The following is a 126771-nucleotide window of genomic DNA, read 5'->3' as shown; positions in this document are numbered from 1 at the left end:
GATAATTCTGAAACATGATTTTGAACTATTGATATCGTAAATTTGGAAACATACTAGTATGTCAGTACTGCAAGCATGAAAATTTTCAGGGTTTTGCTTGAATTCAGGTAGTCGTGTTGTCAAAATTGACGGATTTTTATTTTTTCAGCCTGTTTTGGGCCTTTTAAGGCCAAATTTACGCACTTTGTCAGGCAGTTTTCTAAAAGGCCATTCTCATGCCTGGTACTGAGATATCAATCTCAAGTTTAGAACTTACAATTGCTACATTAACTTAGGTTGGAAGTTGATCACTCATGATATGTCTCAAGACCAGGAGTACAAATAAATTGATAAGCAGGACACAATGGGACATTCTTCAGAAATTATGTTAAGGGGGTACTACACCCCTGGCCAATTTTGTGCCTATTTTTGCATTTTTCACAAAAATTATAGCGCATTGGTGACAAGTAAGATATGTATATTATAGGGGCAAGGACTACAACTACTGCACTGAAAATTCAGCAACTCAAGGCAAGCAGTTATTGATTTATTGATCAAATATTGGGTTTCCCTCATTTTTGACTGTAACCCAACAACTGTTGCCTGTGTTGAAACAAAATTTCCAGTGCAGTAGTTGTAGTCCTTGCCCCTATAATATACATATCTTACTTGTCACCAATGCGCTATAATTTTTGAGAAAAATGCAAAAATAGGCACAAAATTGACCAGGGGTGTAGTACCCCTTAATATTATTAACTCCTGTGAGTCATTTCATGTAGGCAGAGGACTGGTAATGAATAAGAACATGCAGACCATGCAGTCCTTATATACTCTCAAAAGAGCCTAGTATCATTACCTAGACCTATATAGTTCAGATAACCTAAGTTACTTTTTCATAAGATTGGATTTTAACAACCAGTTATATTTAGTACCAATATAAAATTGAGAATTTCCATTATACATGTAGATGATGTAGTAAATGCAAAATTTGGTATAAAGTGTGAAGCATTATGACTAGATGCTAGTATATGTGTGGCTACTACACGCCATCTATTCCAGCTCCAGTGACATATTAATTTCTTTAGACATTTGGATGCATTGAAATAGGTATTAGCATTTTACTTTGATTCTATACTTTGTCTGCTATAATATTTGGCAATTTTAAGGAAGTGAAGATAAATTTATAAGGGGCTGTGCAACAGTGGCGTAGCTGGGATTTTTTCCAGGGGGGGCAAGCCTGTATGGGGCGGGGCCCAAATCCACCAAACAAAAATTTTGCCGCCCTTCATCAAAAAGGTTGACCCAATTTTTTTTCGGTGGTTTGAAAAAGTGAAGAGCAAAAAAAAAAAAAAAAAGGAATACAAGGGATAGCGACTTCATTTTGATATAATAGGCCTGTAGTTCCATAGTTCCATTTTTTAACAAAATTTTCCATTTCTCTCACTCCTTTATTATTTTGCCCTGCGCTAGGGGGGCAGGGGCCCAAATGGGGCGGGGCCCAAATAGGCATTGCCAGGGGGGCAATTTCCCCCCTCCCCCCCCCCCCGGCAGCTACGCCACTGCTGTGCAATAATTATGAGCCCTGGGGGTAAAATTAGGGGCAAGAAATTTTGGTCGGCCAAAAGCGAAAGCGAGAGGGGGTAAGCGATTTTTGGCACACTGTTTAGAAACACTTTTTAAGTGTTTCTGAACTGTGCACACATTTTCCTGTTCGCTGCACTTGCAATATTATATATCTGTTCTGGACCATTGCAAATTGGGATCTAATTGACTTGTGCAAAGGGGGGGTTTGGCAGGCTGAGAGGGGGCCAAGAGATTTATGGTGGGCTGAGAGGGGGGCAAGCGATTTTTGGCGGGCCATTTTTAATTTTACCCCCCCCGCTCATTATTGCAACAGCCCTTACCTAAAAGCAATATTATTTAGAAAATCGATGAACATGAACCAAAATGCAAACCTGTTCTTTTTAATGCATAATTAATGTGTTCAAGAGACAACAACTGAAATTCAGCACAAAAATTCAACTAACCTTTTGTTTATTCCCAGCACGTATGAACTTACATTGGAGTACATTACATTTTAGTTATGAGATTTGTTTAACAGGAAAGTAGGCCAATGAATAATTATGATTATCAAAATATTTTCAGAAGTTATATTAAAATGTACACTTAGGGATCGGATAGCAATATTTTCACAATATTTTTTGTGGGACATGAGAGCACATCAGACACATCAAATTGCATTCTGAATATGAGAAATGTCCAGATGATATCAAATCATTTTGATTTTTTTAAATTCATGGCATAATACAAATTTTTAAAAATTAACACATTATGGGTGCCATGCATTATATACGTAGGCATACCGGTACTCCTGCATTTCTGTCAGAAAGGGGTATTATCATAGAAATATTGTTAGTGTTAATAGCGAAAAAAGGGGCATTGTTGAAGGACGAAAAATGTGCAAAATCGCTATAAGTAGGGGTGTTTTTACCATGAAAACTTCTTGAAATGAGATGCAAAAGGGGGTCATCATAATAAAGTTTTGAGTCATGTTGTGTTTGGTATAATTTTACAGTGTCTTTGATCCTATTCATCACCTATTCATATTGGGACCATTCACAAACACTTGTAATGGGGTGGGGGCTGATGCAAAACGAAAAAGTCACATATTTTTTTCTGAGGGCCCACTTTCGGACCTAAAATCATTTTCAGGACCCCTTCCCCCCTTTTGGACATGAGAAATGAACGTCAATCCCATAGAAAATAGTGCAAACCCATGTTCTGCAAGAAAAATAAAGGTGATATTTTTAAAGAATACAAAATGATTTTCTTGACTCCCCTTTTTGCATTAGTTGTACCATGGAGGTATATAAATAAATGGAGAATGATCGCCAGAATTCTAATCTCCTAAGTGGAGATTATCCCGTTACCTCTATTCAATGAGTCACCAAACTTGAATGAACCAGCCACTTCAGCCAAGCTATTGATCTCCACGATGGTTATGAGACTCTACCATGGTTCATTGATCGTCACTCCCAAAATTTCCTCATAGGAATTGACCCTACATTGACCTGTACCGGAAGGCTTGTAAAAGAGACTGTATAATGACGTCAGCTATGATTAGTAGACTATGCCATAGTCGATTTTTGATAAATAAAAATGTTATTAATCATGATGAACGCATTCAGTTGAACTCGAAATTATACTGATATTTAGTACATCAAAATACTAGTATAAAATGGTTATGAAAAAGTTTAGGCTATATAATTATATTTGTGACAGTAAAAGTAAAGTAGGCCTATAGGCCCTACGTAGGCTTATATTATTGAATGCAACATATCATAATGGCATAATTATAATGACACTTCAATACTGAACAATTCTAATTTTAGAATCTGCCAGTTTATTATCCGAAAAACCGACTATGGACTTTCACTTTCAAGCAGAACTTTACCCCGGGACTCACACACTCACACATCATACTTGTTTATCAATAAAATCTAACCACAAGACTAAGCATGGTGGTACAATACGCGCTAGATGCATACGTTCATCCACCAGCACAAAAGCGCCGCATTCCCTAGATAGTTGTGTACCATGTATAGTTATAATGGTACCAGTACGCGTCGGGAGGATTTAAACAATAACGAGATCTGGGCGACCAATCACAAGCCAGATTCATTTTAAAGATGCATTACATCATCACCAATTTTAGTTAGTCCAGAAATTGGCCTAACTCTCAAGGCAAAGTCAGTAGTCCACTTGGGAAGCTAATAAACAGAGGGCGTACGGTGACTGAAAAGATCAGTTGTGAAAATATATCAATTGTGCACTCATTAATTAAATCAGAGTTTTAAGCTTAAATGTAATAGCCAGAGTAGTGCACAATTGGCAAGTGGACTACGGAGAAGTCTAGTCAATTAGCTGTTCGAAGTTCAAAGTTTTGATAGCTTATAGTTTCAATGTATGATTGTGCGAAAACCCGATGAAATTCGGATGTTCTGTTCTCAAGTTACGAAACTGTTTTCTACACTAGTTGTGCCGTAACTTGACAAATATACTTAGTTTTCATGTTCATATATTAAGCTTTTAAGGGGGTCTGAGGGAGTTCAAATATAGTGCAAATAAAAGCAAAACGTTTTTACCTTCCGATTGTGACAAAATTATGTTGGGCCAATTTGGGCCATTTGAGTTACGAGCGAGCAAAATTTACCGGAAGTACTTCGGAATTCAGGTAAAAGTGACAATGATTAGACAATCTTTTCATCATCATTAAACTTCTCATTTTATAATAAATAATTATCAGTATTTAGGCCTAAATGATTATTAATATTATTAGGGGCCATCATTTTCTTTGGAGAGGGGGTTCCAAATAGGCCTATACGGGGGGGGGGTCATAACTTTTTGGAAAGAAAAATAGGGGGTCATAGCCTAATTTAATTTTTCACGAATCATGACCAAAATGTAGGGAGTCACAATATGACCACAGATATAGGCCTACAGATAGGGTGTACTATTTTATTCAAAAAGACTGATTTCAATGCAATTTTTTGACGAAAATGACAATTTGATATCAAATGTTCTGAAACATGAGCACTTTCCAATAAACATTATAAGTAACTGCATTTAGCACCCCATTGAAATAAATGACCAGTGAAACAGACTTAACAATGTAATCAGCTTAGCATATAAATCAATATTCCCTGAAATTGCCTATTCAACAATAATTGGTCATAACCAACGTAGTACAAAAGATGCTTGGCTAGATCATTCTCCATTTATTAGTTGTAAACAAGGGGGAAAACACTGCGATATTTGTCTCTTGCGGCTTGCCATACTTCCTCTTCTCGCAGCTTCTCTTTTTCAACGTCTGTGGAGTAAGACTAACAACCATAATAGGTCAGGGGTCAAGTAAATAAAACCATGCGATGCATGATTTTGCAATGTTGTAGGACTTATTTTAAGACATCTGCTATCAAGATAAATAGTAGTTACTGATAAAGATGCTGTATTAAGAACAGAACACAATGTTATCTGCTCTCTGTAGATCACATATGATAAGTGGAACCATTGCACGAAGCTGTAACAGACTGTCTAAACCTATCTTGCCGATTGGAAGCTTAAGCTTACCTCAAACTTCAACTTGAAAGGTGAGGGAATTTCCTTTTTCAAGGAAATTCAATTTAATTGTTTTAGGGGGTAGACTCGCAGACATAGACTTTAAGGTACTAATTTCGAGGAGCATAACAAACACCAAATTGGTGTCGTATGACCTTTGACATGCATGCATTTCTTTTGTCGAGAGTTGACATGGATGGTCTTTCAATTCGTGCCGAGTGTCCTTGGCAGACTTGACTCTGCTTCAGTGGTCATGAAAGGATTCAATAGATAACCTCTGCCCCACTAATCCCCAGCTATTGTCTGAAATTGCTCCTTGGAATATATATCATAACAACTCAGTCCTCAAATGATAGTCATATAACGACCAAAAGATAAATGACTGACTATCATTGAGGACTGAGTTCTGCAGTCTAGTAGACTCGCTGGTAGACTGATGAACTTAGAGGAACCTCAAATAAAATCCAATGTTGGAATGGCCATATAGTGAATTGTTGTAAACATTTTAGACAGCGATGTTGACAAGCATCACTGAGTAAGGCTAAACACTTGTGCTGAACGTCAAATTGGTCACTTATCACTCACTGTTCAAAATGTGACATCTACACCAATTACAGTCCCCGAAATGGTCTACTTTTTAGCTGACCTCAATTCATTTAGTGATAGTTAAAAATGCGATCCCCAACCATTTGGTCTCCGTGTCTGAAATTCCCCAGTACAAACATCGATAATGTCGCATTTCTCAGTCCCGGTGATACTATATCCGCATCGCTGTTTTCATACATGAATATGCATATCTCTGACCCCTTTAAGGTCAAAAACGTGGCGTTGATTTCAACCAATCCGATCCCCCGATTGTGACCACGTGGTCGGTTTCATGAATATTTAATAAGCAGCTTGATACTGACGTCATATCTGAGGTGACCAGGAGGCAGGAGATACCATTTTGGTCAACTGAACTCGACTCGTATGCGTTCTTTTGGTTCACATAAATCGAACAAAATTTTCAATAACGGGTAATAGTAGGATTTCAATTTTTTATTAACCCTAACCCCTAAGGGCTTTTCGTGACGGGAAGGGAAAGAAGGAAAGAATAAAGAGAGAAAAGAAGGAAAGAAGTTGTTTGCTCTGGGTGGGATTCGAACCCGAGACCCTCGCATGCCAAGCACTCGGTCGGCGACACTTTGCCACGGGTCTTGGCCGCTGGCCAATAAACCGTGCCTATATATCACTTAGGGCTATTGCGTCATCACACCACGTGGGATGCATGCACGAACAGCGCATATTATCAAGTAGTATTTTGTAGCATTCAGGCGGGTTAGGGTTAAGGAAGCCTATACTGAGTTTCGATAGTGGTAACCTAACCCTATCCCCCTAAGGGCTTTTCGGCGACGGAAGGGAAAGAAGGAAAGAAAAGAGAAAAGAAGGAAAGAAGTTGTTTGCTCTGGGTGGGATTCGAACCCGAGACCCCTCGCATGCCAAGCACTCGGTCGGCGACACTTTGCCACGGGTCTTCGGCTTCGCTGGCCAGCGAAACCGTGCCTATATATCACTTAGGGCGATTGCGTCATCACACCACGTGGGATGCATGCACGAACAGCGCATATTATCAAGTAGTATTTTGTAGCATTCAGGCGGGTTAGGGTTAATGAAGTTACTTGTAGTTTTGAGGAATGACAAAGTTGTTTTTGGAAACTTAGATGTTTGTTTCAACTGATGATGTAGGATCGCAAGGTGAGTGAATTCGTGAAGAGATTTGCTTGTTTGAGTGATAGTAGGATACGGGATGTAGGCTAGTCCTCTGTGTTTGACCTGCTCCGACGTCTCAATTCACGCGGAATTATTCGTACCTGCTTACCAGACAGCAATACTGCGTATTGCTGTATGGAACCAGACATAGACAAGCATTTGAGTATGTGTCTGTGTCCGATGTTTCATTCCATCTTTTTACTATTAGAATTATATGTTATATGTATCCCAATGTCTGTGAAGATGGAATAAGGATGGGAGCTGGCTCATCAAGGTTGTGGTTTTACTCTATTGTACTATGCTATTGTGCCAAAATCTCATAAATCTCATAAATGGCCAGAGTTGTTATGGGATTATCTTAAGACCTTCAGGAATGTACTTTTCTGATTTTGATATTAGCTTGGATTTTCATACATTTCAAAACCAGTGTTGGTTGAAATGTTATTTTTATACAGTGTCATGGGCATAATAATCTCAAATTACAAATATCATAACTCAGGATTAACAGGTTAATGGAATCTAATATCATGTTTCATTATACAAATGAGTTGACAACATGCAAATATAAACCTACATAGGGTATTCTAAGCATAATTATTAGAATTGAAAGCTCTGATAAACATAAAACTTTAACCTTCAGAAATCTTAAGGTTTTAAAATACCGTACCATATAATATAGAATATTACCCCATATAGTCCTTATTTATAACATTGGATAGACAGCGTGGTGAGGTGGTTTTCAGAAAAAAAAAATACTGTTTTAAGAGGCTTCATCAATGTCACTATTATTTATTAATATTAATGTTTAGAGTGTTAGAATTTTACAACTGACTACTAAACCATTATGTTTAAAACAAGGTTTATGATTTGTCTCATATCCCTGATTTAACCAACCGCAAATAATAAGTGTTTATGCAAGGACGAATGCCTATTGTTGCATAGTGTTATAATACCAAGAAAATTGGCTCTCTGGCTCCCATCTTGCTCCAGTGCACACAGTTCCTGGTTTACTATATTTTTAACAAGCAAACCAATAGGCAAGCATGGAATTGACAAAGATGGAATAACATAATCATACCCCTTACTTACTCCTCTATTCGCCAAACGCCAAGAGTTTCTAGAATGCTGTTAAAATAAGAAAATTTTTAATGCTAATTTATTGCACATTCTAGGGAAGCGGGTTGCCTTTTTGAAATAACCGAGTGAGAGGGGTTTCAATAAAATATTTTTCCTGTCAAAACTGAAGCATCCTCTGTATAAAAGAAAATATGAATATTAACTGCACATCATATATAAACGATTTGTGATACCCAATTGTGGCACATTTGATGTCGTTTACGAGGCAGAGAATTTTATTTCAATTTTACGCCAAAATATTTTTTTAATTGAGCGAGAATGGCGACAGAAAAAACATTGAAAATTCCATGTAAAAATTACATTAGACCCCGCCAAAGTTTACTGTTTCGTTTTGATGGTAATCTGATCTTTTATTTCCTGAAATAAAATTAGGGGTCTAATGTGGATTTCTTGTATAATTGATAAAAACATTGACGTGTATACAAGAAGCTACAAGAAAAATGGTCGGCCACATACTGACCGACATAGGCCTATACGGCGAGTAGCAGGCTAGCAGCGCACGTGGGAGTCAAAATCGATATAATGTATGAAAAAACTATTGTGCATGTATAGGCTCATTTATCATGTTTATTGTCGGATTTCTGTATAACACGCAGTTATCAACAATTGAGTGCTTTTTAAACAAATAAAATTCCAAATATGGTACGTTTTCGCGTTTTCTCTCTTTGCTTGTCACATGGTATGTTGAATTAATGAAGTTGCGATTATATGTTTAAATTTTCACGATGATACCAACAAGTCCTTGTGGCCGAGCGGTCTAAGGCGCTGGTGATATGTCGATACTGTATAGGCCTGCCAGCGACTCTGCCGAAATAAATTTCCTTTTTTTTTAAATTTCATATTATGTTAGGGAAATGTGGCTGGGAGAATACATGTATGGCGAAGAGTGGTGTGGAAGTTACTCGAGAACTCTAGCTTTGAACTTGCACACGATAGTTACGCAATCGAAGCTAGAGTGCTTTGCTATGGTTTTTCGGTCAGACAGCGGTGCAGTTTTTTGCACCTGAGGTTATTTATTCTGTCAATGTTGAAATTTGGATGAATGTTATTTCGATAAATCAATTGTGTATCTTTTGTTTTGAGCAAGATATTTTGCTGAAGTGTAATTTTAGCAACATTTTTGATGCAATCGCCTGTCGTGATCGGCTATGTTTACTTCTGAACTTCCATTGCTTTACACGGTGTCATGCTTCAGCGAATCCGACTACATTTTGAATGCTACGGTCTCTAGCCTAGAATGTGAAGCTATCAGTGAGCAAATTCTTGGCTAGACTTCTCGAGCAATATGGAAGGCACTTGATTTATGAGAGATTTAATACTTCATTGCAATTTTGCATTGGTTATTTTTGCTGGGATTTGTATGTTCCATCTCACAGCCTTTATCATGAAGGGGAAGCTTACTGTAATGGGGAAATCACAAAACAGCCATCAAATAAATACCTCGGGGTGAAACAATAAACAGGGCACTTGCACCAGGAGGTCGTGTTACAATTTACATGATTCGAATCTATGAGTTCCTACAGTCTGCGGGGCTGTTGACACACATCGATGGGTGTATTGGCCAAAAAAAGGGTTTGTCTCAAAGCTCACAAGTTGTTTGAAAACAAATGCGAAATGCGATTTTTTTTTTTTTTTTTTTTTTTAGTTGCGGACTTGGTATTTTATGGTATTTTGAGGAAAAAATCTGATTTTCGCCGAATTTTTCCTGAAAAACTATAAAAAAAAAAAAAATTTGAAATAAAAAAAATTTCCGCATTACTTTTTTTTTCAAAATCACACGATTTTACAAACGCGAGCGCAACCTTTGAGACAAACCTTTTTTTTTGCCTAAGGTCTTGTTTGAAATATTCTCTATTAATGCAAAATATTAGTTGGGGCATCCATATAAGTATTAGCTGGTATCTCCTGAGTAAGAGAGGTCATAAGGTGAACTGCTCCCAGAAAAATGCAGAGAACAATACATCAGAGATCATCAGATGGGAATTCCGTAGCCAGGCCAGGTACAAATTGTATAGCACTCCATGCATTCTGGGGGATGATTGATCATGATTCCAGTCCAGCTTCCAGCACGATTCATCCCCGGATTCATCATACTTTACTGTACTTTGCATCTTTTATCAATGTGTTTGTAGTATGGTGCAACTTCACTGGCAGGGCATGGCACTTGGAACGTGGTGCAAATTGACCAAAAGTTAATTGGGCTGCAATCACAACTTTTTTTTTTTTTTTTTTTTATTCCCTGTGCTGATGGAGGGAGAAAAGACATACACAATGAGCCATCAGTTCCCAACGATCATGAACAATAATTACATAATCAAAATATTCTTTTTGAGCAACAGGTACAAAGAGAGACAGACGAGGCAAAGACTATGCACGAAGACAATGAACACTCACACTCATACAAAACATACAAAAGGACAGAAGACAAACAAGAAAAAACGATTCATATTCTACTCACACACTTAAAAAATCTAGCCATGATATAATAAAAGTTACTTGAAAAAAAAACACAAATTTTATCGATGTCGAAAGAATACTTTTTAAAGTGCTTGCCAAGATTGCCATTTTTCTCAGCAATTTTGTACTCAATGTTGAATTTAAGCTTAACAAAATTATGGAAATTCTGAAGAGAAGGAGCCACCTGTTGAAATTTGCATCTATGAATATAAAATTTAAGAAAGAGAAATAAAAAGTTAATGCCAGTACTATGAGGAGAAACGTCCTTAGTAACTCCAAATAATCTCTCAAATGTGGAAAAGGTTTGATTCTCCTTTGTGATATCATTGATGAAAACCAAGAGATTATCCCAAAGAGGAGTGATAATAGTGCATTCACAAAATAAATGTACAAGGGTTTCGGTGGACCTGTCACAAAAGAAGCAATTGGGAGATCCATGTAATTCTGCCTATCTTATGCAGGAATTCATTTGTACAAATAGCCCTATGGAATATTTTGAAGTAAAAAGATTTGATTTTAGTATCCATAGAACATTTGAAATTGTTGGCATGAATATCGGACCAATTAATGTCGTCCTCAACTACATCACAGGATTCTGTCCAAAAGTTTTCAGCATGATCAGCTTTACTACAGGATTTTAGAACAGAGTAGCAATGACGAGTTGCCTTGTCAGCTTTGATCAGGCCCTCAACAATTTCATCAAATATATTCACATCAACATTAGGAGGATTGTAGAACCAGTCAAGAAGGATACCATTCATAAGGGAATTATACTTTCTCCTATGTTTGATGGGAATATTAAACTTGATCACAAGATCCTCAAATGTCTTAACAAAATTATAGCCCCGATCCAGATCAGCAACCATATAAATACCCTCGTCAATCCATTCAGGATAACAAAAGAAGCTCCTGCGTTTTAGACGAATATCTTTATTCCACCACAGCAGATCCTGTAAGTGATAATCACCAAGGCCCATATTGTGCTTAATTTTATCCCTGTAAATATCCAGTGTTGTAGTCGAGTCCTCGTCATCCGAGTCCTTGGTGTCCGAGTCCGAGTCCTTGCCAATTTATGATGTCTGAGTCAGAGTCAGAGTCCTCAATGTTCGAGTGCGAGTCCGAGTCTTTTTTATGTATCAAATTCAAGCCCTGGGGTTTTGACCAATAATTTATCAACGTAGGCCTATATTTAACCAGAATTTTAGTTCTATATTATTTTCTTGTAAATACATAATTTGTTAGTCCCATCTTGCATGCCTAGTATAGTTTTGGGGCTGTGCAATAATTATGCGGAGCCCGGGGAGGTGTGAAATTGCAAGAGATGCTTTTTAAGGGATTTTGGCGGCCATTCTGAAAAACGCCCTCTAGCGAGAGTTCCCCACATTTTTCGATGGGTCAGACCCCTCTCATTTTATTCAGCGTCCTCAAATCTATAAAAAAAACACCTTCAAAACTTCTTGTACTCAAACCGAGAACGGGACTTCCATTCTGGACCCTACTATATCCCCTCTCGGCCTGCCAAAAATCGCTTGCCCCCCACTCCCGGCCTGCCAAAAAAATTTGCACCCCCTTTGCACATGCTATTTTTGAGGATCCCAATTTACAAACCTTGGATATATGTTGCTAGTGCAGCGAGCAGGCAAATTGCATAATATGTAAGCGTTTCCGACTGTTTTCTAAGCAATTTTAGAGCGTTTTATTTGAAAGGTGCCCCATGTGTCAAAATTGCTTGTTCCCCCCTCTCAGCTAAATCTGCTTGCCAAAAATTGCTTCCACCCTCCCTTTCGATCTTGCCCCTATTTTTACCTTCCCCCAAATGCTCATAACAGAGTATAATCACAGACTCACCCACCCCAACTTATTAGGCTTGTGTTTTAAAGAGGCAAAAGATGCAATATGACAATCAAATTATGACGTAACTACCAAACTTCAGGTGCCAAACGAAAGGGTGTTGGATCTGGCTGTAGGCCTATGCAGTATTATTCCGGGAGTGGGGGGGGATCACTCACATGTAAAGGTGGAACGGGTAGGCTATGTGCGGCGGTCAAGGGTCCCTTTTTCATGCTCTCTGGCAGTTCCTTGAGACCCACAGTTTGCATCATGCTCCAGTTCATTGAGCCCAACACTCTGAAAATTGTAGCTCTTTAGCGCAAATTTGGAAACATTTTGAATTTGTTAGCTTTAAAGCCTATAATATATTTAACTTTGGCACTCGGCACCGAACTTTGCCTGTTTTAAGGCCTACATTGGTTGTTTGGTTTTTGTCTACTTATGTGCTCAGTGATTTTCATCACTTGTTCTAGTACACTTTTTCTTCTATTGCCTATTTTGTTCCCCCACTTTTGTCTAGTCTGTATTTTACTTGTTCCCCACATCAAGTTGGTGTACCTTGCTTTTTTCTTTCCAGTTGTTCATATATATATTCAAGGTATCCTCTTGTATCATTTATTGATCCTTGATGTGTTTTGTGTCCTCGTCCATTGGATTCACCATTACCTACTTTTCCTATAATATGGCCCAATTTTAGTTCACAGACCTCCACAAAAATGTTGAAATTTCAGTTCATCAAGCCCCTATTTTGCCCACAAATTATTATTCATGTAGGCTTATATTCTAGACTTGCGCCTAACCAAGCAGTCATGCTGTATTGCTGTTACAATGTCCGATTGAGCTTTCCGTAGATTGGACTTTCCGTACAAAACAAACGATTATGATTAAAATCCATTTAACCAATTAAAGATATAACTGAAAGCAATCTTGCTTTTTGGTTGTACTTTTATTTATAAACTGAATTTATATGCATGTAAAATTACTTAAAGGAGTATTTCGTGATCCTAGCATCCTCTTTTTATGACATTTTCAGTAGATATCCACGAAAAAAGCTTATTTCCAAAATTTCAGTTGTTTCCGATTTTTGCTTATGCGAGTTATGCATGATTATGTGTATTACACTGCTCCATAGACAATGTGTTGTAATTTCGTTCTGGTGCACCAGAACGAAATTCAAATTTAGCGATATTTTTGCTAAACGAATTAATCTGCAAGAAATATTTGGTACATAAACATTATGTAGCCAGAGGTATCCAGTGGTGTAAAAATCTCAACTTTTTGGGGAAAAGTGGGGGATGAGGCTGTGGATCACTTAAATGCCCCTTTAAATTAATCATGTGATGTGATCATTGATCAAGCATAAGAAGACGTTTACAATGAACGAAAATAAAAGACCTAAAAGACCCTATTTTGCGGATTCGAAGAGGACTCGAGCCGAGTCCCCAAGTCCTTGGGGTCCGAGTCCGAGTCCAGGTCCTTAGCTTCCGAGTCCAAGTCCGAGTCCGAGTCCTTGAAAAAAAGGACTCGAGTCCGGACTCGAGTCCGAGTCCGAGTCCCGAGTCCTCCAACACTGAAATATACCAAGTCCTGATGGTTTCAGAGAGCTGGCAGTTTTCAAAGAGGAAAGAACGGCCTTAGGGGCATTTGCTCTCCACAAGAGAGATGTGTTTTCATGGAATTTACTGAGAATGCTTAGTTCAATACATTTCCAAGCAGAGACATAACCAGGATCAAGCAATAGTTTTGCCCAAAAAAAGTTTTTGAGCTTGTGCAATCACAACTTTCTGGTTTAGGATAGGATAGGATAGGAAGCTTTATTTCACCACGGAGGCCCAAATCAACAAAGTTGTTCTTCCTTGGGGCCGTGGACATAACACAACATACAAAATATATTAAAACAAAGTACAAATAAAGTATGATTTACATCATCATAAAATTGATATATTTAAGGGGGTACTACACCCATTGCATTTTTTTTTTTTTTTTTTTCATTTTGTGAAGAAATGAGCAAAAAAAAATTGGACAAAGTGGTATGCAAAATGAAGGGCAAATTTTCTCGTTCTATTGGTGACATCGGTATCGATGTAGCTTACGGTACATGCTTTTAGGTAGAAGCCAAAAAGTGGTACATCACTCATGTACCACTTTTTGGCTTCTATCTCAGCGATTTTATTCTCCCAGCCGACAGCGCAACGCCTTAACCACTTGGCCATCTCACCCTCTAATCTGGAATATTGATTGATTTTTTTTTGATATAGAACTATGGCTGATGATATACTCCAAAACTTGGATGAAGCCCAAGTGAAATTGCTGGCAGAACAGTGTATCCTTGTGGATGACAATGATAAACCAATTGGAGCTGCATCGAAAAAAGACTGTCATCTCAACAAGAATATTGAACAGGGTGAGTTATATTCAGCAGCAGGTAGTTGATTTTAAAGGACTTGGTATAGTCTGCAAGTACAGGACAGTGGGTCGTTCCTTTATGTAATTATTTCATGTAAGCTAATCCTAACCATAATGTTACAATATGTGCATATTCATTGAATCTGTGTGTAATTTATGATGTTGTTTGGTGTCAAAGAGTATAGTGGAGCACGTGTGGCCGAGTGGATAAGGCGCCCGACTCATATTAATCCATAGGTTGCGAGTTCGAGCCCCGCTCGTGCCAACGTGTTGTGTCCTTGGGCAAGGCACTTTATCCGCATTGCCTACTGGGGGTGGGGTGGGGGTTGGATTGGATGTTTGGCGCTGTTTAATCTGCTGCCTGCAAATTGCATTGTGTCTGTTTAGGTGTGTTTAATGTACAATTCTAGCAATTTGCGGGTCACCATTAGAGTTTGAAATAAAACCTTCCTTTTTATAGTGTTCATAGGGGCAAAATTGTGGTAAATATGATGGTTTTGCTGTTGTTTTTAACTTAGCCTATTAGACTGTTGATGGCTGCTTTATAATTTTAATCATTTATTAGGCAAGAATTTTTAGAGGGAAATCATACTCTTAGTCTTGTAGACAAAAATTAAATGATTGCCAGTTCATTGATAGATAATTATGTGAATGATGATAAATCTGGCAATCTTATAATAGGTTTATTTATTCAACAAAATTGAACTACTCATCATGTTTGATTAGCTTACTAATGGTGTTTATGTTGTGATATGTAATCAAATAGAATATGCGATATTTATAAATAAGTGAAATATCATTACATAGTAATCAAGGATTGGAACAGCAGATTGGACTAGTAATGCTGTTGCAAACTAACTGCTCAAACACCTTTCATAGATAGCCTGTAATTAACACTTTTATAATTTGTTTCTTTTCATATTATTTGCAGGAATGCTTCATCGGGCCTTCAGTGTGTTTCTATTCAATTCCAAGAATGAGCTGCTTATTCAACAGAGATCCGATGCTAAGATTACATTTCCAGGTAATAATATTTGCACACATGTGGTCTTATTTTCCTCTAGCTCAATCATCATCTCAATATTACTTTTCAATGTGTGATTTGTATTTTTGATGTTATGATATTGAAATATAGTTAATAATTGAGTAAACAAATAATTTGAAGATAAACAATCTAAAAATGCATTTATGAAAGTGGCTTCAAGTGTTTGCTGCTAAATAGAAAAGATTACATAAGCCCCCCCCCACCTCCCCCCCAAAAAAAAAAAAAACCAGATTGTTTGATTGTCCTGCACCGACCAACCCTAATCTAGAAAATCTGCAAAAAGGTGTTTTGTTTTTTTTACTATACAAATGAATACCAACCCTAATTTTGGAAATTCCAGAAAAAGTTTTTTCTTTCAACATTTTTGACGCCCTGAAGTTTTTTTTACAGTTTCTACACATTTCTAAACTGTTTTAAAAACATGCCCAAATCACAACTATTTGTTAAGCTAATTACAGGCATACAGTCATGTTTTGGCTATGACCTGTAAAAAAAAAAAGAAATACCAACCGACCCAATTCTGAAAAAAGTTGTGGAGGACAAGCAAACAAATTTTTGGCCTAATTATAATTCTTTTGTTCCTCTCCTACATGTATATACTTGTTACTAGTAATGGGAACATGGAAATGGGCATCATAGGATAAAAACTTATACCAAATACATGAAAATAACCACTTGGAATCATTAGTCAAAATCATTGTTTTTAAATCTTTGAACTAGTAAGAGTGATTTATTTTAATTGTATTTGCAGGTTTCTGGGCTAACACCTGTTGCAGTCATCCATTAAGCAGACCTGAGGAGTTAGAAGATGAGAAAGCAATTGGTGTTAGGAGAGCTGCACAGAGAAGGCTTCAAAGTGAACTAGGGATTAAACCAGAAGAGGTACATACTTTGGAAATCACTAAGGGCCGGTTTCTCTAAGCATGGCTACTGGTCAGACTTTCTAAGCCATTGGGCTTAAGCCCAAGCAGTCCTATATACCAGTTCTTACAATTGCACACGGTACATCACCTAGAAAGATAAATCAATCAAATAGATTCACAATGGTAGGCTAGCTTGCAGGCTTAGGAAGACTGACCGCTAGCCCAGCTTTCAGAAATCAGACCTATGTCTCTATAAGATTGCGTATAATATGTAACTTGGGAGATAAAGAGTATGCGCCATTTTGCACTTGCTGCAGATTTGTGGAGAACAATTCACACCCAAGTTCTTTATCAACAGTGTAACTGCTGTTCTTGAAAAGGTCTACTGATATTAGAAGGTTATCCACCATACATCTTTTATGAATTTAACCAAATTATCATAGATGACAGGAGCTGATGTATACATATAAATCAAAGACCCTTTTTAGTTGTGTCCATTTCGGAAATAGCAGTCCAATGTGGGAGGCAAAACAGAGTTAAATAAATGGACATATTTAAGCCATGCTGTTTTAATTGGAACATCCTAAATATGCATCAGTGGGTTTGAAAACAGATAATGTCTATAATTGAATTGAATGTAGAGAAAGTATTGTTAGTAAACTATTTCACTTCCCCATGTGCAATAGCAAGTTCCTAATAAATCATTCATTTATTGAACAAATGGTAACTTCACTTTAACAGAACTTAATATGATTCTGTTTTTCCATACAGGTGCCATTGGATGATTTGCACTACCTGAGTCGCATCCACTACAAGGCAGCATCAGATGGCATGTGGGGAGAACATGAAGTAGACTATATCCTCTTCATCCAGAAAGATGTTGCAATCCAACCAGATCCAAATGAAATCCAGAACACTAGATATCTTAAAGCCTCAGAACTGGAGGAATTTCTAGCTTCTGTCAAAAATAATGGCACTAAAATTAGTCCATGGTTTGCTATGATTGGTGCAACATTACTACCCAAATGGTGGAAAGAACTGAATAATTTAGATAGCTTGGTAGACCATAGTACTATACACAGAATGTAGTGTGTTGGTTTATTTTATTTGTTCAAGCTTTTATATTTTGTCTGTTTTTATGTTAACAACAGGACTATAGTCTGTATATCTACCTACAATCAAGGAAATTAATGTTGGCACACTCTGGCATACTAAATGTAAATTGCCACCCCTCTCCCCCAGTTCAATGTTGATGAAAGCACCTTTTCCATTGGGCTCTCCAGTCTCCCCAACATTGATTGAGGGGAGGGAAGGGGAAAGGAGAAGGTTTGTACTTCTCATCAAACATAGTTATACTAATTTCACTGAATTATCAGAACGGCAATGAAGAGTTCCAACATATTGTCAAGGTGTGCCAACTATTAATTTTGTTAATTGTAGAGTCACCGGCACTATCTTTGAAATTCAGTGTGGGCTTAGCGTAATTTCTTCCATGTACATATGCGGCACGTTAATAGCACGTTTAAAGTATGTACACACACCAATTATACTAAGCTAACACTATACTAAGCTAACACAGAACATGCTGAACTTCAAAGCTAGTGCCGTGACTTGAGGTAGATATACAGACTATAGGTAGAGTGTGTGTGAGCCACTTGGGATACTATAGTAAGAATTCCAATCGAATGAACGCGGCTTTCAACAGCTGTACTTGATCCATCCGCGATCGTATATCGCGTATTTCAAACTGCAACATGAACGCACAACCTTGGATACAATGCTAACCAATCACAAGTGTGTTAGCATGGTTGGATTCACTTCCACGTTACTCACGCACAGTCGCACAAGCTGGCATTAACAGTGGTATAGTAATATTAGAGTTTCAGTGTGCCAAAATTTGGTTAATTTTGAACGTAAACAGGCGACAGAGAAGCACATCGCAGATTTGGCAATATGTGGTATGTTTTTTCCCCTGAACCGATACACACAAAACTTCATTGTTTACCCAAAAAAGTTTTCCACCAGGGACTGTTGTGTACTGACAAGCTAAGAGGAACTGACGGACCATGATGGGCTTGGCTGTGCCACTGCTTTAGATTTTGGCAAATTGGTCAATACATTAACATTTGCAACAAAATTGGCTTGAATGTTATTTCTTTACGCCAAACAACTAGGGCTTCAAAGTTAACATTGCATTATTTGTAAGGTCAGCTACCAATGTTTTTGTTGTATGGAATAAATGACAGTCTTGTAATCTCTTGCATTAAACATGGGTTGCATAATCTTGAATCTTTTTGATTTTTGAATTTCTGCATTTAATTACATTGAACAAACTTAATTCTAACATTGGCTCCAACAACTACTGATCCATTTAATGGGGTATTTCGCTATCTGAGCAAATCACTTGTAGTAGTGATGTCATTGACATGCAGTTATGTCGACATCAGAAAAAGTTGCCAATGTTGACATAAAATTTGGATTACAACATTTATTGACATTGTTTATGACACAATGGTACTTATGAAATATTGGTAAAATGAACTAAAATCTTAAAAATAGCCATGATGTCTTACGTTTAGTAAGTAGCTTCATTAACTTGTACTTCAGCTTATGTCATGCATAATGTGGCATTTACTGTGGTATATACCATTGTTTATTCAACTTTATTGATATTCTGGACCGAGTCACAGGCATACTTTTATGTCGACATGTCGATAAAATTTTTGCCACATATCGACAAGAAAAAACATTTCAATGACAGCACTTCTTTGTAGTAGACAATTTTCATGTTTTATGCATTAATTAGTGTGTATGAATTTGTATTTTTGGATTATTTATTAATTTTATTTTCATATTTCTTGATTACATTAAATAATTTATAAAAAAATATTTGACTTGAACTTTACAGTGTAGGTATCTGTAAGATGATGTTTTGAATCCAAATAATTGGCATATCTACAATTTGAAATTACAAGGTACTCTAGATCGGTAAACTTGAGTGAGATTTAATCTTTCCCTTGAGAAGTCCTTTTCAGAGGGCTGAGCTTATCGGCATATCTGTCTATCATTCACTATGAGATCTACTTGAATCTTAATTGCATGAACATGTAGATCTGAAATGGATTATGAACAAACACAAGTTGGATAATAAAATATTGCAGCTGGTTAAATCTATGATTTTGTCTGTATAGGATTCTTTTGAACTGCTTTTGTTTTATTTTAAGATTTACATTCAATATGAGAAAGTAGTTTTGATGTGCAAAACTCACTGAACATGCGCAAAACTCTTTTGGATTTGGTAGAACTTTTCATGTCATGGGATCAAGTTAAATGAGCCATTTGCGACATGATATCAATTTTTTTCATTTGTTTTAATTGATGCTCATCACAATGTGTTGAAACTCCACATAAATCTGACTTTGGACCATGTATATTTTGCTGAAAAGATTTCAGCTCAAAATGAGTCATCTTGCTTGGTTGCATTAAAATGCAGAGTCTTCAAGGATTCAAGATCAATGCATTATCATCGTCCATTTGCATTTCATTCTCAACACATTGCAAAAAATTACATAACACTCAGTCATCTTGGAAAAATAGTACCATTTATTTGTCAGCACCATGTAAAGTTTACAAAATGTGATCAATATTACTGTACAATGATATGGCAAGTTAACTAACAGAAAGACATCTCATAAAATGTTCTACATTGAACATTGATTATCAATAAGTTAAAACAACAGGTATCCCTTGAAATTTTTATAAAAGGCACTTTGTATAATGATGTAAAAGACAATTTGTCAATTGTGACACAGTCTGGCAAATTCAGTATGAGCATATTCTGCATAGCTCAGAGGTCCTTTACTTTGATCAATCAATCGTTGATCAAGTCACATCTCCATTGAGACTCAAGCATGTGCCTTTATCCTAAGAAGTGGTAGTTGTATAGAACTAAATTTACTGCCAAGATGTGACAGGATTATGGAAAGAGATAATTTTAGAATGCAGGAGGGAAACTGAAAAATAAAAAGAAAAACCAAGTGAGGATACATGTAAATCTGCTAACTTCCTCATTTGTGACCTGCTTCCACAAAATGAGCGTAAAGTTGGAAGTTTCGAGACCTTCCAGCTGCCAAGTTGATGTTCTTTGTGTGACTTGCTCCTGTACAAGCCAGTAGTATGTCCTTTGTGAATGTACTACTCGTTCGCAGAATGTCCCATTCGCAGAGACGTACTACTAGCTTGTACATGTGTGCATCAAACAAAGAACATCAACTCAGCAGCCAGAATATCTCAAAACTATTAACTTGCAACTTGACCCTCATTGCATGGAAGCAGGTCACATTTGAGGCAGTGTGGTGTCAAATATGGGCCACTATTGAAGAAATTGAACAATTCCAAAATTTCATAAAAAAACTAAAAGGCTGCATGCAGTGAGGTACAGATTATTCTTGACCTGACACTGTGACAAGTAGCATTTCCAACCTGTTGCTTAGGTAATATCAATACAATGTGCTAATTAGGCCTAGAACTTTCTTTTTTTTTTTCATTTGCTGTAGGCCTATATATTTTCTTCAATTTTAAGATAAAAGGGCACTGAAAGGATGTCCTTAAGGGGTGGGGTATGAGCGTTTGGACAGTATTTATTGTGGGACATTAAAGCACATCAGACATATCGACTTGCATTCTGAATACGAAGAATGTCCTGATGATATCAAATAATTTTGATTTTTTGAAATTGCAATGTAATACACATTTTATGGCAAATGATTAAAATTGATATTTTTTATATTTAACAGTACTCGAAGTAAATTTTTTTAATCTGATGATGTATACTTAAAGTGTATGTAGGTGGGATGAAAAGTCGACGATCAATTGAAAATTTTGACCTTTCGTATTGAAGATATGGATTTTTTTCCCAAAACACACAAAAACCCATATCTTCAATATGAAAGGTCAAAATTTTCAATTGATCGTCAGCTTTTCCTCCCAGATACATACACTTTAAGAATATGTCATTAGATTTATAAAATTTACTTCGAGGACTGTTATATATCAAAAATGTGAAAAATATCAAATTTTAATAATTTTTCATAAAATTTGTATTATATCGTAAATTTCAAAAATGAAAATTATTTGATATCAGAAAGACATTCTTCGTATTCAGAATGCAATTGATATGTCTGATGTGCTCTCATGTCCCACAAAAATACTGTCGTTTAAACGCTCATTCCAGATCCCTTAGGGCTCATATTGAAATTCCCTTACACAGGAAGGTGTGCGCCATCCTGCAGCTTTCCTGTGCGAGCCTTCTTTGTTAAAATCCTGGGCAGGGTGTATCACTGATGCATATAATCCATCCGTTTTATGACCGAGCTTTCCTGAGGCGCGCGCTTAGCGAGGGGAATCCTGCCTTCTTTCTGTGTGAAACGTGGTAGGGTATTTCAATATGAGCCCTTAAATAGGTTTCAATTATGACAGTTGACAGACAGCACCAACAAGTGAAAGGGTGCCCACTACCAGTTTCATTTGTTGCTGAAATCCTTTACAATATACTTTAAAAATTGCAGAATCTAAAGTCCAATTCTGCTGTGAAGCTTCAGCCAATGTCCAATTCCTCATCATTTGTGCTGTTTATTTTCTTGTTTCCTAAAATCTGTTGCACCCAAGCACTGAAAAATGGTAAGATTTGTAATATAATTCTGGTTAGGCAAAAAAAATTGTTTGCTTGGCCTCCACTGACCGACTTTTTTCTGGGTGTAAATTTTATTTCAAAGTAAGATTTGGCCAATAACATTTTCTTAAGAAGAAAATCATTACTGTAAACTCATATAACAGTTCATAACTGTCCATTCCTGCATCCATGTTTCCAATAATCTTTTTGTCTTATGCCTGTAAGTATTTAGTCACCTTGAATCTATTTCTATGGTGTGTCATGCGTATTGACGGTCTGAAGTATTGATTATCTTTCCACATGACCAATGCTCATTGCCTAGGCCTATACAGTAGTGAGTCATTTTTAATCCGACGTACCAACCAATCCCAATTCCTCAAACATCCCATTGGAGGGCAAGCAAACAAATTTTTTTTGGCTTATGATTTTTGACCTTAAAAAGATCACTTTTTGCCCAACACAAACTGTTGGTGAACATGCATGCATGAGAAAACATCATCGTAGAACACTTTATAAGTCTCTTGCATGGACAGTAACTCTAAAATGGCATATCATATATGGTAATCCATGCCAAAAACAAAATCACACTTTTACAATAGCTACATATACATTTCATTATCCAAAATAAGAACTTTTATACAGAACGGAAACAAATTGCAACTGCCCAGATACATATATTTACATGCATATTGTATGATAAAAAATGGCAAGATAAGTTACTAAAATTAAGTTAATTAGTACAGTTAAATCACTTGTAAAGCCATTACAGGCCTAATAATGTTAGAAAATACCAGTTAAAATAATATCATCTATTATGATATTAAAAATAATGTTTATACAGTTAAAACTATTTGCATAAAATAAGCACACTCATAATTTTTGAAAGCACTTCATATTAAATACATTGGGCCTTTTAGCATTATTCAAATAAGTGACCTGTCACATCAAAACCTAGCAATTGTTTTCAATTTCTTAACCCAGTTAAGCTGCTTTTTGCTTTAAAATGACATCTCACACATTGATATAGAATGTAAAATATTGATTTCATGCGACATAATTATATTAAATAAATACCTTTATATTTATTTCATACATGTTTTCTTAATTTTCATTATAATGGATTTATGGCAACTGCTATGATTCAATGTGATGGTTCACATATGGAGCTGTCCAACTGTCAAATATTTTAAAAATTACCCTTGATTTTGTTAAGAATTTATTTGGTCAAATAAAAAAAAGCATTTTCTCACAACACATTCTTCACACACAAAACCAATATCTAATTCACTTTGTAAAATTGAAATACCGTATTTACTCTATTAAACACCCCCAAACTTTTTCAAAGAGAACGTGACCGAAATGCAGAAATTTCCATGCCATATCATGTAAGCATGATACTTAAGCTTAAAACTGGCATTTCATGATCGCGAAATTGCATTGACAAATCCTATTCTAACTTTCATTTCCGTCATCGCCACATAGTAGAATGTTCACACATTTAAGTAGATAAATCGCAGAATTCTTGCATAAAAATGCACTTGCAGACTTACAGATCAAAAAGCTGTATCAAAATGATTGGTACCTATCAGTTTGTATTCATTATGAAATATCAAAATTTAATTAATTGTATAACACCTGGACATTTCAAGAGTATCCAATGCTGTATTTGGAACAGGCAGGCTTTCCAATAAACATCAGTATTGTAGTATTTTCTGATATGTGCTTCCTGCATAGGCAGCATCATGTAGTATTTCAAACCTGAAGTCATATTTTGCATGTTCAGGAAGTCATATTTCCCAAGTTTTTTCATTGAAAATTCACTTCAAATAAATGCCCCCTTTTCAATAATGCAACATCCCCAGGGTGTTTAATAGAGTAAACATGGTAGGCTTGAATGATGACATTATTGGCAACTTGGAATGTTTTCAAAATAAAATGAAAATATAAATATTATAATATATCATTGGAGTAAAAATGTAACACAATCTGATCTATGTATGCCAAAGGTGGCAAATTTGAAATGGAGATAAAGGCAAAAATATATAGTAAAATGAACCAATAAAATACCTAAGAAAATAGATATCACTATAATACCTTGGGTGTCTTCATTACATGGTTGCTTAAGGGCTGGGGTATGAAGTTTGGACAGTATTTATTGTGGGACATTAGAGCACATCAGACATATCAATTGCATTCTGAATACGAAGAATGTCCTTCTGATATCAAATAATTTTGATATTTTGAAATTGCAATGTAATACACATTTTATGGCAAATGATTAAAATTGATATTTTGATATTTAACAGTAATTGAAGTAAACTTTTTAAATCTGATGATTTATACTTAAAGTGTATGTAGGTGGGATGAAAAGCCGATGATCAATTGAAAATTTTGACCTTTCGTATTGAAGATATGGATTTTTTTTTTTTTTTTTTAAAAATCCATATCTTCAATATAAAAGGTCAAAATTTTCAATTGATCATCGGCTTTTCCTCCCAGCTACATACACTTTAAGAATATGTCATTAGATTTATAAAATTTACTTCGAGGATTGTTATATATCAAAAATGTGAAAAATATCAAATTTTAATAATTTGCCATAAAATTTGTATTATATCGTGAATTTCAAAAAATGAAAATTATTTGATATCAGAAAGATATTCTTCGTATTCAGAATGCAATTCGATATGTCTGATGTGCTCTCATGTCCCACAAAAAATACTGTCAAAACGCTCATTCCAGATCCCTTAATGTTTGTATAATGTAATAATTATATTAACTTAATTTTTTTTAATGCCCCCTTTGGCCTCCTTAGACTCAGATTGTGTCACAAATAAAATGGACAATGGTCATAAATGTTAAAATGGTAAAGCATAAATTTGTGATGCGGTCAAGCAAAATGGGGTGGATGTCAACATGTCAATTTTGATTTTTCTGCATTAAGTGACAAATAGGAAGCACCACATTTCACTAAAAATACTTCAAGAATGTAGCCAGTGTATAGTTTCAAATAGATGTGTACAAATTTTTAAAAAGTGGTAATCTGCATGCTTGCTTTGGACACATTTCAAAATTTCATTTAATGATATCCAACAAATTTTTGCCTGATTGCATGCATCACATCTCTAATATCCATGAAATGAGTAATGTGTGTCACTCATGAGACGCAGAATTGTTTTTGTTCATCTCCAGCGCAAGACCGTCGGCAAGGACCCGAATACCCCAATTTTCTCCCCATAGCTGATGGCACGATTGTATGTGGCGGTATAGGGAGTCCCAGCTCTCCTTCTCTAATTCTGTGGCCTACACCCAGAAAGTGTGTGGCTGCATGTTTGTGTTCTGTGTGTAACACATTGTGAACACCAAACTCATGTGCTAAGCGCTGCATGCACATACCCTTTGTATAACACTCAAGCTTAGGGATGCCAACTATCGTTCCATTTTGGGCTTTAGCCCATAAATGCCAAAAATACACAGTCAGGGATGTACTTTAACGCCTGCCCGAATGCCAGGGGCGGGTGATTTTGTTGTCGGGCAGGTAAATTTTTCTAAAGTCACCACCTGGTGGGTTAGATATTGATGATAAACTGGTAATATCACAAGTACAGTAATAACAGCCGCACACTTTTGTTATTTAAACTGTACTGTTAGGGTACAAAATATATCTCTTTGGTTGAAAAAGTTTCATTAGAAAAAAATTATATCATTGATATGTTTGCAATGTGAACATTTATATAACTCAAAATTTATATGTTATTAAAAATGTTGTGAATAAAGCCAAAACGTGTTTATAACATATTTATAATGTTTTGTGTACATTTTTTTGTTTTATCATCATTGAGCCTAATAAATTTATATACTCATGTCAGCTGAATAACATTGAAGTTATCATTAAAGTCCTTGAAGACAACTTCCATTAACCTATAGTATAAATACTCAAATTTATTTACAGTATATTCTTCTGTCACATTGAATTCAATGTCAAAATTGAATGCACATGTACTTTTGATCATGATTAAAGCATTGTAATTGCATCCACAACTTGCATCAAACACTTTATAACTACTTTGTGTCAGAGCTATCTATTGCTAGACTAATCCAGATAACATTCAGCAAATGACTTTGGTCAAAATATAATATTTTGAAGCTGCATACTCTTGGTTTGATCTATGGGTGAAGTACCATGATACAGGGCATCACCAATATGGAAAGACTTGATAGTATGAAAGAAAATGATATAATACTTAGAATATAAAAAGGTGCCTTGAGCTGAGTAGGAGTGAAAGAAGAAAGCTGCTGTAACTTACAGTGGCAACCTATGAAAGAAGTACTTGTAGTACTGAAGCCACTAATAAATAATATCTATATATGATTGATATTAGCTTTGAATATGAAAATAATTTTAGTATAATTTACTAAAATATTACCAGAGTATACTCTGTAAACCCTAGAGAGCCTAAAAATGGCCGATATCTCAGCTCCACATGGATTATCTAATGGTTCTAAAACAATGTCTCCAGTAAAGCATTCTCCTCTGTTGGAGATGATGGTCTACTCCTATCTATAGCTGGATTTGGAATCATAGGAACTGTAAGATTGAGATCATCATTACTTGGAAAAGACAATCTGGACAACTCTAGATTACTGATATGTGTCAAACCATTAGATACAGCTGAACGTGGTCGTAGAACAGTACCATCTGATGAATCTCCCGGGCTTAATGGAGATAATGGCTCATTGTGAGGAGACGTCTCTATGACAACGTTGCTGACTGGTTTAGGTCTTCTTTCTATGGTCCTTGGGACTGGAATAGGAGGATGATCTGGTGGTTCATCCAAGTCTACAGGACTGTTTATTGTGATGCCATTCCCATTGGCTGAGTTGTTTTCCTTGCATGTGATACTATCAGGAATCTCCCAATAATCTTTTTCATGTGCTGCTTCCAAATCCATGTATACCTAGAACAAAATAAAGATGAAAGTATAGTTAATTCAATGCATGTCAATTCTATTAATAGTATTTTTTTCTATTATTGATACTTATTAATGCAAAAATACTCTGAAAATATTTTGGTACTTATGATTTTGATACACAATTATATTTAGGCTCTGTATACCAAAAATCACATTTGGACTTGAAATATTTCGGAAGTTCTTCATGTAGATGTAAAACTAAAATCATTTTTGGTTCTTCCATTGAATCAATTCCAATACCAGCCAATTTGTCATTTGTTATGCTCATATATTCACATTCTGTTTTGCTGGGTGAAAATTGTAGCGTAATTTCCCTTTCAGAAAACACAAACTCATATCCGCCATATCTTTAATCCAAATCTTTTTTTAAGAAAGAAACTCCAAAACTCTTTATTATTCAGTAAGGCCAAACAAAAATAGGTTTTGTCTCATGTTCCATGGGAGCTTGTAATATAACACACAGCATGCATTTTGTTATTTTACATTTTTACAATTCAGCAATGCCAATTGTTTGTACTTTGCAAAATCTGATTATAATTCATATAGATAGATATGTTACATTTCAATGGAACCTGAATATCAACATAAATATTGTCAAATTTCATGAATCACAAAGGTGTGAAAATATTAAAATATTAGATAGAAATAAGTGTCACAAAAAATGAACCAATTTGACATTCAACAAAAAACTTGAAAAGATTTTAAAGGGTTATGACCCATGCAAGGCTAGAGGATTGGGGTGTAGGGATATGTCAAAATTAGGATTCAGGTTGGAACTAGCAGCAAGGTCGGTGTCAACTGCATATATTCACACCTGTTACACCTACCTCTTTTGTCCTATCTTCCAATCTTTCACCCAGAATTTTCACAAGTTCTCCAAATGTTGGCCTTTGTTTTGGTTCTCTATGCCAGCATTCAAGCATTATTTGGTATCTAGGAAAACAACAAACAAAAACATATATGACTCTATGACTGATGTGTGTCAAGCATTGCTTCCAATCAAATGATAGCAGGTATTCAAATAAAGTATCACATGTATTCATAATATTTCCTATAAAGCCAGATTTACAAATGCTATAGTTTCTTATGGTAGGGGAAACTTAAAGGTAGACTAGGTATTGTTGGTCGAAGCAGCCAAAATGAAATTGATCTAAATCAATATGTTATTGAAAAATAACACAATGATGTTTTGCAAAATTTCATTCAAGAAATCATATGCTTTGAAAACTTGCTTGATTTATTCTTGAAATTTTAATCTGTTGTATGGGTAAATTTTATATTGTATATTTTATGTATGTGCATTTTCCTTTTTTAGTTGTAAAGCGCAATGGGGCATCTGCGATGCAAATTGCGCTGTAGAAATATTGGTTTATTATTATTATTATTATTATTTTTGTTGTTAATGAGTTATGTACGTTTTACAAAAGTGTTGTTGTTTCAGCCCTCTTTACAACATAACTCAAGAACCACAGGACCTACAAAAGTATATCTGTGATATTTGAATTCTTCTACACTCTCGCTATGAAATGATCAATGCAGTTTTTGCCAAAGCTCATTACCATTTGCAAGATGCTGTGAACTACCAAATCGCAACAGTTTAAAATAGTCGATAACCTTAATAGTCCTTTCTGTTCATGGATACCACTGGGTTAAAAAAAATAAAAACAACATAACATATAACTTCTTCCATGTCATTAAAGATAAATTGGTCCGAAATTGGTTTAATATAAAATGATAAAGTATGTACACATTTGATGTTACTCCCAGCACCAAGTTTTAATAGTATATGTGCAAGACCCTGGTGACTTTCACTCCCACACATAACCCAGCATTCTGAGACTTACATTTCACCTGCTGCATAATCTGGTATAGACATTCTGTAGCCATGTTTGAGTTTGTCATAGAACCTCTCATCAACTTGGAACCCAGGATACGGGGAACCACCTAGAGAAAATGTTTCCCACATCACAATACCGAAAGACCACCTAAAGTGAAAAATCATACAAAGAAAGGAAATGTTTGTTTGAGTTTTTCCTTTTTTAATTCAGAGACAATGTTCTTATACATTTGGTTTGATATGCATAGCATCAAATGATGTACTACTTTCGGATTCTATTGCTTTAGTATACTCTCCAGAGAGGTTGCGTCAGCAAGCTACTTTTGGGCTCTGTTCCTTTAGTATACTATTACTATCCAGAGTGGTTGCATCTTGGAACAGCCCTTTGGACTGGCCTTGTGCTCTATGTTTGCTACGTCCATGCAAAAACTGAGAAATGCCTTTTTCACAACTGTTTGAGTAACCAATAATGCTGGCTTTAAATTGACACCCTACTTGAAAAATCCCAAGGCAAATGTTTGAAAATATGATCAAAAAGTGCACGTATTTGCTTATTATTTTCTTTATATTTGACAAATTATATTTGCCTATATCTCAAATTGATTTGTTGATCAATTGGTTTCTGAATCTGAATTCTTGATGTTAGGAGTTATTATTATGCAGCCATTTCTGTTATAACAGATGCCAATTGATCTTTATAGAGTTATTAATATTAGGAATGATTAGATGGCATTGGACATCGCCCACTGTATAAAATAGGGGACTGGATTAACACAATTTTTTCATAGTGGTATAATTAAGTGCTGCATAGTAGTGTGGACCTACTGAGCCCCTGAATTTGATAATAATACCTCTATAAAATACTATAATACTTAGTGAAGCAATATCATTTACATTTAAACCTTACATAAATTCAACTGCTGGTGAGCATACAGAGTGCAAACAGGGAGGAAAATAACATGTTAACTGGGTGGGCATTTGCCCACCTAGGGAATTATGTTGCCCACCCAGTAAATTCAACTTGCCCATTGCCCAAAAATGCCCACCCAGTAAATTATTTTGCCCACAAAAAATGGGCAGCATATACATGTTTTGTAATTATCATAAAACTAGTACCATGGTGATATCTCTTGCTATATGAAAGTGCTGTGCCTTTTCATAATAATTTGCCAATTTAAGCCTGGTGGATAGTCACAGCGTTTTACTCGCAGCGGCAAATCGCAGCGATTTTTTTTCCCGCCGACGAACAGCGACTTTGTCGCACTTGTTCAGCGGAAAACGCTAGCGAGTCCATTTTTTGCCGCCGACGGAGTTGCGATAGAAAAAGTTCAAGTAGAAATTTTTTCTACTGGAAACGATTTTAGCTGGCGATTTTCTGTACTTGTCCAATCAGGTCGTGTTATTTCCCACGTGACTTGCCCCAAAGTAAGCATGAAGAAATCACAGACATCGTGGCGAACTTGACCGACGAACAAATTGAACAGCTTCAAATTAAAAGTGGAACAATATCCTCATCTCTATATCTTACATCGGATTGATTATCGTGATGTCCAAAAGAAAATGAATTCCTTACAATCCATTGCTACTTGTTAAATAATCGAAGGAGTGGATGCAGGGAAGAGATAGATCTTTTGATCTTTTTCAATAGTCAGTATGTGCATCATGATGTCAGGCATAAGAATGATCAGCCATGAAAAAACCTGAACAGTTTGAAAAAGCCTGAAAAAGTGTGTGAAATGAGGCTAAAAAAGGCCAAAAACGGGCTGAAATTATAAGAAAGTGCGGAAATTTGGACCTGCAAAAGCAGGAAGATTCTCATGCCTGTGATGTGCAGTGATCTAGGCTACTTTCATGATCCTCAGTGGTATAGGGCAGCTTAGGGCCTAACATAACCACTATATAATTATTATTATTATTTTAATATAGGCCTATTAGGTTATTTAGCCTGACCGCTTGACTCCGCCGGAGTATAATTGTGCAAGACTCGAGACTATCTATTTGGCGGTGAATATTCAAAGCACAAGAGAGAGAGAGAGAGAGAAAGAAAATCTTAATCTTGTCCTTCAAAAATCACAGGTATACCATCCTATATATCATGCATTATTACTTCATACGAAAATGACACTGTTATAAAATGCATAAAAACGGACAAGACGCTATTATTTAGGCAACATACGTCACCATAATAGACTGGCAACGCCAGCCTATAATTTTTTTTCTCGCAATTGAAAGCGTGATAAGTCGCACACTTTCGCCGAAAAGTCGCACACGTTGGCGAGAAATCGCGGCGATTTGCCTCTGCGTGAAAAACGCTGTGACTATCCACCAGGCTTTATTCAATTACAACTTTAAATATGTTCTTTGATCGGCCAGGCCCCTCCCCCTATTTTGGCCGTAAATTTCAGATAGTTTATAATGTCTCTTCACATGAATTAAGAAAGTTGACCAGTCTCTTGCATATTAAATGCTGATATCATTAATGGTGCTATAATTATAATAACTCTGGCATGCAGGGGTAACTTTGGCAGGTTTTTGCAGGTCACTTATTTATGAGAAATGTATGTTGTTTGAAAAGAAAGAAATTTGATTTAAAGCCATAACCATCATACAATCTTTTAATATGAAATTAGTTAATTTTTTTCAAACTTTTTTCTTTCCTTTTTTGTTGGTATATTTGTAATGTTTACACATGTCCCAATTTACACCTAAATGAAGTAAGCCAAATTTGTTGTCTTTGTAGGTCAACACAGCAATTTTGACATAAAGTCATAATTAAGACTTTATGTCCCAGTGGGGTTTCTTTCACTTTCTTTTATTATAAAGCTGAAAATGGACAAAAAAAGCCTTCCTGGCAGTTATTACTAATATTATTTCAGCATTTTGGGTAAAGAATAACAAAATTAAAATTTGACGGAAATCGTATATCATATCTAATAAGATTTCTATATCGTGCATGTCTGTAGGTTTGTGTGTATCCGATTCCTAGTGATTAGTCCTATTAAATTTCAATTTAGTCTCAGCTATTAATATTAACACAAAAACTGCCGGATATGATATTCATAGTCCAAAGTGTTACATTATCACACATATCAAATGTTTAACATTTTAAATTCAATCCACATCTAATTAATTAACAAATTGAAAATATATTATATTTCTGATTAAAATCTGTAAAACTATCCGATGGTTTAGATGTTCTATATGTCAACTATAAATCAAAATCTCTGTAAATTGACCCAAGGTCTATGTAAATTTTCTCAGTATTTTCCGGTATTTTGTTTCAGTCAAAATTCACTGGTCGAAATTTGAACAAGATCTTTCGTTTTATTTTGGATGTGGGCCACGCACTCAAATTGGGCAGAAAGAATTGGATATTGTGGGTATGCTATCAAGTCAAGACAGACTAGTTAAATTAAAACTTGGCCATGTTTTTAAAATTTTCCATAACTGTTGTCCTGAATATATGAAAATGCATTTAGAGTATCATCTCTTCATAATTACAGTGCCAGGGGTAGCCCATTCAACTTTAAGGTTCCTCACTCCAAGGGTCAAGATAGATTCACTTTCTTTAATACAGCAAGTCATCATTGGAACTCAGTCACCTCACTGCCGAATGAAATCAAGAACATTAATGATTTTAAATTTTTCAAACAGTCTGTTAAACAGTTGTTGGCTGATCAAGGATCCATTTGATTTTTAGAGTTTGAGCTGGTCTCACATAACTGCTTTTTGCGTCCTTCGTGCATTGTTGTCTCTATCCTTGTTTTTGTTCGACATTTTGTTCAATGTTATCTCTTGCTTGTAAAGGACCCCAATGGAAATAAGCTTTTCCCAAGGCTTTTTGGGCTATCCTTGGTACTTGTGTTGATTTGTAATTTCGTTATACTTCATGTTCTGCAATTTTGATGTGCAATTATTTTATTTTGTTACAATAGTACTATTACTGTAGTGTAGTTTGTAGTTTGTATGGGATTCTTATAGTACCAAATAAAATCAAATCAAAATCAAATCAAATCAAATCAAACTTGTTTGAAATGTACTTTCATTAAAATTTCTCAGTATTTTTCGGTCTTTCGCTTCAGTCAAAATTCACTGGGCGGAATATGAGTCCAAACATTACAGGTAAAATCATGACAATGTTATAAATCTCCCATGTTTGGGAACTATCACAAAGGCCCATTTTCTTTGGTAGATATGATAAAAAGAATCCCGCATCAAATGTCCATGGGGGCGGTAAAGTTCAATTTTACATTGAAGTTTGCAAAAACAGGTCCGCATTTTGGAAAATGGTGCCGTTAATTACAGCTGCCCACCCAGTAAATTATTTTCCCTGATTTGAAGGTAAAAATAAATTAAATTGCCCACCCAGTAAATTATCCTTATTTACCTCCCTGTGGTGGCTGGTTCCAATTATGACATATCTTGTCTTTGTTTATAGATATACAGGGATGAAAATGACTGGTACCTTAATTCTTTCTGTAGGTCTGAATCTACAATGACATGTAATATGTAACAACTTTGTCAAGATACAATTCCATTAACAATAAATTCATTCTTCATGAATTTGCAAATACTCACACATCACTTTGAGAAGTGAAAACTTTGTCAAATATTGATTCTGGTGCCATCCACTTGATTGGTAACAGACTCTGAAGGGAGGAAAAAAGAAGAAAAAAGAAATAAAAATTAGCCTTTTTTGTATGTTTATTTGATAGGCTAGGACCAGGGATATGAAGCTACTAGGACTAACAGGAAAGCATCATGTACTTAGCCCTGTATGCTGGAGTGTTTTGTGTATGTCATTGACCCTGCCATCTAAATCATGACCGTCAGATTGGAGCTCTAACAGACTCATCTTCTGAAGGTGATGGGTTCAAATCCCTGCACAGGCAGGTATGTCCAGATTTATCTTCTCTGGCTTATCTGCCTATGCATGTATGTTATATACAGTGCAGTATATGTTAAAAATGTGCAATGCATGATTCAGTCTCCTTGTCTATTTATGATACTTCTTTCACAATTACAATACCCCAAGCATCTTAACATGTTTCTTTCATTATGTATTGCCATTATTATTAGTATATGATGACGGGATGTGGTGAAATGTAATGCAATGTTATTCCATATGGTGTGGCAAATCAATGTGAATTTGGGTCACAAAATGTAATGTGTCATGTATAACATGATGTAATTTGGTGTGGTGTGATTGATTTGTGGTGTTGCGAGACAATGTGTGTAGGATGTGTGTATGTGGGTGTGTTTGTAAATACCTGCAAAACAAGGATGTACTCCTCAAAATGGCTTGATAAACTAGGACACCCAGGATCCAAGGACATCCATGGTTCCCTTTCCCTATCAGCATATTGCAAACAATGTAAAAAATGCATATAAGACCATATATGTCTGTTTTGCCTGTGTATCGGTCACGTCTCAGATGCAAGGCTTATATATGAAGCAGGTACCCAGGCTTTTTTTACCTCATGGTTACCCAGATTTGGCTCCTGGTGTGTTCAATATTTTATACTACAAACTATAGGACCAGGAGCAATCTTTGGGACCAGGAGCTCATTTGAGCTCATAATTAATATAAGGCCTGCTCAGATGGATAGTAAAATGTCAAGTAGCAAGTGTGCAAGGTCCTTGGTTAGACAGAAAAAAAGTTGTAGGTCCTTGTTTACAGGTTTTTACAAGCATGGATGTGCTTGTATATTTGCATACATGCTGAACATTTACCTTACTACTGGCAATATAGTCTGGATCATAATACAGATTTCTAGACAATCCAAAGTCACATATCTTCACCACATTATGATCAGCTACCAGGATATTACGGGCTGCCAAATCACGATGAATGCACTGTCACCAAGAAAACAAAATAAATACATAAACATGTCAGTCGCAAATAACATTTCAGTCTTAATCTGTACACGTTTAATTTGTTATAATTATACCATACCATTTTTTTGTTTTGTATAGCGTTAGATAGTAGGAACAATAAATTACGGAAATTGATCATATTAAGTTTGGACATGTAAACAAGTCAAATATTGTAAACAAATGTAATAATTTGTTCCAAAAGAAAAGAAACATTGAAACATTGCGTGAGTAGGAAACAAAAGAAACTTGATTGAAAATGAAAGTACATCTAACTAAATTAGGTATGTTTTGCCTAATTCTACCGATGGTATCCTGTAACAACAGGAAACAGAAGTCCATTATCATGTGCACACAAAGGAAGGATGTGGCATACTCCCACAGAATAAGATAATTTAACTAATTTCATTGACATGATGGGTACAATATATAAGTTGCAATATATGTGAAAATGTACTTCTGTATTTAAGATAATACAAAATTACCCAATCCGGTTTCTGAGTGTTCTGTACAGTTAATATCTCAAATTGACAGTGGATAGATAGAGCTAAATTAGGAAGCATGGTTCCTTTTATAAGATTTGTGTCATTAATTATATTAACCATCCAGTTCACAGAGTACCACTGATGGATGCTCATACCATCTGCTGATAGTCAGCAACAATATGAAACCCTTCAAAGTTTGAAAATACTGATGGCAAGCCTGTAGGCCATACCGCAGAAGGTAGGCATGTTGCCCATGGGGACCAATGATAAGTGAGGAGTGAGATAGCAAACTAAAAAGTATGAAAAAGGAAGTTTATGCAAGTGCTGATAAGTTGAGCGCTCAATTTATCTCACATGAGCGTTGTTGCCAAGTCTGAACATTCTACCAGCATCAGTCAAATTCTCACATGCTCAGAAGGCTTAGGCACGGAACCTTCCAATCTTGAGTTTAATATCTAAGAACTTACAGGCTGCGTAAAAGGAATCCTAAAAGTCACAAATATTATTTGTAACTCAGACAATGTTACTTACCTTTTGGAGGCCAAAATTCCATTCCTCTAGAAATTTGAAAGGCGTAGCAGATAAGATCATTGATAGTGAGTGTGATTCCATCATCATCTTCATTGTCATCTTCCTCATCACTGATCCTGGTATAATCTTGCTCCCTCTCATCAGACATCAGATCTTCCAATGACCGAGTGACTCGAGAAATGGGAGAAATGAGACCGGAATTATTGTGAGGTTCCACTGTGTAGGAGTTCTCACCACCACCGTGTTCTTTCATGAAGCTCTCTCGTTTGGATCGCAGATAATGGCATAGGTTTCCATGACGACAGTATTCTACTATAACCAGTATGGGTGCTGTAATTTCAAATATACAGAATTAGTTTCTTATAAATATATATCATATGGCAAAGTTTATACTAATAATTTTTCAATAAATGTGATCAACTTGAGGGTGGGGATGCATTAGTAATACAAAAATGTATACAAGTGACATCTACATCCCTGGACCTGGTGTATTTGATGCAAGATGTGCCACAAGAAAAGGGACCTTTGATGCAAACGTCATGAGATGTGAAAAGAAGTTTGGATCTTTCCAGTGACAAAAGAAGGTCATTTTGAAAAAAAATATGGGCTTTTAAGTCATTATAAAGTATCAAGAGTCTATGATCAAGTTCACAGGTAAAAGTTGCCAACCTTTTTTTGAATGATTTTCATCTAAGCCTTACCAATACCAGGCTGGCTGAAAATACTCTTAGGATTCTGGGTGCTCTGCTCTGGAACTCCCACGATCAATCCCTGAAATAGCTCCAACATTGGCTATATTTTCAACCATAAACTAAAAGACTATTCAATCGACTCTTATACCACAAATTATTAAACTACCATTTAGGGTATCTTCAAACTGTCAGTTTTTTGCTTAGGTCTGTTCTATGCTATGCACAGGCATAAATCTATATAAGCCTCAGCACACTATATACAGGAATTCACTGACCACGGTGGCTGGCACAAGACACACCATAAAGTCCATGCATTCATAAACAATCAGGGACTTTCCACAAGGAAGCAAACATCCAATGCCAGGATCAAGTCCTGAAGTTCTTGTATGGGTAACTGCAACAACTACACAGTTAGTGACTTGCTCAAAGTAGTCCAAATATTTCACAAGAACCAACTGGTCCTGTGCCGGGGTTCAAACTTGCATCACTACATACCAATGTACTATAGTCTACTCACTTCACTGCTTATAACAAATGAAATACCAGATTTCTCAGTGGTATATATTATTTCCCAAAGAATTTATTTGAACCTGTATCCATATATATGCACTATTCTAAATACACCTTCTGCTTACATTGTTGTGTGCAGGCACCAAGAAAGTTGACAACATTTAGATGGCGTCCAATGTGAATCAACATCTTCAACTCAGCCATAAGTGCTTTGTACTCATTCTCGCCTGCATCCTCTGAAATTAAGAAAATACAAAAACATTTGTTAGGTCATTAGCCTCTTTGGCATAGAACAATGTGCCGCTATAAGCAATTTGACATTTTAGGCTGCACAATTCATTTCTCTGAACCAGCTTTTTTTGGGGGGGGGGGGGAGAAAGTTGGTGAAAACAAGATGCTGCAATTGATATCATACTTGGACTCGTATTATTTGAAAATGCTTCATCAAATGTGCAAACTCTGCAACGGCCAAATGTATCAAAGTCTCATCAGTTAATTGTAATTTTTGAAGTTTTCCAGTTTCTTGACAAGCAATAGCAAGAATAATTACAAGAGTTAGGTCTGAGTCCAAATTTCATATCACCTAATGACTTCTATTACCAGTGCAAAGTCAACAGTTAAGATGACATTTATCACCTTTACCTTTATTAACACTCCAAATAAGCAAAATTTACACCTAACTGTGTATATTGAAGGATAAAGTTCTGCAAATTCCTGTGAAATATGTAAGAAATTTCCATGCCACTCTACGCAATTGAAGAGCGAAAAAAATGTGCCAGCCTGTGGAGCTTTGGAACATATTTCTCATGCTTATGTCTTTTACAAAATGCTATTGGGAGAATAATTACATAGAAATCATTCACAACATACAGTTTTGACTTCATGCAGTTTTAAACAGCAACACTTTTCTATTTCATTTCCGATTGGTCTATATGACTATAACACAGGGTGTCTCCAAAAAAGTTACAAGTAGATAACTCTAATTGACATATAACTATTATCTTGCGCTCATAAGTTAAGTTGCTTTCAAGATAGAGTTGAAACTTATCAGACACTTACAAGAAGGGTGAATAAATAATATCTGAAAACAATTATGTTGTTTTGTTGTACCAACGCAAAATGTGGTCTATTTTCTACTGTAAACTTTTTGAGGGGACACACTGTATTATACTTTATGAATATAGATATGCATAGATATGCTGTGAGTTTCTGCAAGCATGACCAAGCTCACACTTCACCAATTCTACAAGTTGTAACATATCAGAATCTAGACTAGCTGCAGCTACATTGCAATTTCTACTCCAATTCATGAATGAAGGCAATCAACAGCATAAAATGTGTGACATGACCCAGCTGCAAATAATGTTAAACCACAGCAAACATCTATAGCTACTAACATACAAGGAGGTAAAAGAAGGGACCTCAAATTATTCCTTCCCTCCCTCTTCTGACCCCAAATCTAAATATTTTTTGCCAATTATAAGCCCAACAAAGTATAGAGATTGAAGGAATGATACTACTGTGACCTGTAAACTCTTGGTGAAAAAACTCCTTTAGACTTTGTCAATTATATTGACAATGAGTATCACCCTTACATTTTATCTCAGGAAGTACTCAGTACAAATGACCATATGGGGACGTGCCGCATACATGGGTAGCATTTTAAGCCTTTTGGTATATCAATGACCCCTTTTTCTGGGCCAATTTTGGTATATGGATGTGTCCTTTTTTCAAAATTTTCTCAATTTTTTCGGAAAATAGCCCAAATTTGCCTCACTGCAGCCAACATTTTTTGACATTTCCCAAAAATGTTGAGACAAATGTGTATAAATTAAGACAATTTATGTTATATTTGGCTGAAAATTTTGAATTTTGATATATCGGTAGGTCCAAATTTCATGAAAAATTGTTATATTGATGGGTCTCCTTTCATATTCTCAGCAGCAACAACAAAGTAATTGTATGCACATTTATCTGACAATGAAAATAACATGACCAGATACTATCAAAACAATTGCTATTATTTCAATAATGCCTGTTTGTACTGGTTATATACTTCCTATTTTAGGTTGTAAAATGTTTACACAGGCAACAAGTATTTCTGGTAAGTGTTTGTCTGTGCAATTAAAAAAAATAAAGAAATAGATTGTGATGAAGATAATTGACTCATCTTCTCTTTATAGGCTAAACAGCAAAACTGACTAGACTATAGTCCATATTCATTGTTCTTTGTAATGTCATTTCCCATGCTACAAAACAAATTGTGCATGCATAAAAGTGCGCCAGGTTTGATAATAAGCCATAGGCCTATTATATTTTAACATATCTTGGTTATATAGAAATAACCATAAACTTGGCACACATAGTAAACAGTCTGGCCTTCACATGCAGGGGAGGTGTAACCCCATTTCCCAAACTGTGATATACTTTTGATTCAAGGTTATTATGTTAAATTCTAAATTCAATTTGGCTGGGCAGTTCAAGTTCATATAGCCAATAAAAGGAAGCTTTTTACCCAAGTCATCCACTTATCTCTTTCATCAAACTTTCCTGTAGTACCAGATTGAACCGGATACTATGTTTTGTGTTTGGCCTTCCAACATTTTAGCTTGCTCACAGATTGGTCTATTTTGTAATCATTTTGTTTTGTATTGAGGGGGGAGGCAGAACTTGATTTAATTAAAAACCACACCTGGAAGTAAACAGGGTAATTAATTCTTAAGCATTGCAGTTCATTGCAAATCATAACTGTGTTATAATGTAAAATAATAACTGGAGCATGAAAAATAAATATCAATTTTGCTTTCATTTTTAAAGAGAGTTGCACACACAGACACATATGCTATTATACCATGCATGTGTTACATTAAAAATGTAAATCTGAAAAGGAAGCTCCCAAATGTTCCAAGATCTGAAATCCTGCAATTGTGTTTAGTTACTTTACAGAATATAGGCCTAATTGTAGAATTTCTTCTCACCCCCATACACTGCTTAGCACATGCAGATATGGGCTGTGTATGTTCAACATCTCATGGTTCGGAAGTCACATAAAGCTGTTGGTCCTGTGTACAGGAAGAGTCAACCCTGTGTACGTTAAGAGTCAGAGCTATTCGAAAAGGGAAAGGGGACCATCCCTGATTCTGATATTTGCAATTAATCCTAGGTTCCAGGATCGTGCATAGGTAAAACTTTCCACGTAAAATCTGTGTTATAATACTTAAAAATTGAGGTTCAGCACGTATATAGGAAGGAAGGGGAAGACTATATGAGCCGCTGTCATTTATAGACTTGTACATGCAAAATTTGTGCCAAAATTAAACTTAAGCATGCTATGATATGAGATCTCACAACATGTGTTTAATGGGATTTCTAAATGCTCTCTGAATCCATTTCCTTTTTTATACCAAAATGGCAGAGAAGTTGTTAAAACTATTATTACTCTGACTTCCAAATACATGCTTAATATAGATTTTCTTTTACTTTCAGCCAAATACTGTCACCTCGATATGTTTTTTGGGTGTCATGCGCCACCCTTGACACCTCCGTTCTGCCTTCCCTGTGTATAATGAGTGCCTTCAGGTAAAAATGTACTTAGAGGGTTAAAATGTACAAGTTAATTAATATACCCACATAAGCAGGACCGTTCCTAGGGATTTTGCCACCCTAGTCAAAGCCTCTCCCTGCCGCTCAACCAAAGCATACCAAAAAAGTGTTAAGGAGGGTTACCCCCTTGAAAACTCATCAGTTTTGACCTATTTGTATACTGCCCACAACCGTTTTCCTTCTTTTCTGTATTTTTATCCCACTTTTTGTTTTCTTCTTTGGCACTTAGAATTTTGCAGGGGTGCCCCATGGTACAGATTCTGGTATCACAGAAACATGCTCACATCCAGCACCTTTAAAGCCATAATGTACAATATCCATCAAATTTGAATAATTTTGTTATTCTTTAAAATGCTGAAATAATATTAGTAATAACTGCAAGGGTTTCTGTCAACTTTAAGTCAAAATAACAAGGTAAAATTAAAGAAAACCACTAATTTAGCTGTTTAGTATAGAGTTCTGTGGGGGAACTTAATGTTGTCATATGACTTTATGTCAAACATTGCCCTGTTGACCTACAAACACAACAAATTTAGCTGATTTCATTTAGATTTAAGTTGAGACATGTGTAAACATTACAAATATACCAAAAATTCAGGTTTAAAAAACTTAACCAATTCCATATTATAAGATAGTACATCATGGCTTATACAATGGTCAACAGCCAACACACAAAAAGATCTATAGGCTACAAATCTAGCTTTGCAATATTCATGCATGCATATTCAAGACCATATTAACAAGCCATTTGCAAGTTTTAGAACTGTTGATTCTACTACATACTCTACTGCTAAAAGCATAAGCATTTACAAAAATACAACTCAAGCTTTAAAATAATGACACTGCATTTACATTCAACACCAAAACATGTACCTCGTTTGCTGATTTGTAGAACGTCTTTTGGAGTGTAGATGAAATCAGTCAGAAGAAATAAGAGGAACACATTTAAATCAACTGAAATTAAGCTTTTATCAAGCCATAAACTACAATGTAAGATAATATTGTTTGAACATAAGGTCAACTGGAAAAGGTCCCCTTCTACCAACATCAAATATTGGAATGCCCAATATGCTCATCATCCATATGTTTTCCCAATATTGATTGGTGGGGAAACAGGAAGGACTATGGAAGAGCAACATTGAGGCAACACTATCATAATTCATAGTGTCAATGACTCATATGGTATGCAGTGAGATAGAGCATGCGAATTAGGGCAAGTGTTAAACATATTTTTTCTGAGATTGTAGAGCACAATTTGATAATTTTTCTAAAGATCTTTTGTATTTGGATTTTGTCTAGTAATCTAAAACTTAAAATGTTAATATCACATAATTCATACACGTCAGAAATGATATTCTAATTCTACATATACTTCAAAATAAATTTATACATTTTTTTTCTTTAAATTCATGATATCTATTGTGAGTTTTTATCAGTGTCAAATTAATTTGGACTAATACCCATGACATGGTAATATTGAAATGTTTCGTCAAGTTTTTTTTAAATGGGAGTATTGACAACTTGTTCAAAACAAACTTATCTACCTGGGGGTAAACTGAGATAGTAAGTCAGTTTGTGAACCACTAAATTTGTCAATTCTTGGCTATGAACTAGCAGGGGATTCAAAAGCATAGTGGAAAAAGACTGGCACTTCCTCAAACTTGTTCACCTGTGGAAAAACATAAGTTTATTGTTCACCCATGTATGGAAGTGACTGTCATTTTCTTGTTACCATTGCTACACTAGTGAATTTTCATGGTCATAAAAAATCCAATTTACTACTTTTGACCTCATTTAACCTTTGACACATCGAACCACCTCCAAACTCAACCACTACCTATTTGAGATACATCAATACGGCAAAGATGGATACCCATACTTGCTTATATGAAAAGATACCCAATTATCAGGCTTGTAAACAGAGGGATGCACACACCCCCCCCACCCACTCACCCACCTAGCATTTCTATAGCCCCCTCCACCAATTCTTGGGAGGGGACTACATATTAATTCAGATAATAAATCAAAATATTGTGAAATATTTCAATTCTTAATTTGCAAATAATTAAATTAAATACCTCTTAATGTTTTCACTGCAACAACTGTTGATCTGCTGGAACTGCCAATACCAACGGCGACAGCCCTTACCACCATACCAAATGCTCCTTTACCTATGACACTGCCTGAAATGTGATCAAGAAAAATTATTATTATTCATGCTCTTTTACTGTCATTTTCATTGGCACTTTAAGCAAAAATATCACATTATTGTGAAATGTGAATCACTCTCAAATAATGCATTCGTTCTGGAGAGTTTTGATTTTGGGTTGGGAAGGGCTGGGATTCTAAAATTATATCCCAAAATATACCAAATTTGAGGCAGCAACCCAAAAATACATTAACCTTTGACTATTTATGTTATTATTATGGTATGCCCAATTCTGAAAAATATACAAAACGTTCTTAAAAACAATGAAGAATCTGCTCTTTCCATACATTTTTAGAGACAATTTTGAAAAAAACACCCTATCTCTGAACCAGTTTTGTGAAAATTATAACCCTAAATTATACCACAAAGCCTAAAAATGCATGCCCTTGATTCAGTTTGTCAGTTGTAACATTCACAAGGGCTTTAGCACTTTTTACAGATGAACAGTTTTGATTTCAATTTTTTTAATGCATCCTTTGATAATGGATTTTCCTCCTTTGCCACCCTCCTCCTCTCCCTTACCCTCCTCCTCTCCCTTCCCTTCCTTCTCTCCCTTCCCCTCCTCCATTGAACAGTTGTAGAAACATCTATATGCATTTTCAACTGTTGTTGCATCTAATTCTGCTTGCAACGACTACAAACATTGGCAGGTATTTATTCTTTTACAAATATTGTCCAAACTTCTACTGTCAGCAAATATGCACAAAACATTGCATTGGTATCAAATATCACACTTACCAAGCTGTAATCTTTCCCTGGGGAACTCCCACCTGAGATCGTAAGGTGTCCTGTCAATAATGTCTTGTAGATAGGATGGCACTGCAGATAATGTGGGCTCTAAATAGTTGTGTTCTGGTGGTTGTACTGGCACTTTGTTGGTTTGTGTACACCACTAGAGAAAAATACAAATTATGCATGACACAATTGTTACAATTGTACTCTCTACTCAAAAGGTTTGTTTGATGGTATTGTATGTATGTGTGTTTCCATACACTGCTAGCAAAGTTCAGAAATAAATCTTGAAGACTTGCTATGTTTGTGTCTGGAACCTCCAGACTTTATCAGGCAACTGACCCATTGAAGTGGTCTCATGAAACATAAAATCGATAATATATTTCTACCAGATATTCTCGATTTTATGTCATCAAACATTCGTCAGAACTTAAACATTACTGGAAATAGAATGGGACTAGATTAACTAACGTAGATATGTTACATCAAATATTCTACGTCAAATACGTGGAGTCTGTAGCGGCCATTACAATGGTTTTGGGCACTTTGGACAGTGTTAAAAACTTAAGTAAAATGAAAAAAAAACCTACCTTTCTTGCAAGAATTATGATGAGAAATATCATAACAATGAATAATACTGCAGCTACAATGATGACTGGTATCAGGAATGTTTCAAGTAAGACTGGGGGTGGTACATCTACAAATAAACATAAAATTGGCATTAAAAATGATTGACATAGCAAACTTTAAGTGCATTTCAACTTCCTAAAAACTGAGATGCACACAAACACTTCCTCTGTATGCAATTTTAGTTGCATCTTGCAGCTAAAACATTTGTCTGCTTGAAAATGATGTTAACAAGGAGGGTGGAGGAGCAGTTGCATCCCAGTTTGTACAGAAATACCATTCAAATGTTTGAAAAGCACTTGTATTCTTTTGTTCATTTTTGTTGTTGCTGTTGTTCCTGCATGTTTCACATATCAAAACCCCTATAGGGACTTTGCCTCCTGATATACCCCACCAAAGGGACCTGTCCTTTGGATTCCTGTAAGTGTTGCCTATACTGTAGGGTGCACTAATGGACACATCACCCATTTACCTCCTACTCCAGGCTAACCAAGTTAAACAAAGCATACAAACTTACCAATATTTAACACAATTTGGTCGGTACTTTTGCCCAGTTCATTCGTTGCTATACATCTATACACTCCTGCATCAGCCTCTGTGACTTCCTTGAAATACAGCATCCTTCCATCATTCCTATACACCATCTTTGGTACCACTCTCTCCTTGTTATCACTTGTGGTATGCTCCCAAGTTATTGTTGGTTCTGGTAGACCCATTATTTTACAAGATAGCGTTGCATTCATGCCAATTTTAGCTCGGACAAGCTCTTCTGATGCTTGTACTCTTGGACTTTCTAAAAATAAAAGAATATGATAATGTGGGTTAAATTTGAAAAAGTGTTTGGCATGTAAGTTTGGCTTTGAATCATACCAAAGGCTTGTATTACCAGTATCTAAAGGGGCAAATTCATAGTTCTCAAATACAAATGGATTTCATTCAGTTTATTTATACATGCATTGAAGAACTTGACACAAAACCTTAATTGTCTAGAAATAAGTAATAATAAACTTTCATGAATACCAGCATCTCCAAATGGAGGAAATGTCTGCTAAAACATTTGTAAAGGGTTTTTCTAAATGTAAAATTTACTTTATTGGAAATAATGACATATATATGATTCTTTGAGAATTTTGACACTTTTTATTACCTACATGATACTTTGTACTTACCAAGTATTAAGATATCACTAATACTCTTAGCACTACCACCCAAATTAGTTGCTGTACAGCTGTATCGCCCATCATGGTCTTCATTAAGTGATGTTATAACATAAGTTGATTTGTAGACATTTGGCTGTGATGTAGATATAACTTGTCCTTTAATGGGTGGCATTCCATCCCTCTGCCATGTAATTTCTGGTATTGGATCTGCTGATGCCATACATGACAGTGTGTAGGCACCTCTGCTTCTGTCTATTTTAGTTTGGTTTTGAAGACCTTCTATAATCACTGGTGATACCAAGGCTGTAAAATACATACAGTTTAGCAATGAAATATTTAATATTTTTTAATTTGATACCATGATACAACTCATAAGATATTAACAACATGATAAAAACAATTTAACATGCACTATAGCACAATCAAACTGCTCATGACTTATATCATTTCATTTAAAGATATAAAAAGATCAAATTTTGAATTCTAATAAGTATATTGCAGAAATTTGCCTTTTCATTTTTTTTTATCAAGTTTCACTTTTTTACTTCACGTTTACTTTCAATCCACACAGATATATATTTGGACAAACTTTAACAGCCTAGCAAATCCTTTATATTATTGACAGCCTAGCAAATCCTTTAATATTATAAACATTGCTTCTTCAAATGAAATCCAGGCAATTCAGTTGCTTTCCTCTTATCATATTAAATTATATCATATTATAAGCTCACAAAAAAATCTCATTTTTGAGGAGCAGTAAATAATTTTCTAAAGGTTGTCATATGAAGTAAACAGTCACTACCACTGAAGTGTTTTTATGTCATTTTCCTATTGCTCTGTTAGAAATTGAGTGACTATCTGATGCTGCTAGCATGTTCCAAGCAAACAAAACATTTTAAAGAAAAGGTTTAAATGTTGGGTTATATAAAGGGTATAAATACGTTTTAATAACATTCATAAAAATTTTTTGAAAAGGTGATGCAAAATGTACAAACAGAATGTTATTTAAATATTGACAAAACATGTTACAAACATGTTTGCCAAAATATTTAGAGAATAAAGATATTGTTTTTAGCCGCTGGAGTGCATCTATCGTCTCATATAACACGGGCAACATCATTATTTTAAGCAAAACAACGAGGCGGAGCCAAGTTGTTTTACGCTAAAAACAATACCTTTATTCTCATTCTTAAACACTTCAATTCAAAATAATAAAAATATCATAAGTATTACAAATTTTAATCAAATTAAATTCTACATTTTACAAGGAATTACCTAGGGCTTAAAATTGATCAGTCCCGTTGTTGCGGTGCGCCTCCCATTGGTTCAAAAAGCGAGTACGCCTATCGCGTCGATGCACACGCGCTGACCCGTGTGATATCGTGTCATATCACATGCGTATTAAAGAACCAATAAGATTGCAGGAACATTCTCAAGTGTTTAAGAATTTACAATAACATTTTAAAAACATATTCATGATCTTTATATAACCCAACATTTAAATGTTATTAAAACATTTTGAATAAACGTTTTAAGACCATTTTGTGTTTGCTGGGTTCTGAGACAAATTGCCACCATAGGTATAATTTTTCACCCACTTGTTGTAACAGGTAAAACGTCACTGTAGTTTATATCAGAGTCTTTGCCTGAGTTTATCAACGAACAAATCAATAGCCACATTCTTACCTTTGACTCTCAGGATCATGTCTTTTATAATCCTGACACCAGCAAATGGTTTTGCAACACATTTATACTTCCCACTATCACTAATATTAGCTGATGCTATGGATAACGTTATCAATATTGAATATAGGTCTGTCTCTACATCATTAATTTCTACCGCAGGGTTATGAAGGAATCCCACTGTTGCATTGGTCACTGGGTCTTTGCGTTTCCATCGCACAAATCTGAAACTGTAATAACTGGCCTTGCATGAAAGTTCCACGTTCTCGGTTTCATATTTTTCTACATAAGTCTTGTCAATACCAAATCCTTCATCAAGTTCTGTAACATGAAATACATAATACTTTACATTAAACATTTCTTAAGTAAACTATTAGCACAAATTCAAAACTTTCTTGTCACAAAACCTGTTAGAACATCTAAATATTAGAATGATCTGTATACCTAGCACTTCTGGTAGCAAATATAAATACTAGCTCAGTTGGTAGTAGGTGCACCAGAGTGGTTTATTAAATATGCAAATTGTGAATAGGGTCCGTTCTTTTGATATGTCACAGCCGCCCGCACTTCATGTACATACTGTGTTATGAACATTGTGTACGTGTATGATTAATATTCCCATTGTAATAATAAACCGTCTTGTTCAGACAGTTTATTCAAAATCTCAGATTTTGACAAAACTACACCACATGAGGTCTTGATTTTGCAGGGTACATTAGTTTACTAACGTAACAGAATTTGAAAAATCTTGAGGGCGTCCTCCTCATCAAATATTACATATGGCTTTAATTAAAATGAAGAAACACTATACCAGCTCACCTGTCACTAAGAAATCTTGATATTTTACAATATTATCAAACTTTGGTGATTCTGCCACACAGCGATAAAATCCTGCCAGTTTGGCCTTCCTGATCACCTGCAGAGCTATGTTGGAAGCAGGCTGCCTCAATTCTACCCCAGCATTTTCAGATGATCCTGGCTCCTGTGTAGATACTTGTGTCCATTCATCTGGATTGGATGGAGGTTCACAACGATTGCCATTATCTGTGGTACATTCATACCATTCCCACCATACAGATGGTACTGGGTTGCCAGTTGCCGAGCAGTTTAAGGTATACTCCTTTCCTATTCTGAATAGATGAGGGAGGAGTGCTGTGTATGGTTCTGGTGTGGTTGTGATGGTGATGGCTGGTTCAACTGAAAAAAAAAAAGATTTGTTGTGTTATTGATATGGGAAACATAGTGGCAAATGCATAGATTAATAAACACACAGGTTGAAATTTTCCATGCTTGTGCCCTCTAAGCGTACTTGAATCCAACTGACGCCGGTACAGCGTTTAGACTTGACAATATCGCTCATCTTACGCATGAAGTTTCTTTTGTGTACGCTCGCGCTATTTGCGCTATTTTTGAGTTTGCTCACATGGTAAATGACTTAGCAACGATCCCTATAGGCAATGTCCCTGCCATGATTCCGCGGTTTGGGCAAAAGTATTTGTTTATGACTAAACACTCAACCAATGAGTTAAAGTAATTTAATGGTTATCATATTGCCCACCATTTTGTAATATTAATTGGAGAGTTATAAAATTCTTGTGAAAGGATTCAAGGGTTTCAATATCTTCTTTAACCATGCAGTATATTTTCACACACTAATACTGTCTTCTTAGGACATAATATTGTTTCTCATTCGTCACACCACACCAACTATAATTTTCTACAGATCATTACTAATCAATTTGTTAAAAGCAATGAAATATAGTAACATATTTATCACCATGGCAATTGGTGCCAAACATTGATTTTACTCAATGACTCATTTTACAATTATGGCAATTAATAACTAATCAACTAAATATAATATATTTAAGATCAACAACAAGAACAATTTCTCTGGATAACATAATTATTTACCTAACACAATCAATTGAATGTTGACAGCCTCCCTCTGGTACTGGTTGCTGGCAACTAATGTATAGTTCCCAGCATGCATTTCATCTACTTGACTGATGCACAGGAACACAGATGATCCATTGACATGCTGCTCAATACTCATTTCATCCATGGCAATATTTAGGTCATCTTTGAACCATTCATAATTCACATCTGGGAAAGCCTCTACTTGGAACTGTATCTGGCAGAAGTTGTTGACATCTTTGGTAACTTCTATAGTACTTACATTAGTATTGTCAACCTTTACATACCCTCTATCTGTTTTCATAAAAAGAAAGAAATAGAAAAAAAACCATTGATTACTTAAGAAAGAGAAAACAACGCTCCCTCTGTTCATCATCTGGAAAACTTCTCAGGACCCCACGTGTTAATTTATCATCTGTCGGTATGTGTTCCTTTCGTTATGCTGCCCATGTAGCTTGGAATTCCCTTCCCAACACCATCCGCAATATCACTTCTCTCGCTAAATTCAAATGTAGTCTTAAAACTCATTTTTTTCAACATGCTTTCCCCGAATCTTAAGGTTTTTTGTGTGTTTCACTGTGTGTCCACTGTGTGTCCTTCATAGGCGTAGATCCGGGGGGGATAAATCCCCCCAATATTTTGCCAGGGGGGATGGTCCATACAATCATCCCCCAATGTTGATGCCTGTATGAGGGTTTCTGACCAAATTTACCTCATATTTGGCCATTTTAGCCCCCAAAATGCCACTTTTTGTGCGCTTTGTGCGCATATATTCCACTTTTGCACCAATTTTCACCAGTTTAGCTTCAATATGGCAAAATTTTTCGTGCACTTCGCGCGCATTTGTACCATAAACTTATTCTGTTGCCAAAAGGGGCTAGATTCCCTATGCTTCAAGATTTTTTTCCAACCCCGTCCCCCCAATGTCAAAAAGAAATCTACGCCACTGGTGTCCTTTGCTTTTTTGTTTTTCGCACCCCAAGATCTTTTTGATGATTTTTGCACGGTATAAATATGCTCCATTATTATTATTATTATTATTAAAACAGTATTACAGGTCATTTCTAGAATCAGAAAGTAATAATGTGACTCTGATGTGCAGAAGATAAGGTTTAGGTGTGTTTTTTTTAAATTAATTTGATGAAGAAATGAATACTGACTTTAATTATTTTATACAGTTGTACCAACCAAAAAGCAATGCAAACATCAGTGACTAGTATGACTACTAAGATATTGTATACATTGTACTAGTACATAATTACCCATCATGGATAGGTACATAAAATACAGAAAGAGCATTCGTTTTACATGGATTACACACTCAGATCGTTAGATCATGTGAGCAACATCAGCAATATTGCGTAATTATGCTTTAAGTATGCATATTTGGTATTATAGCAAGATAAAATGCTTTTAAGATGCATGCAGAGACTGTGTTGAAAGATGCATGCTTGTATGCAGGATTGCCACGTAATGCTTAACAATCAAGATTGAAGAGCAGCCCAATTTTCATCTTTCACTGGCTTCACAGGTGCAGTATATGCTATATTTTTCTAAGCTTTTTGCCCAAGCAGCCCAATTGGGTGGTTTAATAATGACCAGGCCTGCAAGAAAGTGTTCTGAGCCACTAGGGACTGGCACACTGTTTATGAAATATGAAATTCCACTCATAAACACGGCATTCCATTTAAAATCTACACCCACTTATTTGCCTGCTTTCTAAAAAACCATCTTCCACAGAAAAGGATTTTTGATGACTAACCCAATACATTTTGCACAATATTATAATATGCATTGAGAATCAGTATTTCAACATTTAGCCAGAACTGAATCAAATGAGAAAAGCCTGAGTTGCTCCTATCCTCTAGATAATTGTATACATTATGACAATTGCAAGCAAATTTGATATCATACATAAGCTATAAATGCATAATTATTTTAAATTCATATCAATTATGTACGTTTTAATATTACTAGAACTAACCTTATTTAAGCTAATGATCACATTTGCCTAAGTTCAGTAAGCTTCCGTACCGGATATGTATGTTCTTGGTTGTTGTTGTTGTGTTAATTGTGTTGTGCTGTGTTGCTGTTGTTTTGTTTTTGCTTTGTTTTCGGTTTGTTTTTGTTTTTGTTGTTTTTTGGGGGAGGGGGGAAGAGGTCCCTACCTGATAGCAACTGACATTTTCCACCTGAGCAACTTCAGCTTTCCAAGGGTGAATTTTTTATTTAAAAAAATACATCAAATCATGCTTTGAAAGCATTTTAATTCTTTGAATAAATCTCTGGAAAACAGCTTTCTGAGCCTTTTCTTGGGCTAGAAATTTTAAACAAAATGAACAATTTTAGCAGAGCCTAATAGTACCTTTAAACGAAACTACTAAATTTAATACAAAACATTCAGTGTTTATATTGAAACCGGTTGTCAGGAGTCACGCACTACTAAAGGTTATATCCTTTCAAGAATGCACAGTGCATGCCTGTCTACAGAGTGTGATTTTGTTATGTTGCATAATAACTCATAATACAAAAATAAAGTAAAGATTTTCATTCCAAAATAGTAAAAATACATAGACAACTTCAAAGTTAGACATAAACAGAACTGAATATTCTTTGGGCATTTATAACTGCTTAATGCAATTTAACAAAATGTGTATAACAAAAACAATTAAAGCAATAATGTGTGATTTGCATAAACAATAGATTCCTATTTTAATATTAGTTTTTACTGATCACATTGTCCCCTCTTAATTGCAAGCCAAACAAATGAGGTAAAGAAAAGAAAATTGCAAATTTCATACAGTGTCTATACAATACATGTATTAGCTCACTGATCGTATTACATGTATTATTGTGCGGAGCTTCACACAGCTGGGGCATAAGACGTACGATAAATAGTGATATGAACACAATTTCTACATCACTGATTCAATGATGCATGTACACATGAGCTGACATTCACGAAACGTGTTAGCAAGCACTCGATCTGTGAACTCTGAATAAAACCAGAGATCTACAGATTTAATACAAACAATTTTACTGTAATTAAAGCACTTCAGGCTTAGTTTTTCACATGGTATTTTAGTACACCACTGGGCATTACAATCATGCAAAAAATTGAGAGTGTCGCACACTGTTGAGCAAATCACACATTATGGTTTTCAACAAACATAAAAACAAACAAACCAAAACATAACAAGTCTAATAGGCAATTAACACATAACTTACCTAGCACAGTTATGTCAGTTGATGTATTAGCTTTTCCAGCAGCGTTGTATACCTCACATATATATGTGCCCATATCATACATACTGATATTTTGGATGTGTAGAGTCTCGCAGAACAGCTTATGTTCATCCTCAAGTTTTTCGTCTTTCTCTCTATAGTAATTACTCTCTTCTATAAACTCTGGATGCTGAAAAAGATTGGATAGTATTCATGTTGTTTTCCATACATATATAATCCATAAAAGCAGTGTCATAAATATAGGGGTTGGGGCATACTTTTTGTCTCTTGGAGGATCAACCCCAACAGGACTCATGCAGAACTTTACAGTAACAGTGTTCCACAAATGGCTTAAATTGCATGTTTTACTGAGCATATAAATTATCATTATCATATTTGGTAAATGAGCACCTTTAAGTGAGATTCCACTTAACGGGTTCAAATTGACTACAAAGTAATAGCCCTGTTACTTGAAATTGTACCAACGTCCATCGCTTTACCAACTGGGTTAATGCTGAGGTTGAGACCTGGGGGCACTCCCACTTTGGAGGTGACGCGCATACATGTAGGGCTGTTAAGACCCCTTTTTCAGCATCGCTGTCACCCAAAGACCCCATATTTTTTACAAACACATGCTCTGTCACCAGAAGACCCCATATTTATCCATTTGATCTGTAAAGACCCTTAGAAGTTCAATTTGAACAGCAACTTTCATTTATCACTGATTTTTTTACTGATTTTTAAAAATCAAAGAAATTTGAAGCCATTTATATAGAACTAGAAATTTGATGTTCAAGATTTCTGTGGCGTTGTTCCCGCTCTCACCCAAAGGTTCCATTTCAAAAAAAGGTCATGTTCTTACCCAATGACCTTAAATTTTTTACATTTTGCTCTTACTGAATGCCAAAAATCATGCTCTCACCCAATGACCACATATTTTTTACATTTTGCTCTCACATATTGAAGTGCCCCCACCCTCCGGGGTTGAGACAACACATTTGCAGGTTTACTTGTTCATATATATTAACTATGTGTATCGATGATTTGCTCAATCAAAACCCTTTTTTGGATGGGGCTCTTCATGTTTTAAAAGCACTCGATAGTAAGCACATATGCTAGCTATTAAGTTTTTACGGCATAAACATGCACAAATATTTTGCACAACTCTTTCACAGAAACAAAGAACATATCTGCAATATTAAAATGCACTGAAGTATTTGACATAATATGACATTGTAATCCATTCCGAGATCCTAGTCATGTGGAATATCCATTTACACTAATCCCTACCCTGATAACATAATCAAATGTTCTAAGAACAGCAGAATCATAGTGTCATTTTCTAGGTATGATTATCATTAGGAATATGATTGATAGCTATTAATGCAAATGATTTGTACCACATTTGCCTTCACACTATGTATGAACTAAAGCTTGAAAATGAAGTAACCCGATATTTCTAACTCACACATAGTAGCTGTCTAAACCAATTTGAGTTACTACAATGTATACTGTGTTTTAGTAGGTAATTCATTAGTATTTTGGAATAAGGCCAATCAAGATTTATGCAAGAGAGAACTCATATAGTGAATCAAGACACAATTACCAAGATGATGCAAAATGAGCATCCTATTATATTATCATTAAAGGGGCATTTCGTGATCCACAGCCTCATCCCCCCACTTTTCTCAAAAAAAGTTGAGATTTTTATATCACTGGAATACTCTGTCTACATAATGTTTATGTACAAAATATTTCTTGCAGATTAATTCGTTTAGCAAAGATATCGTGCAATTTGAATTTCGTTCTGGTGCACCAGAACGAAATTACAACGTATTGTCTATGGAGCAGTGTAATACACATAATCATGCATAACTCGCAAACGCAAAATCGGAATCAACTGAAATTTTGGGAATATGCTTTTTTCGTGGATATGTACTGAAAAATGTCATAAAAAGAGGATGCTAGGATCACGAAATACTCCTTTAAGAGTGTGAATTTTATTTGTTCATTTGTTCATTCATTCACACTTTTGATTCATTCATCCACACATTCATTATTCATTTATACTCTATTATTCATTTATTCATTCATTCAGTCAGTCAGTCAGTCAGTCAGTCAGAGTCTACAGTCAATCCGGCAATCAACCAAACAGTCAGTCAATCAGAGAGTCAATCAGTCAGGCAGTCAGTCAGCCTAAGTCAGTCAGTCAATTAGTCAGTCAGAGCCCCGGGTCAGAGTCAGACAGTTCTTAGTCAATCTGAAAATAAGTTACTTTCATTCATTCATTTGTTAATTCAACTTTTGTTTATTTTGTTCTTTCATTCTTAATTCATTTTGTTCATTTCATTTAATTAATGCATTTACCTGGTTTTTTTTAATTCATCCAATATAGCTTGCATGTGTGCTTGCTTGCAGCAAGTTTGCTTTCTAATATGAATATCTCGGGTAGCAACATTTGCACAGTATTTTTTTCTGGGACATGAGAGCATATCAGACATTGAATTGCATTCTGAATACAGGGAATGTCCTTCTGATATCAAATCATTTTGATTTTTTGAAATTCGTGATATAATACAAATTTTATGTTAAAATTTTGTATTTTTGTTATTTTTTATATTTAACAGTCCTCAAAGTAAATTTAACTAATCTAATGATATGTACTTAAAGTGTATGTAGCTGGGAGGAAAAGTCAAATCTTGACCTTTCATATTGAAGGTACACATTTTTTTAGGTCTTTTGGGGGAAAATGTGTATCTTCAATACGAAAAGTCAAGATTTGAAATGATTGTCGGCTTTTCCTCCCAGCTACATACTGCTCATTCTACAAAATCGGGTGCCAATCCACTGTAAAAATTGAAAAAATAAAAGTTGTTCAAAAAGACCTGCTTTTTGTGTTTTTTAAGAGTAAATGTATCACTACTTTCAGATGTAAAAGATTGCCAACACCACTTGTATATTTTTCTTTCAGGAAGTCATGATGTTTTTTAACACTAGAACTCAATGTAATGTGAGCTACATGACCGGCTACAAAAGACTTACAAAATGGGCTGCTTTTACTTAATCCAAGGTCATAAAAAGCAAACGAAAGATCACTTGAGTGAAATGTAACACCAATTTCACCATTTCATAGAAGTTTTAAAGATGCGTAAATGAGTGCGTAACGTAGCTCACAGTAACGTAGTTCACGGGTTTTTAATGTTTTTGATGTGATTTGCGAACGTTAGAACGTTATGCCCGTTAATTCTAATATAAATGGGGTTCGATCACTGGTACCTATCACATATTATTAGGAAGTACTTGTTATACAAGTGCATACTATGGAATTCTGGTAACTTAGCTCACCAATCTTAACATGGTCGGTCAAAATTTCAATGTTTACAAAATTTCTATGCCAAAAATACTACAGCATTACGATTTTTACTGTGATTTTTAAAAACCTATGAGTGTTTCCTTTCAAAAGCCGCAAACTACGTTGATATCTCTGTCTTACGTCTTTCCAATAATGTGTGTTAAAAAGGGGTAACGTAGCTCACAGCGTTTTGGTGGAAAGTGCAATTTATTTTAGAATTACACAAAGACGTTTTAATCACTAAAAAATAATGTTGATAAACAATATGATGGCACGTTATCTAATTAAAAAACAACAAATATGTAAAGATTTCGCATTTATTCAAAGAAAAAATTAAGGGTCAGATTTGACACTTGAGCAGTGGAAACGCATTTTTAGCGATTTTTGAGCCTTTGCCAGGGTTAATCAGGCTGAAGAAAGCATTTAAAGTATGGAAACTATATATGTCCGTGTAGATCTCATTGAGTTCTACCAGAAAAACAACATATTTGATGCCCCAAATGCTCGACAAAGTGTTTGTGGACCAAAGAATGGAAAATGGGCTATTGGCACCCGATTTTGTAGAATGAGCGATACACTTAAAGTACATATCATTAGATTTATAAAGTTTATGTCGAGAACTGTTAAATATCAAAAATATCAATTCAAATTTGCCATAAAATTTATGATTTGCAAATTTCAAAATTATTTGAATAGTATTAACACCAGGTGATGAAACCTGAGCCTTCAGGTAAATGTCTCATTTAAGCATTTGGTCAGACCATCATGATATGTTAATTAGGGTCAGGGGTTACTAACCCGAACCCTAACCCCTAACACTAATAACCATAACCCTTGACCCTAATTAACATATTGTGATGGTCTAGATGAGACATCTACCAGCCTTTGGATTGATCAACAGTCATGCAGATTGACATTGGAGTGTGCAACTTACTAACTCTGCCTTACTCACATATGTTTTTTCATTCCAGATCGGGATCCAGATATGTTCAAACATAGTTCATATTTATTGTGAACAGCATAATGAGCATAAAATTCCATTATCTAGTCCACGACTCCATCGGCATGACATCACCTGCGATAGATGGCTTCATGATTGTTTTTGGCTGTTCTATTGCACGCCCTCTGACATAAATCACATAACATGCCGTAAAATTAATGCCTCTTGGTGAAATACTTATTCCGAAAGATTGATTTCTTATCAGGGTAAAGCAACTGCCAATAAAAGAAAAAGCAAAATTTATATTTTCTATGCGGAGAAAATTAACTGGAACTGAAAGCTCCTGTACAAACTAATGGGGATTTTGTGAGTGTATCGCGAGTGGAATAACTCCAATCGAGATAATGACACCCGAGTATTCTTCTTTGGATCCTTACCCAAATCAATCCAGATTATTACTACACACATCTACTCACATGGTATATTAATGGATAAATAATGATACTATGAGGAAGTGATGACTGTGTAATGCTATTAATGCCCACCATCAGCTTGTAAGGAGTAAATGTCTGCAAAAACATTAGCGCCTATTACACATAAATCTCAACAGGTTATTGACTCCCTTAATGTTCTCTGCATGATTATGGTATTAGCTTCAGGTCTGTGTTTTCTTGTGCCACACACAAACAAGACAAGTAAAACATGTCTAATTTCCAAACATGTTTGAGCTAGTTGTAGATTTCCACATGCCTAAGCAAGGGGAGATATTAAATAAAATTTTGCTTGTATAAATTCTTTAACATTTAGGTATTGCCTATAAAAAGAGAGTATAGAAGCTTGTTGGAAAAAAGAGAGTATAGAAGCTTGTTGGGGAAATATATAATTTAAGGGGTGTAACCTGATCAACAGATTCATCTCTCACTTTTCTTCATCAAAACTGAGATTTTGGTATCAAAAGAAAGCTCATACAATGTATTTTTTTCATTACTCCAGTCAGGTAAAATTTAACACCCAAGATATATTTAGAAATATAATTTCCTTACTAAGTCAATTTGTTCCTTTTTGTCGAATACTGCAGAGAACTTTGAATAACAGACACATAGTGGACAAACCAACATAACAGAAATGGGTATTGCATCATCGGATAAAGCAAAATCAGTTATTTCTTGAAATCACTGATTGAAAGTTACTACCAAAGATAGCGTTCGATTAAATTCATTTGATAGTACATTGTTTTTGTAACATTATAAATGCCATTCTGTGTATAGTGGTAGTGCCACAGGGGGGCATGGGGGAAATCCCCCCAGTCAGAACTATTGTCCCCCCTTTTGTGGTGTTTCCCCCAGTAAAAACTCCAAGTTACGAAAATTTCCACTTTTTCCACGAATTTTGCACAAAATTTGTTGATTTCCCCCCCCCCCCTGAAATTCATTTTTGCCCCCAATTTACCTCCCTGAAAAAAAATCCTGATGACACCACTGTGAATATGGTCCAATTCAATGGAATTTGAGGATATTGAATAGATTCCACGTAATTGAATGGGCAAATGTATGGAATAAATAAAATAATGTTGATTTTATTGATTTTTGTTGTAGGTTTCCACATGCTTAAGCAAGGGGAGATAGTATTTCCTAGATGATATTACATTTTGTTCTGCAGCACTGTACTTGGAGTATTAAATAAAATCATCATGTAACCGTTACAGATCACTAAATGAATCTACTCGATGCTAATCAACCATGACACCTCAATAATGAAAAGTGCTCTGGCATGACAATAAATTCAAAGTACTTTGCAGTGCACTTGACTTGATGGAATGAAATATGGAATGAACCTCAATGAAGTGGTTAGTTCAGATACAAGTGGTATCCCTAGGGACACCATGCTCACATAAAAAACCAGGAAAACACTAGGCCTATATTTTATGTATATAGCAATTTGGGAAGATGATTCTTGAGGAGGTCACTTTATCCATGCAGTGAAATAAACAAGCTTCAAAGTCAAAAATTATTACTTTCCTTTGTCAGAATGAAGAACATTTTTGGTAGAAATTTAATCTTTTTGTATCTATAATTGAAGATATTATCTTATTAATTCTGATTATATTAATAATATTAATCTTGAATTTATGGCTTATGCTTTATTTCATTTTAAATTTAACTACCCCCTGGGCTGGCAGCCTTATATTTCCTTTGGAATTTGGAATCAGCTTCAATCACTCAAATTAATTTTCTTTTATGATACTTGTGTTTTAAGACCACTGCAGTTGAAGATACCTCATCATGCAGATTGATCCAGATTCACATTGGAGTGTGCACACATTTCCTAACTCTGCCTTACACACATACATTATAATATTTTTTAGATCCACCTGCACAATCCAGATCAACACAGATTGGTGTGTTTGTCTTTGGTTTACTCATTTATAATTTGTAGTTAGTAAAGGTGGTGTAATGCTTCATCAGGCTTTTACTTTTTATCTTGTTTTTGTTTTTTTCCAAGCCATAATGTATGATCTAATGATATGAAATTTGTTAAATGTTTTAAAAGCTGAATTTTTGGCATAGTTTTAATGTTAACACATGTCCCAACATCATTACACCTAAATGAAATCATCCAAATGTGTATGTTTGTGAAGTCAACACAATTTTGACATAATATACAGACATTAATATAATAGCCCCTCCCCCCCCCCCCTCCCTCCCATAGAACTCATTGCCAAAATAGCCACTGGAGTTTCTTTCACTTTCCCTTGTTATTTCAGCTTAAAGTGGACACAAACGTTTCCTGACAGTTATTACTAATATTATTTCAGTCGTTTGAGTAAAGAATAACAAAATTCAAATTGATGGAAATGGCACATTATGGAAATAGATGGGTAGGCCTATAAATAAATATGAATGAATTAATATGAATACATTTGTTTATATTTATGGGTTGACCTTTAAATGTATTGATACAAACTATAATTATGCTGTAAATAAGCTTTATGTGCTTCCTGTTTGATTGTAAATCAATTCAACCTTTCTTCCTTCTTTGTTTAAGCTTGTTTGTTTGTATGTTTGTTAGTTTTTCTAGTTACTTACTTAAACCTCTCATTTCACTCCATCACTCATTCATCATCACAACAATAAATTCAATTACATGTATGTATTTGTTCAATCTTTACCTTTTTCCTTTCTTCTCTTTTTCCTTTCTTTTTTTCACTCAGTTGCTTTTCTTATTCTTTATCTCTTGAAAAAAATGAGTAATAGTACCTATTGCTTGGATTCAAATTACCTTTTTTTTTCAAATATCAAGATCCCCACCTAATAAAACACCTTACACTATATCCCTCCATTTCCTCTAAATGTAGCAAATAGCCCGGGCAAATAGGCATAATATGACTTTTCGCCAGCCCATAGGGCTGGTACCTAATTCTGAGATGGGATTTGTGTACACTAAATATTAGCTAAGATTATAGCCTTCTTCTATTGGTATGAATTATTTTTTTACTTCTTGTGGTGGAAATGTTTTTGATGTCTGCTAATTCGATTTGCAAGGAAAAGAAAGTATGTTTTGCCGTTTCAACGAACGAAAACGATTGAGTATTGCCAAAGTTATGTTTGAATTAATTATGACTTAAAAAGTTATCATAGGTTAGGCCTACATAAACTTGTTCAGCAATCAGCATATCAAAAAATGACATGGTCAACAATTAGTAATTAGCGGGAATGATCACTGAAGCGAGGTCATATCAGTGCACTACTGAGCATAGCATGATGTTTGGTTGCCTGTGAGTGCATAATTGATTATGTTGATAACAGATCTAATAATGTTGTAGAATCAAAATCTTCATTATATGGACCACATTAAAGTCAAAGTAATTATCTATCCTATCCTGTATTGTTTTATGGATAAAATTTACTCAAAATGTTATTGATGATATTATTGCTATCTTTAACATCAGTTTTGTCTTTTCAACGGGAAAAATCCAATGGAAAATTAAGTTTTTAGGGGCTAGCTATAATATTGAACAATATATCCCATATTTTGACATGCACTTATAGAAAATAAATAAATTATTGTCTTACTTTATAAATTATAAATACTGTAAAATGACACATAACTAAAGTGAGGCCACTTTCTATCTTTTTATTGATTCATAAAATTACATTAAACAAAATGATTGAAGACTGAGAAAACACACAATGCAGACTATTACAGAATGGAGTAGGTAAGATGCCATGTCCATAGCTTTGCAGGAGTTTCGGACTAACAATCAACACATTCAAAAAATACAGTTTAAAAGTGAAGATTGTAGTGAATGAACAGTCCTTTATCATGTGCTTGCCACTATCTACTTTATAGTAAACTATACATTGCGAAATAATATATAATCATTTTAAAGTAAAATGTGCATGTAAGTTGAGTTTACATAGCAAATTAACTAACAACTGCAGTGTATTTCTTTATTTTAATAATAAGCATGGGTAAAAAGCAGTAAAGACAAAAATACAGAACAATTTGGAGTAATGAATTAAAGAGTTGACAGGAGTTATAGGAGTTAATGTTTTTTGCTGTTTCGTGTGTGCGTTCTCACCATTGATGGTTTGGTGAACTGTCATGTAACATGGATGTAAGCGTGATCCTAAAAATGCCTTTCACGGTGACCCAAACTATTTACAAGACATCTTCTGCATTGAGGCTAGGGAATTTTTATTATAATCTGTCATCTTCACACTACAGAGTCAGTTATTAATGGTGCACCACTGGCTATTGATTGTAAGTCTTATATCATCACTCTACTGAACAGTGAAATACCAAAGGTGCATTCTGAGCCCAATATCAATTATAGGATCAGCCATAAATCTTCCTCACACATGACACTTTCTTCAGAAATCTGATATACGAAGGGGACATGCCGATAGATTGAACTTGTATTTTTTTCACTGTAGGGGACATATCCCATTCTTTCCATTCCATTATTTTCCTCAGTAAGAGACATGCATATATCAACAATTCTTTATACTTTTTTCCTGCAGGGGACAAGGGGCACTGTTTTAGCATAAAATTAAATACTTAATTTAAAATTTGTTATTGTTGATGCATTAGACGCATCAACATCAGCTCAAGTGCATTATTTTGTCTAATTTCTCAAGCAATGAGTAACGCACATTCATTAACCTATAACCTATAAATATCAAATTACATTACATTACATTACATTACATTACATTACATTACATTACATCACATCACATCACATCACATCACATCACATCACATCAACTTTTGATGTCAACGTAAGTGCATGTCGAAGATAAACTATATATGATTACTCTTACCTGTTGTGCTGGATAGAGAATCTCAAACTGTGGGTAGAAATCACTGGTCAAACGGTTGAGTAATCTCTTCTCAATTGACACTTCACACGTAATGTTGACCTGGGTTTGACCCTTGATTGTCACTTCATTACTTGGATAAATTATTGGGAATAATGCACCTTTGTTATCTGAAAGGTAATGAAAAATATGTTCACAATGGTTCAATTGAACAAAAAGTGAAATAGTAAATAATTACTATCTTGCAATGAATCAAACATGGGAACTAACAATACTTGTTCACTATATGCTGTCATTTGCACTGTAGATATGCATATATGTGTTACCATGATGTAAACAATTTAAAATATTTGGCCCAAAAAATGATATTTTCACTTTAAATCGCACTATTTTGTTAGTTAAAGAATAGAAATGTAAGTTGCTGCTTGATTCTTTGGACTTAAATAATGAATCCTCAGCAGTAAAACATTTAAACAATGGGTTCTTCTGTGCCTCATATATTATTGATACATTGAGTGTGAAGGATATGGCATTACCATTTATTTCTTAACTTTATTCTTGCTAACAATTAAAATGAAATTCTATGTAAGACTTATAAAAGCTATAAGATCTTGTTACAATGCACTGGATAAGATAAAGTATGCTGTTGCAAAGTAACATGCAACTTGCCAAAGGCCTACATTACAATAAGTGTCAAAGGTAATGCTTTGGTAACAGTGTGAATCTCCCAATGATTGCAATTTTATAATCCATTGTAACTTTATATTTGAAAATAATGTCCTATAGTGAAATCAAGGTAGGGAGTAGTGGCACCAGAATTTTTTTAGTGGGGGACATGGGGGGCAAAGTGATTTTGAAGGAGGGGAATGCAAACACCAGCCACTTGTTGCACAGTCACTTACAGTAGGTCCTATATACTTTTATTCAAAACATAACATTCACTTTATGCATGTATAAATATAGTTTCAGCAAGGAACAAAAATATGAACAAACAAACACAACTTACCACCAACATAGAGAAGTACAAAGTCAATGGTTGCAGCATCCGCAACCACAGCCGAACAGATGAACTGCAAATTGGGAATAATTTTTCCTTCTGCGTGCACTCCAAAAGTGAAGCCAATCTTTGGATCGTAGTTGAAAGTTCTATTATTTGACAAATCATAGAAACTTGTAAAATCGCCAGTAAGTGAAACAAACCTAACTTCTGTTGCATACTTTGGATCGCTGATGCGACATGGTACAGTAAATGGCCGATCTGGATATACTTTGACAACAGTCTCATCTCTTGTGACTGGAAGAAATAGATTCCCTGCATCTGAAGAGAAATAAGATCAAAATATCATGCGGCATTCATCAATTATTGATAGTTGAAGAAAAGAAATACACCCGTAGCGAGCAAAAAAATCAGGGTTTTTACGCTTTTTTGGACAAAAAGTCCACTTTTCACAAAATTGCCCTCCCCTTGGAAAAAGGTCCACTTTTTCAAAATCAGCACCCCAAATGAAATCCTGCATACGGGCCTGACCCTAGGTGTAAACTGTTATTGAATAAGTATGTCTAAATAAAACAGCACAATAAATAAGGTCACATTTCATGACCTTATAGCCAAAGTGACAATCAAATTTTGAAAATAAAGGTAAACATAATGACTGCAAGGATGGTTTTTATTTGAGATATCAGTGATGGCAAATGATGCAGAAATAACCAAGTTATAAAACTAAAATAGATAGCAACAGATTCAAAAGTTGCACCCCTGTTGGTTTGGGTACATGGCAATAACCTTAAAACATGTTCAATCATCTTGCTATGGTACACATTGACAATGTTGATAGAAAGTGATAATATGATATGCATGCTGTGTAAAAACCACTTATGAATTTGTAACTTATTCGGTTTCTGCATCATTTGCTCTTACTGATATCTTGAATTATCAAAAACATCCTTACTGTCATTATGATCACCTTGATTTTCAAATACTGCCCTTACATTCGATGGAAGTTCATGACTCATGAACTGTTACCTTATTTTATATTGTTTTTGAACTTTTTGCTGACTGTATATACTATTTTGTAAAATTGCATTGCAATATATGAAATTATGTGTTATTTCTAGAACTACACTCTATGAATGTACAAGTTAAGGTTCCTACCTGTAGATGTTATATACACATAAATTGCTCTTCTTAAATCATCTTCTAGCTCCTGTCCAATATATCGCACCATGATACAAGCATACTCCCCCGTCTCTCTTGTAGTAATATTGGTAACCCTCAACACACTCCTATATAACAAGCCAGTATTTGGAATAGGATTTAACTCAGCCGTTGATTCTACTGATAACTTAAAGTACGCCTCATCAGGGTAATACCATATTAATGGCACTTGTCCTGTACATACTAATTCTAACATGTAGTCTGATTCTGCGATGATGAGTTCTGATGTAGTTGAATTGACAGCTTCATTTGGTGGGTTTTGTACTGCTATTTCAGGCTTTCCTGTTATCAAAGTAGATAAAAAAACACATAGAGAGATGATAAGTTCATAAATTTGTTAGGAATTTTGTATACAATTCCCATGATGTAAAAAGAGTATGATCCACAATAAAATGTATTAAAGCACTGCCAAGAATTATTGGGTGGATGAAGCTGGGAGTTAAAAGATCTGCTTCTTACAGCATGAAGCCGTACCCCTTTGAAAGCAACAAAAGAACTGTTGGAAAAAGTTCCCAAACAGCAAAAATCTATAGTTGTATAATCCACAAAAAAGTCTGATTCTCTCATTTTGAGTCAAACCTGAGTTCTCATAGTTCTCTAAACTTACACAATACATTCTGAAATTCAATTAACTCTTGACATTGACTATAATCACATTCAAACTGGAATTTTATATTAAACTTATAAATTTAATTGTCTACACTGCAGCTTTCAGCATGCTTACATAGTTCATATTATGCAGCAAAAATTATATCACATTTACATTTCTAATGTAAAGTAGTACGTACATAACTCACAACCGGTTCACATTATTGAAAAGTTGATTACCACCTTGTCTACAATTCTTCTTACAAATTATTTGGAAGTTAATTATGTCACATATTTTGGGTTTCCTATGAAAACAATGCTTTTGTCTTTTTATTATATTTCATAACCTTAAAAGTGAATAGTGAAGGGTGGGTACAGAGGGTTACCTCTCAATATTATATATGCTACTAAATAAACACATGTTGTCATCTTATATTTTTATGGCTTCAAACCTTTTGAATGGCCCTACAAATGTTAAATAATAATGATACACAATGAATAATTTAAGTGAACAAAATGACTTATATATTTGAATATCAAGATCATCACATTAAAACTATGAAATAATGAGCATTCAATATCACTTGTTTTCATTTAAAGTACAATCACATTGTTCAATATCTACATGTAGGTCACAAATCATAAAATAATTATGGCCTTTGCTTATCAAGGAAATTAATGTAGGACTGTTCCAGCTGAAATCCATATACCCCAAATAGAAGACATGAACTAAATCTTCCACATTGAGCATGTGAATTTCAAATAGGGTTTTCTGAATGGGTGACTCCATTTGAAATCTATACCCCCCCCCCTATGGGAAATTAAGGTTATGTCTTCCATAGGGGGTGTATCATGGATTTCAACGGAATCTGACCTGATTATGAATCACTATGACTGTGGTTACACAATGTGCATCATATTCCATGCTTGGTTGAGTTTTTACTAGTGATATTTTATACAAAATGTGCATTTGTTCCTGTACAGGTGTCATTCAAATACCATAATTATGTTCAAGCTACTTCTGGTAGCAAATGACATGCATGATCTGATCCATTTGTAACAAAAATATCAAATTTTCACCAAAAGATCTACACTACATGTACACATTAGATTGTAGCATTGGATTAAAAAGAGCCCTTCTTTTTGTCATAATTGTCACTTAGAGATGTTTGTTTTGATGGCATGACCTTCATCCATCATGTCCATCTTTTATTTCAAAAGGTCAGTGCTGTATGACAAGTATTGCTTGAGTAATGACCAATAACATCACAAGTCAAGCATGTTTACTTCCACAATATCAGATGTTGATTTTGTTTATTTAAAATTCAATCAAGATTAAAAAAGAGCATTTTTCTATTTTTTGTTCACTTTTTTAATGTTTTTCAGTATGGTATTTAATTTCTTTATTTTCTGTGTTGCTATTACACAAAGACCTATATACTACAAAAACAGTTTGTACATTTTTATTTTCACACAAATGGATACAAGAAAAGCATGACAATTTAGGTAGCGAAAACAAACATACTCTTTTCCCATAATTGTTCTCATCAAACTTGTTTGTCGATCTCTTTCCAAGACAATCTTTGTTTCCATTAATTTAGGATTTACTAGGCTAACCAGCATGGCGTCAATACATTGCATGTAAAGAATGACAGAGCAGAATCCACTTGCACATGTGTGTGGATTTGTTGAGAGAAAATATATTTGTTGTAAATATTAGGTCAGTGAAATGTCCTTGTTCAGCCTCACAAATGCAATTTAACCTAGCATTAGGGACAGTATTTGACCATTCTTCAAGAAAGTAAATATCAAAGCTTTTAAGGAATAGAACTGGATACAAAACATACAACCAACAGTACACTGCCTACTTTTTGACTTGTAACATTTCCATGAGAAATATAGAGGTTTGAATTTCTTTTTCACAGAGTATTAGTTTTTACAAATGAGGCAAAACAAAGAAAATTACTATTTAATTCCAGCACCTATATGTCGCCAATGCATGTCATTCCATTAACTGTGATTGAGGTTTTTTTTTTTGATGTGCTATGCCCATCCTGTATGTGGTGTAAGCCCATGGTGTAAGTGATTGACTAATATTTTGATTGTATGAATAAAATGACAGGAAACATCTCAAATACAGTACCTAAAAACTTGATTTTTTTTGCAGCGTATGTTACTTCTTGAATTGTCAAAAATGTTATACTGTAACATTGACTGAAGAATTTTTACACAATTTTTATATACCGGTACTTTAAAAAGTATTCATAGCCAAAATTTAGTGAAAATATTGCAAAGATGACAAACATACACTTAATAAAAATTCAGCTTTCTTGCAAAAGTCATCCAAAACTGACTTGCCTTTTGCTTGTGATTCCCTTCAGTGGCATAGCAAAGGGGGGTAAATAGGGGCAGCTTCCCCCATGAGAAGTCTTTTTATTTGTTACACACCCCAGCAACCACCCCCCCCCCCACACACACACATTCACACCCCCTTATATGAAACCTACCTATGTAATTGAATATAAACACCTGTTCGTCCACAATCTTTTCAACTTGAGCCCTGCAACGAAGTTCAGTTCCAAAGCTCTGTAGTTGTTCCTGAACAACAAACCCTCTCTGTGGATCATATTGAGTGGTTCTCAGGATATGAGATATCTCCAGTATTATACCTGGGGTAGGTTCTGTTATAAGAGTTACTTTTGCTGCTGGGTTTGTGACACGGCAAGGTATCAAGATTGAGTTGTCATCTGCGTAGGCTGTTACAGTGGTTGTTGATGTCGGGATGAACAGTGATGTGGTGTCTACAAACAAACAAATAAAAATACATTATTGTTGTTATTAGTTAAATAACTCCTTCTTGATGAGTAATATCCTATACTTGTTTCAAATTTTTTTAGTATTGAAATTTACATTGATATATGTTTCAATTACATCAAACATGTATCTAATTCATTGGAAAAAATTGATGACTCAATTTCAAATTTGTTTCTCAACTTGAAAATAAATTTTATCCATTTAATATTAATCAAAATTGAAATTTAGTATTCTCAATAAATATATAACCAAATGTTTATCAATATTTGAATGCAATGTAGCATAGATCCTTCAAATTCATGACACCATTATGTAGGTCTTGGTTATGCGGTTATGAGCTCATCATGAGAACTCATCAAATGTAATGCCTTTATAATGCCTCCAAACCTGCAGGTGTTAAAACATAATATCTCTAAATTACATTTTGCATTAATTTCACACTATACAGGCTAATTGTGCTAACACTAACATTATGATTTATTTAATAGTCACTGGAATAGATAAATAGCAACATATGGCTACTCATCATTATAATTGCTACTTTGTTTAATTCAAAGCAAAAGACAGTATACCAGGAACTTGGCTATAATTTCAATATACATTAGCCAATCTTCCTGTTCAGGGTTGGAAATCTACCATGTCTAATTTAAACATCTCTTGACATAGACAGTTGAGTTGTGAACTAAAAGGCTTTCCTAAGCTGAAGATCAATTAAAACCTGAAAATAATATAATGGACACAGAACCACAGATGAATCCTATTCCATTTTCAACTTACAGGAGAATTTGTTATTTGTGTAATTTGGCCATTTCGTTTTGATCTAGCTAGGTTGATTTACATCATTTCTCAGACTCGTGAGTTTTCAACTTTTTTCCATTGTAACAATCCTGCTCGATTTGATGATTACTTTTTGTATTAAAAACACAAATCAGTCCCACATTACCTTTTGGTCCTGTGACATAAATATACACAGAATCACTAAGAGCATCTCCAACATGTTGTTGGCCTTCATCCGAGGGATGATGATGAGCACATAAATATTCTCCTGTATCAGTGTACACCACATGATCAATGGTAAGTACATTGGTTTGTTTCCATGATTGTCTTGATGTGCCTGTGATATGAGTTGTTATTGCTATACGCACTCTTGATTCTGTGCTTTCAGGATAGTGCCATGCTAGGTAGAATCCACCTTGACAAGTTAATGTTAAAGTCTCATTTTCAATTAGACTAGTTCTTTCCAGTGGATCTATTTTTGGAGATGCATCTGTGGAGTAAAAAGGAAAAGGCAAATCAAGTATTTTATAGAGGTATATCATTTTTTTTGCTCTCTCTCTCTCTCTCTCCTCACTCTCTCTCCAAGTCTGTCTCCATCCCTTCCTCTCAGCTATAGTCGGTCTCATCTCAAGTTGAGAGCTGTTGAGTGTGTCATCAGTGTGTTAAAAGCAGTTGCATTGGCAGCATATGGACAAAATCGCCCTATTATGCATATGTGTAGGCCTACATATGACCCGCGAGATTAGGTTTGCACGCCCAATTTGAAACTGCCACTGCAAAATCCAACATGGTGTTAGGCCCTACTCTCAACTTGAGAAGACATGCAATATACATTTAGTTCACCTCAAATTTTGAATTGACATCATTGTGCATGTTCATTATGTAACAATATCTGTAAAAATATGCTTGTTATAAACACTTCCAAAAAAGAAATCCCCCCCCCTGATTAAGTATAAATAATAACTTTAAACATACTCAAGTAAAAGCGATAAAATTGATATGAACATGAGGAGAATTTCTAATACAAAACTTGTGTAAAAATATATCTTAATGATTGAACAATTAATGATTGAATGAACATTGGTGCGATTTGAAAAGCGGGTTGAAAAGTTGCAAATAGATAACACAATGTGAAATTACATAGACAAACATATTCCATTCACCTGATGCCAGTCGCTTTCAGCATTTGCAATCAAATAGTAACTGACTTTGCTGACCACAGTCTTATCAATCTGTACAGCATTTTGCATTGTCTATATCCATTCAAACCTATCCTTTTACACAGTACAGCACACTGCAACTTTTTGAATTCAATCTTTTTGATTTCTTGATCAATTATTTCAATTTCTTTTTAAACAAGTGCAATATCATGTTGCAGTTAACACATTTCTCTTCATGTTCTTCTGAATATTTTTGCTTTTCTAATTATGCACAAAGTTCTGACCATCCAATCAATCAAGCGCAGTCTTTCTTTTTTGGATGTGTTTAGTTATAACTTACCATGAACATCCAGATTAATTTCTATGGTCATCCGTACATCATTATATAAATAATCTGCATCACACACATATACTCCACTATCATCATGACTTGCTGAATAGATTTCTAAAGATGTGTTAGAATGAATTGTTCCTCTGTTCTGATCATACCATGAGCCACGGAGTGGTTTATCCTGTAGTACAGGTTGTTGCCTATCACCAGGAGCATACCATCTAATCTGATAGTACTCAGAAAGCTCTGTCAAACATGGTAATGTCACTGATTTGCCTTCATCTACTGATATTAAGAGGGGTGGAGATGGGGTGGCTGCTTGGTTTACATTGATCATCAAACCTGTACATGGATGTAAAAACAAAATAAAAAATTCACATCAGATTGTCTCAGAGTCATTGCACTCCTTGAAAGAGCAGTAGTGGCACCACGTACATGTATATTATCTGTGGAAATGTTTATTTCTGGGGGCATAGTTCTTTCTTTAGGAGACGTTGACAAACAAAAACAATACTATATAAACAACAAAAAGATGCCCCAGCTCCACTGTGACTATATTGGTTTGCCAATATTCAGAAAAAAACTGCATTTATTCTAATCTTTGACCATATGAAAAATGAAAATCAAGTTAATAAATGGTGCGTTTGTGAAGATTATCATTCATCCAGGTAGTAAACAGTATTAATATTAAACTATAATCTAGTCAACTGGACTTACTATTTTTTGAGTGGGAAATTTTCACGTCCAATCCTGAACGCATCATCAGCCCTACTGATGTTGTGGCGGCAAAAGTTCATTGACCTGTGAAAGGGATGTTGTAGTATCACAGGTCACCACCTTTGAGTTGAACCTGAGAGGTATCTTCCTATAACGTATGACGTTTCAGCGTTGTTTACATGCGTACCACCTAAGGAAGCGGTGAACTGTGTTCGCGAATTCTTAAGGAAGGATAATACCCTAAAGGAGCGCACAGACCTCAGTCCTGATCAAGTTTGTGAAGTTCTTGAATTATGTCTGAACACGACCTACTTTGTCTACGATGGCAAGTTCTACAGACAACGCCATGGTTGCGCAATGGGATCACCAGTATCACCGATTGTCGTAAACTTGTTTATGGAACAGTTTGAACAGTTGGCCCTTACATCGTATGCTGGTACCCCCTTCGCACTGGTATCGTTATGTTGATGACACTTGGGTGAAGCTACGTAAAGATCAACTAGCCCCTTTCTACGATCATATCAACAATGTCAATGAACATATCAAGTTCACGCAGGAAGAACTGAAAGACAACAAACTTGCGTTTCTAGACTGTTTGGTTACAGTGCAAAGCGATGGCAGCCTAGAAATATCGGTATACCGCAAGGACACGCACACAGATCAGTATCTGTTGTTTGAATCACACCACCCATTGGTGCACAAACTGGGTGTAATAATACGAGCACTATTCCCTCTAGTGAGGACGCAAAGGAACAGGAACGGGAACATCTACAAAAAGCACTGAACCTTTGCGGTTACCGTAATTGGACCTTTCACAAAGCACTCGCTCAGACCAAATCTACCGTGAAACCGCTCCCGCACGTAAGACTCAGGATGACGGTGAGGTGACTCATGCGGTAGGAAACATCACTATCCCTACATCTCCGGACTTTCAGAGAAACTCCGTCGGATTTTTCGTGACAAAGGGGTACCGGTATCGTTCAAACCCAAGAACACTTTACGTCAAGCGCTAGTCCACCCCAAGGATAAACAACCTAAAGACAAGCAAAGCAACATCGTTTACGCGATTCAGTGTCAAGACAGTGGATGCGAAGAGCTGTACATAGGGGAGACTAAACAAACGCTTGCTAAACGCATGTACCAGCATAGACGAGCCAGCACTGGATGCGGTGACTCCGCCGTCTATACGCATTTGGACATTACAAAGCATTCTTTTGATAACAAGGATGTGAAAATCTTGGACAGAGAAAGCAGATGGTTTGAGAGAGGGGTCAAGGAAGCGATTTACGTGAAACGGGAGGAGCCTTCACTTAACAGGGGAGGCGGCCTACGTCACAACTTGGCCGGGGCCTACAGTTCAGAGATCAGGAAGATACCTCTCAGGTTCAACTCAAAGGTGGTGACCTGTGATACTATAACATCCGTTTCACAGGTCAATGAACTTTTGCCGCCACAACATCAGTAGGGCTGATGATGCGTTCAGGATTGGACGTGAAAATTTCCCACTCAAAAAATAGTAAGTCCAGTTGACTAGATTATAGTTTAATATTAATACTATTAATAAATGGTGCTTTAAACAAAACTATATTATTGCATAACAGCATACCGTACCTTACTTTTTGTATTACTATTTTAAGGAAATGGTGCTCAGACAAACTGGCATTATAATAAGGGAGAGAAAAAATCAGAACCGTTCTGATTCGAACCAGCACGCACCCACGATTACATGTCGTTGAGTTCACCACCACACGCCACAAAAGCTCATGGCGGATCTGCCGGCGAATTGAACATGTAATGATTTTATTCTCTCGAAAATGTCTCACGACCAATGTAAATTAATTATAAATAGCAGGTACATGTAGGTCCTGTAAACACTGATTGCAATCACACAATTTTAAAAACACAATAAAGGGCTCGGTCATCTATCTTTGCAGTATGGGGGCCTGAGACACACCAAATCGCATTCTGAATATCCTTCCGATATCTAATAATATATAGATTTGTTTAAAATTCACAATATAATACAAATTTGATGGCAAGTTATTAAATATTGATATTTTTGACATTTAACAGCTCTTCGAAGTAAACTTTACTTAAAGTGCTTGTTGCTGGGAAGAGAAGCAGACCATCATATAAAATAATAACACTTTGTCCGGTTTAAATATAAAGGTCTTGAAAATTTGAATCGTTCGATTTGAAAAGAGATCATAGGTCAAAAACCTTTGGTTTCAGGAAGTTGGCATGATTGACTTTTTGATGTACACATTCATATAAATGCATTGGTACACATTTTATTTCAACTATTTTAATTTTTTTTCAAAAATTCCATTTGAAAAATTAACTTTTTTGGTCAAAATTGAACACCAAAAAATCATCAAAATATTGCATCATTTTTTTTATTAACGAAAATTGACAATTGAATAAACATGTGACATAATATTGTCAATCAGTTATACATGTTTTAATATTTGGCATTTTTGGTTTTAAAAAAAGGGAAATAAATAACAAAAACTGCATTTTCAACCCAAATATCTCAGCTCGCGTTACTTTTCAGAAATGCCAGCCAGGTTAAATAGAAAAAAGAGACCCTAATGATTAATTCTAACCTGACTGGCACCTTTGCCTATAAATGTTGCAAGAAAATCTTAAAGGAACACTCCGGCAATCATAACATTATGTCTTATATGTTAGAAAAACAATTATCAAGCATGAATCACATGGTTTTATTTAAAACAAACTCATATTGACCTTAAAACATGAATACAAACAGCCATCTCTCACCACGCGATGTCAAAGTTTTAAAATTGAAAAGGTGTAGGCGCACAATTTTGCTGATTTCCACACCAAATTTGATTGGTGCATTGCCTAATTAAATGACTGAGTGAGCCTTGCATAAAAATAACTAACCAGCAAGTGAAAGGTCCTAGCAAATGCTCATGCCAACTTGGCAACAATAACAATAACAGTATGTATGAGCCCAAATCAAAGATGCTATCAAACATAAATTCCGCCAATGTTGGGTGGGTGTAATGAATAAAGTGATCAGAAGATAATAAACACACTTGATTTACAATACAGTGAATACACCCACAATAGCACCCAAGTGGCTTCTAAATAAGTGCAAATTCCTTACAAATAGTGCCACTTTGTGACAAAAATACACTTAATAAATTATGCCTCCATTACCATTAGCTAGTAATGGGTGTCCTACATACAGATTAATGAGATTATATCACACTTCGGTCATTGTGTTCCAGTTTATATAACATGGGTAGGCTATCGTCAAGGAAACAGGAAGGATATCTTTAAAGGAGTTGTATGGTTACAAATGTGAATTACTTTTTGAAAACAATCTTGACTAATATCAATTTATTAGGCATAACAAGACGAAGATTTAATCGAACTCGCAAACATCAAAAGAGTTCAGTCAACCAAAAGTTGAAAATTGAAAATCAATCATGAAATTTGATCAATTTTGAATTAGGTACATTCAAGGCCTCATCCAAAATTTAAACCCTAACCTAGGCTAACCCCAAACTTAGCCTTTTCTACTACAGGAGCCTACACAAGCCAAAATATTTCAGTATTTAATTAAGGGCAGTCTGTTGTCACTGAACTTTAGAAGTGAATTTGAATGATCCATGTTGCTTGATGATACCATGTATTGATTTGAATTGACTTTTCTGTGCTTTCCTGAGTTAACCCCATCTGCCACTTTTTGCTTCACTCATTATGAGTGAAAGTACACCCGGGGAAGTATAGTAAATTGCTGCACATGTACATGGGTGTTATTAAAAATATGTTGTTTAAATGTTGTCAGGTTTTAGTGGTTTAAAATGATTGAAATATTTTTTCAAAGTTGCTGCAAAACACTGTAAAATGGTATTAAAGGTGTTGACAAAAATTTTTAATGTTTGCCAATAAAATTTATTTATTTTAATATTTTACAATATGGAATGTTTCCATGCCCTTGCTTTATATACTTTTGATAAATTTTGAAAACATTTCATGTTTTTTATTTTTGTGTGAAATCTTTATTGAGGAGTTTAAACATTTAAAACATGTAGTATCACATCATTTTAGAAGCTGGAAGAAGTAGATTTAGGGAGGATGTGGCAGTTTCCCACCCACCTGTCTCCCCCCCCCCCCCCTAATGAAATGAGTGATCTTTGTCAAAGCTCACAGCAAAATCCCTGCCAATAACCCAAAGTTCATCTACTTATAATTGAGATGGGGTGCACACTAACAGGTAGATTAAAATGTGCTGAATATTCTATACTTGTGATAAAATATTTGTAATTGAAGACCCCAGTAGATAAAGTAGTCAAGTGCCATTTTGACGAAATTGAGTTATTGGCAGATTATAAGTCACTGGGGGTCAAACATTTTTTTCTGAAAATTTGGGTCGATTTGACCCCTTCCAAGTAGGGGTCACGTGAGGGGTCAAGTGGGGTCAAAATTTCAAAATGGTCCGATTTGTTTCAAATTGGTCCCAAATTATTCCTTAGGGTATAAGGATTACAAAAATATATAGTTTGCCATATCTAACGTGCTTAGTTTAGCAGTTATAGGGTCAAGGTCAAATTTTCAACAACATCCGATTTGCATAAATGATACACCAAATTGTTCCTCTCGATATGGGCATTTAAAAAAATGTATACTTTTAACTATTATTAACTTTCAATTTTGTGAAAAATGCAATTGTTTAAATCTGACCCATGGTTTTAGTGGAAAAAGTAGTCAAGTACAAAATACTGATTATTGATTATAAAAAATCAATAAATGACAAATCGTTGAAAAATAGCTACATTAAGTACAATATCCAAATCAATTCATTACAGCAAATTTTATACAAAAATAACTAAGTTTGTGGTCAATAGACACAATTCATAACTTTAAACCCACTTTTCTCGAAACTGTTATTTTGGCACTTAACTAAGGTCTTCAATTACGAGTTTAAAAACAGAATTGTTCATCACAATTAATAACATTATTTCTCCAAAATCAACTATGGCATTTAAAGCCATATTAAAACATTTCTGTAAAAATAGAGTAGTAGTTATTTTCCATAAAATGTTAGCTTTTACTATCAGATATGTCCCCTTTTAATTTTGAGCCGAACAAGTGAGGTAAAGCATAGAAAATTGGAATTTACTAAACTGGTGCCAATGCATGTTACTCCAGCAGTGGTAATACGGTACGACCCTCTGATGTGGATGTGTGTCCCGCACGCCTTTTATGTACTGTGTTATGCATGTTATGAACATCGCATATGTGTTCAACTAATATTTCCATTGTAATAATAAAACTAGAAACGTCGCGGTTTTCGACGCAAAGCGTCGAATGGGATGCCTCCACCATGGGGCGATTTAAATGTGTACAAATCCATTTTTAGTAATTTGACCTCAGATGACCCTTGGGTGACCCTGGATGACCCCAAAATGACATGCCAAAAATTTGGCTCTAAATATTGACTGTACCCACCAAGTTTCATGCCCATACGACCAATTTTATTAATTTGACCTTAGATGACCCCTGGGTGACCCCGAAATGACCATCCAAAAATTTGGCTCTAAATGTTGAATGTACCTACCAAGTTTCATGCCCATATGCCCATATGACAATTTTTAGTAATTTGAACTCAGATGACCCCTGGGTGACCTTGGATGACCCTGAAATGACCTTCCAAAAATGTGGCTCCAAATGTTGACTGTACCCACCAAGTTTCATGCCCATATGATCAATTTTATTTATTTGACCGTAGATGACCCCTGGGTGACCTCAGATGACCCTGAAATGACCTTCCAAAAATTTGGCTCTAAATGTTGACTGTACCTACCAAGTTTCTTGCCCATACAACCAATTTTATCAATTTGACCTTAGATGACCCCTGCGTGACCCCGGATGACCCCAACATGACCTTCCAAAAAATTGACTCTAAATGTTGATTGTACCCATCAAGTTTCATGCCCATAAGACAATATTTAGTAATTTGACCTTAGATGACCCTTGGGTGACCCCGAAATGACCTTCCAAAAATTTGGCTCAAAATGTTGACTGTATCCACCAAGTTTCATGCCCATACGACAGTTTTTAGTAATTTGACCTCAAATGACCTTTGACCTCAGTATATGACCTTGAACCTCACCCAAAAAAAAGTATCCAGAGTTTTTGACCATGACCCACCTATCCTGAAAATCTGAAGTCAATCCGCCCATCCATGCCCGAGATACAGCATCCGGACGGAAGCACGGAAGCTCGGACATTGCAAAAACAGTATGCCTCGCGGTGGAGGCATAACAACGGTTCCTGCGTTTTACATGTATTCACAATTTCGGATTCTGACAAAACTACAGCACCTAAAGTCTTGATTTTTGCAGAGTATCTTTAAAGTACATTACAATCGTGTAAAAACCAGAATTTAAAAAACTTTTGAGGGCGTTCTCCTAAGCAAATGTTACAATATGGCTTTTAAGTGGCCATAGTTCACTCTACATGTACAGCATTTAGAACATGCCCAGGTGTACAGAGACCATGTGATGATTCTTTTTTGTGGCCACAGTGACTAGATACTGGTTACTAATTAGGATACAACAAAATCTAATGACTCAGATATCAGTTGACCAGGATGTGTGCACGTCTGTTTGCTAATTAATGTCCATCTTCTTTTAACCTATAATATAGTACAGATTTAGTATAGTACTCAATTATCATAACATGATCCATATGAAAGAGTTTCCTCTTTTTGGGCGAGAAATGCAGAGCATTTCTCGCCCTTTGCGCTGGGTTTTGACATACATATTGGTCACAGCGTTGCAGAAAATATTCGTGCTGTCTATATACTCGGGAAATTACCGGGGAAATTACAGAGGCGATAGTGTTCATGAAAATTTGTAATTATTACTTCATTTTGATATCTAATCAGTGCTATAATGTCATTTTAGGCAGCAATGTGTTTGTATTAAAAGAAATAATAAAACCTGTTGTTGTAGAACTAGAATTACTTGTATGCAAATCCGAAAGTTGCAACAGATTATTTTCATTTCTTTGTTTGTCAAGCATGATTGCCAGTTTTTACGTAACGTTGGGCTCAAGGTACCACTAGGGCGTAAACAGATTAATTTACCATGCCAACTGATAGTCGGTCACCAAATTAACTATTCACACACCGATTTTATTTGTCAACCTCACAGTCAATTAATTTATGTCAACATGCGGTCCTTTTTCGCCAGATAAGAGCTAGCTGTCTAATTCGGAGATCGTCTTTGTTTGCTAAAGATATTTAAGGGAACAAACCAAAATATCGATGACGTCCTATAAACGAATTCGTTTAGGGGGGAGGGGGTAAAAATACTCGATTACGTTTGTACAAAAACATCGGTCTGAAGAATGTGTCATTATTATTATTATGTCAAAACTTTTAACATTTCATTATTACGTTTCTGGTAGGGAGGGGGGGTCGGCTGAGAAACGAAACTAGTTACGTTTATAGGACGTCATCGATCTTTTGGTTTGTTCCCATACTGGGTACTAGCATTGGTTTGAATTACTTTGCGGAACTTTTTACGGTGAAAATATATACAAGACCTGATATTCGATTTGTAAGAAAACAAGAGAATGTTTGGCCGTTTCAACGAATGAAAACGAGTGAGAATTAGTCCCAAACAGAAATGTTTGGTAGACTCATAACCGGTGCGATCTTACCTTTCCGATGTTGATTAAGATACTTCTTGCATCGATCCCGAGATGCGGAAAAACCAATAGTCATTTTGTCCCACATAAATGAATAAATAACAAAACCCCCGATCCCCGGTGGACTCACCCAAAAGGTGACGTCACACCATCTGATAAATCCCTTATCCGACTTGGGATCCCCTACTCGGACCAAACTTGTAGGGGTGGCGGGGTCGGGATAATCAACATCGGAAAGGTAAGATCGCACCGGTTATGAGTCTACCAAACATTTCTGTTTGGGACTAGACTCAGTACACCGGTCGATCTTACCGTTCGATGTTGATTAAGATACTTCTTGCATCAACATCTGAAAGATCGATCTAGCAAGTAACCGACGGATGGAGAGACAAGATTGGTCAGCATCTGATCAGGAATCGGGAGCGGGTAACGATGGTTTTCGCGAGGTCAGAAAATATTTTCCCCAACGGTCGAGAAACAAAAAAGACCACGCGATCACAGACATAAACCTCCTTACTTAATAAGTTTGGTGGTTAAGAATAGCGACACTGGTTCTTACCATGCTGAGTATTCTGAATAGTCTGAAAACCTGGTACCCGTACACCACCGTATTATGATCGCCCGTCCCGGTAAACCTCCCGCCCGTCTCTGATTACTAACGTAAACGGAAGTATCGTAGAGAAGGGCGAAGGTGGCTTCCGGGACACCGCCTGCTAGATCTCCTCAAGGGACAACCGAATGGTATACCCAAGATGATGAGATAGCTCGTGTCGAGTGAGTCGTGGCGCGAAATCTTCGCGATCCCGGACCCCACCAACACCTGGACCAGCCATTGCGACAGCGGCTGGACCGAAAGGCTCTGTAAGGGTGATGAATGCGGTCGTGAGTCCTCGCAAGGCTTGTGTTCGGAAGAAATAGTGCTGCAGCGCCTTATCGGACACCCCAGCCTATCTTTGGCTTCAGCCGAACCTTGCCCAACCCTGGGGATTGGAGAGGGACGAATGTCGGTATGCACCGCGCCCGTTCAGAAGTCACGAGAACAGAGCGCCGAAACAGTGTCGCTCCAGTGTTTGTGAACACGGAAGCTAACCTCGAGACCGTGTGCAACTCAGCACCGCCGTCCGAAGCCAACGCCAAACCGGAAAGCCATCTTGAGAGTTACGTATTTAAGCCGCTTTTGACGGAAGGTCAAAAGGGTGACCCTTAAAGTAATCTAAGACTGTGTTGGGATCCCTTAGGAGGATCACTTTCCTTTTGGTAGACACTCGTTGAACATACGGTCGAGGCGGAGACTAATAAGGTAACCATCGGCTATGATAGTCGACCCGCCTCGAAACCTCGGTGAATGGAGAGGACAGCTGACTTATAGCTGGCCCCAGTGGCCCGCTGAAGTCTTGCTTGGAACTTTTCTGTCAGAAACTCCGGAACTAGCAGCACAGAGGCTCTAGCGGGAGAGCTATTTGTCTCATTGCACCAAGCGTAGTATGGAGCCAGACTCTGGCTATACGTACGGAGGGTAGACTTCCGTCTAGCCCCGGCGATGAGAAAAACAGCTTCTGATGAAAAGTATCCCTCCGCTGCGCGTTCCCTGGTAAGGGTCATGCAGCTAACTGCAGGTGCTCTAGTGATAGACTGGGTACCTCCGCTCCGGGCATCCGGAGTAGATCTGGTACTCGGGGAGTGCCAGCTGCCTTGCCGCTAGCAGAATGACAATGCAGTCTTCCCACCCGATCTTGGCCACCACCCTCGTGAGTAGTGAGATCGGAGGGACTGCATCAGCTGTCCTACCTCCCGTGTCTATGGACAGAGCGTCAACGGTGATGCTTGGGGGTACGCGACCCTTGAGCAGTACACCGGCAGTGGATGATTGCGATGAGATGCGAACAGATCTTTCGAGGGGTGGTACATCCCTTGAAGATCGTCTGAGCGACCTCGCGGAGCAAGGGACCATTCTGCTGGTCCCGACACCCTTCCTCGTGACAGATTGTGCGCGAGGATGCTGGTGACGCCAGCGATGTGTATCGCTCTCATCGTAATCTGCCTGAACTTGCACCACCCTATCAGGTGTCGTGCATGCAGGCTCAATCGTGGTGGCCCGGAGTCCCTTTGTCTGTTGGGGTAGGCTACCACGGTTGCGTTATCTGTCAGGACAACGGTATGTGATTCCACGATCACCTCCTCGTAAGCGAGGGAGGTTGATGTGAAACTCTGTCTCTATGACCCCCATAGGCCCGAGACGGAGTCTCCGTGGATGTGGACCCCCCAGCCCCGTTTTGACGCTATGGTCGTCACTGCGTGACATACCGGGGGAGCAGGAAACCTGACACCCTGGGTCAATTGGGCTGATGGGTCCACCACCAGAGTTCCTCTCGCGCGATCTCCGACAACGGAACCGCGAGGGATATTGGGTGACGACTGGGCCTGCAAGCAGGCTAGAAGGTGTAGTTGGGTAAGCCTAACGTAGAAACGGCAGTACAGTACGAGGTCTACCATACTGGCCATTAGGCCTACCACCTTCATCCATGCCACAGCGGGTTTTGCCCGAGACGCGGCCAAGAGTCAGGCACACCGCACCATGTTCGTCACCCGCTCGGGTGAGAGCACCGCGAACCCCTCCGTGAGGGTGATCTGGGCCCCTACAAATAGTGGTGTTCTGCGTCGGGACCACGCTGGACTTTTTGAGCTGATCAAAAATCCAGGGTCCCGCACCCTACGGACTATCAACCCCATGAGACCCGTAGTCTTCAGTGGAGTGCGTCCGTATATGAGCCAAACGTCCAGGTAGCAACTGATGTTGACACCCCTGTGCTTCAGGTACGCTGCCACCGCTCTGACCAAGAGTGTTAAACACCCTGGGAGAGATGGACGGCCGGATGGCCGGTATCAAAACTGGTAATTTTGATCCTGTACCTAGAAGCGCAGATGCCTCCGATCTTGAGAGGCGATTGGCATATGCAGATAGGCGCCCGAGAGATCTAGCGATGCTGTTCCCATGCCCCTGCTGGGGTAGGCTAGCACCGAGGCGAGCCTCCCCATTCTGAACCTCTTGGGCCTGAAGAACGTGTTCAACAGCCTGCGGTTCCGGATGGGGCTCCCGGCGCCGGTCGTCCTTGGAGCTAATGGCTCCAAGATCACCCGTAGAACGGGGGTAGACCGGGACAATCGCCCGCCGTGAGAAGCTGTGTGATCCCTGTCAGTAGTGCCCGACGCTGGGGGCCGTCTGACGGCACTACTGTGGACCTCTGAAATGTGCAGACGAATGTGGGGAGACTGGGTTGCCAGTCTGTAACCCCCACTCACCACTGACCATACCCAGGCGCTCAAAGAGATGGTTTCCCACCTCTGGGTGAAAGCCATAAGCAGTCGTCCACTGGGAGATCCCCTGTGGAAAAACCGCTGAGCCCCCAGGAATGCTCTGCCTAGCTTCCCTTGGAAGAGCGCTTGCTCTTCTTCGGGGCTTGCCAGCTGTTCCTGTGCTACCCTTGCGCCTCCCAGAAATGGGTGCTGCCGAGGTAGTGGGCTCGGGTACTGTTGGTGGTGCACGGCTTGCTGAAGTCGGAGCTCCTACCCATGGTAAGGGCAGTTTCCGACTTCTTCAGAGTGCTCCCGTTGGTAGCTTCCTTGCACGGTCCTCCACCGTAGCGCAGAAGAAAAAAAAAAAAAAAAAAAAAAAGGACCCTGCCTTTCCATCGCGTTGAGCGATTGGAGTGGCAGGCCCCTCCCCCCGGCGCTGAGTGGACACCCTATGGGCTAGGCCCATGGAGCTCTCGTTGAGGCTAGCTGTTAGCACCGCTAGTAGGCTCACCTCGCGGAAGAGTTCAGATGTTGTCTGCGCGTGATACGCTTGACGACATCTGGGTCCCTCTCGGATCCCCTCAGGTAGGTCCGTGGTCCTCCGCGTTACATCGCAGAGGAAGCGTGCAGCACGCGGCGCCATAGCTCTACTGAGCTCGACAGCCCCACGATATCTACCCGTGAGGTTTGCCGGGAATGAGAGTGCAGGCCCCCTGTGAGGAAGCAGCAGCTGAGCATCCTACTGAAAGGATCCCTGGTCCTCCTCCATGGACTCCCCCTTAGGGGGTGTCCGGAGGAAGATCAGTGCTGTTGCTCCCTCGCGGGGCAGCGGGGAAGGAGATTGTAGTGATGTCACTACCGGACTCAGCTTACTCCTTTCCCTCGCCCACAGTATCCGTATCATGCTCCGATGATGACGGTAACTGAGGACGGGCATCTGAAAGCGGGTAAGAAGGCATAACCACTGGGTGGCTCGCCGACTACCTGCCAGCAAAAGAGGGAGTACTCCCGCAAGACCCTGAGGTATCCGCCATGGCACCACTGGGTCCGCATGCTCTCGCAGCCGTCGTCCTAGCGCTAGCAGCACGGGGCCTACCCTGATCAAGATCTGGGTTAGCCCCATGCCGGCTGGCTTGGTCAACAGCTGATGTTGGTACTGCGTGGCCATCGCTAGGCGACACTTGCCACGGTGCTAGGCCGTGGAAGAAACACCCTGCGGCGGGTACCACGGGGCATACCCAGCCGGCAGCTGACCCTGAAAGGATCCGCCACCAGGGTAACCCCATGGTACTGCAGTACCAGCACCGCCTCCCCTTGTTGCCACAGAGACTGTGGCGACTAAAGCGGTGCTGCGGTACCGGTGCGGTATCAGCGTGGGTACCCGTGAGGGTTCCCAACTGTGGACCGCTGTACCCTCGCCACACCGCGCTCCCTGTTTGGGGGATCAAGCTGTGTGCTGGCGTGGTTCCGGCGCGGTACTAGCATGGGTACCCGTGAGGGTTCCCGGCTGTGTACCGCTGTATGCGTGGTTCACAGCAGAATCTACCGTATCGACTGGTATCCTCCTGCTGCAAAACCCGCTAGGGTTTTCGCTGGTGGTTACCGCCTGCTGCCTGCTACTTTGCTCCGACGTATAGTCAGTGCTTTCGCTGGCTGCTGAGCCTTTGGACGCGCTAGCCGTCCCCGAAGGAACCGCCTGCTTGTCCGGGGACCGGAGCCCCTTAAGCAGACCTGCCATGACCCATAGGGGCTGTCACAGCAGAATCCACCGTATCGACCTTACCAGTGCCCTTGGTAGATTTCTTCGTCTTATGGCGATGACGGAGCCTATCCCAATCGTCAAGCTGGAACTCGGAGAGTCCTAAGCAAAAGAAAGACATCTAGAAGATCGTGAGCACTCCCTGTGGGTGAAAACAGAGCGGGTGTGGGTCCCGCTCCGTCACCAGGGAAGGGCAAGCCCGACAGGGCCGAGGCGAAGCGAGGAGAAAAGGGAGGGGGCACTACCCCCCAACACGCCGACTCAAGCCCAGTAAGCAAACCTGAGCACGGAGGCTGGTCGCTAACGTTAGTGGTAAAGTAAGGACTGGCTAACTTTATTACTAAAATGTCAGACGGGTCCCTACCAATCCCCACCGTATGAATATCTGATTAACTCGTCTTATCGGACGGTAATGAAGACATAACGATAGAGTAATCACCCTAACATAGCAACAATAACCTACCGTACATGAAATACAATGTGTATGTACAAACATCTATTGTAACTTACAGGCTGCAATGGTTGTTTTACGTGGGAAACAAAATGAATGGCGCCAACGAGCGGCCATTTTGAATTGCTCGTGTGTCCCGTATACAAACGGAGGCACGATATGTAGCTAAGTTTTGGATCGTTTTTGTCACTTTTTCGCCAGAAAATGCCGTCAAAACTATCCTCAGTCGAACAATACCGGTTTGGTTTTACCTAAGGTGTGAAACTACAATCAGATATCTCGCGCTTTGGTCGAGAAATTGATACACAGTGCTATGAACAATCGATAGGCACGCCTGTGTCAGTCGGAGACCAAGGAGGATAAGGGACGATCAGATGGTGTGACGTCACCTTTTGGGTGAGTCCACCGGGGATCGGGGTTTTTGTTATTTATTCATTTATGTGGGACAAAATGACTATTGGTTTTTCCGCATCTCGGGATCGATGCAAGAAGTATCTTAATCAACATCGGAAACGGTAAGATCGACCGGTGTACTGAGTCTTCAAAAGTTATGGTTTGAAGGAAATATGACATTAAAAGTTATATGCCAGGCCTATAATTATTTCCACAGCATATCAACGAATAAAATCTATATGGTTTATAATCAGGCTTTCTTACATTTGCAGACCTCCTGGAGACCAGCACAGCATGAGATGCGAGTGTATTGATATTACATGATTAAAACATAGACCCTATTTCCAGGGTCTATGATTAAAACCTTTATGGACGTAAAAGTCAAAGTAACAATATCCTATATCCTGTATCGTTTTATGGATAAAAATGACTCAAAATGTCATTAATGAAATAATTGATTTCTTAAACATCAGTTTTGTTTTTGAACGGAAAAATCCGATTCAATTTCAGGGCCTATCTATGATATGGCCATAATTTATACATGTAGGCACATTGAACAATATACCACATGTGACATGTATTATAAATAGGTAGGTAAACAAATGAATTATTGTATAATTCTATCAATTATAACTGATAAAATGACTAAAGTGAATCCACCTTTTTTTATTTGATCATGTTGATTATTAAATAATTATTATGGCATTCAACAAAATGATTGAAGAGAAAACACACAATGCAGACTATAGAATTCATAGCTTCGCCGGAGTATCGGACTAACAACCAACACATTCAAAAAGTTTAAAAGTTAAGATTGGAGCATGGAAGTAAGAGACATTCTTACTTCCATGATTGGAGTGAGCAGTATTTATAATTTTATAATGTGTTAGAGTAAGTATACATTGCTAATTAATATAAAATTAATGTGCATGTATAAGGCAAGTAGGATGGCAGTTTTTAGCCAATTAGCTAAAAACTGCAGTGTATTTCTTAATATTAATAATGAGCTAAGGGTAGCCTAAAAGGCAGAAAAGCACAAAAAGACAGACAGTGTGGAGTAATGAATTAAAGAGTTGACAGGAAGTTATAGGAGTTAATGTTTGGTTTGCTTCTTCTGTGTGCATGTTCTCATCATTGATGGTTTGGTGGACTGTCATGAAACATGATGGATCCTAAAAAAGCGTGATACTGAAAATGCCTTCCGGCTTCCACCCAAACTAATTACAAGACCTCTTCTGCATTGAAGCTGGCTTTCCCTTTTAAAGGGAATTTTTATTGAGATCGCATGCAAACATTGAACATCTCATTTACATAATAATGAACTCATGTCTGTGAGCCCATTTTAATGGCCATTATCTTATTTACATAATGGTTTTGGATTCAATGTTTAATTGGCTTAGTCCTCTAAATATTTTACCGTAAAGTCCTATGGTGGAGGGCTTTTTTGTTGTGTAGTCCTACAAAGGTGGGGTGACTAAAAAGTAGCCTGCTGGTACATGTTTTACCGTACAGTCCTATGGTGTAGGTTTTTTTAAATTTTTTTGTCCTAATTTGATTGCTCTCCTTGGTCTCTTCGTCATTTAGATAACTTCCAACACCAACCTTCCTAGTTTAATTCTTTCAATCAAAATTTCACTCCTCTGCTAATGATGACAAGTGAAAATCGAAGTAATACTGCAATATGGAACTACACCTTTATCTTGACAGTTCATTGGCTCGCCCTATTCCTTTTAAAGGAATTTTTATTCTTTTTGCTGAACCATGAAATGGTATCAGCCTATATAAGTGTATCTTACTTACAGACTAAACCTTTTGGTCTAAAATGGACATATCTCAAATGCCACTAAGTATGATCCCCCAAGTGGTGTCAAATGAAAGAAAAAAGATAAAGAATATAATAAAAATATTTTCCCACCAGGGGGTGGCACTCATAATAAGCCCTGGGTCAATATTCATATGGGTCCTTTATTTCTCTCAAAATGCCAAGGTGGTATGTACCCCTGAGTGGTGTCAAATGAAAGAGAACAAAGTAAAGAATACAATAAAAATAATTGCCTCACCGGGGGTCGCACTCCTCATAAGACCCGGGTCAATATTCCTATTTTGGGTCCTTTTCATATCTCGAAATGCCAAGGCAAGAAAGTAAAGAATATATTAAAATAATTTTCCAGTCGGGGGTGACGCTCCTCAAAAGATCTGGGTCAATATTCATAATTGTGCGTCCTTTTCATATCTTGAAATGCTGAAAAGTATGACCCCCTGAGTAGTGTCAAATGAAAGAGAAAAAAGTACAGAGTATAATAAGAAAAATAATTTTGCCACCGGGGGTGACACTCCTTATAAGACTTGGGTCAATATTCCTATTTTAGGTCCTTTATAATATCCAAAGAAGGTATGGACCCCACAAATGTCAGGTGTGGATGCATATTTATAACTTATTGTAAGAATATTGTCTGGGGTAGGTGAGATGGGGGACACTTGTCCGTGGGGGAAGGGGGGGGGTGTCACTTGGGATATTATTTGGTGTGCTTGTCATAAAAAAAACATTGAAAAAGGGTCAAATTTTGACCCATGGGCATCGACAACAGCTTCAGGAAAGGATCCGATTTATCCATTAATTTCTTGCTAAAAAAGTAATAAACCAAAACAAGAAAATGAATCAATGTAGGTCCAGTGTATTCTCTTTCTCATAAGTGAGAAAATTGTCATTACACATTAAGCCATTTAGAGGTCCGTTTTAGTGTCTTGTGCCATTAATGGGGTAAAATTTATAATATCTTATGCCAATAAGAGGTGAAATTTGCTACCCCTGAATATGCCATTTAGGATCGAATTTTGAGATGCTGTGACAGCATGGGTACCACTTTAGTATGCGAGTGAACCCCCAGGACACTTGTGTGATTTTTTAAAGACATTGCTCTTTCAGACAAATTTCACACCCAATGTTCCCTTTGACTTTGTCAGTTCTTGTCAGTTGTCGCCCTACTGTTTTCCAATGACCCTTTTTTAATCGTTTCCATCTATATAAATAAAAGGAAGTCGCTAAATCTTGTCCAGAAGCAGGCTCCGAGACGATTTGACTTTCAGCTCTGATTTATTCGTACATTGATCGGGTACATATTGCCATTAAACCATCTGACGTTCATTTTTGCAAAACTATTTAATCACTATGGAAATAACAAAAAAAATGGTCAGTTGCTAGGCCGTTGAGGTCAATAACCTTATGGGTCAGATCATGACAGCAAACACGTCAAGTGGCGAGTCACGCACTCTGCGCGCACTACGGCATCATGGTTTCACGCGCTTTACGCGCATGGTATGGACGCACTTAATGTTGGCTTATACCGCGCGTAGGCCTGTGTACGTGACTGACTTCTTCTGTAACACAGTGGCGGATCCAGGAATTTGGGAAAGGTGGGCACACTCAAAGTTTTTTCCGCCACCTTCTTGAATGGCCACGGCACCATTGTGTCGCTACCGTGCAGGGGTTATGTCCCTCAGAATTGAAAACTTGGTCAAAGTAAACACCTTGAAGCCATTTCGGGGGATCATTGGGTGTAAGCTGATGCAAAAGGGGGTCATTGGGTGACAGATTTGCAAAAAAAGTCCACTTTTCAGAGGGAATGTTAACATGTAGCCAACAGGGACCGAATTAGTCGTTAACTGTGCAAAGGTAGGGGGTGGGTGAAAGTCCACATTTAAGGAATTCTGCGGCCCCAAATCCTGGCAAGATATAGGTTTAGCTATTAACAATACGGAATCGCTTAAAATGTTTTGCAGCAACTTTTAAACATGTTTCTTACATGTTTTATACTATTATAACCCGGAATTGAAACGTTTTCTAGCAACCTCTACTAACCTTAATGTTTTATGTTTGTTGGGATAAAGTTGAAATCAATCATTCTGTCACGAGCTGTTTCAAAAGTAATCTGAGGGATTGAGTGAGTAGGCCTACCAACATTATCACAGGTCTGGATAATTATGTTTATCAAGCTAACATGATCATTACTATACTGGATTAATAATTTACACCAAGACACCGTGATTATCATCCCGGTTATCATCACCGTTTACCATGTTTACTAACCACTCCCGTTTACTAACCGCTCCCGTTTACTCAACTAGCGGGGACCCGCGCGAAGCGCGGGTCTCCCGCTAGTTGCAAATAAATCATTGATGCAAGTTTACCTTAAAACTATAGTATCATTATAATATTATGTACCCTTAAAAATTGCCAGTGGCATAGCGTGGGTCATCACATTGGGGGGCACTGACCATGATTGGGGGGTACACCGGATCTGATTGGGGGAGCACAAGCCGTTTTTCCTATGGGATTATTTACAATTTCAGATCGATTGGGGGGCACGCGCCCCCTGTGCCGCTATGATGCTACGCCACTACCAATTGCAGCAGCAAGATGTTTTGTTCTTTCATGTTTGTTTGTTTGAATCTGTTTATGACATGCACACTAACAAGATTGCATTCACTCTTTTTTAAAAGCAGCCAATATGGTTAGGAAATTATATGTAGAGTGCGTTGATAGTGTAAAAAATTGCACTCACGCATGGACTCCACATACATGTACTACTCGCAGAGCTTTCACACATCCTTGTAAGTCGGTCAATAGGGTATATTGCTGATCCATTAATTATCCTTTTCTGGTGCATTGTGGGATAGAAAAGGGAGCAAATTAGCGATCGATTTGCCCCCTTTTCTATCCCACAATGCACCAGAAAAGGAAAATCAATGGATCATCAATATACCCTATGTTCCTAATTTAGGTCTTTTTCATATCTAGAAATCCCAAGAAGCTATAACCCCCCCCTCCCCTGTGATATACCACCAACAATATACTGTCGATGCCCCATGGTTCAGCTATGGTGTGGTAACCGCTTAGTCAAGCACCAAATCACATACAGTACATCCAGGCAGACTATATTGCCTCCCATATAGCTGGTGTACAATGTATGGTAAAAAGGCTGTAAATAAAATACACGTACATTAATTATTATCTTGTCAGTACTCATGGCACCAACTTAACCTACATTTCAAATTGGTCAAGCTACAGCTAGTCCTTTATTGAAGAAAATATTATACCTTTCCTTTAGCAAAATAATGTAATTAATGGAAAGGTGGATATACTGAATATTTTTAGAAAAATGATTTTTTTTTTATCAACATTTTCTCCAAAATTTGGTAACGTGCAGATTTTTTATTGTTTTTAGCAAAATTAGCAAATTTACCGTAATTTTGAATAGAAAAATAAGTTTGGGCGTTGGGCCTCCTTTTTCATCAAATTTTTGTATATTTCGAGGTGTGTTTTTCGGAATGCCAGTTGCACATCCCTACCCAATCCAAAATCAATATCCCCGTGGAGCATACGGTACGGTAATATATTTTTTAAATTTTACATAGTTGATCATTACAATAATGGATAAATAAACAATGATAACAAATAGACTTAACATAAATTGAACAAAAATAATTAAATACATACAAAATACGCATAAATAAAATCAAGTCATTTGACTCTGACTGGAAACAAATTTATGTTCAGATAATAAAATTAGTAGGCAGCCAGGTGGCAGGGTCCAGTCCTGGGGACAATATGTGACAAAATCTGGTCCAAGGGGCCAAAGGCGGCAAATTTGAAACTGAGATAAAGGTAAAAATGAAATATACACAAAGACCACAGATGGCAGTTGTCTTGTGCTTTCACCAGCAGGATCATCAGTTGATTGCCATCTGTCTTGAACCAAGTTGGTCCTGTGTCACAACCTGGGGTACCTTTGTGTTACTTAAATTACCCTCAATTTAAGACCTAATTGAATCTTCTAAGCGAAGGAATAATCAAGAGACAGTGTTTTGAAATCCCAACTGCACATCAAAATGTAACAAAACCACCTTTTTGGGTACCCCAGATATAATTTATATGACACAGGATCTATTATAATAGTCTTCAATTTTTTTCTCTTTCATTTGACACCACTCGGGTGGGTGTCATACCTTCTATTTGAATATTGACCCGGGTCTTTAATATGAGGAGTGTGGAAAATTATATTTTATTATATTCTTTACTTTGTTTAATTTGTCCTTTTGTTGTCTGTAAAGGGTAGTATTTCATGAAACATTGTTATGATTTTCATATATTTATGTGGGGTGCACCAATTGTCCCTTTGGGCTCGGTCGGTGGGCCTCTCATTTCATGTCTTATCACGATTTTAATGGTAGTGTTTTTCACCGATTTTTGGAGATTTTCAAATATTTTTGTTATTTTTCTTCTTTGCTCCCTTACTTTGTTTCTAAAATTGTTGTAATAAAAAGACATGTTAAGAAGTTCTTAGTTATCATAAATAAACACATTGAAAACACTCTCTTCAAGGCAGGTAGGGCTTTGGGGAAATAACAAAAATATTAGGGGCCAGGGCCTCCCCCATTTTTATGATGTGTTGACACACTTTGCAATTGCAATTTTACACAGAAATGAATAGTAAAAAACTAACATAATATAACAAATAATAAGGTCCCCCTCACCGATTTTCGAAAAAGTCCAGACGATATACATGTTATTTTTTTTACTTGGCCTTTTAGCAAAAACATCGGGGAAAAACATACTACCTACATGTCTATGTATGTATGTTATTGTCCAATCCAATTTGGAACATTTTCTGTAGGACCTACTGTTTGCTCAAGCCTTTGTAGAGCCTTTTATTTAAATGATTTACTAAAATATAGTTTCTATTAAAATAGTGTGGCTGTATGCCGACTATGTCCTGAGCGTCAGAGTCCAAAACATTTAATTTATATTTCCAAGGTCATTGCCAGTATATTACCACCTGTGTATTGTATGAAACATTTGACCCATAAAATAACCTTTGCTTCTAAGAATACCGACACTTTCTCCCACCATGCACAAACGTGCGTGAGAATATTTAGGCCCAGAATTTTAATTTAACATGCATTTTTTTCATGGGGAATTTAAGGGGAAAGGAGTGGCGAAGGTTTACACGATTGAACTGAGCTAGACCTAAACATGATTATGATGTTGTTAACAAACAACAAACTCACCAAACATAAGTAGCACAAAATGGAAAGCAGTGCCTAATTGTAGTCCACATTTCCACCAACATGTTCCACAGTGACAGGGGTCTTGTATTCCTTGTCCCTTTTGCCGACAACATAACCCATCTTGAGAATTGGAGGTGGTGAACATTTTAGACGAGAATTGGTGTAAATCATGAAACCCCTATCATCAGTACAGTACACATCTGTCCGGGGCATCGGTGTGGACTTTGAAATGATCTTACTTGTTTCTTCTGAATCTTCTCTGATCTCTTGTCAGGTTGTCCGTTCTTGGTATAAAATCCAAATGTTCGATGACATGAATGACAGACCCTCTGATATGTCATGACATTTACTTCAAAAATTGTCAAAAAAATTGTCATGTAGTAGGCCTATAAAAATACGGTTCAAACTTCGAGGTCCAGTGCCGTGGTGTGTTGAATGTGGCTCAATGCGATCACTGAGTTCCGGTACGTTGTTTCCTTCGTGTGTGTATCCCATGAAAGGCATAATCTACTTTTCAGGAAATGGTTTTTGGTAGAGGTCGCAATCACATCCTGATGAATGGTCGATGGTCCCTGTATGATTATACTGGTAAAATCTGCCGAGATATCAAACTGTGGATTCTTAGATATGTCTCAGGTACTTCGTAAGTTCGTGTGCATTTCTATCACGATGACGTCCCTTGCTTTAGTTTAAAATAGCACAGTGATAAAATAGTATTCAATTCCAAAATATTTTGAGAACAACGTCCAGCTACCGGAACAAGTCATCTTCTGGCTAGAAAATCGATAATTCAATATTTCAGTCTAAAGAAGTAGTCCTACAGTAAAAGCAATAATTGGCACTCATGTGAAGAAGAATAATTCAATAAATTATTATTTATTTCAATAATTATGAAGAATAGTCCAAGCTAGTCCATCCGTGGAAGTGCTATTCATAATCATAACTATACGGCCATTTCATAAACATTAAGGGCTGGGGTATGAACGTTTGGACAGTATTTATTTTGGGACACTAGAGCACATCAGACATATCGAATTGCATTCTGAATACGAAGAATGTCATTCTGATATCAAATATTTTTGATTTTTGAAATTCGCAATTTAATACACATTTTATGGCAAATCATTAAAAATTGATATTTTTGATATTTAACAGTACTTGAAGTAAACTTTATAAATCTGATGATTTATACTTAAAGTGTATGTAGGTGGGATGAAAAGCCGACGATCAATTGAAAATTTTGACCTTTCGTATTGAAGATATGGATTTTTTTCCCAAAACACCAAAAAAAATTATGTCTTTTGGGGGAAAAAATCCATATCTTCAATATGAAAGGTCAAAATTTTCAATTGACCGTCGGCTTTTCCTCCCTGCTACATACACTTTAAGAATATATCATTAGATTTATATAATTTACTTCGAGGACTGTTATAGGCCCTATATCAAAAATTTGAAAAATATCAAATTTTTATAATTTGTCATAAAATTTGTATTACATTGTGATTTTCAAAAAATGAAAATTATTTGATATCAGAAAGACATGCTTCGTATTCAGAATGCAATTCGATAGGTCTGAGGTGCTCTCATGTCCCACACAAAATACTGTCGAAACGCAATATACGCTCATTTTAGATCCCTTAACACCATGAAAGATAAATAGAGTAGTACTAGTAGTAGGCCTACTCCAAGACTTGAAAATCATTGGGTTTGCAAATCGCTGGCCTTTTGACGGGATAAAGCATCAAGTTTATATATTAACGGTTCGCCAAAAATCGCTTGCCCCCCCCCCCCCTCTCGGCCTCCAAAAATCACTTTCCCCCCTCCCCTCTCGGCCTGCCAAAAGATCCCCCCCTTGCACATGCCAAATTTTTGGGATCCCCAATCGGTCTATATACATGTTGCGAGCCCTGTTGCGAGCGCGGGCATATATATCAATATGTTGTTATTCGTACAGTAGGCCTAAAAGCCTAAAGTATAGTACTTTTTTTTACATTTGTTGGTAGTGTTGTTGTTGTTGTAGGTCCCTAGTACTAGTTGTTTTGAGGCAAACCCCCAAAATTACATAAATTTCCACAGTTCCACTTTTTGCGGCAATTTTGCGCAAAAGTTGTTGATTTTGCCCCACCCCGGAAATTAATTTCCCTCATGCCCCCCGAAGAAAAATTCTTGATGACGCGAGTCGCTATTGTTATTATTATTGTGGTTATTGTTGCCATGGTAACCATGGTGGTCATTGACCCTATGGTCATGGACAAAGGAGCCGTAACTCAGTTGCTCCAGCGCAGTGCGTAGGCCTACTGCAGGGGTAAAGGGGACCCTGTGAGAAAACTTTTCCCCATTTTCTCCTCCTCCCCCCCCACCCTTCTTAAAAAGTCCTGCCTACACGTCACATGACAATGATGTTACCGGGGAAATCACTATAGTGCATGAGTAGGCCTATTTTCTCTTTTTAGCTGAATGAGATGTGGGTTTTTTAAATGCTCATTCATTTTCTAAATTTTTTGCATAATCAGTAGGTTAAATTGTTTGCATGTTTGTTTGTGATCCGAAGGTCGACGGTTCGAATACGAGATTGCATATATTATAATATAGGCCTAGTTTTAATTTTAAAAATGTATGTCACTTTGCTGGCTCCTTCTGGCATGTTCTGGTATTAAATAATTCTGATTTTTTTTTTAAATTCGCGATACAAATTTAATGACAAATTATTAAAATTTGATATTGTTTAAAGTTTTGATATTTAACAGTCCTCGAAGTAAACTTTCTAAATCTAATGCTATGTACTTGAAGTGTATGTAGGCTGTCACAAGCCGACGGACGATCAATTGAAAATTTTGACATTTTATATTGAAGATTATACATTTTCCCCATAAAAGACCTGATTTTTGGGGGCATCATGCAGTTATTGTTAACTACATGTATGCACACAACACAGGGGCACTCACATAGGTAATTGACCCGTAGTGGCGCTGTGCTGTTGGTATATGAGATGAAGTACCGGTACCGTAAAATGGGGTAACTTTGGGCACTTTTCAGAGTTTTTAAACCACTGCTTCCAAACAAAACCAATTATATTTCTAATTAACTCTTTTTTTTAATGACATTAGGGTTCCCTTCTACACCTTGAAGTTGAAAAAGATTTTCTAATAATTTTGTAAGGGTGCCCTAGGGGTTAAAAATAGCCTGACCAAAGTTACCCCGCATTTGGGGCAACTTTGGTCAGAGAGGGCCTACATTCCATGAAGAAAAAAAATCAGAAAAATTGATCTTCGCTGTATATGGGCAAGTTGTTGTTTTTTGTGACATTTGACCCCTTGCAAAATTAATCAAGCACACATCCTTGCTCACAAATATCGATTTTTATTTTTCTGAAAAAAATGTAAAAAAATGCTCATTTTTGGTCAAAAATCCCGCTTTTTTCGTAAATTTCAAGGAAATTGGACATGAGCGACTATTATTTCTTCCAAACATATTTCTTAACAAATTGACACCAAATATGACTAAAAACAATATTGCTGTACGAAAATATGACCATTTAGAAAAATATAGGCCCTATTTGACCGACCAAAGTTACCCCGCTGACCGAAGTTACCCCATTTTACGGTAGTTAGCGTCATATTATATGATATATCAAAAAGTATAAAAGCTCTGATTTTAGTACTTGCTCTATGTTTCAATTCCTTATTCTTTTCAAAATATCTGAATTTTTAATCCGGTACAAGCTTTAATAACGGGGGAGCATGCATTTGTATGAGAAAGGAAATCTACCATCTCCCGCTTCGAAGCTAGAATCACCTCCCTTTTGAAGGAAATTTTTAAAGTTCAATCAATTATCTTGAAAGTCTCGTATACACAAACAAAGTAATGCCCCATATGGTCAGTGTGTACTCAATTCCATATAGTCGTAGTTATCTATAGCGTTCATTTGTATGCAGCAGAGGTAGCACCTGTTTCTGGGGTTAACATTGTCATTCACATAGGGCGAAGTTTCAAAGATATTGGTATATAGGTCAATGAGCGGTTGCGTGTAAAATTGTGTTAAATGATGCAAACTGAGCTGGGCCACGTTGAAAGTGACAGTGTTGTGTGTGAATTGATTGGGCATGAACAGCTTTCCCAAGCAGTTTACCCGAACACTGGTTAAACTCGTCAGATTGCAATCGGGTAGAAATTCATTCCATACCAAGGTTACTTATTTTGCAAGTACTTGGGGATCAAAGCAGCGCGACGCTTTGAAAGCTGTGAAACCTTGGGCCGTGAAAAATTACGACGTAGCGGAAGACTTTACAATGGCCGATATCAACATAGAAGAAGTGTTGGCTCCTTTGAGAGCGAGAGTCAAAGAACAGGTAAGCTTAAAATATTATTGAGTTTAAGGGGGTACTACACCCCTGTGGTAAATTTGTGACTATTTTTGCATTTTTCTCAAAAAATAATAACAAACTGGTAACAAAAGTTGTGTGTATTATAGGGGCAAGGAATCCAATTATTACACTGGAATTTCAGTGACTCAAGACAAGCGGTTCGGTATATATAATAGGAAATAAGGTACATCCTAGCGGTACCTTATTTCTTATCATAAATAACGAACCGCTTGTTTTGGGTCACTGAAATTCCACTGTAGTAATTGGATTCCTTGCCCCTATAATAAACATAACTTTTGTTACCACTGTGTTATTAGTTTTTGAGAAAAATCCAAAAATATACACAAATTTATCGAGGGGTGTAGTACCCCCTTAATGAATGTGTACATCGTGTATAAACTGTATGCATGCATGTACGTCAGCTTGACAGTTATAGTACAGGGAACCCATATGACAGTACTTATGAATTCCAATTGAATGAACGCAGCTTTCAATAGCGTGACGAATTTTTGCGTACACTGCGCGATGCACGCCAGCGTGTGTGACTGTGCGTGAGTAACGCAGAAGTGAATCCAACCATGGCAACGCACTCGTGATTGGTTAGCATTGTATCCAAGGTCGTGCGTTCGTGGTGTAATTTGAAAAACGCGATATACGATCGCGGTTGGATCGAGTACAGCTGCTGAAAGCTGCGTTCATTCAATTGGAATTCCTACTATAGCTCTGCACAACGCCGGGCAGCGCCAATTTTCTTGGTCGGTAACTACTGTAACTCAGACTAAGTAATCTTTATTTAACATTAGGCCTGGCATTTTCGGGTAATTTTGTACCCGGTACCGGCGCATTTTTGGCGGGTAACTGGTACTGAAATTGCAAAAAAAAAAAAAAATTTTTTTTTTCGGTTTTGTAGTGTCGGTGGACCTAGACCTAAATGCTAGGATCATTCATGGTTGACCTAAAAAAAATTTAAAAAAATTCAAGATGTTTTGTATTTTAAATATGAAAATTGATAATTTGTATTCATGTCATACTCTATTAATGATTTCAAAATGCATTTTTTTTTTTTTTCAATCATGAATGATCCTAGCATTTAGGTCTAGGTCCGGGGACACTACAAAACAAAACAAAAAAAAACTTAACTTTTTTTTTTTTTTTAATTTCGGGTACCGGGCAGGGTATTTCCTGCCCGGTAATGTAATTTCGGCGGGTACCGTTTACCCGCCAGAAAATGCCAGCCTTATTTAACATTATGACATTATCTGATTACTGAGATGTCATTAGGGAGTGTTCATAAATACTTTGGTAGGGGGGGCTGGAAAATATGTTGGGTGGGTCATAAAATTTTAGGTGTTCTGAATAGGGGGGTTAAAAGTTTTTGGGCGTGTAGGGGGGTGTAAAACTTTAGCAACATTAGTCATGTTAGTCCTGAAGCCAAAAACTATAAAATATATAGCCTGAAATTTTTCGCGCGTTACGCGCGCAAATGTTCCCGTAAAACCAGAACAAAAGTTCGTTCCAGATAAGGGACATTAAGGGTATTTGATCAGGTCCTTTATGCATTCAATAGTCAAAGATAAGTATGAAGTGTTAAAAATTGCCTTGTTGTCTATAACTTAATTTTGAGATTTGTGTCAGTTCCTTGTGGTCTGCTCTTTAAATCACTAAAAAGGTGCAATATCTTTGTTCTTTTATTTAGTGTTGACAATTTTTACAATAAATATAATGTTTCATGCAGTACAGATTATTAATTTATTATCACTAAATAATATACAACTAAACCATGTTGCATTACAATTATAGGCAAAAGTTTTGCACGCTACGCGCACACATCATCCCAATAAAGCCTCAAGTTTTTTGGAAGCTCAAATACATGAAATGCTCAAATACAGTCTCTCTAAAAAACAAAATCGGTATATGTATTTGCAACTGCAATTTTTTTGTCGACTGTGCCCCGAAATTTTATTTTGTTCCCCCCCCCCCCTCGACCAAGAAAACTGCATTTTGGGTTAAAATAGTCGAAAGATTTTTGCATGCTTCACCGCAACAAAAAGTTCCAGTAAAACCAGAACAAAATATACTTGTCCCCAACCCCCTAAATTTGAATGCTTCCATCGCCACTGACTCCAATCATAAATGGATGGTTTTTTAATACTGGGTTGCATAAAACATACCGGTACTTATGAGCTACTTTACAAAATGATTAAACATTTCCACAATTTCACATATTTTATATCATTGACATGGACGTACAATTTCATTGCACATGAATACAAATTTTAGTGTCATTAATATGTTTCCTCTGTCCTTTGATGTAGAATGGTACATTATAATGAGGGGGGGGGGTCAAAATAGTTTTGAACCTAATATGAGGGGGGTCAAAAAGTTTTAGGTCCATTAAGAGGGGGGGTCAAAAAAGTTTTGGGTTCACAAAGAGGGGGGGTTAAAAAAAATTTCGACATGAAAAAAAATATTTTCCAGCCCCCCCACCAAAGTATTTATGAACACTCCCTTATGTTTATGATAAAGACTGAAGTCTTACTGGCAGGACTAGGGGCCACGTCACAATCACATCCATTATAAATGCATTGGAGTGAAAACAACTTCGCATATTTTTATTTCACAGAGAGTCGAACCTTTTTTTTTTCTCTTTTCCACTGAGCACATGTTTCCGTGCCAGTGCTTTTATTTTGTTTTGTTTTTATAAACAATATAACAATTAAGAAGAATAAAAAAAAATCATTAAAAATCACAAAGAATTACAAACGCAGCATTAAAAACAAAGTGTTACTACATTTTAAACTTAAACAATGTATACAAGAGTATTTATACTCAAAGAATCATGTTATCTGAAAACCAGTCTTTAAAAATCAAATAAGATATACATTGTAGTACATGTACATATGGTACCAAAAGAGAAATTAAAAATCAAACCTCCATTTTTTGAAATGGGCAGAAAGTTTTCCCCTTTTTTGGCAATAAAATACTCGGTCTCTCTGTTGTTTTTAATAAAAGCCTTACAACTCAAAAAATTGAGCTTCTTTTTTTGAAATTTGCAAACATAAATATAGTATTTTATACATAAAATTAAGTATGTAATGAAATTATCTTTACTAATCCCAAAGATCACACAATATCAAAATTTGAAATGGAAAAATCAATATCGTGTTTATCTTGAATAACTTGAACAAAGTTATCCCAAATAGGTTTAACATGTTCACATTCACAAAAGATGTGAATGATTGATTCACGAAATTTATCACAAAAATCACAAAGTGGGGAATCTTTCCGCTTAAATAAAAAAAAAAATCATTAAAGACAATCCTTATGGAAAACTTTGAAATAAAAGGAACGGAGCCTTGTATCGATAGAACATTTAAAGTTACGTAAATGAATTTCTTCCCAGTCCGTTTCTTCAGGGCCATTATCATCAGAATCTTTTTCAACAACAGTTTCCCAAAAATCAATACGACTCTGTGGTATTATAGTGCCTGTCAAAATAGAATAAGAAAACTTTGGAACCTTTTGAGCATGAAGAAGACCAGCAATGATATCATCAAAGATGTTAACATTATCAGCATTTGAACCCCAAAGCCACGAACTGGGAATACATTTCATGAGGAAATAATATTTCCTCCTGTCTTGATTTGAAATACCAAAGTCCAAAACCAATTCTTCAAACAATTTAGTACCTGGTAAGTGAGGATCTAAAAATACCCAAGTCACACCACTCATCATAACAAAAATACTTCTTGGTCTTGGACCTAATATTTCTATTGTACCAAAGACATTGATTAAAACCCATGTCAGAAAAATTCTTATTATAAGTTTGTTGACAGGCCCTGTCACGATAAACATACCAAGTCCTGAGAGAGTCAGCTAATTGAGTACAATCAAGTTTATTAAGGAGACTCTCAGGAGCATATAATTTCCATAATAAATCACCATACTGCTGATCCATTTTGTGAGCTCAATTTTTTCCAAAAATTATTAAAATCATTATCAAAAAGTAATTTAACCCAAGCCATTTTTGTGCCAAACAGAAATTGTATGGGTCAATCATACTGAAGACCACAATAATCAAAATTATTACAAAGATAAACTCTTTTCACCCTATCATTACCACCATTCCAAATAAATTTATAAAACATCTTATCAAGTTCTTTGAAATAATGTTTAGGGATCCTAATTGTTTTTTCGCTCACCTGAAAGTACATGTACGTTTTCACTAGCTCAACTAGCGTCTTCAGCAGATGGTAATGCTGTGTTGTTTTCCATTGCTTTACATGGTGTTTTGCTTCACACATACACACTGATTCTAACACGTTTTGACTTTTCAGATAGCTGGTCACATGTCATATTATTATTAAGTTGGGCACAATTTCTATTACATGTACATGTTCAAAATTAACAAAAAAGATTTTTGATAGGTTATAGGATTGACTCCTCTAATATACAGGTATAACACCATTTTAAACATGAAAACGTGTACTTTTTCCGATATAAATACTTAATTCAATTCATTAATCAGGGGCGTGCCCAGAAACCGGGACCCCTGGGGGCTGAAGTCTGAACGAAAAATGTTCATCCCAATAAAGCCTCAAGTTTTTTGGAAGCTCAAATACATGAAATGCTCAAATACAGTCTCTCTAAAAAACAAAATCGGTATATGTATTTGCAACTGCAATTTTTTGTCGACTGTGCCCCGAAATTTTATTTTGTTCCCCCCCCTCGACCAAGAAAACTGCATTTTGGGTTAAAATAGTCGAAAGATTTTTGCATGCTTCACCGCAACAAAAAGTTCCAGTAAAACCAGAACAAAATATACTTGTCCCCAACCCCCTAAATTTGAATGCTTCCATCGCCACTGACTCCAATCATAAATGGATGGTTTTTTAATACTGGGTTGCATAAAACATACCGGTACTTATGAGCTACTTTACAAAATGATTAAACATTTCCACAATTTCACATATTTTATATCATTGACATGGACGCATACAATTTCATTGCACATGAATACAAATTTTAGTGTCATTAATATGTTTCCTCTGTCCTTTGATGTAGAATGGTACATTATAATGAGGGGGGGGGGTCAAAATAGTTTTGAACCTAATATGAGGGGGGTCAAAAAAGTTTTCGGTCCATTAAGAGGGGGGTCAAAAAAGTTTTGGGTTCACAAAGAGGGGGGTAAAAAAAATTTCGACATGAAAAAAAATATTTTCCAGCCCCCCCCCACCAAAGTATTTATGAACACTCCCTTATGTTTATGATAAAGACTGAAGTCTTACTGGCAGGACTAGGGGCCACGTCACAATCACATCCATTATAAATGCATTGGAGTGAAAACAACTTCGCATATTTTTATTTCACAGAGAGTCGAACCTTTTTTTTTTCTCTTTTCCACTGAGCACATGTTTCCGTGCCAGTGCTTTTATTTTGTTTTGTTTTTATAAACAATATAACAATTAAGAAGAATCACAAAAAATCATTAAAAATCACAAAGAATTACAAACGCAGCATTAAAAACAAAGTGTTACTACATTTTAAACTTAAACAATGTATACAAGAGTATTTATACTCAAAGAATCATGTTATCTGAAAACCAGTCTTTAAAAATCAAATAAGATATACATTGTAGTACATGTACATATGGTACCAAAAGAGAAATTAAAAATCAAACCTCCATTTTTGAAATGGGCAGAAAGTTTTCCCCTTTTTTTGGCAATAAAATACTCGGTCTCTCTGTTGTTTTTAATAAAAGCCTTACAACTCAAAAAATTGAGCTTCTTTTTTTGAAATTTGCAAACATAAATATAGTATTTTATACATAAAATTAAGTATGTAATGAAATTATCTTTACTAATCCCAAAGATCACACAATATCAAAATTTGAAATGGAAAAATCAATATCGTGTTTATCTTGAATAACTTGAACAAAGTTATCCCAAATAGGTTTAACATGTTCACATTCACAAAAGATGTGAATGATTGATTCACGAAATTTATCACAAAAATCACAAAGTGGGGAATCTTTCCGCTTAAGTTTAAATAAAAAATCATTAAAGACAATCCTTATGGAAAACTTTGAAATAAAAGGAACGGAGCCTTGTATCGATAGAACATTTAAAGTTACGTAAATGAATTTCTTCCCAGTCCGTTTCTTCAGGGCCATTATCATCAGAATCTTTTTCAACAACAGTTTCCCAAAAATCAATACGACTCTGTGGTATTATAGTGCCTGTCAAAATAGAATAAGAAAACTTTGGAACCTTTTGAGCATGAAGAAGACCAGCAATGATATCATCAAAGATGTTAACATTATCAGCATTTGAACCCCAAAGCCACGAACTGGGAATACATTTCATGAGGAAATAATATTTCCTCCTGTCTTGATTTGAAATACCAAAGTCCAAAACCAATTCTTCAAACAATTTAGTACCTGGTAAGTGAGGATCTAAAAATACCCAAGTCACACCACTCATCATAACAAAAATACTTCTTGGTCTTGGACCTAATATTTCTATTGTACCAAAGACATTGATTAAAACCCATGTCAGAAAAATTCTTATTATAAGTTTGTTGACAGGCCCTGTCACGATAAACATACCAAGTCCTGAGAGAGTCAGCTAATTGAGTACAATCAAGTTTATTGGCTCTGAGCGGAGCTTATCAGTGCCTTTGTCATGCAACTAACTAGCATTCATTTTCAGGCCACAATACGCTGTTGGTTTTATGCTAAGGATCATTTAATGACTGATATGAAGACTTAAGTTTCGTTTCTAAGTTTGGCTAAGTTATTTTCGAATCGATTGCACTCCAGATTTTATTGAAATTCAGGCGATAAAAGTATTATTTTTGGGTAAAAAAAGACCAAAATAGTCACGATAATCGAGTTATATCTTGGTTCCTGTGTGTGCTAGAGATTATTCTGGTCTGTATAATTTAAGATGCGTAATACAGACGGAAACCAATGGAGGTACATTTCTTAAGATTTAGTTCAGATCAGAAATTATTTGACTACTTCTTAACTTTTCTTCACTATTTCTTTATAATTTAAATAAAGAGATAGGTAAGGAATGTGTCAAAAAATAGTCAAGAACATGTCTGAATCTTGAATAAATCCCGAATAAATCTGAACAAATGACTTTTCTGGGGGACTATTTGGCTTATGCAAGTGCAGTACTGTAAAAGCACTGTGCCGATTTTTTTGTTAAAGGTCACGTTTTTTACCGATAAGCTGCGATGCTCAACAAACTGCGTACTTTTCTATGAGGCTATTTTGAACCAATAAATCGATTAGTTTTTCTTGATTGATGACATCACCATTTCTGAACCAATCAGCAAACAGTTTTGTGTGATTGATCGATTCTTGCAGTAGTCTCCACAGCAGCCAGTTTGGTTCCGCCCCCTCCACACAAACATTTTTGTGGAGGGAGCGTAACCAAACTGGCTGCATAGGAGACTAAGTTCACTGACCCACTGACCTTGCAAACTCAACCACAGAGAGCTACGGTGCATAATCGAGGTGAAAATACGCTAGTTTGTTTACCATTCTGAGCTCATGAGCTTCTGGTAAATGTCATTCAAGCATTTACGAGCATACCATAATATTTTTTTATTAAATATAAAGATGTTTATTTAAGTTATTTGTAAAATTCAGCGATGGACTTAATATAGAAGTGGTTTGATTTTAGTTGTAAACGCGGGACTCGACCGGCATGACAAGTTGAACATGTGAAGTTCCAAATTAGGAAGCCATGTACTACTATTCCATGTACGTAGGTCTCACACGAACTGCTCCGAGGTTATACTGACTACTAGATTGTCTACTTTTGTACTTTCGTAAGTGATGAAATTGAAGAAAAAATCATGAAGTGAAATCTATCAGAAATAAACACTGATGTGATGTAGGCTAGTCCTGCTTAATCGGAGTACAGCATCCAGACCAGGCAGATCCAGATCTGAACAGAACTTCACGATTGTTCGGTTGGACGGGTTCAACACACATGACACAACAGACATGTCAGGACAGAACAGTTTTGGTGTTTACAAAAAATGCAAATGATCTCAAGTCACAAAAATTTGTTATAAAATTTCATTTTTGTCTCGCCTCAGTATTTCTGTCTGTCCGGGTGTGGATGTCCGTGTGTCCGTCTGGAGCTGTATCTGGGAAACTGTAAGACCTACACGATGCGTGGACGCTACTTGGTGGGAGGAAGGGTATCTAAGTTTGCTCCGTAATTGTATGTTTTCGGTGAAAAATAATGCAAATTAACATAGCTAATTTGCATAATTTATGCAAAAATCAGCGCAAATTGATAAAATTTCATTTCTGAACTTTGTTCAGGATGGGACTTAGTAATCACTATTTCCGTCTGTGTGTGGGGGTGGGATGTCCGAATGTTTGTCCGGAGCTGTATCTGGGGAACCGTAAGACCCACGGGGACGCTACTTGGTGGGAGGAAGGGTATCCAAGTTTGCTCCGTAATTGTATGTTTTCGGTGAAAATATGCAAATTAACATAGCTAATTTGCATAATTTATGCGAATATCAGCGCAAATTGATAGCGGTGCATGGTAACGAAACCTTGTGACAGGAATGATACACACCTGCTGATCACCTGATTAGTTTTTGGCGAAAAGTATGCGCATTTAGTTGTTAAGTTGCATAATTTATGCGGAACGCTTCTACAAAATGGTTGGAAATCTGAAGAAATCCGCCTTGTGAAGCTGTTTCTGGGGATCCGTAAGAATGCTAAGCCCTATGATGATGAAACGTGGGTGGGGGTCGCATGACCAGAGGATCTCGACCTGATTCGATTTTCAGCGCAAAATATGGTAATTACCTACCTAATTTGCATAATTTATGCATAATATGCAAAAACCTTTTTCTCGGAGACTAGGGGTCGCACATTCTTCAAACTTGGTGGGCGGGTGCATCTTGACCCCAGACAGAACAAGTTTGTATTGGTTAGTGGGTGAAGGTCACTCGAGGTCATCCAGGGGTCATCTAAGGTCAAATTACTAAAAACTGTCGTATGGGCATGAAACTTGGTGGGTACAGTTAACATTTAGAGTCAAATTTTCTGACGGTCATTTTGGGGTCATCCGAGGTCACTTAGGGGTCATCCGAGGTCAAATTACTAAAAACTGTCGTATGAGCATGAAACTTGATGGATACACTTTACATTATGAGTCAAAGTTTCGGAAGGTAATTTCGGGGTCATCCAAGGTCACCAAGGGGTCATCTGAGGTCACATTACTAAAAACTGTCGTATGGGCATGAAACTTGGTGGGTACAGTCAACATTTAGAGTCAAATTATCGGACGGTCATTTCGGGGTCATCCAAGGTCACCAAGGGGTCACCTGAGGTCAAATTACTAAAAACTTGTATGGGCATGAAACTTGGTGGGTACACTTAACATTTAGAGTCAAATTTTCAGACGGTTATTTTGGGGTCATCTGAGGTCACCAAGGGGTCATCTGAGGTCAAATTACTAAAAACTGTTGTATGGGCATGAAACTTTGTGGGTACAGTCAACATTGAGAGTCAAATTTTTGGAAGGTCATTTCGGGGTCATCCGAGGTCACCCAGGGGTCATCTGAGGTTAAGTTACTAAAACTCGCATGGGCATGAAACTTGGTGGGTCCAGTCCTCATTTCAAGCCAACTTTTTGGAATGTCATTTTGGGGTCATCCAAGGTCACTCAGGGGTCATCTGTGGTCAAATTACTAAAACCTCATGTGGATATGAAACTTATTGATGGATGTATTATGCTCTGCAAATAAGATATAGCTACCAACCAGCAAGATGTATGATTGCGTGTGATCTGGCACATACAATGTATATGATTTCACCTGTTGCACATTCGACTGCAATTAGTTTCACATTCAAAAAAGCACAGAGCCACAGCGCCATTGGTGCTCTTGTTAAGGAGACTCTCAGGAGCATATAATTTCCATAATAAATCACCATACTGCTGATCCATTTTTGTGAGCTCAATTTTTTTCCAAAAATTATTAAAATCATTATCAAAAAGTAATTTAACCCAAGCCATTTTTTGTGCCAAACAGAAATTGTATGGGTCAATCATACGAAGACCACAATAATCAAAATTATTACAAAGATAAACTCTTTTCACCCTATCATTACCACCATTCCAAATAAATTTATAAAACATCTTATCAAGTTCTTTGAAATAATGTTTAGGGATCCTAATTGTTTTTTCGCTCACCTGAAAGTACATGTATGCGTTTTCACTAGCTCAACTAGCGTCTTCAGCAGATGGTAATGCTGTGTTGTTTTCCATTGCTTTACATGGTGTTTTGCTTCACACATACACACTGATTCTAACACGTTTTGACTTTTCAGATAGCTGGTCACATGTCATATTATTATTAAGTTGGGCACAATTTCTATTACATGTACATGTTCAAAATTAACAAAAAAAAGATTTTTTGATAGGTTATAGGGATTGACTCCCTCTAATATACAGGTATAACACCATTTTAAACATGAAAACGTGTACTTTTTCCGATATAAATACTTAATTCAATTCATTAATCAGGGGCGTGCCCAGAAACCGGGACCCCTGGGGGCTGAAGTCTGAACGAAAAATGTTTAAATGTTTAACATAGGCGCGTCAGCGCGACAGGGGGTGTCTGAGGGGGCATGTGCCCCACTCATAATTAGAAAATTTTTGAAAGTGAAAGCCCCAATGGAGCCATTTGGTGCAACATTTTTTTACACATTTATTGGTTATTTTCGGAGCATTACATTTTAACAGATTTCCAACTGAGCCGCAAATTTTAATGAACACGCATGATCAATAACTCACAATCAAAGCCTAAATGAAGGCATTTGGTGCAACATTTTTGGTTATTTTGGAGCATAGGCCTATTATATGAATTTATTTTTAGGAATATTTTCCATTCAGCTCCATTCTTGGGAAATTTGATCGAAAAAGTGGCTATAAAATGCGTTCGAATTTCCTTCAAAATTTGTGAAATAGGCCTATGGATCCACTTTTGGGGATGTTTTTTTCTCCCCTTTTGATTTAAGGGGGTACTATGCCCCCTGCCCCCACTGGCTATGCCACTCTCACTCCCTCTTTTTTAAAGACCCCGGGGTGCTGCAGCCCCCAAAGCCCCCCGGCACGTGCCTGCAAATAGTAACAGGTCGATACTCTTATAGGTCCTTTTCATATCTCGAAATCCCAAGAAGGTGTGACCCACCGGGTGACTGTGGTATACCACATTCTTAGTCAGTGGGAGTGGTCTAGTGCATAGACACATAATCTGATTGGACAATCTCATGGTTTCGGGTGCCGTCTATCAGACCGTAGACAACCCACGTCATCATGAGTGTTGATGATGTCCAACACGCTTGTAGAGGTGCTCGTATGTATAGCGTCGTATGCATAGAGTAGTGCCTAATACTCGCACGCGCTAGCAGTACGCGCAACAGAATATGTGAAGTTGTAAACAAGTTTCGTTCATTTTATAATAGGGGGAGGTTTTATAACAGTAACTTAGTTTTTGCATTAAAATTTATTTACATTTATTAAAATAATATTTACTTAAGAATGAGAATAAACGATAGGAATTTTATTGTAGTGGATGCTGGCCTGCCTGTCGTCTATCACACGATAGAGGAGTAAAAACAAAAAAATTTTGATTCGATCATTCACCATGATCAGCTATGTTATGTTAACTTCTATTGCTTTACATGAAATATATTATTATCTTTAAATGTGATTTTTTTTAATGTTTATATTTCAGGGTGATCTAGTAAGGAAATTAAAAGAAGAGAAAGCCGATGAAATTGATATCAAGAAAGCAGTGGTGGAACTGAAAGCCAGGAAAAAGGCACTGGAAGATAAGGTGTGTTACAAGCTTTACATGCAAATTAATTAAAAACAATCAATGTTTGCTATGTAAATGTGAATAAATTACTCAAAACACACTTCCAAAATGCTGACATTGAGTTTGATTTCATTTTTGTTATACTTTCATCTCATAGGAAGTGGCACTGACGTCAGGAGGGAAATTTGACCGCGTCAAGATGGAAGACACCTTGAAAAGACGATTCTTCTATGACCAATCGTTTGCTTTATATGGTGGTAAGTTGTGATTACAGACAGGAAGATGCATCAGTACTCTTTCCTTGGTTGCATGAATAAATCCTAACCACAGTAACAACACTGAACAGGTGTATTTTGCTGGCTTGTGCAATGATGCAGAACCAATAAAGACCACTAATAGATACGCAAATAAAAGGATCAAATAATTAATTGGCAACATCAACAACATGATCTGTACTGTGCCCATTCTTTCCTACATGTATCAGGTGCAGCCCAAAATGCTGTTAGACATATGAAACCAATTCATCACTGAAAGAGACCTTCAATAAGATAACAAAGTAAAACACCATGTGATGCTTTTTATATAGTTTTGCTTTGCTCATATTCATTCCCCTTGTTGTTATGTTTGTCCTGTAGGTATTAGTGGTTTGTATGATTATGGACCAGTGGGCTGTGCAATCAAGGCTAATTTCTTGCAGTTGTGGCGCAACCATTTCATCATCGAAGAGGGAATGCTGGAAATTGATGCCACAATGCTGACACCAGAACCTGTATTCAAGTAAGTATACACTGTAAAATATATTACGCTTAAATTGGGAGGCAATCACATTTCATTTATACTTTAAAATCAAAGTGTCATAGATCTTCTGCACATTCAACATGACTTGATTTGTGTGAGTTGGTCATTATGACAAAAGGTATGATTTTAAAATTAAAAAAACTTTACAGACTTTTTCATGAGCTTTCATGGTGAGACCTCAATAAATTAAGTGTTCTGGTAGAAGTTTATTTGATTACCAAGTAGACTATTTTGTACTTTACTTTGTATTTATTTTGATTTTTACAGAGCGTCTGGCCATGTTGATAGATTTACTGATTTCATGGTGAAAGATGTTAAGAATGGTGAATGTTTCAGGGCTGATCATTTACTCGAAGGTAGGCACATTTGGATCAACTGTTCAATGAAAATTCACCATTTATATTTTTCAAAATAATTATGTACCTACTAGTGTGTATAGTAGGTTTTCAGGCTTTTTTGTAGTCCAGATTTACACAATTTCTTTTATTTTCAGCCCATTTTAGGGCCATTCTGGTCATTTTCACACTGTCTTTCAGGCTTATTCAGGCTTTTTGTTGCAAGTGGACTTTCATCCCTGTAAAATTTAAATTACATATAATAATTTTGCAATTAATGAACTATTGAAACTACCCTCTTTTGAAAACATGCTTTTACTTTCTACATACACTAGAAAAATTGTGTGACTCATAATATCCAAATGTTTTTTTATTTTTGTTTGTTGTTTTACTTGCTTGGTGTTAAGGATGCATATTTGAGTACATTGAAAAACAAAGATCAAACCCATGCAAGTTGGTGGAAGGTCAACACTTTTGTCATTGGTTTCATCTCAATAAATTGTTTCCATCATTTCTTTCTTCCATAGCTCATCTAGAAAAACTGTTAGGTGACAAAAAGATTACAGACGCCTTACGAAATGAATACGATACTGTCATTGCACAACTTGACAACTTCAGCAAAGAGGAACTAGGCAATCTGTTCAAGAAGTACAATGTGAAGTCTCCTCTTACAAATAATGACTTGTCAGATCCACATGAATTCAACCTGATGTTTGTGACTAATATAGGTCCAGCAGGCAATGTGGTTGGGTAAGTAAACCACCTTCTATCATTAGTACGGTATATGTATAATGTTTATGAGAAATATAAATAAGTCAGAAAAAAATTTGCATTGTTAACCCATGGGCACTATTGTCATTCTGACAGTGCCCTGGATTGGTTAATTACATGAACCAATCCAAATAGAGCTTAGATCTCTAGGCATTTTGAATGTAATACCAATATCTGATTGAAGCTAAGAAGTTCTTAATAAAGAGAATTGGGCCAGTAGTGCTGATGGGGTTTAAATCTTTTCAATACACCAAGAAAAAAGTTCACAAGTTAATGATTCAAGAGTGAACGATATCATATAATTGCATGTACAGTTGTCACCTAAACATTATTATTCATTGTATTATTGCTGTTATACTTTAAAAGGTAAAAGTGAATTGTTGGATATGGGATGTTATAATTACATTGAATTGCCCTTACCCTACCCAATCAAACCACCCATGAAGATGTTAGGGTTATTCTGAGTAGTAAAAGCAAACAGTGTACGGTATGTCTTTATTTTGTTAAGAAGGTGGCAAATCAACACAACACAGCTTATATTAGGTGTACTTCATATTGATTCATGGATCAATCTATACATGTTGTTAAAGTTTGTTCGCTATATAAGGCAGAAATTATTCGCTTTTGTTACTGCGCCGCATCATTAAAGTCCCAACTCGCACTCGCGTAGAATTCACATAAGCGTCGCCAGTCACACAATATGCAACACACAACTAGCGTAAGCATTGCACCCAACTGCGTGCATGACATTCTATATCAATACACGGTGTTACGAGTCATATTTTTTCTGCCTTATATAAACCGAACAAACTGAATTATATTTTGACAGGTATTTGAGACCAGAGACAGCACAGGGTATCTTTGTGAATTTCAAGCGTCTCTTAGAGTTCAACCAGGGTAGGTTACCATTTGCTGCAGCTCAGATTGGCACATCATTCAGGAATGAGATTTCACCAAGATCTGGACTCATCAGGGTTAGGTATGTGATATGTCAAAAACAAAATGTGTATGCAGAAGAAAAGTGAAATTATATTCTGAGGTGTCGGTGCAAGAAAGTTATAATTGACATTGTGGGCGATATTGAGTTTTTTATTATTATGCAAATGCACACATTTTAAGCTATTTTACCATTCTTAAAAATCCTTAATTAAATTTTGACCAAGAACTAATTAAAAATAGGTGAAAACACAAAAAGAGAAAAATTGCAGGTATGGTTTTTTGCACTAACCCCACAAGGTCATCTTGATAAAGATGGGCTTATTTGTCAAATTCTATGAATACTCTTTTATTTGTATTTTAAATCTTGAACAAGGTTCTGATGCTAGAATCTCAGGAGGGAAACTCGGGTGAAATAAAGAAAGCTATTTCTGATTGATGTTGTGTGCCTTTTGAGCATTAAAATGAACAAAATGTGAGTAACTATGATGTCATGATGAATAATTATTGCTCCCTAAAGAAAGAAAAGTTCAACAAATTCATCACACGGCCTTCCAGTAACTGTATCTAGAAATTTGTGCAAGTTATTTGTCAATTTTTGCCGGAAACAAGCTTTTTCTATGTTTCTGACCAGCTCATCAGACATTGGGACATTCTTTACCACATGTTTACTGCCCTCTGTTGATGACAGGGCTTCCAACTCTAAGAAGTGCAGGGCCTCTAAGAAGTGCAGGGCCGTGTGATGTGATTAAATAAGATGAGTGATACATCTTGTTGAATTTCTATTGTATACCATTATTGTCTGCAGTAAAAGTCTGTATGTTCCAATAAGTAACACAAAGCGCTTTATTGTTGTGGCTGTTGTTAATTTTGCAGAGAGTTTCAAATGTGTGAGATAGAGCATTTTATAGACCCAACAGATAAGAGTCATCACAAGTTCTCCTCAATAACTGATCTGAATGTAGCCTTGTTTCCTGTAAACAATCAGATGACTGGCAAATCGGCACAATTGATGACATTGGGAGATGCTGTCAAACAGGTGGGTGATATCTCAACTGAAACTAACATATGACTTGTATCTACCAAAATTAGATCTCAGAATTATTTTGAGTACTGTATTCAACCTAATAGAGCCTGGGGCACTAATAGATGAACCAGAAACCTCTCTAAGAAAGATACATTTCATCGATTGTAAATCACTTAATCAACCCTGGGCCTTTAAGAACATCAAAGTTGATAGTATTCCGTGGTAATACTTTGTGTGAATCCTATGAGCTGAGAGCATATGTGATGTGATCAAGCAAAATCAGTCGGAAGTCGGAAATATTGATTTTGAGATATAGCCAAACAAAGGAAGTATAAATTTTCCTATTGTTTTGGAAACTTTTTAAATGCTCATATCTTTTGAACTGATTGTCCAAAATGGGGTTTTCTGCAAAATGTAGCTTTGCAAATGCTGTCCACAATCCTGAAAATTGAATATGTCCAACTTCAGACTGATTTTGCTTGGTCACACCACATATAACAATAGATGAGGTGTGGCGTGAGATGGAAGTTATATTACACAGAAGAAAATGGGGAAATGTTGTGTTCTTGTTACAAGTATCATCCTTTAATATCAACAGTGTTGTGTATATTTTATTCCTTATTAGGGTATCATAAAGAGTGAGGTAGTTGCTTACTTCATGGGGCGTATCTACCAATTCCTTATCAAAGTTGGTGTGGACCCAAAGAAGTTCCGTTTCCGTCAGCATCTAGACAATGAGATGGCTCATTATGCTTGTGATTGCTGGGATGCTGAGTGCAAAACTTCTTATGTAAGTTGAATTCCTATAGAGCTATAAATCTTGTCAACATCTTCAACATGTAATTTTCTGACCTATTGGTTTGCCAAATTACTACAAGTTCTTTTCTGAACTCTTGTCTTTGGAGTGTCAACTGCAGATGACAGGCTCCATATTTTCTTTAAAAATTAAAATATGTCAGCTTTGTACATTGGAATGACCATTTTTGGAATCAATATAAAAAAGCATTTAAATGAGTACAAAGAAGCCCTGTATTGAGGCACAGTGTCAACACCCTGTATTATAAATATTTTTTCTATACAGCTCTATACTCCGTTGAAATCAATATTCTATTATTGACACAGATAAAGAAAGTTTACATATGCATTGTGTTATCATGGTTATAGGACTTGCACCTGGAACTTAACTGAATGGGCTAAACATGTTCCTTTATACCTATAAAGTATAATTGTAATTCTCAAAATTAAATATATCACAATTTTTACTTTGGATTTAAAAATCTTTACTTATAAAATGCAGTAAAAGATATCCACAGCAAGCTGCAAGGCCCCGCTAATTAGTGTATTGCTTTTCGAGTTAGTGTACTGGAAACAAAACCCTGATTTTACCTGAAAACAAATCAATTTTTCTTGTAATAGAAACATCATATGGGGTACTAGAGCATGCACAAATCGTAATAATGTGTAGAATATAGAAACTCTGTGGTATCTCATATGAAAGTCATGGTATGCTTAGCCTGAGTCGCTCTGCCTATCTCGAACAAAATCACCATGCGTAGCTGTTAAAAAACGAGAGGATTCGCTGTACTATCATGGCAATTTTTGACACGAAGATATAGGGATGATGACGATGTGTGAGGTAGCTCTTGATATGTTAAGAAAATATTTCAAAAGTTTTGACTTTTCATGTTGAAGCCTAGGGCCAGCACACGCAGCATTAAAAATACTAATGCTGGTTTGAAGCATGTTGCTGAAATTACAAAACCTAATTGTCTATATTTATCACTGTTTTCTGTCTCTCCTCAGGGCTGGGTAGAGTGTGTAGGCTGCGCAGACAGGTCATGTTATGATTTATCCCAGCATGCAGCAGCCACTAAGACGGCACTTACAGCAGAGAAACCATTGCCAGAACCTATATCCTTTACATCACTGCAAAAAATATGATGATATGGGCTTTGTACATGGTTTATGTGTAACCATTAGGCCTATTTGTTCAATGATGCGGCTCTTCCTTGTCTGTTATGTAAATCAAATTGATAATAGGCATGTGAATGTTAAATGCATGTACCGTTAAACGCACGCATGATCCGTTAAATGTTTAGCAATTGTGGTAAACGTGTAACACACAAGTCATCTTCAACCTTCAATTTTCCATAATGCTAATTATGGAAAACAGTTGAAAGTAACAAAATCTGAAGACAACCTTAATAATTTACATGAAACGTGCTCAAAACATTGATAATTAACACTAGTTTAATACATCGAAATAATGCGTAGTTTCTGAAATGTTTGGGCCGTTTGACTTCGCGAATTTTACCTTATGTACGACGCCATTGGTACTAACACATTCTGTTAGAAATTCTGATTTTGTGAGGTGCACCGCACCTATCGTATATTCATGAAATCTTGCCGCCAGACGGGGCTGGATCAATGTGTGTTAATACATTAAATGCACGCATCACTGATGCATTAAACATTTAGGAAAATAAACGGAATAACCCATCCCTAATTGATAACATTTCCAAGACTTCCTTTTCCTTGACTAATATATTCACAAGACTGTGGATTTGGTAGAAGTAGCACCTCAAAAGGGTGTGGTTGGTAAAGCCTTCAAGAAGGAGGCCAAGGTGCTAATGGAACATCTTGCCAAGATGTCTAATGAAGAAGCAGAAGCACTTGACAAAACTATGCAAGAGAAAGGGTAGGATATAAATTTCCATTGCTTTATTTTTCACTGTGATATCAGCACAAACCCAGACTGAGGATGAAACTGATATAATATGTATTTTTCAACACACTACCAACAAAAATTGTCCACTGATTCTATGATTTCATCTCCTTCCTGCCAAATAATCAAAATCCTGCAAATGGCATAACCATTTGCCCCAGGTTACTTGCTTGTTCATGCCCGTATGAACCACTCATTGTTTTCTGTGTTACATGGAGTCACTATTAATACAATTGAATCATCTGGAATTGGATACTGCTTGTTCAATATGATAGGATGTCAAACATGGGGTTTCTTAACAAGGAGGTACATTAGATTGGGTATTGCCACTATACCATTCAGCAAATTATTTCAGCAGTGTTCGTCTGCTCTGTCTGATTATCATGTAAAAGAACTAGGTCACGCGTTGCTACACAGCTTGACCATCGAATGAGGTGCCGATGTGATGATGACGTGATTCAATTAGCCAATCAGAACCACACTTCCGTATATGCCATAAACTGCGCCAAATTGGCAGACCGCTGAAGTTCTCTGCTGAAAACTCTAATTAAATGAATTTCAGTCACTAAACGAAAACGCATGACAATGTTACTTGGAAAGATGAAGTGTAGTAGTCTTTCAGACATTATATCTTACTGTTCTTGTCTTGTATTTTCCAGAGAGGTGACATTGCAAGTAAACAGTCAGTCTTTCACATTGAAACCTGAAATGGTCACAGTCAAGCGCTATCAGAAAACTATGCATGGTAAATATAATTAAAATTATAACTTTTCCTTAATTCAAATTAATGTCTAATTTCAGTTTTCTCCTCATTTATTCATTTACTGTAAAAATTTAAAAGGTTGAGGTGAACTTTTACATCATGATGTGGAGTATTTCAATTCTGAGAGATTTTACTAGTTTTTGGCTCTGAGCGGAGCTTATCAGTGCCTTTGTCATGCAACTAACTAGCATTCATTTTCAGGCCACAATACGCTGTTGGTTTTTATGCTAAGGATCATTTAATGACTGATATGAAGGCTTAAGTTTCGTTTCTAAGTTTGGCTAAGTTATTTTTTGAATCGATTGCACTCCAGATTTTATTGAAATTCAGGCGATAAAAGTATTATTTTTGGGTAAAAAAGACCAAAATAGTCACGATAATCGAGTTATATCTTGGTTCCCTGTGTGTGCTAGAGATTATTCTGGTCTGTATAATTTAAGATGCGTAATACAGACGGAAACCAATGGAGGTACATTTCTTAAGATTTAGTTCAGATCAGAAATTATTTGACTACTTCTTAACTTTTCTTCACTATTTCTTTATAATTTCAATAAAGAGATAGGTAAGGAATGTCAAAAAATAGTCAAGAACATGTCTGAATCTTGAATAAATCCCGAATAAATCTGAACAAATGACTTTTCTGGGGACTATTTGGCTTGCGCAAGTGCAGTCTGAAAGCACTGTGCCGATTTTTTTGTTAAAGGTCACGTTTTTACCGATAAGCTGCGATGCTCAACAAACTTCGTACTTTTCTATGAGGCTATTTTGAACCAATAAATCGATTAGTTTTTCTTGATTGATGACATCACCATTTCTGAACCAATCAGCAAACAGTTTTGTGTGATTGATCGATTCTTGCAGTAGTCTCCACAGCAGCCAGTTTGGTTCCGCCCTTCCACACAAACATTTTTGTGGAGGAGCGTAACCAAACTGGCTGCATAGGAGACTAAGTTCACTGACCCACTGACCTTGCAAACTCAACCACAGAGAGCTACGGTGCATAATCGAGGTGAAAATACGCTAGTTTGTTTACATGAGCTCATGAGCTTCTGGTAAATGTCATTCGAAGCATTTCTGAGCATACCATAATATTTTTTAATTAAATATAAAGATGTTTATTTAAGTTATTTGTAAAATTCAGCGATGGACTTAATCTAGAAGTGGTTTGATTTTAGTTGTAAACGCGGGACTCGACCGGCATGACAAGTTGAACATGTGATGATGTGAAGTTCCAAATTCGGAAGCCATGTACTACTATTCCATGTACGTAGGTCTCACTGCATTACCGAACTGCTCCGAGGTTATACTGACTACTAGATTGTCTACTTTTGTACTTTCGTAAGTGATGAAATTGAAGAAAAAATCATGAAGTGAAATCTATCAGAAATAAACACTGATGTGATGTAGGCTAGTCCTGCTTAATCGGAGTACAGCATCCAGGCAGATCCAGATCCGAACAGAACTTACGATTGTTCGGTTGGACTCTTGGGTTCACACACATGACACAACAGACATGTCAGGACAGAACAGTTTTGGTGTTTACAAAAAATGCAAATGATCTCAAGTCACAAAAATTTGTTATAAAATTTCATTTATTGTCTCGCCTCAGTATTTCTGTCTGTCCGGGGTGTGGATGTCCGTGTGTCCGTCCGGAGCTGTATCTGGGGAACTGTAAGACCTACGGGGCGCTACTTGGTGGGAGGAAGGTTATCTAAGTTTGCTCCGTAATTGTATGTTTTCGGTGAAAAATAATGCAAATTAACATAGCTAATTTGCATAATTTATGCGAAAATCAGCAAATTGATAAAATTTCATTTCTGAACTTTGTTCAGGATGGGACTTAGTAATCACTATTTCTGTCTGTGTGTGGGGGCTGAATGTCCGAATGTCCGTCCGGAGCTGTATCTGGGGAACCGTAAGACCTACGGGGACGCTACTTGGTGGGAGGAAGGGGATCCAAGTTTGCTCCGTAATCGTATGTTGTCGGTGAAAATATGCAAATTAACATAGCTAATTTGCATAATTTATGCGAATATCAGCGCAAGTTGATAGCGGCGCATGGTAACGAAACCTTGTGACAGGAATGATACACACCTGCTGATCACCTGATTAGTTTTTGGCGAAAAGTATGCGCATTTAGTTGTTAAGTTGCATAATTTATGCGAACGCTTCTACAAAATGGTTGGAAATCTGAAGAAACCGCCTTGTGAAGCTGTTTCTGGGGATCCGTAAGAATGCTAAGCCCTATGATGATGAAACGTGGTGGGGTAGCATGACCAGAGGATCTCGACCTGATTCGATTTTCAGCGCAAAATATGGTAATTACCTACCTAATTTGCATAATTTATGCATAATATGCAAAAACCTTTTTCTCGGAGACTAGGGGTCGCATACGTTCTTCAAACTTGGTGGGCGGGTGCATCTTGACCCCAGACAGAACAAGTTTGTATTGGTTAGTGGGTGAAGGTCACCGAGGTCATCCAGGGGTCATCTAAGGTCAAATTACTAAAACTGTCGTATGGGCATGAAACTTGGTGGGTACAGTTAACATTTAGAGTCAAATTTTCTGACGGTCATTTTGGGGTCATCCGAGGTCACTTAGGGGTCATCCGAGGTCAAATTACTAAAAACTCTCGTATGAGCATGAAACTTGATGGATACACTTAACATTATGAGTCAAATTTTCGGACGGTTATTTCGGGGTCATCTGAGCTCACAAGGGGTCATCTGAGGTCAAATTTCTAAAAACTCGTATGGGCATGAAACTTGGTGGGTACAGTCAACATTTAGAGTCAAATTATCGGACGGTCATTTCGGGGTCATCCGAGGTCACCAAGGGGTCACCTGAGGTCAAATTACTAAAAACTTGTATGGGCATGAAACTTGGTGGGTACACTTAACATTTAGAGTCAAATTTTTAGACGGTTATTTCGGGGTCATCTGAGGTCACCAAGGGGTCATCTGAGGTCAAATTACTAAAAACTGTTGTATGGGCATGAAACTTTGTGGGTACAGTCAACATTTAGAGTCAAATTTTTGGAAGGTCATTTCGGGGTCATCCGAGGTCACCCAGGGTCATCTAAGGTTAAGTTACTAAAACTCGCATGGGCATGAAACTTGGTGGGTACAGTCAACAATTCAAGCCAAATTTTTGTAATGTCATTTTGGGGTCATCCAAGGTCACTCAGGGGTCATCTGTGGTCAAATTACTAAAACCTCATGTGGATATGAAACTTGATGGATGTATTATGCTCTGCAAATAAGATATAGCTACCAACCAGCAAGATGTATGATTGCATGTGATCTGGCACATACAATGTATATGATTTCACCTGTTGCACATTCGACTGCAATTACTTTCACATTCAAAAAAGCACAGAGCCACAGCGCCATTGGTGCTCTTGTTTAATAATATCCACAGATACCTTGCTTTGTTAATCACACAACCTTTTGTTACATTTTGCACCCATCACAGTTTCACTAGAGAACTACTCAGGCACTTGGACTCTTTAATAAAATTTGGGATGTCAACCATTTCCCAAATCTATACCATAGTTTTTTATATTCACCGCTCGTCATTTATTAAATAAATGAAATAAATGTAGATATTTATATAGCGCTTTATGCCGTAAACAGCCTCAAAGCGCTTTACATTTATTCCGCCGTTGTTAGAATATGTCGGAACCACGTTTGCAGCCTACAAGTGGCGCAGGGTCCATCAGTACAATGACTGTGACTACCCTTAACAGCTTCCCATTGCACCTGGGTGGGGTGAGGCAAGCGAGGCAAAGCGCCTTGCTCAAGGGCGCAACACGGTGGTGGGACGGGAATCGAACCCACGCACGCCGAGCAAGCTCTCAGATTATGAGTCCAAGGCCGTAACCACTGAGCCACCGTGCCCTCAAATTTATTATTGTTCTTATTTCAGTTGAAGAGTTTACACCATCAGTAATAGAACCATCGTTTGGTGTGGGTAGAATCCTGTATTCCACGTTTGAACACAACTTTAAAGTGAGGGAAGGAGACGAGCAAAGAACGGTAAGCCATCTTGCTAATTTTACTAATGCACACACATTTGTTGAAAGAAATGGCCCAGTACGGAAATTGTGTTTTTCATCAGTGACTTCCCATTTGGGCACATCTGTAAAATTTTACCACATACTTGATTTATTTCCCCCAAAAAGTACTTATAGTGGTAAACCAGCTATGGTGTACAGGTTGTATCAAAATGATTGGAACCCAAAGTTGTTGGTAATTATTGACAATCCTGCTTCTTCAATATGCAACTACAGATCCTCTCGAAATTCACAGGATATTTAGTTTGACGAGTATATCATTCATCTATAAATAAGGTAGCTCCTATGTTGCATTTTGATGTGGTAGTCTTTCCTATAATTACAGAAAACTGATGGGTACCAATTATTATGATACAGCTTGTATGATTATTACTTTGACACAGCCCTCGAATTAAGGATCTGAAAGGGCACAGCAACTTTTTTAGGGCAAGTTGAAAATTGCCTTGGATTTTCATTGAAAAGGCAAGGCAGCACGGCAGTTTGTAATATTTCAAGAGGGCATCATGGCAACTGTTGAAAATTTGAGAAGGGCAACATGGCAATTTCTCAAAAGTGAAGAAAACACACACAAACAGTCTGATAGATGATTTTATAATGAAGGGGCAGGGCTGGGGCACCGACGGCATCTTCATTAGAGGACACAGCAAGTGACTGCCTTGGGTAAAGGACATATTTTGAGGGCATTACGGCAGTGGGGATGGGCACCCATGGCAAAATGCCGTGGGTTAATTCGAGGGCTGCTTTGACAACTTAATACACACCATCCATTTCTTCTGATGAGTTCTGTCCTGTAAAAAAAAAAAAAAAATCCTTTTGATGAGAAATGTGTCATAAGTGCATCTTCCTTATTGGGGTGTGTGTGGATAAGAAACATTTATTTTTCATCAGATGTACATTTGTGATGTTGTTTTGGTTGCATGGGTTAAGTTCTAAATCCATATTACTTGTGTGTCAAGCGTATACCATCTAAGTTGATCTTGTTGTCTGTTCTGTACACAGTACTTCTCTCTGCCAGCAGCTGTTGCCCCATATAAGTGTTCAGTCTTGCCTCTTAGCAACAAGGCAGAATTGACTGACATTGTCAAGCAGATTGGTAAGTCATCTAACTTGTCTTTGTTACTTACTCATTAAGTGCAAGATTTTATTAAAGAGGAAGCCTGCCAGAGCAGTTCTACTTGGGGTGAACCAAACCTTCCTGGTTATCAAATTAAGCAGTGACATGGTTATCTCTGAATTTTACAGGTGCTAATTGATGTTTTAATGTTATTGCAACACTTAACAGTCAAGTTCAGAGATAACCTTGTCCCGGGAACCTTGTCACTGATTAATTTGATAACCATGCAGGTTTGGTTCACCCAGAAGAACTGCTCTGGTTGGGTTTCCTCTTTTTAAGTATTAAAAGTATGAATAGTGTGTCATTACATACAAATTGCCAAGATACAGCAGAAACCTTCCAATGTGATGATGACTTTGATTGGTAAAGCAACCCTGCTTAATTATAATATACCTCCAGTTAGATGTGACCATAAATCTATAGATATTAAGCCAGCAGCATTCTGCAAAGGTCTAGTTTTAACCAGGAGTTTTAACTTACAATAATGGAATGCAGGACTGGAATGCTTAGAATTTTATTTTGAATATGAAGAAATGTGAAAAATATTTGGAAAAATCACCAAAAATAGTTGCAGTAATTGGATTTAACTGTACACTACAAAAACAGTGTTAAATAGTAATACTACATTCTTTCATCCTGTCATTTGTATTATGTATGTATTCAGAAGTTATTTTTATATGTTGATTATTTCATTGCAGCTACTGACTTGACCTATGCCAACATATCCCACAAGGTTGACAGTGGCTCTGGATCTATCGGCAGACGATATGCTCGTACCGATGAAATCGCCATCCCATATGGTATCACAGTTGACTTTGACTCAGTCAAAGAACCTCACACAGTCACACTCAGAGATAGAGATTCCATGGAACAAGTCAGGGCACCAGTAAGTCAATAACATTCTTAAGTCATTCTTCTTATACTTGATCAACTATATTATGGTTTGCCTCAAGTTTGGTAGTGATGTAGATGTGCATTTCGCTAGGCACAGTATCAAATCAAGTGCATAAAGTTAATCTCGTAAAGTAAACATGCATGCATGCAAGCAAGGGGTGAAAAGGCAATGGCATCACTACCAAACTTGAGGTGAACCAAAGAATAGTAATAAAAGGGAGATCTTGGATTGACCCTGCCATATTTGCATGTTGCTTAAATGGAGGGGTAAATGTAGTGTACCCCTGAATCACAATGCTCCCGGATTTTCTGTGCATTTCTTTACTTGTGAGCTGTATGTAATACATTTTTGCCTTAACCGAAGGGTAATAAGATACACTTTCATGGTCACTATCATGACAATCCAATATAGCAGACTCACATTAAGTATGGGGCCCTCCAGAATTCCAAGACTGACTGCCCAATGAGCTATATCATTCAATGATATCTGCAAGTATTAGTTTGATTTATGACGGCAGATGTCACATCGATGAATAGTTGAAGACTGACTGCTCAATGAGCTATATCATTCAATGGGTTAAATATTTTGTGCCATTTGTAACAATATTTGTTTCATTCTGATTTATGTACACCCCCTCTAGAGTTGGGCTGCATGAGTTGTGCGATGTAGGACACATTTCACAATAGGGCCTACCCAGTCATCCCTTGATTATTCTATCATCGTTTAATACATCATAATGGAAAACAACTTTAATTAATTATGAAAATGAGAAATAAATGTATGACACCTTCAAGACCTTTACAAATAAAATGATCTCAACCCAACACACATGGAGTTCCATCAGTGATTCCTATAAGAGTCCAATCTAATCCCTGCTAAGTATGATTGAATGATTAAGACAAAACCTTACACCTGTTGTGGTGTATTAATCAAACTGGCATGTACATTGATTAGTCAGCATACAAGTTCACAGTTAGGTAAGATGACCCATTCATATACATATTGATAATCAATTATAATGCATGCTGGCTTCACAAGTACAACACAGCATGTAAAAAACACATCTTGGGTTTTTACTTCTGAAGCACACCTACTGTGAAATAACACATGGAAGTGTTGAATCATTATGATGATTATTTTGTTGTTTGATTTATCTGCTCATTAATCATCTCCATCTCATATCTTCTTGTATTTTATGTAGGTCACAGATTTAACTGCTGTTATATCAGATTTGGCAACAGGCAAGACTACATGGGCAGATGTACAGAGCAAATATCCACGATTCGAAGGCCAAGAAGTGACAAAATGATTACATGATAGTGTACATGTAGGTGCATGTATTCTAGGGTAAACTGGAATGAAATCAAGTTTTTCATAGCTGAAAACTTGGTGATTGATCATGGCATACAGTGAGACCAGAGTAAAACAATGTGTTTGTTTGCCTAGACCAGTTTTGAGAGTTGGATTATTTGGCATCGAAGAGTAAATGGTGTACTTTTTTCAATGAACAATATTTTGAAGAAACAACTCCTGACATTTCAAAATTATTGTCTGTATTCATACATTCAGGGTTTTTTTAGCTAAACTTGATGCCGTTCCAAAATGGTTTTGTGGATGTAGACAAACAAGCAATGTTTGTTTTGGCTGTAGAACTGGTGAGCTTGTTGTATTTTTGGCAGAGATGGTCAACTGTATGTTGGTGAACATAAACACAACTCACACAGACAGTGTATTTCAACTTTGAAAAACTTATTTAAAGTTTTAATCATGATCAGATAATATTTGTGTTCTAGAAGTTCCAGGGAAGAATGATTTTTTTTACATTTTGCCTTAATAGTAAAATAAATGTAACATATTGATGCATGGATATATTTTTTCTTGATATGTACAAAATGTCCTGAATGAATTCTTGAGAATTTTTCACCTCGTAATAATTTTGACATTCTTTCCTATCACATGCTTGACAACACACTGAGCATGAGTTGGATATATGGATAATGGTTGGTATCATTTTCTTGTAAAAATATTCTGGACAATGCAATGGGTGAAATACCCTGGTATCAATTGTTGGAAACTACTTTAGTTTGTTTGGCTTAAAATTGGTGAAAATTATTCGGTTTTTGTTACTCTGTGCATCAATAAAGTCCCAACTTAAAATTTCACTTGTGTAAATTCACAAAAGTCAGTGTATGTGCTACGCACGCCCAACTGGATGACGCCATCCCATATCAATACACAATGTTATTAGTGCCATTTTTTTACCAATTATATGCCAAACAAACTATTATAAGGTGTTCTATATTAAAGTCACAGAAAGAGAATGTATTCAAATCATGTATATTTTGTCTTTCATATCATTTTACAATATCCTTGCACATACATTACGTACAAAAGGTAATGTACACCCACAGGCCCATACGCAGGGGGGTGCATCACAACCCCCTCCCCAAGTCCCAAAATGTTAGAATTTGTTTTTTACGCTTTTTTGGACAAAAAAGGTCCAAATTTTGTCCACTTTTCACAAAATTGCCTGCTCCCTTGGAAAAAAGTCCACTTTTTCAAAATCAGCACCCCCAAATGAAATCCTGGGTACGGGCATGTACACCCAGCAAACACATAATGTTTTACGGAAGGAAAAGGTGTAGATGTCAGGCTATAAAAAGGGTATAAAAATGTTTTCAGAACTTTTTTGACAACGTTATGCAAAACATTTAACTATTAACAAAATATTTTGCATAAATGTTTGCCCAAAATATTTGACAATAACGTTTTAAAAACATATTCATGATCTTTATATAACCCAACATTTAAATGTTCTTTAAACATTTTAAATAAATGTTTTAAGAACATTGTTGTGTTTACTGGGCAGTGAAATTTTCGCATCACATTCAATTTGCAGAATTAAACAAAATTTAATAAATCAAAAACAGCAAAAAATAAAAACCGTAACAAATATATATGAAATGAAACCTATATCGAGTATATAGCAAAGTCATTCTGAATTATTGAAAAAATAAACTTTCATGTGCCCTGTATATGAATAGTGATACAGAGTATAGAGTGCACCCATAATATGATAAAAAGATTGGAAGCATGGATTTTTCATGTTAATTTTGTATGCATGGTTGTACATTTCTTGCCATTTTGGTGTGATATTGTTCTACTAATTTACTTAGTCGATTCCAAATTGACTTGGACCAAAAATGAGTTGACTTTTGTAAGTGTCCGTTGGTAGCACAGATATAGATAATACCTGATTGCTTAAAGACCAATCATGTGAACGAGCTGGCTGGAGAAATTATTTGTGCCAAAAAACTGATGAACATTTGTGCTTTTCTTTCTATTGATGTTATGTGAAAAACCATATACATTTTGTAGCTGTGGTGTAAGTCCAATATGTTCGGACAATATTTAACCCAATGACACCATGTTGACATTGGCTAACTAAGCTGTATTTTCACTCGCAAGGGTGACAGTTCTTCCCAGTTCTTGTCGCCATTTTTATTTTCACAGACGACTTGCCCTTTTGAGGTCATTTAGTAGACTTTCTTACCAGTCGTTATTGTCATCCTAACTAATATGCCCTTTGAAAAGTGAACTTCAATGTACCCGGTGGGAAAATTCTTGGCACCAGCTGCTATCGGTTTTTGTGGCGGTTCCAGTGTTTTTCTGATCATTTGGTTGATCGGTGCTTGAGGGGTAATGACAAAGGGCACCAGGGCACTAGCCTAACTGCCTTGGTCAGTAGAGATGACCGACAAATTTGTGTGGGCCTTATTGTGTACACATTAATTTGATAAGAAGTAAGAACCATAATGGTTATGGTGAACTGGAAATGGTTTTCTCTAAATGTCATAATATATTAGTTCTGGAGTTCTGAATCCATTGGTAAAAACATGTATACAGAATTGATCAAAATAGATTAAAAAATTCCTATTATGAAAATTATAAAAACATAATGGTGAAGAAAAAATAAAAACAATCAAAAACATGTCTGTATGGAAGTGAATGTGTCTTTACTGCTTGTTTTTTTTTTTCTTTTTGTTTGTTTTTTGTTTAATTACTAAAGGAATTCAATAAAGTATGTTAGTATGTCAAACTTACAGGAACGTGTAATTCTACCTATCTTGCAGTGGCCAATTAAAGTGGTACTACACCCCTTGATAAATTTATGAGTATTTTTGCATTTTTCTCATGTATATTATAGGGGCAAGGGATCCAGTTACTACACTGGAATTTCAGTGACAAAAGACGCGCGGTTCGTTATTTATGATAAGAAGAGGTACCGCTAGAATGTACCTTATTTTTTAACATATATAATGAACCACTTGTCTTGAATCACTGAAATTTCAGTGAAGTAATTGGATTCTTTGCCCCTATAATATACATAACTTTTGTTACCAATGTGCAGTTATTTTTTGAGAAAAATGCCAAATTAGGCACAAAATTTATCAGGGGGTGTAGTACCACCTTAAGTGCACATTCGGTGATCCCAGAGTAAGTTAATGTGAAACAATTTTGAATAAAATGCTTAAAAGTGAAGGATAAGTCATTAAAATTGTCATAGGGTATTTTTGAATGAAAAATGTGGAAAAAAATGAGTAAAACAGCAGTATTGACAAATTTGAAGCCCCGTTCAATTTCTCCACTTCAGAGAAATTACAGATACATTTCAAATGTTTTATTTTGTCTCAAACACGGGCTATGTTAGCACATACATGACACTAACGAAAGTACCAAAATCGGAATTTTGATGATTTTACGATCCTCCGGATGAGCAAATCACTGAATAGGCCTGTAAAGATTAGCTTTTCAGAGACTAGTCAACAGTAGTAATAAAAATAATAAGCATGATGTAAAGAAAACGACGTGTAAAAGAAAATACTAACATTGTTCCTTTCATAACCCCATGGAGTATCTCATCATGGCATCCGTCTGTCTCGGGAGACAATGGAGTTTTGTGCCCTAAGTCACTCTGATGTTTGGCTGCATCGCCTGCTGTGGCTATGCAGTCCAATTCTTGAACGACAAATCCTCTTACATTTGCTGCAAGTGAAAACAAATTCTTGCGATGGCGGAGCTGACACTGAGCCCTGCCGTCTTCGCTCTCTTCTCTCTTCCCACTGCTGGACCTTCTTCTGGTTTCCAACACATGCTCCAGTCTTGACGGCATCTTTCCAGCTATTTCGATCTGCAGCCATGCTTTCCCAGTTTGATGGGTTGATGTCACAATTTTTCATGTCTCGCTTGCAGACGTCCTTGAAGCGCAGGGCTGGTCTTCCAACAGGTCTGGAGCCGATTTCTAGCTGGCCATACAGCAGGTCTTTGGGGATTCTACCATCATCCATTCGGCTGACATGTCCAAGCCATCTCAAGCGTCTTTGTGACAGGAGTGCAAACATGCTTAAGATGCACGCTTTTTCTAAGACGGCTTTGTTGGTGACATGGTCCTGCCAAGTGAAGCCTAGGATACGTCTGAGGCAGCGCATGTGGAAAGCATTCAGTCTCTGTTCCTGATGTGCATATAGTGCCCATGCCTCGCTTCCATAGAGAAGAGTGCTGAGTACACAGGCCTGATACACCCTCATCTTTGTGTTGATGGTTAGCATGGTGTTTTCCCATACTCTCTATGAGAGACGTGCCATTGCAGTAGATGCCTTGCCAATGCGTGTATTCAAGTCTGCGTCAAGCGATAGATTGTTGAAGATTTTGGAACCAAGGTAAGTGAAGACTTCCACCACTTCAAGCATGTAGTCGTTGATACTGATACAGGGTGTAATACTGGCATCCTGAGCCATAATGTTTGTCTTCTTCAGCCTAATTGTCAGGCCAAACTCTCTACATGCATCTGCAAAGCTGCTGATGAGTCTCTGTAGATCCGCTTCAGACTTTGCCGTCAAAGCCGCATCATCAG

General features: G+C 36.7%; 3 protein-coding genes across 3 annotated transcripts; 2 read left to right on the top strand and 1 right to left on the bottom strand.

Annotated features, from left to right (window-relative positions):
- The first annotated feature begins 14500 nt into the window (after nucleotides 1-14500).
- Nucleotides 14501-20341, top strand: LOC140148998 (isopentenyl-diphosphate Delta-isomerase 1-like). The gene is made up of 4 exons (XM_072171131.1): nucleotides 14501-14674; nucleotides 15608-15700; nucleotides 16473-16603; nucleotides 17356-20341. The coding sequence occupies exons 1-4, from the start codon at nucleotides 14533-14535 to the stop codon at nucleotides 17671-17673; spliced, it is 684 nt and encodes a 227-aa protein (XP_072027232.1). The 5' UTR covers nucleotides 14501-14532; the 3' UTR covers nucleotides 17674-20341.
- Nucleotides 20342-25461: 5120 nt separating this feature from the next.
- Nucleotides 25462-91920, bottom strand: LOC140147448 (vascular endothelial growth factor receptor 1-like). Its single transcript, XM_072169225.1, has 24 exons — nucleotides 91189-91920; nucleotides 69824-70156; nucleotides 68490-68813; nucleotides 67240-67533; nucleotides 64082-64426; nucleotides 62936-63247; nucleotides 61933-62099; nucleotides 52317-52503; nucleotides 49086-49382; nucleotides 47991-48368; nucleotides 47175-47492; nucleotides 45498-45791; nucleotides 44846-45121; nucleotides 44292-44398; nucleotides 43708-43861; nucleotides 42839-42943; nucleotides 37283-37393; nucleotides 35956-36285; nucleotides 35425-35582; nucleotides 34799-34921; nucleotides 33644-33714; nucleotides 29073-29213; nucleotides 28056-28161; nucleotides 25462-27213 (listed from the first exon to the last, which is right to left on the bottom strand). The coding sequence occupies exons 1-24, from the start codon at nucleotides 91331-91333 to the stop codon at nucleotides 26758-26760; spliced, it is 5532 nt and encodes a 1843-aa protein (XP_072025326.1). The 5' UTR covers nucleotides 91334-91920; the 3' UTR covers nucleotides 25462-26757.
- Nucleotides 91921-95219: 3299 nt separating this feature from the next.
- LOC140148996 (glycine--tRNA ligase-like) lies at nucleotides 95220-122926 on the top strand. The gene is made up of 16 exons (XM_072171129.1): nucleotides 95220-95537; nucleotides 107334-107435; nucleotides 107575-107674; nucleotides 108053-108194; nucleotides 108483-108571; nucleotides 109078-109300; nucleotides 110151-110300; nucleotides 111134-111296; nucleotides 111910-112074; nucleotides 113088-113196; nucleotides 113838-113982; nucleotides 114669-114754; nucleotides 118701-118810; nucleotides 119848-119941; nucleotides 120661-120848; nucleotides 122059-122926. The coding sequence occupies exons 1-16, from the start codon at nucleotides 95292-95294 to the stop codon at nucleotides 122164-122166; spliced, it is 2220 nt and encodes a 739-aa protein (XP_072027230.1). The 5' UTR covers nucleotides 95220-95291; the 3' UTR covers nucleotides 122167-122926.
- The last annotated feature ends 3845 nt before the right edge of the window (nucleotides 122927-126771 follow it).

The sequence above is a fragment of the Amphiura filiformis genome, chromosome 3 (assembly GCF_039555335.1).
Source record: "Amphiura filiformis chromosome 3, Afil_fr2py, whole genome shotgun sequence".
Taxonomy (NCBI): Eukaryota; Metazoa; Echinodermata; class Ophiuroidea; order Amphilepidida; family Amphiuridae; genus Amphiura; species Amphiura filiformis.
This window is presented reverse-complemented; position numbering and strand designations above follow the sequence as displayed.

What these genes read in the sequence shown, in the direction of transcription:
- LOC140147448 (XM_072169225.1), bottom strand. Translation starts at nt 91,333, where the DNA reads ATGTTCACCACCTCCAATTCTCAAGATGGGTTATGTTGTCGGCAAAAG. An exon ending in AATTAATCTGGATGTTCATG is followed by an intron (nt 68,814 to 69,823) that starts GTAAGTTATAAC and finishes TTTACTCCACAG; the next exon opens with ATGCATCTCCAAAAATAGAT. An exon ending in TGCAGTGAAAACATTAAGAG is followed by an intron (nt 37,394 to 42,838) that starts GTATTTAATTTA and finishes TCTTAATTTCAG; the next exon opens with AGGATGCAGGCGAGAATGAG.
- LOC140148998 (XM_072171131.1), top strand. Translation starts at nt 14,533, where the DNA reads ATGGCTGATGATATACTCCAAAACTTGGATGAAGCCCAAGTGAAATTG. An exon ending in CAACAAGAATATTGAACAGG is followed by an intron (nt 14,675 to 15,607) that starts GTGAGTTATATT and finishes TATTATTTGCAG; the next exon opens with GAATGCTTCATCGGGCCTTC. An exon ending in TAGGGATTAAACCAGAAGAG is followed by an intron (nt 16,604 to 17,355) that starts GTACATACTTTG and finishes TTTTCCATACAG; the next exon opens with GTGCCATTGGATGATTTGCA.
- LOC140148996 (XM_072171129.1), top strand. Translation starts at nt 95,292, where the DNA reads ATGAACAGCTTTCCCAAGCAGTTTACCCGAACACTGGTTAAACTCGTC. An exon ending in AAAACTATGCAAGAGAAAGG is followed by an intron (nt 113,983 to 114,668) that starts GTAGGATATAAA and finishes TGTATTTTCCAG; the next exon opens with AGAGGTGACATTGCAAGTAA. An exon ending in TGACATTGTCAAGCAGATTG is followed by an intron (nt 119,942 to 120,660) that starts GTAAGTCATCTA and finishes ATTTCATTGCAG; the next exon opens with CTACTGACTTGACCTATGCC.